Source organism: Notolepis coatsorum (genome assembly GCF_963971535.1).
Source record: "Notolepis coatsorum genome assembly, chromosome: 1".
Taxonomy (NCBI): Eukaryota; Metazoa; Chordata; class Actinopteri; order Aulopiformes; family Paralepididae; genus Notolepis; species Notolepis coatsorum.
In genome coordinates this window covers 55,536,487-55,680,665 of record NC_140165.1, presented here as the reverse complement: position 1 = coordinate 55,680,665, position 144,179 = coordinate 55,536,487, and the positions used below count along the sequence as shown (strand labels likewise).

Below are 144,179 nucleotides of genomic sequence, written 5' to 3'. Positions count from 1 at the left end.
CACAGGTGCGTCGTCCCACATCATCAACGACAGGAATAGTTTCAAGAACTTTGATAAATCCTTCGAGCCGGAGGGACACAGCATGGAGCTGGCGGACGGGAAACGCACCTACGGGTTGGCGCAGAGGAGAGGAGACGCACAGGTATGCCTTATAGACATTAAGGGGCGCCGGTGTACAGTGACGTTAAAGGACGCTCTATATATACCCTCGTTCCCACAAGAACTATTCTCAGTAAAATCCGCTACTGCTAACGGTGCTGAAGTGTTCTTCAGTGAAGGTAAAGATGTTCTTTAAGAAAAAGATGGTACACGGTTTAACATTGACGTATATGGAAGAATGTATTACCTACAAACGGAGTGTAATAATAATGATAAATGTAATGTGACTGTTAGTCATGACATCCAGACGTGGCATGAAATTATGGGTCATTGTAATCACGAGGATTTACTGAAGCTGCAAGCAGAGACAGACGGTATGCACATTAAGGGTGAAAAACATAGACCTGACAAAGAATGTGAAGTTCGCATAAGGGGGAAGTTTACTCAGACAAGGAACAGGGACCCCACAGAGAAGGTAAAGAGACCACTGGAGCTAGTTAACACCGACCTAGCCGGTTCAGTAAGGAACGAGTCCATAGGTGGCTTTAACTATGTACAGTCCTTTACAGATGTGGTAACAGGCGTAGTGTTCGTCTATTTCCTTAAAGCAAAGAGTGATGCACTAGAAGCCACGGAGAAGTTCCTTGCCGATGTCGCCCCCTATGGGGACGTAAAATGTTTGAGGTCAGACAACGGGACCGAGTTTACAAACAGAGAGTTCCAATCACTGTTGAGAAAAAACAGGATCAGACACGAGACATACTCCCCACATCAGAACAGGGGTAGCCGAGAGGGAATGGCGCACTCTTTTTGAAATGGCCAGGTGTAAGCTAGACGATAGTAACATACCGAAGAGCCTGTGGCATTATGCGGTACAAGAAGCCGCCTACACCAGAAACAGGTGTTTTAATAAACATACGGGCACCACCCCATATACAGCAATGACAGGGAAAAGATGTAATCTAGCCAGAATGCACAAATTCGGATCAGTGTGCTATGCTTACCAGCAGGACAGAGGCAAGCTTGAGTCCAGATGTGAAAAAGGACTCTTTGTAGGACACGACAGAGGGAGCCCTGCACTCCTAGTCTACTATCCCGGTAAAGGGAACGTGCAAAAGCACAGACTAGTTAAATTTGTCACCAAGACAACATGCGAAATCGAGACACAGACAGAGGAGCCATGGCTGGACTCCGGGGTAAGGTATGGAGGGACAGAGACACCACAGCCTAGTGTACTGAGCACAGGCGTGCAGGCAGACCTCCAGACACCCCCAGAGGGTGATGACGAGGAGCACCCGAGGGTGACGTCAAGTGCCCCATGCAGTGGGAGATATCCCTCAAGGGAACACAAAACCTATCTGGAAGATTATGCCCGGAGAGGTAGTGACGAGGATGACAGTACACTCACCAGTATTGATTACTGCTACCGAGCGGTGTGTGGCGTGCCTCAGTCCTTTAAGGAAGCCATAGTGTCCCCAGAGTCGAGTAAGTGGGAGAGAGCGATGGACGAGGAGATGAGGTCCTTAGAGGACAACCACACCTTTACCCTCACCAAATTGCCAGAGGGCAGACAGACAGTGGGAGTGTACTCAATCAAGGAAGGGATCGAAGGCCACGAAAAGTACAAAGCAAGATTTGTAGCTAAGGGTTTCAGTCAGAGGGAGGGGATAGACTATGGTGAAACATTCTCCCCCACAGCCAACCTGACCAGTGTAAGGGTAGTTGTTGTGAAGGGCCAGATTAAACCGAATATATATATTTATTTATATATATATATTTAATTGTATTTGTATATTCTCTAATATTCCCTGATATCCCTTGTATATTCCTTGTACAATATGCATTGAATATCCATTCTAGCCTACTGAACATCCCATAATAGTCTCCATTCTACTATTGGTCGAGACCTTGGTGCCAGGCTGCCATACCCCTCAGACCCAGTTCAAACGTACCGCTCGACATGTACGAACAAGTCCTAGTTCCGCGTAGGAATTTGGCTACCGCACCACTAATGGGACTATTTGTTCATAGTGCGTATATATACTGCGCTACTAAAGTAGGATTTTCTTTTCAGTCCAGTTTCTTACCCTCCAATAGAGTCACAGACGTAAAGCCTCCCCGCGATGCCACGTGTGGGAGTAAGGCCAAGTTCGCCTACCATCGGTATTGAGACATCGTGTATATTAATATTTGAATAGTCATATTTGGCACTATATCGTCGAGTTGGACGTAGTCTATTAAGCTAATAATAGTCTGTACCGTAGTCAGTACCCCATCGTTTCGGGCAGAGAACTGGCTGCTTACCCAGGGTGGTTGACCCTATGTGAAGCTGCACCCGAGGAGCCCCAGAGCCGACGAGCGAGTGGACCTGTATACCGGATTATTCTACCGACGACAGCCCGCCTTCCCAGGCACGGATTATGCTTTGGATACTTTGATTATTCTATGGATAAAGACCCCCGACACTACCGTGTGTTGGAACCCCCCCCCCTGGAGAGGACGCAAGGTGAGGAGACGCTCTGCAAGACGAGGTCTCTCCACATCTCTCCCCCGTGGACCGGAGAGAGCCGGCCCACAAAGAGTCCACCTGCTTTCATCTGTGGTCCAAGGATCGCCGGCGCGTTGAACGGCACTGCAGTGGGTTCTCCTGGGATACCCTTGGCCGGACGAGGCAGCTGGATTCTACCCCCCCCCCCCTCCTACTCCTGTCGGCTTACAAGCGACCGGATTAACCCCCTCTAGTGTATCCAGCCTATAATCATTAAAGTATCATTGCTGTTATTCCTTAACTATTCCAGGTCGTATATTTACCACCTGCGCCTTCAGAGATTGGACATTATCTATTGATATACCAACGAATACTCCTTGCCATAAAAGTGCATACTATTTCAATTCATAAATGTAATTAAGTGACTAAGTGCTTATTCTACACACCATCGCTGTGTAGGAAATAAAGACCTGTTTCTAATTCGTACATTTGTGTTGGATCCGTTTCATCTACGTGAGAGTGTTCATGATAATATATTTATGCCGTGTACTGGGTGGCCGAATATTAAGTACAAAGGTAGTGGTAGTAAGTATCATATCTAGTAATACAGTCAGGGAATTGTACCCCTCAGTTACAATTGGTCCTTCGAGCCGGATGGTAATTAGTGTAATATTAATATAGTGTTATTAATATTGAAATGGCCTATGATGAACACTCCACGAAACGATCCTCCTAACCAACGCCCGCAGCGCGAACGACGGCTCCCTCAGTACTTAGAGGCTTACGCTGTCAGTCAACAACCTAGTCTTCTACTAACAGTAAACGCGGTAAAACTAGAAAGTAAAAGTATGTCTAACCCCAACGCCCAGACTACCCCGACCATAGAGGCCCCTACGGGCTCTAATGTAACTGACCAAGTTCACGGTGGGGACCAGTGGGAACCAGACATGACTTCACACCCCGCCAGTACTGAAGAAGTAGTCCCCGATGAGTCTCGGGAGGAATACAACGCTACCGAGAGAGAACTCGGCACGGAAGAAGACGGGGAGAGCACCGTGGAGATAGAACTCCAAGGCTCCGCAAGGAGTACCCCGAGGGAAGGCTCCCCTATACAACCGCCTTCTCCCAGCGAGGCAGAGAGGACCCTACAGCAGGCCTTCCTCATCAGCCTGAACGCCGCTGCTGAACGCGACCGACTGCAGATCCAGCAGCGAAGCGAACACGAGCAGATACGTCTAGAAATAAGACGCATTCAGATGGAAGAGAATGTGGCCCGAGAACGAGCCGGTGCTCAACGGGACGCAGCGCGCGACAGACAGCAGTCGCAACTAATAGAACAGCTGATCAGACGGACAACACCCTCTCCCTCCGCCAGAGGCTCCAGGAACTCGTCTAGACACACCTCCAGGGCGGCATCCCCTAGCCGAGTAAACAACCCTGAACTTGACCAACAGACGAGGTCTATACCCCCCACAGACCACCTCCCCCCACCGGTCCAAGCGAGACCTAGCAACCGGGAAGGAGCAGCATATCCTGTGGAGAGGCTAAACCAGAGACTACAAGCACTGGATGACCTAACTGAAGACGAAGATGAAGAGGAGGAGAACCGCGCCCGAAGACAGCACAGTACTCTACCGGACCAGGAGGTCCGGTACAGCCCAGGCTATACTCCCGCGGAGCTGCGCTACAGACCCCCGACTCTATACACGGGTGAGCACGACGCACGACCCGCACCGAGGAACAGCACCTGGACAAGCGGGCCATGGTACACTGCCGGTACCAGCCCATACCAAGGAGCGGGAGGAGACTCGCCTAGGAGGCCTCTCCCCCAACGCTCGCCGATGTATCCACAGTCAGCGTCATACATTGGCACGCCTATGGTACCCGACTTCACCCAAGAGAACCGGGCCCAGTATACAGAACTCCGCATGTGTCTGGAGACCATGTTGGTGGATGTATTGGATGAACGCCACAAATACGCCATCCTACTGCAGCACTTAAAGGTGCCCCGCGCACATAATATAGCGCTCGCCTACGCGACTTCCACCACCCCATACACAGCAGCGCTGGTAGCATTGGACCAGAGGTATGGGCGCATATGGGATTACGTGATCCAGGAGATCCGACACATCGACCGCTTACCCCCAGCAATAGACAATCGAGCACTGGACGACCTGTCCATCAGAGTGCAGTCCCTGGTAGGGATGTTGGGAGCGCAAAGAGAGAAGGGGAAGTATGAACTTTACGCCAACTCAAATGTGGAAAGGATCCTGGAGAAGCTGCCGCCCGCTCGTCAGGAGCGCTTTAGGCGGCAGAGGGACCACAGAGACCCGAATGGCCCCGAACCGAACCTCCTCGATCTAGCAGACTTCCTGGCGAGAGAAGTCAGCAGCCTACGGCTAGATACATTCGGACGGAGCACCCCTGGCTCCAGAGAAGGAACCAGACGACTAAATGATGGAAGAAGATCGGTGACTGTGATGCACCAATCGGAGTCAGTACCTAGCAGCAGGAGCCACAGTACCCCCTCCAGAACGGAGAAGTGGAAGATAGTGTGCCCCTACTGTGAGAAAGAACACTGGCTAGCGCAATGTGACTCCTTCCCCAAGCTGAACGCGGAGGAAGCAGGTCAATGGATAAAGTCCAACAAGCGCTGTTTTCGCTGTGCGCGCTCACACATGGCAGCCGAATGCCGCTTAAAGAAAAGGTGCACCAAGTGCGATGGAGCCCATCTGGACATACTTCACGACAGTAACAGACGGCGCCCTTCACCTGCACCATCCAGCCGCAAAGCGAGCGTCATGTACATCGATCCCACCAGCAGCAGTGGAGCCCGAGTACTCCTAAAAGTAGTGCGTGTGACACTAAGCTACCAGAATAAAGTCCTGGACACTTACGCCGTCCTCGATGACGGGTCAGAGAAGACCCTGCTGCTCGCCTCCGCTGCGGCCCAGCTAGGGCTGCGGGGAAGCGAAACCCAAATGACAATTCGGACAATAAGACGAGATTTGAAGACGATAAAGGGCGAGAATGTCTCATTCTCTATCGCAGCAAGCGGCCAGCCTGAGCGACGGTACCAGATTGCAGATGCTTTCACCAGCCAAGAAATAGGACTGTCGCGGTACACATACCCCGTCGCCAAGCTGATGGAGAAATATGCACATCTGCGCAAGTTACCGATCCCGCTCATAGACAATGCTATGCCGACCCTGTTGATAGGCTCCGACCATGCAGACCTCATTGTCCCGATAGACCGGGTTCATACCGGACCCCGAGGCTGTCCTGCAGCAGTCGAGACCCGTTTGGGATGGACTCTCCAAGGCCCGCTCGCCAAATCTCTCAACCGAAGTACAGCCACTAGATGTCTCCACTCCCGAGTCACAGAGGGAGAAACCGCACTCCTGCAACACGTAGAGCGGCTATGGAGCTTGGAACAAATGCCCTTTAAGAATGGAAAGAAAGACATTCGCTCTAAAGATGACATTTACGCCATTCACCTCCTCGAGACAGGGACCAAGAGAGTCCCGGTCAACGGCGTGTTGAGATACGCCACGCCACTCCTGCGGCGAGAAGGAATGCCTACTTTCCACGCCAAGACAGACGCCATAGAACGGTACCTGCTGAACACGGAGCGGCGCTTAGCCAAGAACCCCGCCCAAGAGAGTGTATACCGCGCTGAGATTGAGAAGCTCATCACAGCGGGACACGTCACAAAGATGGACATTAAAGAGGCTGACCAGACCACTGAATCGTGGTACGTGCCCCACCACAAGGTCCATCACAACGGTAAAGACCGCATAGTATTTAACTGCAGCTACCAGATCGGATCCCAAAATCTGAATAAAGAGTTACTGCCCGGTCCCACACTCGGCCCCTCCCTACTCGGCGTTCTACTCCGCTTCCGCCAGGAAAAGGTGGCCATCAGCGGGGACATTAAAGGAATGTTCCTGCAGGTGAGATTAGTAGAGGCGGACAAGCCCCTGTTACGGTTCCTATGGAGAGAGAAGCCAGGAGATGAGCACCCAGCCATCTACCAATGGGAAGTCCTCCCCTTCGGAACGACGTGCAGCCCCTGCTGTGCGACATTTGCACTACAGAAACATGTAGCAGAGGACCCAGCAGCGGACGAAGAGATCTACACAGCATTTGTCCTCGCCCGCTCGAGAATAGCCCCACGCAAGCAACAATCTATCCCACGTCTAGAGCTCTGCGCAGCCCTAGCCGGAGCGCACCTAGCCACGCTCATCCAACGTGAGCTCACCATACCGGTGTCTAGAACAATCCTGTGGTCAGATTCCACGACGGTACTCGCCTGGATCAAATCGGACTCATGCAAGTACAAAGTCTTCGTGGGAGTCAGAGTCACCGAGATTCAAGACTTAACCGAAGAGTTAACCGGAGAAACAGAGTGGCGCTACGTTGATACAAAACAGAACCCAGCTGACGTCATCACCCGGGGGATGCCCCTGGATGACCTCACCCGTCGCAATGTCTACAGTGACGGCCCCGCATTCCTAAGACTCCCGGAAGGACAGTGGCCCATGCCTATCCCGAGGGAAGCAAGTCCAGAGGAGGTGGAAATTAAGAAGTCTGTGTTCTGTGGATTGAGCACCGTAGCCTCCACCGACCCTAACATAAACGATTGCACGTCCATGGAGAGTGCACAACAAAGAACATTCCTGCGGTACCACCCGGAGTGCAAGTCCCCCGCTGATATGTCAGCAGCTAACTACGAGGAAGCAGAATTGCTTCTACTGCAGCGAGCCCAGAGAGACTCGTTCCCCGATGAATTGGCCTGTCTACAGGGAGGAAAGCCCGTCCCATCCGACAGCAGATTAATTCACCTGGCCCCCGAGAGCGACGCTCACACCCTCATCAGAGTGGGTGGTCGCCTACGCAGAGCCCCCAATATACCGGATGACATTAAATACCCGATCATATTGAACAGCCGACACAAGGTCACAGAGCTGATTATAAAGAAATACGATGAGGATGTACATCACGCAGGAGCAGAAAGAGTCTTCGCGGAAATCAGACGTCGTTACTGGATCCTACAAGGAAGAGAGGCGGTACGACGCTTCCAACGAACATGTCTAGACTGCCGCAAGTGGCGCGCGCAGCCCAGCATACCAAGGATGGCTGACCTTCCTCCATGTCGCCTCCGAATCGGTGACAAGCCATTCCACTCAACGGGTATGGACTGCTTTGGCCCGCTGCACATAAAGAAAGGAAGAGGAACCGAGAAGCGGTGGGGTATTGTATTCAAATGCATGACCACCAGAGCGATACACATCGAGCTTCTCCCGACCATGAGTACAGACTCATTCCTTATGGCCTTCCGTAGATTCATATCACGGAAAAGAAGACCGTCTACCCTATTGTCCGATCATGGGACAAACTTTAAAGGCGGCGAAAGAGAGCTGAGAGAGAGCTTCCAAGCTATGGGCCCAGAACTTAAGACCCACCTCGCTCCAGCACAGGTTGATTTCCAATTCAACCCCCCAAACGCACCCCACTTCGGTGGCACTTGGGAACGAGAAGTGCGCTCCATAAAGACAGCCCTGTACGCAGTACTTGGGGCCCAGACTGTGGCGGAAGAAGTCCTAATGACAGTCCTCACGGAGATTGAGGGAGTACTTAACTCGAAGCCCCTCGGATATGTCTCCAGTGATGTGGCGGATATCGACCCAGTTACCCCCAACACACTCCTGATGGGGCGGCTAGATCCCACATTACCCCAGACAATGTACCGGCCTGAAGAAGCGAACGGCCGACGAATGTGGAGGTACAGCCAAGTATTAGCCGACAAGTTTTGGAACAGTTTCCTACTGCACTACCTACCGTCTCTACAGACCCGCCAGAAGTGGGTAAAGGAGAGAGACAATTTGACAGAAGGAACAGTCGTCATGATTATTGATCAATCACTGCCCAGAGCTATGTGGCCGGCCGGCCGCGTAAGCAAAGTGATCACCGGTGCCGACGGCAAGGTCCGAGCAGCTGAAGTGCTCGTCCAGGGTCGCACTTACACCCGTCCCGTGGCAAGGCTCATAGAACTGCCTCGACTCCCAGACACAATCGATGATGACCATGACCCTACAACCCTATGACTTTGTGAAGTTGACTGACCCCTACAGCAAACCCTTATGTGTAAATAGACAACGCGATTAATCTGTCTCCGTTTAACTGATTAGGTCTGGGACCTATTCAGGGGGTGGCTGTTGTGAAGGGCCAGATTAAACCGAATATATATATTTATTTATATATATATATTTAATTGTATTTGTATATTCTCTAATATTCCCTGATATCCCTTGTATATTCCTTGTACAATATGCATTGAATATCCATTCTAGCCTACTGAACATCCCATAATAGTCTCCATTCTACTATTGGTCGAGACCTTGGTGCCAGGCTGCCATACCCCTCAGACCCAGTTCAAACGTACCGCTCGACATGTACGAACAAGTCCTAGTTCCGCGTAGGAATTTGGCTACCGCACCACTAATGGGACTATTTGTTCATAGTGCGTATATATACTGCGCTACTAAAGTAGGATTTTCTTTTCAGTCCAGTTTCTTACCCTCCAATAGAGTCACAGACGTAAAGCCTCCCCGCGATGCCACGTGTGGGAGTAAGGCCAAGTTCGCCTACCATCGGTATTGAGACATCGTGTATATTAATATTTGAATAGTCATATTTGGCACTATATCGTCGAGTTGGACGTAGTCTATTAAGCTAATAATAGTCTGTTAATATATAGTGCTTCGTGCGGTGAGAATACTACCGTAGTCAGTACCCCATCGTTTCGGGCAGAGAACTGGCTGCTTACCCAGGGTGGTTGACCCTATGTGAAGCTGCACCCGAGGAGCCCCAGAGCCGACGAGCGAGTGGACCTGTATACCGGATTATTCTACCGACGACAGCCCGCCTTCCCAGGCACGGATTATGCTTTGGATACTTTGATTATTCTATGGATAAAGACCCCCGACACTACCGTGTGTTGGAACCCCCCCCCCTGGAGAGGACGCAAGGTGAGGAGACGCTCTGCAAGACGAGGTCTCTCCACATCTCTCCCCCGTGGACCGGAGAGAGCCGGCCCACAAAGAGTCCACCTGCTTTCATCTGTGGTCCAAGGATCGCCGGCGCGTTGAACGGCACTGCAGTGGGTTCTCCTGGGATACCCTTGGCCGGACGAGGCAGCTGGATTCTACCCCCCCCCCCCTCCTACTCCTGTCGGCTTACAAGCGACCGGATTAACCCCCTCTAGTGTATCCAGCCTATAATCATTAAAGTATCATTGCTGTTATTCCTTAACTATTCCAGGTCGTATATTTACCACCTGCGCCTTCAGAGATTGGACATTATCTATTGATATACCGACGAATACTCCTTGCCATAAAAGTGCATACTATTTCAATTCATAAATGTAATTAAGTGACTAAGTGCTTATTCTACACACCATCGCTGTGTAGGAAATAAAGACCTGTTTCTAATTCGTACATTTGTGTTGGATCCGTTTCATCTACGTGAGAGTGTTCATGATAATATATTTATGCCGTGTACTGGGTGGCCGAATATTAAGTACAAAGGTAGTGGTAGTAAGTATCATATCTAGTAATACAGTCAGGGAATTGTACCCCTCAGTTACAGTAGTGGTTCAGAAAGCAGCTGAGGACAATCTGATTTTACATCAGATGGATGTGAAGACAGCCTATCTGCACGCACCCATAGATAGGGAGATATATATGGAACAACCTGAAGGTTAAAAAAGAAAAGAAAGGGGGGAAGCTAGTGTGCAAGCTAGAAAAATCCATTTACGGCCTGAAACAGTCTGGGCGAAATTGGAACGAGATGCTTCACACATGCCTCATCGAGGATCACTTCCTACAGAATCCAGTAGACCCCTGTGTTTACTCAAGGCAGTCAAAAGAGTCAGGAAAAGTGATAATCGTCATTTGGGTGGATGATTTGATCATCGCAGCGGACAACTCTAGGAACCTAGATCAGGTGAAAGGTATGCTCTCCACCAGATTCAAAATGAAAGACCTTGGCAGGTTAAAGCATTTCCTAGGCATGGACTTTGAGCAGTCGGAAAATTGTGTAACAGTATCCCAGAAGAGATATGTGGAAAAGATTGATTGATTGATTGAATAGTTTATTGGTTTAGAATGGAAAATCACACATATACATTGGATCACAATATGAAAACAGGTATACATTTTCTCCATTTAAAAAGATCCTGAAACGTTTTGACATGCAGGAATGTAGAACAAGGGAAACACCATGTGATCAGAAACTTGATTATCAGGAGGATGCTCAGAAACTGACAGATGTAAAAATGTACAGGGAAGCCGTGGGTAGCCTCATCTACTTAACAACATGTACCCGCCCTGACCTATGTTTTGTAGTGAGTAAGTTGTCACAGCACTTTGCTGATCCCACAGAGGAACACTGGATCACGGTAAAACATGTTTTTCGTTATCTCAAAGGTACAGTAGATAAACTACTTTGTTTCAGAAAGAGCAGCGGAGGCTTAGGGCTTAAAGCCTACAGTGATGCAGACTGGGCTGCTGACATCACAGATAGAAGGAGTACTACTGGGTACTGTGTTAGTTTAAACACAAACAGCTCACTGGTTTCATGGAAAACAAAGAAGCAGCCCACAGTGGCACTGTCAACTTGTGAAGCCGAATACATGGCCCTGGCCATGACGATACAGGAGTGTATTTATCTAGAACAACTGCTCGGAGGGATGGATAACGTAAGGTTATGTATATAACCAAGTTCTATGAATACTGGTGACGCTCAGCGTCATTCTGCACTAACCTCACTTCATGCACAGCACTGAATAAAAATCCACAATGTACCTTTACATACCAACATCCGTCTGGCCACACCCCTATCCGCTTACCTTCATAAGCAGGTGTGTGGTCACCTACTCGCCTCCTTCCCAAACTTTCACCACAAGGCGAGGTCAAGGGCCGCAGCGGCATCCTGACGCTGAGCGTCACCAGTATTTATAGAACTTGGTTATATACATAACCTTACGTTCTATATCATACTGGCTTCCGCTCAGCGTCATTCTGCACAACAGGAGCTGAGCGGGAGCCAGAAGCTCGACAAAATGTACCCCGCTGAGGCCCCCCACAACCATCAGACCGGAGAGGACCGAGCCCCCCGACCCTCCCTAATGGAGGATACCCTCCCTATTGGAGGACGGGAGGGAGACGGATCCGACCGTGCGAAGAGAAACTCAAGCAACTCAACACACAGGGTGAGCAAACCGTGGCTTGACCCCACGACTACGCACACACGCACAACCCGCATGCCACCAGGGAACGAACGGAAGGAACAAACCTCGTTACTGCCCCCAAAATCACGGGGTCAAGAGCAAACTCAACCCCGTGGCAAGGCCGTAGGAGCGGAGCGCGAAGGAAGACCCAGACCCACTGAAGGGACTGGATCCCCCGGAAAAAGGGGGCCCGAAGAGGTCAATGGCGCCAAAGCATCAAGACCTCACCAGGCGGTCACTTAGTGACACCGCCCCCCACATCGCCAGCGTATTCGGACAGGGCCCCTCCAAGAGCGGGCCCTTCCCCCCACTAGTACTGCGCCTGGCACACTGACCCTGCAACACAGGCAGTCAGCATGGCCGTAACTTGAAGCACTCAAAAAGCTAACTATAGCGGAAGAGGGGTCGATCCCTTAAACCAGGCAGCAGGCTTTAGACCCGAGCCTGGAGCACTGCGGACGAGACAGGCGCCAAAGGGGTCAACTGAAACAGCACCCCGGCGGAAGGGGCGTATGCTGGCATTGTTGCGCACCATGACAAAGCCTCCACCAAAAAAAACCCACCCAGAGGGGTCGAGGCAGAGAAGGCTGACACGATTGGCAGACGTCATGAACGTGCAGGGGCACACTCAACCGGGTAACCCGGGAGTTGACTCTGCTCCAACACACCAGGGAATCAACCACCCTCTTGGTACCACATGCGGTGGTTGTTCCTATAACCCCTCAAGAAAAAACTCCAAAACACACCTGCGGGTATACACTGGCTATACCGCAGTACAAGTGTTTCAGTTTTCAAAAAGGGGTTATTCCAGGCCTACGGGTCGATGAAACACAACTTCGGACCGGGCCCGGCGGCCCGGGAAGCACACAGGGATGTCAGAGGAGGTCCATAAGACCACCCCAACAGCCCCCTCTTCGCCATGCGTAAGAGAGGAGCGAAAAGAATGGAGAACCAGCCCCTTCATGATAATGCCAGGTACAACATGTACCCAACAAAGGGTTTCCATAACGCCCAACCCTGTGACACCCGGGCCGACCTGGCATTTTTTCCCCTGAAAAAAGCACAAGTCCCTCAGGGTACCAGAACAGCAGATCTGCGTCCCCGGTGAACAACGGGTTAACTGACCTGGACCAGCGTGACCAGAACCAGTCCCGTGCCCTAACCACGCCGACATCCCCACTCCAAGAGAGGGGGTAGGTACGCATGTTGATCTAAAACATGAAAAGAGGGCGCCACCCAGACGGTCCCATTCATACCGCGCTCAGTGGCCCACCCCAAGGGCGTGAGACCCCTCTACCTATGTTTTGATCTATTCCGTTAACATCCCCCAGATATGAACAAGAATCCGTCGAGACCTAGTAACAGGCGCTCGGAAGAGAAAACCTCCATCCCAGTTGCCCTATAAAAACGCTGTTTTAATAACGAGCAACCAAGGCGTACCAGCCTCATGCGTGATTCTTATCAGAAACACCCCAAGCCAGCACTATGTACGCGTCGAGACCCAAACACATCAATGGATAGTCTAACAAGACACCAGACATTGTTCCTCCAAGTCGCCTGGGAGAACGACAAGGAGCCGTCGTGCTTCATGTTCTTCCCTCTTTTTTATTTAAAAAAGAAACACAGACTGACATGAATCCCACGTGACGCAGCTGAGGGTAAAAATGTTTCATTTTTACATCCCGCCACCCTCGCCACAGGGAGGAGACGGGAATCCCCAGAGAGACTTCCCACGCGAGCTGTATAGATTGAAAAGAAACATTGCAACATTGAGCTATGTAACACTTGGGTTAGGGCTCTCCGAGGAGGAGGCACTGAACCAATACACACTCAATAATCTAATTGAATCGAATACACATACAATAGAGCAGAACTCCTTTTTTGAAGTTCTACTCACCTTGACAATCTGAGGAGGAGGCTGAAACTCTGAGGAGGCTCCCTCACTGGGAAGGAGAGTCCGAACTCACAGAAGGCACTTCTCCCTGAGGAGGAGCTTCGTGAGGAGGAGCTCTGACAACTCCCTGAAACAGATCCATAACATGGAACCTGACCAACTCATGGAAGTCTTACCAATAGAGACGCGCTCAGTGACGTACTCTATGGCGGGGGAATTTCCGCAGTGCACACTCCCAATTTTTCAGGGCGTGAGACCAGGAAACCCCCCCCCTACCCTGTAACGTGCCGAACAGCAACGTGACAGGAACCCTGAAGGACAGGGGGTTTTAACCCCTGACCAATCAGAAAAGGGGAGGAAAGGATTACCAGTTCACCCCTTTACGACCCCTCACCCCTGATACGATATAATGACAAAGTAGAGCATGACACAGTCGTAGCATGCTACATGAAGCATCTAACAGCTTCACATAGCTCATGTGCTAACCTGCTATCTGAGTTTGACTAAGGAAAAACACAGAACAGAGAGGGCCCCTTCAAGAGCCCCGGTCCAGACTTACACATGTGCTTCTGTGGGCCAAACCTAACCCAGTTGTAGATCACAACGACACACACAACCCTTCATCACAACAAAAAATGGCAAAAGTACACTCTTACTACAGAGGAACGCCGTTTTCCATAACGAGAGAAGACACAAGTCCTCGATTATGTAATGGCCACAGACCTTGCTAAGCACACATGCTAAGTGACCAAACAACCTTTTCTTTAGGAAAAAATTGTTTCTCAAGCGGAAGCACAACCCCAGCAACTTAAGCTGAGGGTTACATCGTATCCCCACAAACACAGTGACACAATATATTGTAAACAAACATGTCTGAGAGGAGGGGGGGGAAGCCCCAGGGAACCGGGGGGTCACCCCTCCTATCTTACCCTTGATACGACCAAGTTGAACAGGTACCCCTGTTAATATGTGAACATGCTGTTCATTGTCATCACAGGCTGAGAAAAGATTCATTCCTCAATCACATGTCACTAAGCATAGCTTCACAGGTTAACTAACCCTCTTAGTTGTGAGTTCACCCACGTTACAAGTTAAACGTTACATGAACACTCATGTTCTCATCACAACTAACCAGTTCATTTTTACACATGTAAAAAACAACGCCGATTTACTATGGAGAGAGAAGCTATACCAGTGACAAGACAATTCACACACAACACGCGTCGTATCCTCAATGTACTGTATTGCAGCAACACATGTTTTGGAAACATCGTTATTACAAAACATTTAGAAGGGAAGAAAAGAAGAAGTGTTTAAAGTCCGGTCAGGACTCCTACCTTCACCCTGAGCGCAGGCCGAGAGGACTACAACACTGGTTAACGGGACACCAAGTCGAACCCAGCATCTCCTGCGTTGGTGACGAGGGTATGTCCGCTACGCCACCCAGCCGCCGTTCTCCATGTTGCCGAAGTCCTCGCTGGCACTGGCACCCGGGTGTAGGGTCGACTAACATCCTCTGTCAAAGATGACGTCGTAGTCAGAGTGTTTAAGGCATGTTATAGTCACAGTAACGTTTCAACAGTGTAGCATTAAGCTAACAGCCATCCGACTGATAGCAACAAGCTAACGTTTACTAGCCTAGTAAACACAACGAGCTAGCGCCGCAGCTAACAGTTGACTGGCTAACACAGTAGGCCACAAACTAGCACGCCAGCTAAGCAGCTATCACCTGAACTGTACACAACGACATAACAAGCCACACTTCAGACAGGCCGCTGTCCAAGTCCCTCCCCATCCTAAGAGGGAAGAGAAAAAGAAATGTCAAACACAGTTTTCAACTGTGATTTACCAGACATACAGCGGAGCCGGCACAATTCCCATCCGGGCTGCAGCCGACTTGAGCATGGAACTCCCGATAATGAAGATCCATGCCCACTTTTCCTCGTGCTTTAGGGTGTACTTCCACATTCATGTGAAAGATGGGGCCTGCACGGGACAGAGAAGCATCCGCTCGTCCAGAGAATCTCGGGTTTTAACCAGGTCTCGGTCGCGGCCCACTAGGTTGACCATCATGGGCCTCAGACCAAGATCCTCCATCCGCCGCTTAAGAAGCCGAGCAGAGGACCCCAGTCCGGGGTCGGCTTTCGTAAAATTGTCAGCTAACCCCCATAGCGTTAACAGCTCGCAAGTAAAACAGTACTCACCCAACACGGAAGCAACCCAGTTTCTCACAACAGCCGGTGCCTCCCACAGTCCAGCTGTATGACCGGAGGGTCAATACCCATCCAGCCGCAGCAAGGAGGACTGCAGTTGGGGAGTATATCAGCGGCGCGAGCCCTTAATACGAAAAAGCCGGTGGGGGTCAGAATGATCATCATCTTCCAGACACTCCAGTGACGAAGACAATATCACCGTATTTTCTCGAAATAGTGAGAGAGAAAATAAAGATATAATGTCAACGTATCTTCCCGTCTTCTGTTTTCCTCTTAACTTTCTTCTCGTCAAGTGGGGTATATACCAGGCACTTCCTTGTGGTGAAAGTGAAGAAGGAGGCGAGTAGGTGACCACACACCTGCTTATGAAGGTAAGCGGATAGGGGTGTGGCCAGACGGATGTTGGTATGTAAAGGTACATTGTGGATTTTTATTCAGTGCTGTGCACGAAGTGAGGTTAGTGCAGAATGACGCTGAGCGGAAGCCAGTATGATATAGAACTATGTATAAAAGAAAACTGTTGTTTATGAGGACAACCAGGGTACTATTGCCATTGCGAGTTACCCTGTGTGTCGACAGAGGTGTAAGCATATGGATATAAAGTACCATTTCATCAGATCTGTCATCAGAGAAGAAAGGATGACACTGGTTTATTGTCCAACAGATGACATGGTAGCAGACGCTATGACGAAGCCTGCTTCAAAATTGAAACTGAGGAGATTTGCAGAGGTCATGTTTGGTGTGTAAATATTGACTGCCATACTCTTTTTGATGTTCTAAGACTGTGTTATTTTCTTTGTAAATTGTTTTGAAGAGTTCATACAGTGTACTAAGCAACCATAAGTGGGAGTGTTGAATCTAGAGGGTGTATGTATGGTTGTAACTAACTGTAACTGTCCTCTACTACTCCCATGACTGCATATATATCTGTGTCCACTGGAGGGCGCTATAGTCAAGTCAAGTCAAGTCAGTTTTATTTGTATAGCACATTTCCAGGCAGCGGCAGCTGACACCAAAGTGCTTCACAAGCAAGTTGATAAAAACAAATTAGTGTGAGGCAAGGTATAAGATTAAAAGAAAGAAAAAAAAACATAGCAAAGCAATGAAAGCAACAAAAACAAACAGTATGGTGCAAGATATAGGATTAAAAACATAATAAAGCAATGAAAGTAATAAAAACTGGTAGGACACAGTAAAACAAAGAGGATAGAAGGGCCAGGGGTCTAGTGGTGGTTAAGTAGGGGGGAAGGCCAAGGAGAACAGGTAGGTTTTCAAGAGTGATTTAAAAGCCTGTACGGTCTGGGCAGTCCGTACGCTGAGGGGGAGGCTGTTCCACAGTCTAGGCGCTGCGGTGGAGAAAGCTCTGTCTCCCCTAGTTTTGAGCCTGGTTCTGGGTACCACCAATAGCATCTGGTCAGCTGATCTGAGGGATCGGTGGGGGGTGTGGCGGTGCAGGAGCTCGGACAGATAGGAGGGAGCTGTGCCATTTAATGATTTAAAAACATTTAGTGCGATCCTGAAGCTAATAGGCAGCCAGTGGAGCGAGGCCAAAACTGGGCTGATGTGTTCGTATTTTCTTGTTTTGGTGAGGAGGCGCGCGGCTGCGTTCTGCACCAGTTGTAGGCGGCGGAGGAGGGACTTGTCAATGCCCGTGTACAGAGCATTGCAGTAGTCGAGGCGGGTGGTGACAAAGGCATGTATCACCGTCTCTAGGTTACTTTGGGAGAGGTATGCCTATAGGCGGAGCTTCTACTGTCTACGCCAGGTTGGGAGTATATAAGTCTTGGTTCCCTCCTACTTTTTCTTCTTCCCACACATGCCTCTCCCGGAGAGGAGAACACATGAGCTGTTGTGGTATGAGTCAATATGAATGAATAAACCGCTGCCAGCAGAGCAAGGCCAAAGATTAAAACCATGCCTCTTGTACATATTATTGTCGCCCCATAGCCATTTCTGTTAACAAGGAACAATTTAAATAAATAACGTTAGTTGGAGAACGGATGTCTCCCCTGATGTCCCGGTAACATTACATCCCCGCCGGTTTGGCTTTAGTATTTTTTTTATTTCTGGATAGTCTGGATAGTCTTCACCTTGTTTTTCCTCTTCATGATGATCTCCAATCGTTTGCTACACACCGATCAATATTGCCACCTGTCTCACAAACAGTTTGCACAAATATCCTCGTTATTGGCAGTCAATGAGTTATTAATGCTGCTGTCATAGTGTGACCGATCGTATGGTACTCCTCTTGCGTTGTGTAATTTGTCGATGCTCCGAGGGAGAGTCGAACACGGGTCTCCCACGCCGTGGGCGACAACATAGACCGCTGCACTAAGAGGTGAATTCACTCCTGGGTACCGTATCTATGTGTCTTTTAACCCTGTTATGGGCAAGTGAGTTTAACTCGCAGCCCGCTTACTGCTACAGTCACTTCACAACACACACGTTTATCGTGACTGTGGATATTACTCACGTACCTCCGTTACAATAGCATAGCAGTGGTCATAGTAGGCTATCGTAGATCTCTGAGGACATCTTTAGGCCAATCGGTGGTAGTGAACGTATAGCTTACTATATTACCTGGTGACGTCGCTCGCCCTTTGGACTTAGGATCAGGTTTACTGCCACATTCCATTCAAAGTCGGAGGTCAGAAGCTCCCAGTTGGAAAATGGAATTATGACATCAGTGTGTTCCAGTGCCCAGCTCGGAAAGAAACCACATATTTAAAATATCTTAGTTTAATCTAAGGGAGAAGCACGTAACTCCGGAAGAAGCTGTTTTATTTTTATATTTAATTAAATGTAATTGTATCAATATGTTCAGAAAAATACAATACATAAAAATACAGATTATAAATCTTGCTCTAGCATAAACATAAAAAAGGAAATAAAACAATTGAATGAGAAACGCATGGGGAATCTATCATATATTCAGAGGAAATGTCTATCATTCCCCAACGTTCCTGGACAAATTCCCAATCAGGTCTCTGACACCAAGGCAAGGCCATCTAATCATCCCTTCCCCTTAATTGGCTGACATCAATCCCTGTCTCTGAGCCATTCAGCCATTGTGTAGTGTGATGTGTGCCTGGTGCCAGTGTATGGCAGCCATTGAGCCTGCATAGCCCAAGGTTGGGTGCTACCAGTGGTGGTGAAGGTGGTGAATTTCCACCCTACATTGTGGGGAGTGCTTTGCTATATAAATGTAATGATCATTCATTCAATGCTTTTTTATTTTTGTTTACTCGTAGTAGTAGTAGTAATAGTAGTAATTTATTTTGGTCTTTTATAATAGCACTGGAATCTGTTTCTTCATAAAGCCATAATTAGAGACTATCCAAATTCTATTACTTCATTATTAGAATGGACCACTGGACCCTGTCATACATGATCCAGTGATTGTCTTATTATACCTGCTCTTCTCACATAACATAGTCTAATAGGCAACACTTTCTTTACTAGATTTTGCTCATACAAAAACATATCATACACAATAATGATCATACCTCAGTTTATACCTTTTTACCACCTTGTGTTTACTTTTTTGTTTAACTAATTAACCCCATTGACAGATATGCATCTACCGTATTATTAATGTGGCAAAGCACAACAGCAACACAATCATCAAGTTTGCTGACAACACAGCTGTGGTGGGCCTGATCTCTGCAAACGACGAGAGGGCCTACCTGGGAGAAGAGCCTCTCCCTGAACGTCAGCAAAACGAAAGAGGTGATTGTGGATTTTAGGAGGTCGGGGGCTAGGGACTACAGCCCCCTCAGAATCGACTGGGCACCGGTCGAGAGAGTGAACAGTTTCAAGTCTACATATCCGAGGACATGACATGGACCACACACATTGACAGTGTTATCAAGAAGGTGCACCAGCGCCTCTACTTCCTTAGGCACCTAAGGAAGTTCAAAGTGAGTCAGAAGATCCTTAACCCTTTCACTGCCACACTACAGAAGGTTAACCCTTTACTATCACACTACCAACGGGTTAACCTTCTGTAGTGTGAATGAATGAATGCATGAATGAATGAATGAATGAATGAATGAATGAATGAAAACTTTATTTACAGATTGCAGAATGGGTACAATACAGTACGGCTCAATACACACAATTGTAAGGGGATGCAGACCAGAGAAAGACTTTTGTCTTGTTTACATCAGGGTCCCCCATTTTCAATTCATAGTGACATTTATGACATACACAACATACATGACATCATGAGGGGGGCTGGGTTAGGATATTTACAGGGGCCAGTTTCGAATTGCAGTCTCCCGTAGGTGCTCTTTGAGAGTGGTTTTGAAAGTGGGTAGTGATTCACATTCCTTTACAGCTGTGGGTAGGGCGTTCCACATTGATGTGGCATAATTGCTAAACGTGTTTAGTCCCTTGTTTGTGCCGAATCTGGGCGTGGCAGTGAAAGGGTTAACCTGCTGTTGTGTGGCAGTGAAAGGGTTAACATTCTGTGTATTGTCGCAGTGAAAGGGTTAACCGTTTGGTAGTGTGGCAGTGAAAGGGTTAAGAACTTCTACTCATACACAATAGAGAGCATCCTGCCTGGTAACATCACCTCCTGGTTTGGGAATAGCACCGCACACGACCGCAGCAGACTACAGAGAATGGCCCGATCAGCCGAACGCACAATTGGAGGTGGGCTTCCCACTCTCCAGGACATTTACACCAAGCGTTGCAGGGCCAAGGCTAAGAGAATAAACAAAGACTCTAGTCACCCAAACAACTGCCTCTTTGCACTGCTGCGGTCAGGCAAGCGCTACCGGAGTCTCATGGCCAGTACGCGTGTAGTCTTTTACCAACAAACTTGCAGTTCCGCGTTCAGGTTCTGCGATCTGATTGGCCACTGACGTACGCTCTCTCTACGCCCAAACAGCGTGTTACGCTAGTTCTGCCTCTAACCTCTAACAGCCTGCAGCCTGCTAGCATTATCCAATTCATATCAATCGAAATAACGTATTGTTTTCATCTCTCTATATTAACGTGATTCCATCAACACAACATAAATGTTCAAAACACGACAAGACAGTTTGCATCACTTCCCACGGTTCTCGGCACTTATTCTATCGGTAGTGCGGTAGTTGTTGCCATGGGTCTTTGGGTGAATACTTCATTGGCGGGGAAGAAGAACACTGATAGCGGTGTGTGGACCGTCCTGCGAGCCCCAGACCACCGCCCCGCGAGCCCCAGGCCACCGTCCGCGAGCCCCAGGCCACCGCCCCGCGAGCCCCAGGCCACCGTCCCGTGGCCCCAGGCCACCATCCCGCGAGACTTGTTTCCTGTGCGCCTAAAATTCTACCTGGTCTCGTCCCGTGGGGCTCGCGGGACGGTGGTCTGGAGCTCGCGGGACGGTGGTCTGGGGCTCACGGGACGGTGGCCTGGGGCTCCCAGGACGGTCCACACACCGCTATCAGTGTTCTTCTTCCCCGCCAATGAAGTATTCACCCAAAGACCCAATACCGTGGCAACATTTATGTTGTGTTGATGGAATCACGTTAATATAGAGAGATGAAAACAATACGTTATTTCAATTGATATGAATTGGATAATGCTAGCAGGCTGCAGGCATGGCCGTAGCCAGCTATGAGGTCACCGAGGTCCGGACCTCGGTAACTATTTGTAACTATTAAAAAAAAATAAAAAATAAAAATATAATTTTTTTTTTTTTTTTTTTTTTTTTTTGTCAACGACCGGCCCACTACTAGGCTGAGACATCGGCCCATTGGTACTGACTGACACTGGGCTGGCCCAATCACATCTCTTACTAAGCACCCCCCCCCGCCAGTCGTGCAGGTATATGACTGAGAGGGGGGCTGGTACATGTCTGAGATGGGGCTGTGGGTGTTCCAAGGTAAGATGCCATGGATGGCTGGGACACCGATGCGCGTAGGGGGAGAGGCCTCCTGGGCGAGTCTCCCCGTACGTGGGGTCGTGGGTTAGTGCTGGGTGGGTACCAGAGGCCGGGCCCCCAGGTGCTGCTCCTCGGTGCTGACTGTGTATTAAACTCACCCATGGGTTGGGTCGGGGGTTTGTAACGCAGTGGCTCGGGGCTGAGGTCGGGGCTGTACTGGGCCTCCTGGTCCAAGATAGGTTTGTGCCGGTGGGCTTGATGTCCTCCCCCGTCCTCCGCTAGGTCCTGGAGTCTCTTAGTTAGTTTCTCTGCGACGTAGGCGGGATCTTCCCGTTGGCTGGGTCCCGTATAGACCGGTCGGGGAGGGGGCTCGGCGACGTAGACAGGTTCTTCCAGTTGGCTGGGTCCCGTATAGACTGGTCGGGGAGGGGGCTCTGCGACGTAGGCAGGTTCTTCCGGCTGGCTGGGTCCCGTGTAGATTTGTCGGGGAGGGGAAGGTGCCCTCGACCCGTGTCGTGATGATCTCCGGGAGCTCCGGGTGGAGGAGTGAGGGGTCACCCTCTGGAGTAGTTGCTCCACCATCTGCGCCTGCAGCCGGTCTCTTTCCATCTCGCGCTGTGCATTGGCGGCGTCGCGCTGTGCATCGCGTTGCGCGTTTGCGGCGTCGCGCTGTGCATCGCGTTGCGCGTTGGTGCGGTCTCGCTGAATGTTTTCTTCAGCCTGGAGGCGCCTCTCTTCCAGTCTGATGGTCTCGCGCTCGTTCTGTTGTTGTGCTTGGAGACGTTCTCTTTCTAGTGCAGAATGTTCGCGCTCACTCTGTTGTTGCGCTTGGCGACATTCTCTTTCCACTGCAGACTGTTCGCGCGCACTCTGTTGTTGCGCTTGGAGACGGTCGCGCTCCACTGCAGACTGTTCGCGCGCACTCTGTTGTTGCGCTTGGAGACGGTCGCGCTCCACTGCAGGCTGTTCGCGCGCACTCTGCTCTTGCGCTTGGAGGCGCTCTCGTTCCGCTGCGGAATGTTCGCGCTCACTCTGTTGTTGCGCTTGGAGCCTTTCTCTTTCGGTTGAAGCTGTCAGCGTGGCGATCAGGACTTGCGCTAGTCTCTGGTCAGCCTCGCTGGGGGATGACACTGATGGAGGTGATCGGGCGCTGACAGGACTTGGTGGGGACCTGTTCTCTTGGCGCACTCCGAGGTCCATCTCTTGAGCGCTGCTTCTTGATTTCTCCCGCGCCCCGAGGTCCATCTCTTGAGCGCGGTACTCTTCTCTTGGTTGCGTGCCGAGGTCTGTCTTGGGTGCACGCTCTTGGGTCTCTTGCGTTCCGGGGTCTATCCCGGTGGCGCTTTCTTTATCCTGGGGCGCTCCAGGGTCTATCCCGGTGGCGCTGTCTTGGGGAATATAGTCACGTCATGTCCCGCTTGTTCCCCCCCGTGAGCTAAGTCAGTTTCGTTTGAACCCACTGGGGTCTCTACTGGTGGGGCCGACAAGTCGATAGGATTGGGCATGCTTAAACTATCAGTTTTATCCGTGCTTAACGTCTTTTTAGATAAGCTAGGAGGTAAAATGAAAGCGTAGTCCTCCAGGTGTGGAGGTGGCTGACGTTTGCGCCTAGGGCGTTCTAGTTTGGGAGAGCCGTCTGGAGAGTGTCCGCCGCTGGCCATATCAATATTAAAATGATAATAAAGATTACTGATACCCTCCGGCTCGAAGGACCAATTGTAACTGAGGGGTTACAAAACCCTGACTGTATTAAAGATTGTGATAGATTAAACCACTGCTAGGTATGTACTTTAATTACTGGCCAGACAGTACATCTAATATATGGCAGACACTCATAATAACACGGCACTGACAAAGAAATATCATTTGAGGGTATTTATTATTATGCAGTAAATGTTACAGATATGAGAATTAGGGTCGCGCTTGTATGGCGAAGAATAGGCATAAAGTCAGTCAGTAGCATAAGTCAATAGGAATAGAATAGTTCCTACGATGGGGTACTAGGCTAACGCCGCCTGGCGTAGAATGGCAATTATAGAGGGCAACGCTGGTACCGCTGGAGACAATGGGGTTCCTCCCAGAGTTGTAAGCTCTGGAGGAGAGAGGAATGTTCGGATACTCAGTCTGATCAATTGAAGAAGAAGGGGATTCACGTACAGAAGCCAGTCCTTGTAATCCAAAGCTCAGCATCAAAAGCAATAACTGTAATCCAATTGCACGATAGCAACGATGATAGCCAGCTAGCCTCGGTCCATGAGGCCAGCCCGAATGTAGATCCTCACGGTGTTTAAATCCAAACGACAGTGGAGATTAACGATGCTCTTCTCCAGGTAGTACGTTCCACAATCAATATAATCCAACCAATACTGGTTCTGCAATCGCCGCCGTCGGTTCTCCTGTGCACATGTCCAGTAGGTTCTCCGACTAGGCCTCCTCGTGTGCTGGTACCAATGTATTTAGTCCACGCGCACTGGCTAAGGTCCACTAGCTAAACGAACGAACTGCTGGGTAATGCTACACACGAACGAACTGGTTTTGGCACGATACACAATAAATTAACGACTCTTTACTTCACATTAAGCTAGGTCGAACTTGACGTTACTGCATTAAATCTGACACTTTTACTATTCACTTCGCACATGGTTCTCAACGCTCTGTTAGATGCACTGCTTCTCACTACATTAGAATCACACTGAACTGTCACACAACTCTGAACCGCTACTGTTCGCACCTGCCGCCATATATATACTTAAGTGGCTTTCTAGTTCCAAACCTAACCACTTGCCCGGAGTCAATGCGCTGCCAAGGGCATGTCCTGAGTAGCCCAGACTCGCCCTTGAACCTGTCTGAGTGCGAGACTGCCTGGCGCTGCCGTCAGGGGGCATTATCCATAAGGAAAGCGAATATTACTAGGATTTACACGCAGGCTTAAAGGGATATAACGTGTATATATAATTAATATAAAAGGTATATAAAACAATAAGTGTAGATTCTCAGCTTTAATCTGGCCCTTCACAACAGAAGGTGTTAATGGTATTAACGTTACCCACACCAAAACAGTTGTTTATAGGCTCAGGAAGGGACACGCACACAGAACTCCCACTAATTCTTTATATTAATTGTGCTGTTAAGTTACAAAGATTTAATGGCAATGGTTTAAATAGGATGGAATCTTACCATTACCCAAGTTGTAACTCAATACCTTCTAGACACTTATATTATACACCAATGTGCTCGACTCATCACCCACGTCTGGGTTAGTACCAGGGATAATACCTCTCTCAGGCTTTAATTATATGGTAAGGATAGTACCTCTCTAAGGCTGTACTTATAGTATCACTGGTCAGTAACCTTCCCGCAGGGGAAGGGTTAATTAGATGGGAAATTATTATTAAAGAACAAACACGTTATCACACTCAAAGGAAATGAAAAGGGTGGGCCCACTTTACCAAAACAAAAGTCCTATACTAATGCCGGCATGTAATGTTTATGGGGTACCCCTATGAACTGTAGCTAGCAACGTTAGCTTCACCCGTAGGCCGCATCACACTGTGTACTGTGCAATAAGATCCTGAGCACCGAAGCTCTAATGTACTCAACCAAGATGGCGGCCTCAATAATCTGGCCCTACCTTAACTGAAGCTACTCTGTGGGTCCCAGACAGCCCTCCTGCTAGCCGCAACATACAATGATGCAGGGTGCCTCTAAACACCGGTCCTCTTCAAGCCATGCTGGCTGGGCACCTCACTGGAGGGGATATCTTTAACATAAGCCAACACTTGGCTATACCGCTTGTCTTCTAGAACAGTGGTTCTCAAACTGTGGTACGCGTACCACTAGTGGTACTTGGTGGTACTGCTGGTGGTACTTGAAAACATTTACAAAAAAGCAAAAAAAGAAAAAAAAAATTTGTCAGGCCACTGAACTTAGAAGCAGGCCAAGCCAGTGTTTCTGGTTGCGGCGGCGCGATAGTTAGATAACCTAATTGGGGAACAACCAGGAGATCACTGTGACAGAGAGTAATGCAGTCTAAACAGTCATAAATCTTTAATTAAACTTCAGCCCTGATCATAACCATTTATTTTTTGATTTTTTGTAATGTCAGATAAAAAATGAAGTACTCCCACTTTTCTGAAAAGAATTGGTGTTAAATCTGACATTACAAAAAATCCATCAAAATCTGTGTTGCTGCTAATCATTGACACATGCCTAGCCTATAATAATCCCCCCCAGAAAAATGTACTTTGAAAATATTTGACTTTTTTGTGTTTTTTTTAACAATAATTTGTGATGCCATCACACAAACTGGCATTTAAAGGGTAAACATTAAAAATGTATTGAATATGTGTTTTCTTTTCTTTTTTACAATAATTTGTGATGCCCATCACAAACACTGGCATTTAAAGGGTAAAAATTCAAAAATTCCTGCACCAGAATGCAGGAAATTAAGTTTTTGTAACAAAATAATTGTGTGTGTGTGTGTGTGTGTGTGTGTGTGTGTGTGTGTGTGTGTGTGTGTGTGTGTGTGTGTGTGTGTGTGTGTGTGTGTGTGTGTGTGTGTGTGTGTGTGTGTGTGTGTGTGTGTGTGTGTGTGTGTGTGTGTGTGTGTGTGAGAGAGAATGACGGACAATTGCTTGCTGTGTGAGAGAGAGAGAGAGAGAGATAGAGATAGAGAGAGAATTAAGTACATTTGCTGAAATACAGTTGTTCTTAATTTTCTCACTTGCTATGTGAGAATGTTAGTTATTATGTTCTCAATGCCCCTTGCATTGTATGAGTTGTGTGGAAGCGTTTGCTAGTTCAAGTGCTATCCCTTTGTACATTGTGGCTGTGTCTGACAAAAGTTAACAATAAATAATGGTATTAGGAATACATTTGCCTCCTGCGTGAACTGTGCATAGCTGAATAGACTGTATTTTAACGCCGGTCATATGGTGGTACTTGGAGAGCCAGCTACGTTCTCAGGTGGTACTTGGTGTAAAAAGTTTGAGAACCACTGTTCTAGAATAACTCGTAGTATCACTAGGGTTGTTCAGTGGGGACATGCAACACGCTACTACGCTTATATTTCTGATATAACCCGTAATATACTCAAATTCAATACGATCACCCGTGTGGTCCACAACGGGGGCTCAACGACACGTCCTTCTCGGTTCACGTTCAACGCCGAAGAGGCTGGCTCGTCTCACTTCCGTGCCAGTTGACTTGCTTCTTCTTCTATGCCTCTCTCGTGCGCTCCGCCTGCCACCGCCGCCCCCTGCTGGTACCGCCAACTAGCCCCACAGGAAGCACGGGGTGGATAGAATATGATTCAGTACACTGTTTATAATCCATATTCCAGCCGCTGAGAGAAGGAGAAACTCGCGTCATTGTTCGAGGGAATATCAATGGAAACTAGTTAATATGTCTTTGTGCACAAAGGAGAGATAAAAGGCAAGTCAGCACTTCTGAATAATAGCCACATATTCAGGGTGCTACACAAGGAAAGATGAAATTACCTACCTGGGTTCCATCCTAGAGGCAAATCTTTCCTGTGACAAAATGGCATCCAATGTAATAAAACAAGTCTACCAACGAACTCGATTCTTGTACCGGATCTCCTCTCTGGTAAACAAGAATACCCTGAAGACTCTGGCAGGAGCACTCATTCAAGGGTACTACGACTATGCTTGCACCTCATGGTACCAAAGCACCTCAAAGGCGCTAAAAACAAAATTACAAACATCTCAAAACAAACTGGTCAGACTACTGCTTGACCTTACTCCTAGAACCCACCTCACCCCTGCCCACTTTGACAACCTAGGATGGCTTAGAGTAGACGACAGAGTACAGCAACTTGCAATGGGCCTGGTCTACAAGATACACTACACGACCAAGGTACCCATGTACATGTCAAAATACTTCCCAAAGGTCAGTGAATACCACGATCACAACACCAGAGGGAGCTCCACAAATCATGTTAAACCCAGATTCGGCTCAAACAAGGGACTAAACACGTTTCGCAATTATGCCACATCAATGTGGAACGCCCTACCCAAAGCTGTAAAGTAATGTGAATCACTACCCACTTTCAAAACCACTCTCAAAGAACACCTACGGGAGGCTGCAATTCTAAACTGGCCCCTGTAAATGTCCTAACCCAACCCCCTCCAATGTACAGTAAATGACCAAGTATGGTTTTGTCAATATTCCAATGTACAGTTTTGCTTGTACAGTTGTACAGTGTGTCCCGCACTACAATTACAGAAAATTATCACTAAAGTGCTATCTGTTGCAGCTGCACACTTTTCCATAAAAATTGCATATTTGGATAAGTGTGACCATTTCTCAAAAACTGAAAATCATTTTTTTTTTAAATACAGAAAAGGATCACCAAGTTACCATTTCTCAAAAAATATAAATAAATACAGAAAATAAGCACTCGTTCACTCAGTGGACATTTCTAGCTCAATGTGAGGTCTGCTGCTGTTGGCAAATAATACGGTCAATACGTGGGGAGATATTTGACAAGGCAACACGCATGTCATCCTCAAGGCTCAACTTGGCCCTATATTTTGTTTTCACAGCTGTCATGGATGAAAAGCCAGCTTCACACAGATATGTGGTGCTGAATGGTATCAACACCTTAACTGCTGCATCATGAGATACTTGGTACTCAGCACCACACTCTGAAACTAGCTCTCCAGGTATCGGATGAGATTTCAATGAGTTCTTCCAAGAGTTTGGATGGAGATGTGTCAGGAAGCTTTGTCTCAATGTTGTCTGTAAAGTTTTTTTTTATCCAGAGTAACTTGGTATTCCTTTTCTGTGTTTTATTAAATAATGATTTTCAGATTTTGAGAAATGGTCAAACTTATCCAAATATGGTATTTTCATGGAAAACAGTGCAGCTGCAACAGATGGCACTTTAGTGATAATTTTCTGTAATCCAAAAAGAATTAAAAAAGATAAAATAAAAACTAGGGTGCCGCGGCACCCCTGTTGAGAACCGCTGGTGTATGTCATATGTTATGATGAATTGAAAATGGGGGACCCTGATGTAAACAAGACGAACGTCTTTCTCTGGTCTGCATCCCCTTAACAATTGTATGTATTGAGCTGTACTGTACCCATTCTGCAATCTGTTAATAAAGTTTTCAATCAATCAATCAAACCAGGCTGCTGGATGTCTGACGAATGTTATGATGAAGCCTAAGATGAGAACAGGTTTGTTAAATCAAAAGGTATCATGCATATGGCTTGCCGACAACAAACTATCATTACACATGGGCAAAACAGAGTCCATTCTCTTCGGTTCAAATAACAAACTCAGCAAGACCGACGGCTTCTCGGTTACAGTGGGTGACAATATTGTCACAAGGAAAGATGAAATTACCTACCTGGGTTCCATCCTAGAGGCTAATCTTTCCTGTGACAAAATGGCATCCAATGTAATAAAAAAAGTCAACCAACGAACTCGATTCTTGTACCAGATCTCCTCTCTGGTAAACAAGAATACCCTGAAGACTCTGGCAGGAGCACTCATTCAAGGGTACTACGACTATGCGTGCACCTCATGGTACTAAAGCACCTCAAAGGCGCTAAAAACAAAATTACTTAGTTATTGGCATGTTTGAAGGCTCACAGTGTTCCATTAAATATACCAATTGTACACCACAGATACCACAAATTCTTCTATGAAAGAGAGACATCAAGAGGTTTTGTTTCAGATTTTTATCATCAATTACTAACATCCTCATATGAAACCCTCCACCTAGACTCCGTCTGGAGGAGGGATATACCAGACCTGGAAAGTGATTTTGATCAAAATACTTCCCAAAGTTCAGTGAATACCACGATCACAACACCAGAGGGAGCTCCACAAATCATGTTAAACCCAGATTCGGCTCAAACAAGGGACTAAACACGTTTCGCAATTATGCCACATCAATGTGGAACGCCCTACCCAAAGCTGTAAAGGAATGTGAATCACTACCCAAGTGCCCCCCCCCCCCACCCAACCCCCCCCCCCCCCCCCCCCCCCCACCTCCAATGTACAGCTCCCACCCACCCACCCCACCCACCCAACCTCCCCCAATGTACAGTTTCTACATCAAATGTATACACACTCTTTTTCTGGACACTTTTTGTATCACAAACAGTACTGTATTTGCAAATCTGATATGTCATAAATGTATAGATGTAGCAGTACTGTCTATCTGTATGTCATGTATGTCATATATGTTATGATGAATTGAAAATGGGGGACCCTGATGTAAACAAGACGAAAGTCTTTCTCTGGTCTGCATCCCCTTAACAATTGTATGTATTGAGCTGTAGGCCTACTGTACTGTACCCATTCTGCAATCTGTTAATAGACTTTTCAATATCAATCAATCAATGGATATTATTCTTACACCGTGGTCCGTGGGTCTTATTTCGAAAGACAGACCGACCATTTTATGTTACATAGCTTTTAAATTCAAACGAGTTCTAACAGCAGTGAGACTGAGATAATCTTAGTATTCCTGCTAGTTATCTATATAGACACGATTACATGTCTCAACTTTTCTTTAAATGTAGAATCTCTAATGCCGTCAAACAGCCGCCTCTCTTGGCGAAAGAGCCCTGCTTGTGTGTACTACTGTGTACTACTGTTGTTACTGCTGTAGTTTATTTTTTTGCAATTGTTTATATTATTATTATTTTAAGCATTCCGGAGTACTTAATTTTTTTGCCAGCTGTAACAAGCAAAACATTACAGTATTCAAAGTGAGAACATACGTATTTAATTTCACATGTATTGTGAGAAGAAGCCTTAGTTTATTAGGGAAGAGAAGAGCGGAACCATTGAGTCCAGGTGGCGTTGCTTCAGGTTCCCCACGGTGAGTGTTTCCGGCCCCTCCTCCTCAGAGGAATCCTGGAAAGATAAATGAACGGTGTGTCTTCATTCCGTGATACATTTCCTACGTTTTTCAGGTCAGTACACTGTGGAAAACACAAAAACACTACATCCTAAAGCTAAACGCTGTCTAGCGCATTGCTAACTGATTTGAGTATTTTATATCCAGTTTAAAAAGTACGAGTGCGCATAGCGACATACCGCAGCATTTTTTTGAAAATGGCGACTGTCAGGTTATAAGCTACAGACTGCGTTCACACGCCAGCGGGTAATTGGAGACGCTATTGTTATAGTTGTGTATATTGAAAAATGTTTGTTCAATGCTGGGGCCCTGAACACTTGACAATCATTTTGAATAAGGTTATTTGTTGAAGTACATTTCACAAATGCACTTAGTCAAGTTTCAAGTTTGTTTATGCTTGGTTCTGATTGATTGATTGATTGATTGAAAACTTTATTAACAGATTGCAGAATGGGTACAATACAGTACAGCTCAATACACACAATTGTTAAGGGGATGCAGACCAGAGAAAGACTTTCGTCTTGTTTACATCAGGGTCCCCCATTTTCAATTCATCATACTTCTGCTTGGTTCTGCTTTACGGTCAAAGTTTAAAGTAGGAATAGTGAAGTTTTGAGTTCATTAACATTCCCTATGTAGTTTAGGACATGCAACTGCAAGTAGTTAAAAGTAAAACTAAAAAACGTTTATCTATGTTTCTCAGTGAATTAATGGTATGTGTGAAGTGTAACTTCTAGTTCATTTGATAGTAGCCATGGAATCTATATGTTGCAAATATGCACTTGGACAAATAGTAATGTTCATTCTGGTTAAAGAGTGAGGTTGTACAAGGGAAAAACACCATACTAATGTGTTTTCTTTGTTTTGGTGTGTGGGTTGAGCAGTAGTGTTGTGAAATATTTAGATTTTTCGATGTTGAGATCAACTAACTACCCAACCTGTCTGCTGAGATGCTGAGATAAACTAACTACCCAACCTGTCTATGCAGAGATGTTGAGATCAACTAACTACCCAACCTGTCTGCTGAGATCAACTAACTACCCAACCTGTCTGCAGAGATGTTGAGATCAACTAACTACCCAACCTGTCTGCTGAGATCAACTAACTACCCAACCTGTCTGCAGAGATGCTGAGATCAGGTTGACTGCAGCTGCTGAAGAGATATTTCATTCCACTCCTGTCCAAATTAACTATGGAGGAGTATGAAGGAGAGATGGATCGCCAGCGTGATCTGCTGGATGTTCTGACTCCTGAAATGAAGATGCACACAACAGGTTTGTAAAATCTAAGTCCATTGGACATTATTCTCACATCACTGATCAACAGTGTTGGGACAAAGTAACACATTACAGTAACGCTGTTACTTTTGGCAGTAACTAGTACTCTTAACGCATTACTTTTTAAATTCAGTAACTCCATTACCGTTACTAAATGGTTCGTCACTGAGTTATTTTTATGTAGATTAATTGGTAGTGAGCGGTAGCGAGCTTGAGCGCAGTCCTGACTCCTGTCATGCGGAGACACGTTGTGGGTGTGTTTGTTTACTCTACTACTACCTCAACCACAAGTCTCTGTAAATAAGCTAGCTAATGGCTATGCATCCTTACACTACTGGCAAGTATTTCATACTACGCTATGTCCAAAAATCCAAACCATCACTGTCTTTTGAAGGCCATAGCTCAGTTTTTAAGATAGCATGAAGCTAGTGGTACCATTATGAAACGTTAAGTGACGCTACACATCATTCTAACTTAGCGGAAAAGGGGATACATATCAATACCTCTGGTATCTAGACCGTGAATATAAGACGACCTGACTTTGTCAGGTGTCATTCACTGGAAACGGTCAAGTTGATCAACAGACTTGTGCTGTTTTTGGACTTCAGTTCTGCCTTCAATACCATCATCCCACAGACACTGGTGAACAAACTGTCAGCACTCTGCAACTGGACTTTGGACTTCCTGACAAACAGACTCAAATCTGTAAGGATCAATAACACAGTATCCTCCACCATCATCCTCAACACAGGATCCCCCCAGGGCTGTGTCCTTAGCCCACTACTTTACACCCTGCTCACACATGACTGCAGAGCCCACTATGACAACAATCTCATAGTGAAGTTTGCGGATGACACCGCAGTGGTGGGGCTCATCACAAAAGGGGATGAGTCTGCATACAGGGAGGAGGTAGATGGACTGGGAATGTGGTGCAAGGAGAACAATCTCATCCTAAACGTAAAAAAAACTAAAGAGATGATGATTATAGACTTACGCAAGACCAGCATGCCCCCCCCCCCTCTCTACATCGATGGCACAGCTGTAGAGGTGACTCCCAGTATCAAATATCTTGGGGTGCACATTTCCAACACCCTAACGTGGCGCGACAACACCCTGAGCCTCGCCAAAAAAGCTCATCAGCGCCTGTACTTCCTGAGGAAACTGAAAGGGGCGGGCTTGACACAACATCCTTAGATCCTTCTATAGATGTGTGGTGGAGAGTGTACTGACCTCTTGCATCACAGCATGGTACAGCAGCTGCAGAGCAGCAGAGAAGCAGGCGCTACAGAGGGTTGTAAGGTCTGCGCTAGGGATGGGTACCTTTCACATTTGTACCGGTACCCAACAGTACCTTTTTTCGGTACTTTAGTCTCTAAAAATGTAATCTACCTACCTCAGTTGTAAAAAAAAAATTCAAACTTAATATTTAATAAATTAATAATGTATTATTATTTACATCTTACTGATGTAAAGCATGTTGAACTGCAATCCCCTGTATCAAAGGTGCTATACAAATAGTTATTATTTATTTAGAACAACATATATACACACAGTCACACATATCTTTAAATAAATGTTATGTTTATTTAAAAAAAATATGTTTTACAAATTAACTAAAAATTTATACATCTATATATTTAAATACAAAATAAATAAAGGTATTGTATTTTACAAAATAACAAGTATAAAACAAGGGTAAACAAACCACTCTAGCTGCTGATAAAAAAAATAGTCAAATACACATCTATATATTTAAATAACAAATAAATTAAAGTATTTTACAACTGATTAAACAAACAAACAATCTAGCAGCAATGAACTACTCTGCTGTACTTCGCTCCACACTCACTGTGTCCCCCGCTTTGGAGAAGACCCGCTCGCCTGTACGTTAATGCCAAGCAAGCAGTGCAAAAATGCTTCCGCATTCGTCACCGCACGCTAGTGCGGTAAAGCGCCCTTCTTTTCAGACAAATGCTACCGTGCGTGCACCGGCGGCGGCGTGCTCGCTCAGGTGCGTGCGTGCGCCGGCGTGCTCGCGCGAGGTGCCCGCGCATGCGCATGAGATCCCGCCTTGGTTGGAGCTCAATATATATAAGTCACCGCCTCTTATTCACTATCTGGCACTAGCTCAATTGGCAAGGACACATGGCTGTGGATCCTATGGCTTGTTTGCTGGCGAGTTCGAATCCCATCGAAAATATTTTTTAACGTGATTTTTTTTAACGTGTATTCTTTCGCCGGTTAAGGTTAGGCATTGTTTCGGAGTTGGTTAAGGTTAGAACGGTTAAGTTTAGGCGCTGTTAAGGAGCTGGTTAAGGTTAGAGTTTGTCAAAGAGAATGGCAATATAATTTCTATGGTTAAGGTTAGGCATTGTTTCGGAGTTGGTTAAGGTTAGAACGGTTAAGTTTAGGCGTTGTTAAGGAGCTGGTTAAGGTTAGAGTTTGTCAAAGAGAATGGCAATAGACAGCCTATTTCCGCGCGACCTGGGCGCTGGGCGGCGGAAAATGAAAGGCGCATTACTGCATGCCACTACGGTAAGTTTTTGCACTGCTTGCTTGGCATAAAGCTACACGCGACCCGCTCTGCGGTGTGTTTTGGTCTTACATAACAGCCTTATTTGTGGCTTGTTTACCGACGTCACATCCGCTACTCTTCTGTCCTGACTGCACTTGCACTGTAGCCTAGGGAGCTAATGTTATGTCCGACGATTAGCTAACGTTAGCTTAATAACGTTAAATTGGTTACAAATGTGTGAAACTATGGAAGGAGCACATAACAAAATAAAGTTTTGAGAGGAGTGGAAGTTTGGAGATAGTAGTGTTTCAAGAGCAGAGGTGGAAACTGAGCTACACTTTCTAACAACCTGCCCACTGTACCAAGATATCGGAGACATATACTCCCCATGAATTGCAAACACCCAAAGAGAGTTTGAAAACATGTATTGTGCCGTTGACCCTTTGGAGGCCAAACCAGAGATAAGTCGGGTTAACTCGCCATGCGCTGGGCGCCAAGACCCGAGATATCTCTGGTTTTAATCGATATTTCTTTTATTCGCTATATCTATTAATTTTTCATACATCCAGTCAGACGTTATCATTGGGAATGGGTCTGAGCTCGCAAAGGGCAAATACCGCCGCCTAACGTCTCCCGGATGGTATTTCACATAATTGGAATCCCTCTGGCTGGGGCTGTGCATCGATCTAAGAAGTCAGGTCCAGGTTTTACTTCTCGGGCATGCAGTATCGTTATAACAGATGGACTGGGGACACTCGGAGCAGCGTGGATTATGGGTTTTGGACATATAACGTTGGATCAATAAACGTGATCAATATTTGGAATGGCGATCAGGAATTGGATTAATCTTTTTGCACTACATCAGATGTGAGGTAAGGACTTTATGTTACGAATCCTGGGTTAATCTGATGCGTCTTTCACCGCCATCGGAGCGTGTGTGTGTGAATCGATACACGGTAGTACCGACATGTTTCGGTAGGTACATTTTTAAAAGGTACCCATCCCTAGTCTGCGCAGAGGACCATCGGATGCAGTTTACCAGACATCTCTGATACCTACAACAACCGACGCATGGACAGAGCAATCCGCATAGGGCTGGGCGATATGGCCTAAATATGATATCACAATATTTTCTGACCTTTCGACGATACACATCACAATGTTTTTCCTTTTTCCCCCCAAACAATTCATTATGAGGCTTACCAAGACAGTATTTGAGTTTGCAAGCTAACATTAAAGACAAAAGACCCACGCATTTAGCATTTTTATATTATATATTAGATTTAGATTATTGGATTATTAGATTATATATTGCATATATTTAGCATTTTAGCATTTTTATGAAACTACTGTATATTTGTATGTCTCTAAATGTTTTGATGAATTGAAAATGGAGGACCACGGTATGTAAAAAAGCCGAAAGTCTTTTTCTGGTCTTCATCCTCCAGTCCACTGTTGTTGTATTGAGCTGTACTGTATTGTACCCATTCTGCAATCTGTTAATAAAGTTTTCAATCAATCAATCAATCAATCAAAGCTGGGGGTGGGTCAAAATATATCAGATATGAATTTCAAAAGGTACCCAGCGTACAATATGGGTTTCACACAGCGAGGCGCTGGGGTCTGAAAGCTCGGAGTTGCTAATAAACAGTTTAAATCATTGTTACAAAACGAGTGGTACTTACAGAGCAAGCCGTGTATTTCCGCCGTTGGTGTCACGGCGCATGCACACCAGGCAGCCAAATAGCCTGGTGCGCATGCGCTTTCAGACCCCAGCGCCTCGCTGTGTGAAACCCATATTGTACGCTGGGTACCTTTTGAAATTCATATCTGATATATTTTGACCCACCCCCAGCTCAGAAGCAGCGCTTGGTGGTCCAAACTAGCCTGGTAGGTACATAGCTGAGAGTGACTGCGGATACCAAAAGCCCCTGGCTTGCAGATCGCAGTCACGTAAGGGGCTAGCCCCTTTCATGACTGTGATGCAACCCTTGGTTGAATACGCAGTCACTTATTGCTCCGTAGTAGCCAGGTTAATTTGCACCACCAAGCACTGCTTAAAAGCTAGCGGCTTGAGCCCTTGGGTCATTTCTGTCAAACTTCTTTAATTTAGCAAACGCCTCGTCAATAGGTACAAGCGCCGCGGGTTCCTTTTGTAGTTGGCTTTGGATTCACAGCAGCTTTAGCTGCTCGCGCGTCGTCGTAGGCTTTGATGTTGCAGGTGACTTGTTAGGTTGGATGTATTATAAGTTATTGACGGATTGTGAATTTTTTTATTCAAATTATATTTATTTGGAAAAATAAATATGGTCACTTTATCAGTCAAAACTGTTGTCTTGGCTTCGTTTTGTTCATAGTAGTAACCAGGGGCGTAGCTGTAGATTCTGGGCCATTTATTTATTGATAAACGCATAATATGGTTTTTACCTAATACATTCGGATCAGCAGTTCAGCACCTGCACTGTTGGTGGGTGAGCCTAGTAAAGGATGTCGCATTGCGTTCATCTTCAATGAATGGACCAATGCAATAGTCTACCAAAGAACCTTGAGTCGCACTAGGCTGGGAACAACCCTGGGTCAAGTGATAGTAAACTGGACTGGACGAACAACATCGAGGCCCTCTACAGGAAGGGACAGAGCAGACTGTTCTTCCTGAGAGGGCTCAGGTCTTTTAATGTCTGCAGCAAACTGCTGCAGATGTTCTACCAGTCTGTGGTTGCTGGTGCCCTCTTCTTCACTGTGGTATGCTGGAGGGGCAACACCAACACAGACAAAATAAACAAACTGGTCAAAAAAGCAAGCTCTGTGGTTGGAGCGGACCTGGACAGTCTGAATCTCATTTTTTATTTATAATTTTTTTCTACCTTTAAACAGATCTTTTTCAAGTTCCAAGTTTTAATACTCTTATCAACATGCGAGTCAACAAATGCTTGCTTTATGCAGCCATTTAACACAAAAGGATGACCCTCATGCATTGCAAATTTGCATCAAATTCAAAACCGTGATGCATAAAATAACTTAAAAGAAAATAATAATTTAAAACAATGAATAAAGTGTGCATGAAATAATAGGGGAAAGAAAACATTAGGAACTTGTTACATTCACACACACAAGGGCTGAGTAATCACCCCCCCCTCTCTCTCACACACACACTCCCAGCTCGCTTTCTCTCTTGCCCCTTCCTCATCTCTCTCACCCCCCCTCTCTCTATATATCTCTCACACACACACACACACACACACACACTTCAGAAACAAACATAGTATCAATAATACACCTGAGTGATGTCTAGTAAAACAAATCCTAAGCCCCCCCCAGCTACACCCCTGGTAGTAACGCTCATGTCATGATAAATCTGGTTAGGTCAAAACTACAGGAATATACATTTAAAAAAAAAAATTATAATACAATAAATATCGGTTATCGGCCTTGAGGAGCATAAAGTTATCTGTATCTGGGTCAAAAAATCAATATCGTGCACCCCTACTTCTGTAGTGTGGTAGTGAAAGGTTAACCTTCTGTAGTGTTGTAGTGAAAGGGTTAACATGTAGTGTGGTAGTGAAAAGTTAACCTTCTGTAGTGTGGTAGTGAAAGGTTAACCTTCTGTAGTGTGGTAGTGAAAGTGTTAACCGTATGTAGTGTGGTAGTGAAAGGTTAACCTAGAGCCATATGAAATCCGTTTGATTATTTTCCAAATTCCATTTTATTTTCCCAAATTTCGTTTTTTCCGTTTTAAAGGGGACCTGCATTGCTATTCCCAGCACTATTTGGGCAACTTTACACAATTCCTGTGAGTCTATTGAAGACATCTGTACGTTTTTATTTTTTAAATGCATTGTTTTATATTTCTAATCAAGTACTCAAAAACCATAATTTTTCAGCCTCAGGCTGTAGAGAGAGAGAGATATATTCTGCTCTCCGCGGGGCGGTGTTTCTGTGCGGGTCCCCTTCTCTCTCCTGTTCGGGGGGGTGGGGGGGACCTGCGCGCGGAGTGTTTGCGGTGGTCTCTCTCGATTCGGGAGCCGCTCCGTGCGGCACAGTGTGTATGTGTGCTCTGTCGCGAGGGTCTATCTGATTCTCTCGCTCGCTCTGTCAAACCGCTACAACCACAGAGCCAATCGGATCACTGTCTGCTTACCCAGCGCCCGCTGACGTCAACATATGCCTCAAATCAGGATGACCTAATTAAATCTAGCAGGAAATGGTCTGAGCTGAATGAGAGCAATCCGCCAATATGGTATTTAGACACAAAAACACATTGATACTAACTCCTATTACTATAATACAATGCTAGAGACTCAAAAAAGACATTTATAATGCATGTCACCTTTAATATTTCAGAATTCTGTATTTAGCTTTTATGCTAATTTTACCATCAGAAATAGTGTCCAATAAGTGGGAATGAATAAATGCAAACAATTGAATAAGATATAACAGTCCATTTAATGTTTTTAAGTGCTGCAACTCAGAAATACAGTTCAATTTTACACAATATTTTTCAAATAATATTGTGACAAAATAAAAATACACATTTCAAGTGTAAACAATAGATACAGCTAGCTACTACTGACATTATCACAATGACAATGTCAGTAGCCTAGCTATATCATCTATTATATTGTGATGAAATATAGTAATGCATAATTTAGGCACCTTTAGTTTATTTCGTTTATAAAGAAGAAGAAGTTGCCTTTTGAGAACCAATGGTTCTCGAGCCGTAACGGCACATGGGGCAGGAGCCTATCTCCTGTTTCCGTAGCGTGAGGCAGCTTGATGTACAAGTACACCCCTTGGACATGACGCTAGTATGTCGCAATGACTTCCCCCCCCGAACCAACCCTTATCGTTTATAAAGGACAGTGTATAATGACAATCGTTTGCATTAAACAAATGGATGGGTGCACAGGATTTAGCTAGAAGCTATCATTTCCATCTATAGTCCTATGTACTGTAACGTTTCATAGCTATTTAAGTTTATTTCGTTTATAAAGGGCAGTGTATAATGACAATCGTTTGCATTAAACAAATAGATGGGTGCACCAGATTTAGCTAGAAGCTATCATTTCCATCTGTCCTATGTCCTAACGTTACATGGCTATTTAATCACAATAGTGTCGCACGTGTTTTTGCGGGTCCAGTCCACGGAACGTTGAACGGAATTAGCAAAACACCTTATCGCCGGAGGCATAAAAGTCATTAGGATACTGTTCTGCTCTGAATTGAGGGCTTATTGCGGAATTTCTTAGCTTCTTGACGATGTTAACATCAAAGCAGCCAGACGCTTGAGCACTGCTGCGTGTTGTGTGTAACCCGCTCTAGTGTCCCCGCCTCCCCGGTCATGTTTGCTTTGCACCAAGCGTTCCACCCAAAAACGGAATTTCAGTCCAGATTAGGCCAAATTCTGCAATATTCCACGTTTTGCAGTTGATTCCATTTTTATTGGTCGATTCCGTGAACGCGGATTTCATATGGCTCTAGTTAACCGTATGTAGTGTGGTAGTGAAAGGTTAACCTTATGTAGTGTGGTAGTGAAAGTGTTAACTGTATGTAGTGTGGTAGTGAAAGGTTAACCGTATGTAGTGTGGTAGTGAAAGGTTAACCTTCTGTGTGGTAGTGAAAGGTTAACCCTCTGTAGTGTGGTAGTGAAAGGTTAACCTGTAGTGTGGTTGTGGAAAAGTTAACCTTCTGTAGTGGTTAACCTTAAAGGATAACTCCAACATTTTGGGAAATTAGCTTATTTAACATCTTCCCTGGAGTTAGACAAGAAGATACATACCTTTTTTGTCTCTGTGCGTGCATTTAGCTTTGGGAACAGACGCTCCGTTAGCATAGCTTAGCTTCATCACTGGAAGTGAGGCAGGACGGTACCCTGACGTTCCCTACAGGTTTGTTGATATTCTCATTCCTTCAAAGGATCTGAACCGATTGAAGTTTATGGATACCATGACTTAAAATCCTCTTACCTTGACGATTAAAAGCCTCCCCAATTTAGAAAACAGTAATCCAATGGCTGGTATTGATAATATACTACTAACTACTGGACGCTCGGAGCTAACCGGAGCTAACGCAGAACAGGATGTGTAAAGCAAATATAATGACTTCCTTTCTGGGGTTTTCAAAATAAAAGTGCAACGTTTATAGCAGCGGAAAACCTTTATTTTGTACATTATCTAACGTTAACACGAACCTAAACTAACGTTACAACTAACCTAAAGTTAGTTTAGGTTCGTGTTAACGTTAGATAATGTACAAAATAAACGTTTTCCGCTGCTATAGACGTCGCTCTTTTATTTTGAAACCCCCCAGAAAGGAAGTCATTGCTCTCGCTATCTGCTTGAGTGTCCGGTTAGCTCCGTTAGCGTGCAGTAGTTAGTAGTATATCAATACCAGCCATTGGATTACTGTTTTCTAAATTGGGGAGGCTTTTAATCGTCAAGGTAAGAGGATTTTAAGTCATGGTATCCATAAACTTCAATCGGTTCAGATCCTTTGAAGGAATGAGAATATCAACAAACCTGTAGGGAACGTCAGGGTACTGTCCTGCCTCACTTCCAGTGATGAAGCTAAGCTATGCTAACGGAGCGTCTGTTCCCAAAGCTAAATGCACGCACAGAGACAAAAAAGGTATGTATCTTCTTGTCTAACTCCAGGGAAGATGTTAAATAAGCTAATTTCCCAAAATGTTGGAGTTATCCTTTAAGTAGAAGGTTAAGAAGGTTAACCTTCTTCTTTCCTACTTACCAAAGTCAATGGGGTCAAGCTCCTTACTTTCACAGTGCACACAAAGTAGATTTCAGTGTGCCCCAGTTAGCTTGTACAGACGGGTGCTTGACCCCGTTGACTTTGCATTAGTTTGTGGTTAACTATCCAGAGCTAGTATGAGGAACAGCATGGGTTGTGGCAAGAAATTATATTATATTATATTTCCCTGCTATGTAAGTGCAACTCTATGCCATTACACTGTCTTCTATGACATGCCCCAGTGATGAGCAATCTCCAAGTATTAGGCCTATATATTATGGACCTAGTATTTATATAATGTATTATATACACTTGTCCTAATATACTAACCTACACTGTAGCACTCAACACTTTGATGAACATTGTTACTCAGCTGATAGAGGTGTGCCCTTCCTAATGACTTGTCGTACAGACCTTGTAAGTCTAAAAGTGGATAATATCATCCCCAATATCATTATGAGTCACAGCTGTCTGGCACTGAGGGGTTTGTCACAAGCAACAAGCTCTCATTGGGCTGGTGCAGATTTCTGATAACGTGATTGGTTCAGAAGCATCACATGCTCTGACATTCCTGACATTGCTGTTCTCAGCAGCGGGTGCAATTGGAAAGCAGGAGTGTTTAGACAGCGGGGCGGGTGACAAACACCAAACCTCGTCACACAGCAGTGGCTGATGGTTCACGTAGCCCGCTTGAATGAACTGCGAGAGATAATTCATAACAGTGTTATTGTTGTTATCGCTAGCTTCTAAAAGACGGGAGGGAAAAACCGCGGCTCACATGAGCTGCTCGTACACACACGCACTCTGCCATTCAGCATGCATCTCTGAACCATGCATCTGAACCATGAGAGCGACAATGTGAGAAACACGGAGCACAGCTCGCTGCTCGCACACACACTATCCCTCCCCCTCTCTCGCTCTGAAAGAAACGGAATGCATTGGTATCACTCCGGAATCACGTTTCACAATCACGGTGATCAAGTAAATAAAACGTCCAACTCGCGCAACCACTCGGCAAAAATATCATATCAGCAGAGCACTGTCAAAACGCTGTTTATATCCATCAATAGCCATCAACTTAATGACGTCACCGCCGTGGCTGCCTGTCCTGACCAATAGCGCATCTTGAAAGACGCGTTAATAAATTTGTTTATCTGGCTTACTGCCGCAGATTCAAGCCACGCAATAACAAAGCGCAACATTAAAATAAGGACAGCTGTTTACAAGTGGATGTTTAATGACGATAAAGCATAACAATGGCTGAAATTAAACCCAACGTGAAATGCCTGTATGGAAAATGCTGACGAAATATAATACCTAAGTTGTTTGTTATTTTCTTTTAGTTTCCCTATTGAATTAATTTTCTTTCTTATGGCATTAGGTTGCCATAAATCCACTCGAACGAAATTCTTTCGCTCATAAAATTTGTGACATTCTAAATGTGTTTTAATGTTGTTTAATGACAATACACCCAACTCGCGTTTTATGATGAAGGTCTTTTTAATATAGACACTGCGTTTGTCACAAGTTAAGTTGCTATAACTTATAACGTTAAGATAAGTGTATTAACATTTTCGTTCGCTCTGCTAAGAAAGGAGAGCTTGTGTCCTTGTGTGTGTTTCAATTAATGCATGAAGCACGCGCAGACAGACCACGCAGCGTAAGCCCTCATCTGTAGTCTTTCCACAGTATTGAGACACAATACTGTCGGACAATCTAACATAATTAACTCATTTACAAGTTGTATTAAAGTTTGCAAATAAGGGAACAGAGCAATGACATTTCAAAGCAGTCAAAACAGCAAGATTTCGATTTCTTCGATTTTCTGAAGTGCAAGACATTTTCCCATTTTCTGATGCTTGTATCTCGCCGCACCAAGTCGGGTTTGGTGACGCCGAGTCACATTTGTCTGATTGAAAACTTTATTAACAGATTGCAGAATGGGTACAATTCAGTACAGGCTCTCTGAGCAAAGGAAGGAACTGAGATATGTATGACCAACAATGCTAGCTATGGTCGGGTAAATATGCTGATGTTATTGAACGTGTAACTATATAACGTTAATGCCACAAAACGAATGCCTTTGTTAATCATAAGTAACTTTGATGCAGTAGCGTGTGTGTGTGGGGGCGGGGTTGTGCAGGTCGCTTGACTGAAACTTTTTTCAAAGTGGACCAGATTGATGCGACACAATCCTCTAACGCGAGGGCAAAACATCACGATATCCACGATACGTTTAAAATCGTTAATGAACTGTACCCGATATTTATATAATATCGTCATATCGCCCAGCCCTAAATCAGCATCATGCGTGACCGTGCCCACAGACTGGTTACACCTCCCTTCAGGCAGGAGGCTGCGCAGCATCCCGGCAAGAACCACCAGGCTGAAGAATAGCTTCTTCCCGGATGCTGTGAGACTACTGAACAGTTCATCGCAGTTCATCATTGCCATGCCTCTGCACACTGCACTGTAGCACTTTATTACATGGCGTTTTCACATTCGCCGAAATGCTTGCTTGTGATTGGTCAATAGCGCTCGTCAGAGGTCCGATATTACTCTATAACGGACCTCTGTGGAACAATAATGACCGCTGTGCGCAGCTGTTCGCAATGAAGGCCACTGACACACTGCATCAGTGCAGCCAATCAGACACACCTGCTGGCTGCACTGACAGCGGAGTGTCTGTGACGATGACAGCGGAGCCAGAACAGAACTGCGTCGGCATTTTATCTCGTCTTGTCGATGTAAAATGAATTAGGTATATTGTTAGTAAGTTAGCCATGTAATAAGCGGGATAATGTATAGCTATACTCGATCATTGTCGCAAAATTATTTACCTTCACTGACGTTTAAAACACCTCTGCGCTGCGCCTCGGTATTTTAAACTCTGTGTTGGTCAATTATTTTGCGACAATGACCTCGTACATACATTATCCCTTACTTATGGCACTTATCTCTTAATTTTTCAATCAGTGAATCATATTAGTCTTATTTAATTAAATCAGTTTTTACTGAATTAGACTAGGTTTTAATTGAAATGGATTAGTTTTCTATTGAAGAAAACTGCAGAGAATCGCAAGGTACTGAAAAAGGCCAAACGGCTTTTGTTCGATACCTACGACAAGATAAGGGGGGAGGAGTTGATGGAGAAGGTGCAGAGAGTGGAGGCAGCGCATGGTGAACAGCAGTACGGGGAGGCATGGAGGGTCATCAATGAGATGAGTGGGAGGAAAAGGTCGAAGCAGGGACAGGTAGAAGGCAACAGCCCAGAGGAGAGGGTGACCACCTGGTTCACTCACTTCCGAAATCTACTGGGAACACACTTGACAGTGGATGAAGATGAGGAGACGATACCTGCCGTCCTCACGAATCTCACTATTGACGATGGTCCCTTCACAGCCAGGGAGTTTACCAAGTGAAATCCACACTGAAGCAGGGAAAGTTCTGGGCTGGACGGCATTCCCCCAGAGGTCTATAAGAACTGTGACCTTGACAACATCATCCTGGAGTTCTGCAACCATGCCCTGATGAAAAACAACCAGCCTGATATGTGGTCTCTCAATAACATCATCCCAGTGCCTAAGTCCGGAGATCTCTCGAAGCCAGACAACTACCGTGGCATAAGTCTGACATGTGTCATTGCAAAGATGTACAATCGCATGATACTAAACCGGATAAGGAATGCCATCGACTCCCACCTCAGGGAGAACCAAAATGGTTTCCGAGAGAAGAGGACCACTGTGGCCCAGATCTTGGCCTTGAGAAGAATCATCGAGGAGGTGAAGAAGAACAACCTGACAGCGGTACTGTGCTTTATCGACTTCAAAAAGGCTTTTGACTCGATACACAGAGCCGTGATGATGAGGATACTCGAGGCCTACGGAGTCCCTCCCAATCTACTCCGGGCCATAGGGACCATGCACACGGGTACAAGGGCCAAGGTGGTAACCCCAGACGGCAAGAGTGAAGAATTTGACATCCTGGCTGGAGTGATGCAAGGGGACACCCTTGCCCCCTTTTTCGTCATAGTCCTCGACTATGCGCTCAGGAAGGCCATCAATGGACGGGAGCAGGAACTTGGTCTCACAATGACCCCAAGGAGATCGAGACGACACCCCGCCATAGTCCTAACAGACCTTGACTACGCGGACGACATCAGCCTGCTCTCTGACCACGTGGAGCAGGCACAGGAACTCCTGTGCAGAGTGGAGACAGAGTGCGCCAAGGTTGGCCTTAGGCTAAATGCCAAGAAAACCGAGGTCATAATGTATAACATCCTCCCGGATCATCCACCTCTAAGGACAACAGGAGGCTCTGCTCTAAAGGAAGTCGGTGATTTCAAATACCTGGGCTCGTGGGTCAACTCGTCCGAGCAAGACCTTAAAGTGACTCAGTCTGGAGGAGGGATATACCAGACCTGGAAATAAATTTTGATTGGCAAGATGCCTGGGCAAACGTTCGACTTGCGTCACGTAACCCGGACCATCAACAAATAAATCTTAACTATATTCATAGGACATACCTGACCTATAAGATTGAACAGAATGGGACTTAAACAAGACTCCAGATGCACCTTGTGTACAAATGGGGATGAGGGTACATTTATGCACATGTACTGGGATTGCCCACCAGTTAAGATATTCTGGAAAGAAGTGTCCCAGCAATTATCAATTTTTTTATTCTGGATATACCTGTACAACCCTCTGTATTGCTGTTGAATGATGTTTTTGAGTTTGCAGTCCCTATACAGCTAAAGAGATTAGTTTTATCAGGTATCACAGCGGCTAAAAAGCTGATAGCATCACAATGGTTTCAACCGGTTTGGATTCTTACATATCTCGATGTGATTTATCTAGAAATATCTACAGCAAGGATTTTAGATGTCAGTGAATCCAAAATTGCAATGTGGTTAGAAGTGGTGGAGAGAATAAAAGCTAGCATATGAATTGTAGTGCCTGGAAAGGAGCGAATGATAATGGATGGATTATCCAAGTGGGGGTCCGGGGGGGGGGAGCGAGCAAGAGCATATGTATGTAGGGTAGGGGTGGACGGTATAAACGGTATACGGTATAAACGGTATGAATTTGCTCTACGGTATGGATTTTGACTATACCGTGTAACCGGTAGAGCAGCTCTAAAATAGCAATGACGTCATGTAACCACAGCGCGACTATTTCAATCGCATTTGCCCCTAAAAATAGATAGAATTAGTCATAGATAATAGATATGTGCAAACTGGAAAAAGTTATTTAGGAGGCTTCGCGCAGTGGGCGTGTCAACATGCAATTGTCATTTCATAATAAACACATATCACCGCGGCGCACAGCAAGTTTCAATTTCAGTTCCTGGCATTTTTAACCAGTGGAGAAAGGTACGAGATTTCCCTATCGTTTTTCTTATATGAATTATTCTACGTTAATAAAACATACCTGGTGATCAACTACAGTTTGCTGTAAACATTATGATGTGTGTAGTGTTATGATAACGACGGCTGCAGCGGGAGGACGGCTGCAGCAGTGGATTTGCGAATAGCATGCAGCTGCAGAGCCGCAGAGCCAGGGGCGCTTTCAGGTCTGGTCACAGGCCTGCTCAACAATGCCCCCCCCCCCCCCCCCCCCCACCCAATGGCTGAATTGCCAATGGCTGAATTGGAGTATTGCACAGTGCAATACTCCAATTCAGCCATTGGCAATTCAGCCGTTGGGTGGGGGGGCACTGTTGAGCGGGCCTGTGACCAGACCTGAAAGCGCCCCTGGCTCTGCGGCTCTGCAGCTACATATGCTTCTAGCAAAATCCAGCATCCAGCCCCGCTGTTTGCAATGGGAGCAGCACGGAGTCTCGACTCTGGACTTATTTTATTTGGAATATAATGACTTTATACGCAAAAGTAGCCTAGTTTTAAGTTAAAATATTATAAATCTACATGCCTTGAGGATGTCATTCTTTATATAGCCTGCCTATCAGGCAAAAAAAATTATTCTAACGGAAACACTGATACCGTGATATATACCGTTACCGTCTATGCTTCAAATTATACCGTGATATAAATTTTAGACCATACCGTCCACCCTATTAGATAGCAAGTATTAGGTATATTTCTCGTATAATACATTTATCCAAATGGTGATTTAAATTGGAGGTGTACTGTTAATTAATGCTTGTATATATAATTTTATGTTATGTTTATGTGTATGTTTAAAAAAAAATATATATATATAAAAAGAAAAGAAAAAAAAGTGAGGAAGGCGCTTGCATGGAGGGCTCTGAACGGCATGACCAGTGTGTGGAAATCCAACCTCTCCCGTCAAATCAAGCTCAACTTCTTTCATGCAACAGTTGAGTCTGTCCTTTTGTATGGCAGTGAATGCTGGACCTTGAAGCCCACCCTGCAGAAGTCCTTGGATGGGTGCTACACCAGAATGATGCGTGTGGTGCTCAACATCAACAGGGATGAGCATGTCACTAATGCAAACTTGTATGGGGGGGTGCTAAGGGTGAGCGAGAAAGTGGCAGTCAGGAGAATGAGGCTGGCAGGTCACTGCCAGAGACATCATGAGATGCCAACCAGCAAACTTGTGCTGTGGGAACCAACACACGGGCATCGATCACGAGGACGTCCCACATTAACCTACGTGGACGTACTCAGGAGAGATGCGGGAACAGAATTCACCGGCGAGCTAGCCAGATGCATGGAGGATCGGGATGACTGGAAGCACCGATGGAGGGCCCGTCCAAGGACGACCTAGAGATAGAATCAATTCACTGTTTTTATTGAATGATTTGTTTTTACTGGATTGTTATTGAATCAGTTTGTATGTCTGTCATGAGGATCAGTATTTATTTATTCTAGTTTATGTAGTATCAAATGGCTATAACCGAGACCTGAGTGCTGTATCTCGTGCTTCCATGTCAATGGAAAAATTACAATAAACATAACTTTGACTTTGAGATTTTGACTGTACGAATCTGTAAGGGCATTAATGGGAGCAATTGAAATAATGTTTTAGTTTGGTAAGTAACTAAATAGTTACTTTTCACAGTAACGCATTACTTTTGGGTGTAAGTAACTAGTAAAGTAACTGAGTTACTATTTTTCAGTAACTAGCACAACACTGCTGATCAAAAGGGAAACGCTCCCGATTGGCGACTGTAGAGGTCTGCCTCCAAGTCTAATGTAGGTTTGGGCCAATAATTCAATGTTATCATATAGCATCGGGACCGGATTTTGATGTTGTGATATCTTTGCATACAATTTTAAATGAATGATGACAACCACATATTTACTTAAATTTCACTCAAGACAAATCTTCAATATTTGAGGGGTGGTTACTTGTTTAGTCACATATCACTTACTTTTGGATTATGACGACAGTTGCATAGAAAAATTCCGGATTGAGTCGCAGCTTTTTCTCAGACGTTCACAGAAAGGTAAAGGTAAAGAAACAATATACAGTACATTGTATTTTATGGCAATAACGTTGAGGTTATTGTATATTCGTCTTTACCTTTACCTTTTTTTTTTTTTTTTTTTTTTTTTTTGCTTACTTTTTTTACTGTATGAAGCACACTCTCAGGGGCTCATACAGAACCAAGCATTTCACCGTAAAGTAAGTGTATTTTATTGTGATATTTAATAAACAAACTTGTACTTGAAACTTGAGGTTTGTTAGACCTGTGAGACACAAACATGACATTCCTTTCTGATTTTGGTCAATGTTATCATGGTGTTATTCATCGTCAAAGATTGAAAAAAAACCTGAATAATAATAATTTATATTCTCCTGTGGTTCATTACAATTTACTTAAGCATAGTAACAGACACAATATTTCAGACACTGGGAATACATTCCCTGAGGTCCATAGATGTCCAACCAAGAACATGCAAATTAACCTTGTAGAAGTGGAGCAATCTTCCATTTACTTATATACTTTTAGACAAAGTTTCTGAAAATATGGCTAGGGGTTAACAGGTTAATATGGACTGTATTGATCTATTTGTGCAACGCTAAATAAATCTCAGCCTGGTATACTGGGTTAAGCATTAGCTAAATGGGTCAGTGGTCTTGTTTTGTTAGTTCTGATAGCTTCCTGTTAAGTTGCCCAGCTTCCTGTTAAGTTGCCCAGTTTTTCAGCAACTCGATATTTTTAACGCATTCATTTCCACAATGGAATTTGATAATTTCCTTTACAGCTTGGCTGAGCTTTTTAAATCAGTCAACATATGAGGCTACAGCATTAACATCCACTTTTATTAGGCTTGGGCGGTATAATTCTTTTCATACCGTCATACCTTGCACGGTATGACTTTCATTTTCATCAGCGGGGGGGGGGGGAGCAGAGCTAAGTTAACAATATACTCGTTATCACCATACATAACGCTTATATTGAAATATGTTGACATTAGGGCCGTTCTTTCAACCTAAAAGTGCACTTTCTTCAACCTCGAACCTAAATTCTTTAGCAACCCGTGTTGCCAAAAAATAAATAAAAACCGTGCGCACGTTCGAGACACAGATATGAAACAAGTCATACGGAACAAATAACGTATAACGGAGGCTGAAATTAGAGCAATGTGAGTCACAAACTCACGACAGTAGTACACATACAGACGCATAAAATTGATTCTGCATTGATTAAGTGATAATCAAAACCCAAGCCGTTAAACCCATGTAGTGAATCACCGAAGCCAATACGCACACACACACAGTCGAACTGGAGCGGTTTACCAAACATACACTACCAGCATTCATATCTTATATCCCATCATATCTTATATCCCCGCAACATAACATAACTTACTTACCCAAAACAACGTGTCCCAGAGTCCACTCATGCACGAATCCATTTCAAAACAGGAACACGCACGTGGCTCTGCTGAGCTCTGACTGAGAGAGGGAAAGACGGACTGCCCTCTGCTGGCGCGTGCTGTGCACTACAACCATTGGCGCACAGTCTGTGACGTCACGGTATTGATAATCATACCGACGGGATTTCGAAATACCCTGGTATACCGTCATACCGCCCAAGCCTAATTTTTATATGTTTTTGTTTGGGTTGTCTATGGGTTTTATACATCAATGACTAACCACTATATTTAGTATGTTAAGTAGTGCTGTCAATCGATTAAAATATTTAATCGCGATTAATCGCATGATTGTCCCTAGTTAACTCGCGATTAATCGCAAATTAATCGCATTTATTTTTTATTTTTATCTACCTTAAACAGATCTTTTTCAAGTTCCAAGTTTTAATACTCTTATCAACATGAGAGTCAACAAATGCTTGCTTTAGGGCTTGTGTCCATAGCCAACGTTTTATGAGTTGTCAGCTCCTTTCTGTCATTCATTTCTATGCTGGAGAAGCGTCAGGCGCGCTCCTCTTCCCAGAGCCGCGCCTCGCATTTTATGAGCTCTCGACGGCAGCGTCACCTTCTCCCCTTTCCGCCTGATGTGTGTGGCATATATGGAGGCCACAAAAGGAAGATCACAGCCAATGATTTTTGACGCTGTCCTCCATCATGGGCGGTGGAGTTTCCGTACCATACCGTCACTGAGAAGGTGAGGGCACTCTCCACAGTGGCTCTAGAAGTTGAGCATCGCCTCCCTGGACACACCAAACCTTTTATGTTGGCGCAGGGAGAGGGGCGACTAGGTGGCGCAGTGGGCAAGGCGCTCGCCACCAACGCAGGAGATGCTGGGTTCGAGCCCAGCTCTCGGCGTTGCTACCAGCTTGGCTGGTCGTTCATACTAATACAATTGGCAGTATTAGGGGGTAGGAAGCTGGTGGGTGGGGATCGGACGTTGTGGACAGCGACTCCTACGGGTCGGTTGGTGCGCCTGCGCAGTAGAATCAGGAAGCGACGGGGCGGCGTGTCCCTCCCACGCAGACCCTCGCCGCTGAGAGATTGCGCTGTGCAGGTGAAAAGATGCAACGGCTGCCTCCTTGAGTACCGGAGGGGACACGTGATGCAAGGCTTGGTCCACATTGCAGCCAGCTTGTGGGAGGAACAACGTTCGAGACAGGGGAGGGTAGAATTGGACAATACGAAATTGGGGAAGGGAGAAAAATAGAAAATGGGGAGAAAAAGTTGATAAAAAAAATTTAAAGTTGGCGCAGGGAGTAGAGCCTCTGGTGGGCCTTGCTGATTATGTGGCTGATGTTAACTTCCCATTTTAAATTATCACATATGGTGGTGCCAAGGAATTTAAAACTGTCTACCCTCTCCACCTGCTGGCCATTTATGAACAGAGGAGGGTAAATACATTAGTAGCTAGGGATGCCCCGATCACGTTTTTTGTCACCGATCATCTATGAACCATATCGGCCGATACACTGCCGATACCGATCGTTTTTGGTTTTATTATAGCAGCTGGCAGTATTATACTGTACGTCTACTTTAAGTCCAAAGCACACGGCGGGCGAGCAATGTCGCATGGCGATGCGATGATCGGCTGTCGCTCAACGACAATCACTAACACACCACACCAGACACGACCGTTCAGGTAATATAATAAGATATACTGTAATGTTCTGGGGTTTTGTGTGTTACTCCGGTGTTGTTTCCCCCCGGGACATATGGGAGGACGGACCGGATGTTGGGTTGACATCGTGAAGCGAGCGTATTAACCGGTAGCTGTGTTGTGCATTACAAGGGAAGTATTAACCTGTAAAACCCATATTGAACTGGAATTAAACCATATGACCTCTCCTCATTCTTCCTGACATTACTGCATGACGGATCACTACAATACGTTCACTACCACCGATTGGACAAGTAATGTTATGCACCTGAGCGTTTTTCGTACCGGAGCAATAGGGAAGACGCAAACTGTTCTCAACCATAATTTTTTTTGGACAATAAACCTTACAAACTACATCAGCTGCAGCCTGGACATTCAACTCTGTCAACATCCACAACTTATTTTGTTACCTGAGTAGAAAAACATCTAAGTACCGTACTTTTCGCACTATAAGCCGCACCTGACTATAAACCGCAGCAGCTAAATTGAATGATGTGTACATATATAAGCCGCACTGGACTATAAGCCGCATGTGTTTTAATGTTTAATTACCATATGTAAGGAGTGGAGCCTGCGGCTTAATTTGACTCAACACAGGAAACCTCACCCGGCCCGGATACGGAAAGGATTGACAGATTGATGGCTCTTTCTCGATTCTGTGAATGGTGGTGCATGGCCGTTCTTATATTGAGCTTTAAGTTCCCACCTCTACAGAGAATGACTCCCACCCCTACAGAGAATGACTCCCACCTCTACAGAGAATGACTCCCATTGGGACACAATACTGTCGGACAAATAACAAGAATTACCTCATTTACAAGTTGTATTAAGTAAATAAGGGAACAGATAAATAACATTTCAATGCAGTAAAAAAAGCAATATTTCGATTTTCGGGTTTTGTCCACATATAAGCCGCACCGTTATATAAGCCGCAGGGTCGAAAAATGGGGGGAAAAGCCGCGGCTTATAGTCCGAAAAGTACGGTAGGTGCATCGTGGCGCATTGTCAATGTATTAGGGAATGACAAGCGGCCACTACACCTTCTCCAACTAACGTTATTTATTTAAATTGTTCCTGTTAATTCATGCTCACACACACGCTCTTTCTCTCACGCTCGCGCACACATGCTCTCTCTCACACACTCATGCTCTCATTCCAATTCCGCTGATAATTGGATCATGTTTTTCGCACACGTCATCGATCGGTTTTCACAATCGGCGACTAGAAAGCATTATCGGAATTCCCCAATCTCATATTTATACTGAATATCGGCCGATACCGATCGCTGGTCGATCGATTGGGGCATCCCTAGTATTAGCCAAATTATGGGCACTGGCCAGTTACATGTTAGAGCTAATCTAGAGCAGGGCTTGAGCCCAGTTTATTTGAAAGATTGTGTTACCCCCACTAGGCTAATTACAGGCTGCTGGTCCAGCACTGTTGGAATAATTTTTTATTTTATTTTATTTTTATTTTTTTTTATAAATCTTGTTACAGTTGTTTGCACTTTACCTCACAGTTGTATAGGTACAATGTTGTATACATTTTGTGAAAAAGCTTAAATGTGCCCTATGTAGTGAGCGTTTGTCAGGATTATCTCAGGGAGAGTGTGACCCAAGCTGCTGTTTGAGACAAAATATAATGTTTACATTTAGAAAGCCTTGTTGAATGCATCCAGTGAAATTAACACATTGGGTGCCACGCCCCTTTGCCCAGATAACCCCTTGAGTGCCAGCGCTTTAGTCAATGGGAGGTCGGGGATATTTGCAAACGCTTAAACTATATCTTAAATTATGGCTATGGGTCTAAAACACCCCTCGCTTATCAATGACTTGCGTGCAGTCAAGATGTACGAAACGGATTGTTTTTTCATTGGTACATTTCCGTTTTATACCGTTTTGAATACAAGTATAGTTTCGGAGCGTTCTAGTAATTTCAGAGAAATTCCGTGATAATAGCCCTTTAGTGGAATACACAAAACACGTTGTCATTTTTCGGCTGATGAATCGTTTTCAAATAAACGCTAGATTATCGATAGTATGTGTACTTATGCACGCTAGAGAAGCGGGCTGAAAAATCTATTATCCATGACCTGGTCAGCGCTAACGTCATACACGCACAAACGCACACACAGACAGGTTGTTATTAGGGATGCACATAATTATCGGGCCGATATCAGCAATTATGACATCCCAATAAACCCGATAAAAGTATTGATGGCTCCGATAATTTTTTTAAAATTTTAGTTTTACACTTTAAAAAATATATTTTACACTTTTTTCTTCATGTCAATGTTCACACGCACAATATATGCTTACTTAGGATTTGACTTGATTCAACAACAAAGCAGTCGGGGCAATGGCAAGCCGAAAACGGATTTTTTTTTCACAACTGATGTAGGTAGATTACATTTTTAGAGACTAAAGTACAGAAAAAAGGTACCGTTGGGTACCGGTATCGATTCACAGGTACCGGTACCGTATTGGTTCAAATGTGAACGGTACCCATCCCTACTGACAAAGCACAATACCTGTTGGTTTTTAGTTCACTCATTGTTCAGGGAAACACATTGTTAATGACATTGATGGATTGTGAATTTTGTGATTGACTCAAATTATATTTATTTGGAAAAATAAATATAGTCACTTTATTTGAAGAGTCAACTGTTCTCTTGGCTTTGTTTTGTTTATAGTAGTAACGCTCATGTTATGATAAATCTGGTTAGGTCAAAACTACAGGAATATACATAATAAAAAAGAAAATACAATAAATATATATCTGTATCGACCTTGTGACGTACCTGGGAACGTGGGTTGGTCATTACCATTATTACTGTATTTATGACACCTTCTGAACATCAGGTTAGTATATTTAATGTGTTATGTTTTGTATGTGATGTGTGTGTGTGTGTGTGTGAACATGAGAGCTAATGCTGTCTCTTTTCTCTCCCTGTCAGGTGCTGCCCATTCCTACTGAAGAGTGCTGATTGCCTAATGAATGACAGCTGATGGCAATCACCTCGAGAGGGATGGGTAGCCAAATACCTGACAGCACACACACGTCTGCGCGCCTCATTCTGTCAATTGCAGTGACCAGAGAAGAGTGAGGTTGCCATTGCTTGCCACGGTGGTGGAATTGATACTGTGCTTAGCTACTGTTTCGGGTGGACTAAAGTACTGGTATCTGTATATATATATTGTTGGCCTTTGTGCCACTTCTTTACCTGAGTGACTATCCTTTTGTTGGCCTTGCGCCTATTTTCCACTGAGTGTGGAGTGATACTGTTGGTACATTTTTGCTGGGTGGTTCCCAGTACCAACCTCTGGCTGGTTGGTTAGTTTAACTATTATTCTCACCTTGTTTGTTCTCCCCTTACCCTTCTCCCCGTTTGTTAATTGTTTGTGGGTTGTTTTTTCCCTTTGTTGCCTATTTTCACATCAGTGGAGGTTTCAAACCCTACCCGGCATAATACATATAATTTACTATTTTTGGAACAACGTCTTGTGTTTATTATTACCTACCTGCCCGGGACTATTTTGAAAGCATTTACTGAGAGAGGCTGTTTCTGTTCATGTACAGCCTGCTCCAGATACTATTCAGGGCGGTCGTTAGACCTTCGTACATGACATGGGGGCTCGTTAGTTTGCACAATTGTATAGTTCCTTGTTATTATGTGACATGTGGACTTGTCGATTCGAGCGTGTCAGGTAGGTTGCGTTATTTTTTCATTTGGTAAGTTATATTATTATATATCCATTTTTCCGTGCTGCACACTTGACTGTTGTAAACCATTGTTGTAAGTTATGCTCTTAACCATTCTATTTTTTTCCACATAGGTAAAGGGTGGATCACCTGCTTGGCTAGGGGGAGGGGGGCACGCGTCGTCTATTCCGGTGGAGTGCGCAATGAAATCGGTAAGCGACTGAAGATATGTGTAGTCCTCATTCCGCTAGGGAAGTAGTTTAGACGGGGTAGTTAGTGTTACCCAGTGTGATCCTAATTAGGTGGTTAGAACCGACATTTATTGTTTTCATGAATGTTAGATGTGGATATTAAATCGAATTGGTCAGGTTGTCATACTGCATAATGTGGCTGTTGAGTGTTGCACAGGGACATTATTGAGTACTATAGGTGAGTGGCTATTTTGTGGGGCTTATTTAAGTCTGATTCGTTGTAGTATTGTGGGTAGTATTGTGTGTTGCTACGGCAGTATACTTTCTTTCATAAACTGTATACTGTATACAGAGTACAGAGTGCAGAGTAGAGTTATGGAGGTTTGTGATCAGGATGTTGGTGTGTCGGATCCTGAGAGTTTTGACTGCATTAGGTTCAGACCATGGTTCTATTACTTCTGCTGGTGAGTTGAGCACACTGAGCGCTGAGCTGCGTTTACCCTGTCTAGAGGAGAGAGACAGGCAGGACAGAGAGAGAAACAGAGAGAGAGACAGAGGAGAGAGAATGGGAGGAGAGGAAGGCAGAATGGGAAGAGAGGAAGGAGGTGAGAGAATGGGAAGAGAGGAAGGAGGTAAGAGACATGCTGGAGAGAAAGGAGGTGGCTGATAGGGAATTTCAATTGGCGATGAGGAAACTGGAGTTGGAGTATGGTGACGCTAAACGTAGCACCATTTCCTCTCCAGTACTTTCCGGGCCCCAGGCACCCTTTGATATTAGCCAGCACATGTCCTTGGTTCCCCCCTTTCAGGATAGCACCATTTCCTCTCCAGTACTTTCCGACCCCCAGGCACCCTTGATATTAGCCAGCATATGTCCTTGGTTCCCCCCTTTCAGGATAGCACCATTTCCTCTCCAGTATTTTCCGACCCCCAGGCACCCTTTGATATTGGGCAGCATATTCCTTTAATTCCCGTCTTTCTGGAGTCTGAGGTGGATTCATTTTTCTCTGCTTTTGAGCAGATGGCGTGGGCTTTGCGTTGGCCAAAGGACAAGTGGGCGATTTTATTAGCATACACTAGACTCCCTGGTAGGGCTCACGAGGCGTGCATGTCATTATCGAAGGAAGACATCGTGGTATATGAGAAAGTGAAAAGCGCTGTCTTGCGCGTGTACGAAGAGGTACCAGAAGCATACAGGCAGAATTTTCGCAAACGCCGTAAGTCTCCTTCCCAAACCCATGTTGAGTTCTCCCGGGAGGAGAGACTTAATTTTGATCGGTGGTGTTCTGCGTATGAGGTAAAAGACTTTGCATCATTGAGTGAATTGGTACTTGTGGAGCAGTTCATGTCCACCCTGCCAGGCGAAGCTGTGCTCTATTTACATGGGCCAACCCTCAAACCTCCGTCAACCCTCCGACAGGCTGCGATTTCGGCAGATGAGTTTGAATGGTCACAAAAACGTGTTTCTGTACGTCCTAATGTATGTGGTGGAGGTGGCTCATTCGTGGGTGAGTCAGCATTTCAGCCACGCTCACCGCCGTCTAAGAGAGCGGTGGTGTGCAATTATTGTAAGAAAACTGGCCATATGGTAAAAGGATGTCATACGCTGAGGAAGCGACAGGAGAGAAGGGGGTCAGCTCAGAAACCAAGAGGTGTGGGGTTGATTGGTACAGTGTCATGTTCTGACCAGAATAGCTCTCTGAAAAAAGAAGGTGATGGCTGTTTTAAACCCTTTCTGTTTGATGGGTGTGTGTCACTGTCGGGTGACGTCTGTGACCAACGGAAGGTGAGAATACTCCGTGATACAGGTTGTTCTCAGTCATTCATCCTGGCTGATGTCTTACCGCTAAATGAAGACTCTTACTGTCAGTCTAGTGCGATGGTAAGAGGTATAGAAATGGGGTGTATGCGCGTGCCGTTGCATAAGGTGCATGTACAGTCAGATCTTATCACCGGTTGTTTTCCGGTCGCCGTTCGCCCATGTTTCCCTGTGGAGGGCGTTGAGTTTATCATGGGGAACGATATTGCTGGGGAGAGTGTGATCCCTGTGTTGGAGGTTGAAAACGCTCCGTTAACTGACTTGTGTTGTGATGAATTGATTAATAATCACCCCAATGTTTTTTCTGCTTGTGTTGTCACCAAGGCACGGGACAGGAAGCGAACTCAAGCTTTGGCGTTGAGTGACTCTGTCAGTAGCGAGGCTATCGCTGAGGACAGGGGGCCATCTATTGGAAGGATGGAAGAGGTTGCTGTAAGTAGCGTTCAGGGGAAGCTGGTAATTCCCAAGTCTGCTGGCGTTTCACTACCACAGACTCGTCAAGCATTGATCACTGCTCAGCACAGTGATTCCTGCCTATCAAGTTGTTTTGCGGCAGTGGCCAGTGCTACTGCTAGTAGGAAACAGACTTTTGTGATAGAGGGGGTGTTGCACACCTAGACCGGGTGTTTATCGACTAAAGGATTTGAAAGGAGACTTTGGAGAGAAATGGGTAATTTGATACTGTGTGTCAGCGGCAGCTTGTGTTTTCACCCCACCCCTTTGTCAAGACCCGTTCAGCTTTCTTTCTTTCTTGATCTATTCAAAAAAATAACGCAAACTTGCAATAATTAGTTAGGACATGTTTTGACCTAACCCTCAGAATCTGAGGCGGTTCATTATAGAGCTTTGTATATAATGCAATGCTTGTCAATAGAGCCTAGTAAAATAGAGAGTACTACATGTGAATTTTTTTTCTGCTGTAATGATCAAAGATGCTAAAATGGATCGATGGAGCAGGGAGATGTAGCGTCAGTGTTCTTTCAGAATAGCTGCTGTAGATCTTATAGGCAAGGTTTTGTTTTATTGGTTCCTTCTGGAGTTGATTGCTAAATTAAAGGTGCACTATGCAGTTTCGGAGGAAAGTGGTGTTTGCAGAGCCTGCAAGAGACTAATACTTATTCTATCTTATTTTATCATAAATTGAAACAAAATCATTTTTTAGGCACTGTGAACCGAAAATAAGCCTAGAGTATGTTTGTTGACAAAATTAACTTTTCAGGAAGCTTTCTAGAGGACTATATTTATTCAATTGTGACAATGTACCATTGGACATTATTCACTTCTCACAAAAACTGTAGTGCACCTTTTAAACAATGTTTGCCCAACAACCCTGGTAACTCGAGTAGTTAGTATTTTTGAAAGATTTTGGCAGAAGAAAATTATATTTTTGTATTTTCTGTGATATTTTCTTCACTTCAACTTTTTCTCTTTATACAAAGGTATCAATATGTGAAGCTGTTTTTGTTGACTTGCTGCTGCTGTAGACTCCAGTTAACAATCAGAATTACTTCTACTAAAACCATTGAGGTGTGGAGAAGACTGGAATACAAAGCGTCAAATTGTGTTGCCGATGATATGTGGACATTACATGTAAATGGTGGCACGTGACCACGTGTAGTCTGCTAATTTAGGTATTGCTAAAACTTAGTTAATAGTGGGGACGCCAAATCAGGGGGTGCATCCGGCTCCCCTGCGCTCCATTCCGGACATGGGGGATCCTTTTGAACATGTGTCTGTCATCTGCCTAAAACAAGGGCGGAAAATCATTACATGTTGACAATTATATGTGGTTCCACCCGTTTCCCGGAGGCGATACCTCTGAGGAAAGTTATTGTTCCAGCCGTTACCAAGGTTCTAATTTGAGTGGCATCATTTTGGATCCTGCCCATGTTATTTTTGTGACGCCATTTTTTGAAAGGGGATTGGCGCTGTGATGGTGCCAGGGCAATGTGCTGATTTTTGTTTCCCTGTGTGCTGTCCTGTTAAGCGCGATGAGATGATTTTTTGTGTTTTATTTGTTTTCCCAGGAAGTTTCCAGTTTGTTGTCTCCTGTTGACAGGACGGTATCGGCGGAGCGGCCTGTCAAAGTAGAGGTTGTTTCTGTTTTCCCTGGGGTGTGGTACTAATCGGATGTTGGGTAATAAGTAATAATGTTTTGCTAACCCTACAGGTTCGCTCTTATGGGGGGAGGTGTGACGTACGTGGGTTGGTCATTACCATTATTACTGTATTTATGACACCTTCTGAACATCAGGTTAGTATATTTAATGTGTTATGTTTTGTATGTGATGTGTGTGTGTGTGTGAACATGAGAGCTAATGCTGTCTCTTTTCTCTCCCTGTCAGGTGCTGCCCATTCCTACTGAAGAGTGCTGATTGCCTAATGAATGACAGCTGATGGCAATCACCTCGAGAGGGATGGGTAGCCAAATACCTGACAGCACACACACGTCTGCGCGCCTCATTCTGTCAATTGCAGTGACCAGAGAAGAGTGAGGTTGCCATTGCTTGCCACGGTGGTGGAATTGATACTGTGCTTAGCTACTGTTTCGGTTGGACTAAAGTACTGGTATCTGTATATATATATTGTTGGCCTTTGTGCCACTTCTTTACCTGAGTGAGTATCCTTTTGTTGGCCTTGCGCCTATTTTCCACTGAGTGTGGAGTGATACTGTTGGTACATTTTTGCTGGGTGGTTCCCAGTACCAACCTCTGGCTGGTTGGTTAGTTTAACTATTATTCTCACCTTGTTTGTTCTCCCCTTACCCTTCTCCCCGTTTGTTAATTGTTTGTGGGTTGTTTTTTCCCTTTGTTGCCTATTTTCACATCAGTGGAGGTTTCAAACCCTACCCGGCATAATACATATAATTTACTATTTTTGGAACAACGTCTTGTGTTTATTATTACCTACCTGCCCGGGACTATTTTGAAAGCATTTACTGAGAGAGGCTGTTTCTGTTCATGTACAGCCTGCTCCAGATACTATTCAGGGCGGTCGTTAGACCTTCGTACATGACAACCTTGAGGAGCAGAAAGTTATCTATCGGGGTCAAAAAAAATCAATATCGTGCACCCCTAGTTGTGATTGCTATGAAGAAAACATCTGAATAACCCAATACTGGTAAAATAGAGTCCTTACCTCACGTCAGATGTTCTGCAAAAAGATTAATCCAATTCCTGATCGCCATTCCAAATATTGATCGCGTTTATTGATCCAACGTTATAGTCCGAAACACATAATCGAAAGCTGCTCCGAGCCTCCCCAATGAATGTGGTAACAGACACTGCTTGCCAGAGATGGGGAAACCTGGACCGGAGTTTTTTTCTGATGCACATGGCCACTCAATCCAATCCAATGATGTGCATTACCATCCGGGAGACGATAGGCGGCGGTATTTGCCCTTTTCAAGCTCTGAGCCATTCCCAATGATAACGTCAGGCTGGATGGATGAAAAATGAATGGATATCGCTAATAAAAGAAATAACGATTAAATAACGAGAAATCTCATCATTGGCACTCAACGCATGGCGAGTTAGGACGAGAAATCTTGTCGTTGGCACTCAATGCACTCAATGCATACTTTTATTGTAAAAGTTATGCATAATGTTGTGTTAATTCCACGACAAAATATATGTGATGTTAGTTACCTGAAATTATTTAGTTTTTTTGGGGGGGGGGGGGGGTACTGTAAGTACTATCCACACATAATATTCAAGTGAATGTGCAAAATAGTGGACTATTTACTTATTTGCTGTCTCCTTATGTACCAGATCTACCCTCCAATTTCCTAACAATCATGAAAGAAGAGGCTCAGCACTCAATTATATCCTGTATTACATTTTGTCTAAAGATCTAATAAAATCCAGTCTGACAAATATGTAATTACACAGGAAACTAGAAAGGCATTCAACCTGCGAGAGTGAGCAATGCTATTATTAGGATAATACTATATTTCATCCCTGCCATGGAGCAAGGCACCTCACTAGAATTGATCTCAAATGCCTCAAATCAACTGCTGTCTGACAGATGTGCGCACTGCTCACTCACCACTCACTGAACCACTGGAACGTTGTGAATGGTCTCTTAAATCAGCACAAGGGTTTGGTTTGGATTCTCTCCTTCTCCAGAGATTGTGTTTCCTGGCCCTACGTTTGACCAGCCATGTCGTTTGGCCAAACAAGTCTGAGCTTTTCTAGAGCTTCAATATCTCTGACTTCACGTATTTTACATCCTTTTGGCATTGGTGGCATTCACAGTCTCAGTTTTAAAAGGTTGTGTGATGCGTATGCTATGCATATGCTTTTAGGTGTTTGCATTGCTGTGGTTTGGTTAAAATATACAACTGAGGGATAAACTATAACAGCAAACAGTCTGGGCTAAGACTACATTTGGTGCTGTAGATTTCAGACTGCCCCCCCCCCCCCTCCCAAAATACCATACTCTAATTTAAAATACAAAAGAATGTAACCCAATCTCGTTTGGCCAAATAGTGAACATTCTAAATACTTTAAACACAACGTTGCCTAGGCCCAGGGCTGTACGCTAAGCTTTTTCACTAGGGGCACAGAATATTTTTTAGGGGCACATTTTTAAATAACAATTTTAGCATTATAGTGCAAAAAAATATGTTCCTCCTGCCTCATTACTGTGGTCCTTTTATTTAACATTTAAGTGCTTTTTTTCAGGTTTGTATCTTTTATAATGAACCAACTGAGAAAGTGTGTAAATCACTAATGGAACAAAAACAACAAACTGTGTGTGTGTCGGCGCGCTTGTAGTGCTCCTTGAATGAGATCACAACACACACACCATTGCATTAATCAGGAGGACAAGAAACTTTGCATACCTTTGTTTCACAATGAAAAGTGCTTTATAAATTAAATTAATTATTATTATTGTAAATAACCCCATGAAAGGTTTATTTTTATGGGTAATTACCCGCTTCATATTTGTGATGTTACTGGTTTCAGGGTGTGCCTAAAGTGATCAATGTATTGGAGATCTATGCCAATTAATGTTTTATGTATATCCGGGACTTTTTTTTATAAGAATTGAGAGGCCTACTACGGTATTTGTATATGTGACCTTTATTTTGAAAACCGTGTTGCGACGCAACCTTGTTTACGTTTGCGCTTTTGACTGTGAAATGTTCAGTTCAACTTAGCTCGAAGGAAAGACTCTAATCAAAAAGGTTTAATTGACCCGTATGAGGCTCTTACGGTAGGACTTTGATTGTTTATAGAAGAGGAATGTAATACTATGCAAAACGAGAAATAAACAGTGATTTTACCAGCAGTAAGTTGCAAGCCACTTTCATACGGGGAACCGTGACAATTATTAGTATTATCTTATTTGCATATTGTCTCATTATTAGATAGATAGGTTGATACTTTATTGATCCCTGGAGGGAAATTTAAGTAGACAGTATTTAAGTATTGAAATACGTCCTAATAGTGGGCTACTCACCTAATGCATGGCTGACATTTGTTAGAAGTGTCCGTGTCCCCGTCAATCATCACTTCCAGATCCGACTTAATTTAATCGGCTATGGTCTCTTATCTCTCCACATCGGACGTGGTTGTCATAAGATGGACTGATATCCGCTCTGTTCTTCTTGCAGAGCAAAATTAGTGGCTTAAACTTATTGAAAGGAAGTTCTTCTTTGGCGATGCAATAGCCCACATTCAGTTTCGATTCGATTGTTCGCTAGGAATTATGGGATTTGGTGTTGGATGTATGGACTCTACGCAGACAGGGACATGGTATTTAATCGCATGATAGACTACAACTACCAGTACCAAGTAGAATAGTGTGGCCCAGATTCACTTCACAGTACATGCACGGGGGCTACGCAGTAAATTGCAGACAGATTTTTTTCATAGCACCGCGACATTATGTCTCACTGTACAGCCCTGGTTCTAGGCTAATGTTTTACTATTTTTTTATCCAATTTGTATGGATTAATTTAGAAGTGAAATGCGAATGAAGGGTTGACATCACTACTCGCAAGTTTGCCCCCAAATATTATTTACCACTCGCACGGGCCAAATTAAGGGGCAATTTGCGTCAACCTCGTCGCACTGTACAGCCCTGCTAGCTAACACAATCTTTCTTCAATTAAGAGATTTTCTGGAAAGGATAATAGATTTTGTGCATAGATCACTAGATTTATCAACTTTTTTTTGCCATTTTTCTATTTTTCACCCATCCCAATTTTGTATTATCCAATTCTTCCCTCCCTGTCTCGAACGTTGCTAGACCATGCCTCCCACTGGTCGGCTGCAATGTGGACGAAGCCTTGCATCACGTGTCCCCTCCGGTACACGAGGAGGCATCCGTCGCATCTTTTCACCTGTACAGCACAATCTCTCAGTGGCGAGGAGTAGCACGTGGGAGGCTCACGCTGCCCCCGATACTTTCCTGATTCTGCTGTACAGGCGCACCAACCGACCTGTAGGAGTTGCTGTCCACAACGTCCCATCCCCACCCACCGGCTTTCCCACCCCCTAATACTGCCAATTGTATTAGTATGAACGACCAGCCAAGCCGGAAGCAACGCAGAGAGCTGGGCTCGAACCCAGCATCTCCTGCGTTAGTGGCGAGCGCCTTGCCCACTGCGCCACTTAGCCGCCTAGATTTATCAACTTATAATACACATTTCATGTGAGCATTATAACAAGGGTTATAACAAGTTAACAGAGGACAATTGGCCAATAGCGAACATTAAATAATTAATTACCTACAAACATGAATCTGTTCTGGTGGCAAAATATTGATGTATCCAAGAGATTTGCTGGGAAACTTTCTAATGCATCGGCATTTCACCTACAATACAAGGCTATCTTTGGCATTGGCATGTTGTAAAGTGTTCCTGCATTTATGTTTACCCTCGTTATTGATTTCAATGGGCAATGATGAAAATGTATTCAAATAAAATATATATATAGTGCTGTCAGGCGATTAACATTTTTTATCTAATTAATTACAGGATTTGTAATTAATGAATCTAATTAATTGCATTTTTATCGCATAACCATTTTAGGCCTGATATTCTATATTCTATAATCATATTTCAAATAGCATGTGTCCGGATGGCAGAATTCAGTACTGTATCTTCAAAACCTTCTGTTTAATCATCTTCCCTTTATTCATTTGCTTAGATTTTTCAGGTATGGTCAATTTTAGCATAGTCAAAGATACAAAAAAATTGTATTGATATTCTCATTTGGTTCATTACAATTTACTCAAGCCTAGTAACAGACACAGTATTTCTGACACTGGGAATACATTCTCCTGAGATCCATAGATGTCCCTAGAATCTGATAGCAAATGGACCATTTAAAAAAAAAAGTCTGTAAATGTTTATTCTACGTTCTTATGGAGTGAATGAGATAAAAAAAAAAAAAATCTTTATTTTTATTAATTTTGCGTTAATTTGAATAACGTGGTAATTTGCTGTGTAATTAATTAATCTTAACGCGATAAACTGACAGCCCTAATATATATATATATATATATATAGGAACCAGGTCCTGCGCCTACAGTCAGCCATGTAAGATTTTGGTCGCTTTCAGCCTTAATCGCCTACAGAGGTCTAAAATGGAATGAAAAACTACGAAAGATAGTCTTTAAAGGTCAAAAAGGTCTAAGAAAAGAAATTAATAAGGCTCCGTTCTATCTCTCTCTCTACCTCTCTGTACGGCCTCCCCCCTCCCCCGCTGTTCTCTCTGCTCCTGTGTTGAGAAAACATCTGGCCCTCTGTGTGTCTCCCACAGCTTCTGTCCTGTGTTATCTTAAAAGAATGTTACTATCTTGTCTTTGCTAAGCGCCCTCTCCTTTCACCCAGATCGAACCTACCGCTTTATCAAAAGTTGTGACGTTGCCTGGCAACTCCAACATATCTCTGGCCACAGGGCGCCGTCGACCGCCAAGCTATAACCTTGTGTAAAGATAAAACCCTCAAAATCCTGACACACACACCTCGCCTGAGCTGTTAAACTAAACACCACTTTGCAGGCCTGAATTAAAGGTGTTTAACATACGTAATTATCCTGTTATAATCACAACGAAAGCCAGCCATATCCTTCAGCCATATGTGCTAAGTTTCATCCAAATTAGATCAGAATTGTAGGAGTTATAGCTGATATGGATACACAGACAGACAGGAGTGATTGCAATACCCCCTGGCCAGCGCTTCACTCAAGGTTGTACTCAGAAAGTGGGCAAATCATGCCACTATAAACATGTAGTTGTGTCTCCCTCTGCACCAGATCCACCCAGCGACCTACTGATGATTAAAAAAGAAGAGGCTCAGGACACGCTGGACCCACCCATGGATTCTTCCACTGGGCTGAAGGAGGAGCCCACAGACCATCAGGATACCAGTATGTTACTTTTCTTTTTCTTGTCTTTCTTTTCTCTTGTTGTCCTTCCTCTGTTGCAGCATAGTTGTATGTCTCTGTGTCCACAGCTTTCCCTCCTCTTTCTTTCCATAAAGCCCCAATCTGTGATTTTCTTTACAAAGTGAGGTATTTTCACCTACATTCTTGAAGAGTGATAGATGGAAAATAAGAAAGGGCCATGTGTTTAATTACTCTTTATAAAAAGAATAGCTCTGACATAGTCTTGCACTAGCCGGTAGACCCTCCTGCATATGGCTGGAATGCAGTCAATGACAATGTACATCTTTTTAGGTCTCTAGATGTGTGAGGTTATGAATTTACTTGCACAAATGCTGCAGCTCATGTGTGTCTGCATCTGTATGATCAGTATGGAGCTAGTTGGCTAAACCTGCAAACACTGTGATTTCCCCGCGTTCTTCTGTGTCTCGTTTAGCCATTTCTCATGTTAATCCGGACAAGTGGCTCAGATATTTTACTTGTCCGAAAGCTAAACTTACTTGTCCGAAATGTACTTGTGAAAATAAAGGCCTATTAAAAAATAAATAAAACCGACAAAAGATTTGGACAATTATTATGATTTAATAACTTAAACACAAGTGTGTGTGCATTTGTGTGTGTGGGGTATATACTGTATGATCAGTCCTCCAGCTCATCTTCACTCCATCAGCACCAGCTCATCTTTCTCCTCTCCCCTCTCTCTTGACGACCAGGGGTTAAACGGAAACCCTGGTCTACGCCTATAGTTGTTATAATTACGGTATAGTTGTTATTGCCATAAATAACACCATTCAAATAAATAATTATAATTATATTGTTATAATAATAACAATAGGCACATTAGATCAACAGGTAACAACAAAACAACCGACTTTTATTAAACATTCTGATATTTTCGCGGGTCTCGTGCTACTGTCAATGTCAACTAAGCGAGCACTCAGAAGACGCTCGCCGTTTGTCCAGGACAAGTAATATTGACGTACAGAGATTGAGACACTGACACTAGCACGACACTGTGAGACAGGCACTTTCTGATCAGATGGAATAACGTTACTATTCGTTTGGGGAATATATATATATAATTTAAATTTTTTTACTTGTCCAGTCGGACAAGTTCAATTGTATTATGCTTGTCCGACCATTTTTTTTACTTGTCCCGGACAATAGGACAAGCCTTAATGTCAAGCCCTGATGGCACCGATCCGGTATTGGTCCGATACTGGCCAAATTCACGGGATCGGTTATCGGAAAAACATCGGTCCAATCTACAAGAGGACGTTGACTAAATTGATTATGACGGCAGGCTACCTGTAGGCTAAATGTGACTGTTCTCATTTTGCACCAGGGTGGGGATTTACCTGTTTATTTAAAAGCAATTCATAGACAACTTGTCAACATAAACATTCTAAAGAGTCAAGTTTATTTCCTGTTGCAATGTTTGCTAATGCAATAACTGACAGGAAATAAACTTGGGTAGGGCTCTACGCTAACCTTTTTCCCAAGGAGCATATGTGCTCCTGAATAAAAAAAATGTAGGAGCACACAAAGAAATTTAGGAGCACAGTGAAACATTTTCAAGTAAGAGTTTATTAACAAACTATTTATTACATGCATATTATACTGTGCGTGCGTGTTCATACTAAGGGACAAACATCTGCAATAGCACATACCACCAAAATCACACATTGGCCCATCCCTACTAGACGCAAAGGATATCTGTTATGTTGCTTTTGTATGTTGTAGTGTTGTCACGATACCAAAATTTTGACTTCGATACAGATAGGAAAGGTAATGGAATATATTATTAGATGACGGAACATGGACAATTCTTTATACAATTCTTTAATTCATTATAATTTAAACGCTATTGAAACATAAATAATAAAATGATTATTTTACAGCTACTGAGCTATATACTATAGCTACTGTCCATTAATATCTTCCTTTTGAATTAAATGGGTTCGGGAGAGAGAGAAAGACTGACTCTCAGCCCCCCCTTCCCTCACTATGCCTCTGAGCGTTCCCAGGGATAGCTTACAGTAGTTAGCGTTAGCAGGTTATCTTAGTTAGAGTTAGCAGCTAACATTAGTTAAGGTTTTAGTGCAACGTGGGTATTTAGGAATGGCGAGGATGCATAGCATGTTAGACCATTGGACCCGTTGCTCGCAGAGTTTGTGTTGCACATAGAAACAGCGTGATGTTTGTGTGAAATAACAAGACAGGAGACTAGAGCGTGTGTCAACTGTGCGTCTGTATTGCAAACAATAACATGGGCATCATATAGCTTACATCCTGGTCCCTACTGGGACGTACCAACTGAACACACCACTGTGGGGCGTTATACAACATTCCCCATTCCCTTGTAGGCGAGTCAATCTATGAAAAAAAAGCACTTAACCCAAAAAAAATGCATACAAAAGGTTTTTCGATGGATTCCGATAGTATTGGGCGTGCTAAATAACATACTAAAAGTCGACCAAAATCGACCCCCCCCCCCCAAAGGCGCCATTTCCAAGATGGCGTCCCAGATGGCGGTGGAGATATTAAAATGGCTATATCTCAAATTGAGAATTGAGAGAATTGAGGATTTCTCAACTGATTCTGGTACCTCTGGGCATGTTCACTAACATACTAAAAATCTAGGAAAATACACCTTCCAGAAAGGCTTAATTTTCAAGATGGCGTCCAAAATGGTGGCAGACCAAGCTTAAAATGGCTATATATCTCAATAGAAAAAAATATATAACTATGATTTTTCACTTGATTCTGGTACCTCTAGACATGCTTGTGAACATACTAAAAATCTAGGAAAATACACCTTCCGGAAAGGCATCATTTTCAAGATGGCGTCCAAACTGGCGCCCAGGAGCTTAAAATGACTATACAAATACAAATAGCTTACTAAAAAAGGTGTTTGCACTCTCCAGCTCTCAAGCTAGCATAGTTGAAGCCTTCTTTTTGACCATTATAGTTGTTATAGTTAGAGGTGTTTGCACTCTCCAGCTCCCAAACTACCATCGTTGAAGCCTTCTTTTTCTGAATCAGTTTCTTTCTTTCTTTTCTGACCTAGTCCTGTGTTTGGGCATGCCTGGGCGTGTCTGACCTGTCAGTGTTATTTAAGCCCCAGTTTCATTCTAGTCTTTGACAGAGGTGTTTGCACTCTCAGCTCCCAAGCTAGCATAGTTGAAGCCTTCTTTTTGACCATTATAGTTGTTATAGTTAGAGGTGTTTGCACTCTCCAGCTCCCAAACTACCATAGTTGAAGCCTTCTTTTTCTGAATCAGTTTCTTTCTTTCTTTTCTGACCTAGTCCTGTGTTTGGGCATGCCTGGGCGTGTCTGGCCTGGCAGTGTTATTTAAGCCCCAGTTTCATCCTAGTCTTTGCCAGAGGTGTTTGCACTCTCCAGCTCTCAAGCTAGCATAGTTGAATCCTTCTTTTTGACCATTATCTGATTTCTAAAGTGATGAGTGAATTCAGTGCCCAGATCTGTCCCATTTGTAAATTGGAAGATGGAAGTGATTTTGTTGAGATTCGTCAGAAAGGTGCTGATGGGATCAATAAAGCTAGTGTTAAAAGAGGTGACACTGTTCATGTGACTGCTGGCATGAAAGTACATTCAGAATGCCGCAAAATGTACATACATAGCCGAGATATTGATTTACATTTACAGAGGAAACGGAGCGGTGAATCAAGTACCACTAATAAAAGGACTAGTACTAGGCAGTCTGAAGCTCTATTCAATAGCCAAACTGATTGCCTTTTCTGCGGCACAAATGTTCATGAAGGACGTGCCGACTACAGTTACGTGAAAACAGACAACTTTGCAAAGTCTATATTGCAAAGCTGTGAGAAACGAAATGATGAGTGGTCATTCAAAGTCAAAGGTAGAATTGAATACTATAATAGTGATCTACATGCTGCAGACTGTGTGTATCATAATGCTTGTAGCACACATTTCCGGTGTGACCGTGATGTTCCCATGGAATTTCAGCCTGATTGTAATCCAAAGCGGAGAAAGTCTGGAAGGCCAAAGAATGAGGACCAAGAACAAGCCTTCTCAAAAATGTGTGCTTACTTTGAAACGAATGATGATGGACAGCTGACCATTTCAAGTTTCAAGTTTCTTTAATAGTTGTCATACAGAAGTACAGAATACTTTCATACAAAATGCTTCTTACTGTTACGCTCCAGAGACTGTGCTAGACAAGATAGTATCAAATAACATAGTATAGCATGTAATTTAGAAGAAGAAAATGAGGTCACAGTGTTCGGTATAGACATATGTACAATGTTCTGAGTTACCATATAATATACAATACTATGCAGTGTACTAATGTACAGTACTATATAGTGCAAAGCAGAAATGGGATGAGGTACAATTTAGGTACAATTTACAGTAAGGTGTACGAGTTGTAGTGCAATCCTTCATCAATAAATATAAAGTGTAGGGAGTGGGTGCTACAGTGTGTTTGTTTAAAGTGGGTGTGTGCTATAAAGTGTGTGGAGTGGGTGCTACAGTGTGTTTGTTTAAAGTGAGTGTGTGCGTGTGGATGTGTGTGCTATGTGCGTTTGGTGGTTGTTGTGTAGTGTTCATTGTTCGTTTAGCAGCCTGATGGCCTGGGGATAGAAGCTTCTTCTGAGTCTTTCTGTGCTCGCCTTGAGACTCCGGTATCGCTTGCCTGACCGCAGCAGTTCAAAGAGGCAGTTGTTCGGGTGACTGGAGTCTTTAATGATTCTCTTAGCCTTGCCCTTGCAACGCTTGTTGTAAATGTTCTGGAGGGTGGGGAGCCCCCCTCCAATTGTGCGTTCGGCTGAACGTGTCACTCTTTGTAGTCTGCTTCGGTCTTGTGCAGTGCTATTCCCAAACCAGGAGGTGATGTTGCCACCAGTCAAGATGCTCTCTATTGTACATGAGTAGAAGTTCTTAAGGATCTTCTGACTGACTTGGAACTTCCTTAGGCGCCTGAGGAAGTAGAGGCGTTGTCGTGCCTTCTTCACAACACTGTCAATGTGTGTGGTCCATGTCAAGTCCTCGGATATGTAGGCTCCGAGGTACTTAAAGCTGTTGACTCTCTCAACCGGTGCCCCTGCACTTAGGTGTAAAATGCAAGAGTATTTGTCTAAGGCCGATTCCATCCTATATAGTAATCAACACCTAAAAACATTGCTGATGCAACGATATGCAAATAGCATATTTATTGCAGAAGGAGATGGCTTGGATTGTATTGTTACAATAAGAGAGAAAACATCAGACATACTCAGATCCTACTATAACAACACAAAACAAAACAGTGATGAAGAGTCTGAGAAGAGACACTTACTTGAAACAGCTGCAAAACTCATAAAAAGTGACATAATGACTAATGTTCCACCTGTTAATGAGTACCCGACTACAGAGACACTAAAACTACAGAATGCCATTGATTATATTCCTCAATCACTCCACATTGTGTTAAAAGCTTTGTTTGTCGGTAAAGAGACAGAGCAGAAAATTGCTAGTATTGGCCACGCAATCATACAGGCAGTCCGACCACGAGCTGTCCTTGCCCCTTTGCAAATTGGCCTAGCAGTGCAAATGCACCACTTAAACCGGTCTCGGTTCATTGTAGATATGCTGAATAAGATGGGATTCTGCTCTTCCTATTCTGAACTGCAGAGGTTTGAAATGAATGCTGCAAATTGTACTGCACCAAACATGCTTGGTAAGGATATTGATGTGTTGAACACGACCGTCTTATTTGCTGCAGACAATGTAGATCATAATATTCTAACAATTGATGGGAAAGGGACATTTCATGGGATGGGCATGATAGCTGCCTTGACACCAGGACAGAAGACAGACCAAAGGATTCCGAGGTTCAGAATTAATGAACTGAATCTTGTGCAGAGGTCAAAAGTTGTGATAATAGATTATCACTTTGCCAAACACTTTTGCAGAGACACCACATTTAAAGAACTTCCAAGACTCGCAGAATGTAACAAGATGGTTGATCTGCTTTGGGAGTTATCGTTCAATTTCAAACAGCCTGCACCTGGTTGGCAGGGGATGATGCACATTATTCATAAGGGAGATGAACATCCAGGGCAGTCTTCAGTGAGATACTTACCAATGATAGACATGTACTCCGGAGACAAAACATGCATTCTGTCAACACTGGAGTTCATTTGTGGTCTGGCATCCAAACACCACCTTGCCCCAGTAGTTACATTTGACCAACCCCTATATTGGAAAGCAGCAGAGATAATCCTAGATTCACCACAGTGCAGTCACCTCAAGTCCTTTGTCCTGCTCCTAGGAGGATTTCACACATTTATGAATTTGCTAGGAGCAATTGGTACACTGATGGACGGTACAGGACTTAAGGACATTCTAGGGGTAGTCTATGGGGAGAACTCAGTAGCCCATATGATGACAGGCAAATCAGTTCAGAGAGCATTCCGTGGCCATCTTCTGGTTGACAAATGTCTTAACCGCATGATAATATCAGAAATGGTAGATGATAGTCATGAATTTGCAGCAATGGTTGAACAGTCTGAAGCAATGTATACCTCAATAGTTAAGGGTGAAATGCCATTGGAAACAGTGTTCACATCAGAGACCCTCATTACAATAAATGAAGAGCTGGGAAAAAGGAAGATGGAACTGTGTGCTAGATCCAAAACTAGTCAGTTGTGGCTAAATTACCAACACATGTTAGAAGTTGCTAGGTCACTGATAACAGCAGATCGCACAGGTTCCTGGCTTTTGCACCTACGCGCTGTTTCTGAATGCATACCGATATTCGCTGCGGCTGGGCATTACAATTACTTGAAATCGGTACACTTTTATGTCCAAGAGATGAGTCAGCTTCACATCAACCACCCAGATGTCTTCAGACAATTTGAGAAGGGTTTTCATGTTATCCGTCGCAGCAGCCAATCATGGGCAGGCCTCAGCTCAGATCTTGTAATCGAAACAACATTGATGAGGTCAGGAAGACTACAGGAGGGATGACACATGGAAGTGGAATGACCGACAATCAGAGATCCCTTTGGACAATGTCAAAGGGCATAACATCAGAGTATAACACCGCAATGCAGGAGTTCTCAAACCAGACATACACAACATCAGAACAGCACAAGGATTCAACAGAGGCAAGGATGAAAAGGGATGCTGCTGACCTGGAGAAGATCACTTCAAAACTTGCTATATGTTCACCTTTCTCTCCAGACTCTTCTTTAAGGAATGTTGTTACAGGTGTTGTCGCTGAGGATGGAGTGAACGTGCATGATTATGACTCTGTTGGACGCAACGTTGCACAAAATGATCGGACAGCCGGCATTCACATTTTCATTTAGTAGAAAGGATAAAGCTATAACCCTTGGACAAAAATCGTCTATCAAGGTTGCTCCTGATCGAATCATTGATTCTGCACTTCTTTTTCAACGTTTCCTTATTGTCTCCCAAACTGGAGAGCTGTCATTGGAGGAGGTTATGCGTTACGAACTCAGTCCTTTCCCTCCTGCCCTCTTTGAAGCCGGAAACGTCTTCCGCAAAGCTGATAAACCACAACTAGCGCACGCGATCTGTGATCATGCAAGTGATGCAATCCTAGATTCTGTACCAGAAACGGAGCATTATGTTCTTGATGGTGGTTCACTCCTTCACCGAATACAATGGAAGCACGGAAAAATGGTAAAATTGCACAGTCATATGCAGACTTCACCATCCAACATTATGGCTCAGCTACAACCATTGTGTTTGATGGCTATGAGGATGGGCCATCCATTAAAGACAACACACATCAAAGAAGAGGAAACAATATTCATCCCATTGTCAACTTCACTGCTGAGACAGAGTTCTCAGGTAAGAAGGAGGAGTTCCTGTCAAGAGATCTGAATAAACAGAAACTGATCCACATGATAAGTGATGAACTGAAAGAACGGGATTGCACTGTGGTCAATTCACTTGGAGATGCTGATGTAGACATAGTAAGGGCCGCAGTGGGATCATCTCTTCTTCACACCACGACGCTGATTGGAGAAGATACTGATCTCCTCGTCTTACTTCTTTACTATGCACAGAGATAGCAAGGGCCTTTATTTCAGATCAGACAAGTCGAAAGCTGATGGCAGTTTTAAAGTGTACGCCATAAACCATTTGAAAGAAGTACTCGGACAGGATGTGTGTTCTCAGTTGCTGTTCATCCATGCTGTGACTGGCTGACACAACTTCCCGGATCTTCGGAGTTGGCAAAAAGACAGCATTCCAAAAACTTGTAAAAGGGGATCCTGTCCTTCAGGCTTGTGCCAATGCATTCACTGTACCAAACCAGACAACAGACGGATGTGATCGATGACCTTGGGTGCCAAGCAATGGCTGTCTTTTTTGGTGGAAAGTGCACAGATTCGCTTGCAAAAATGAGATATAACATTTTCAGCAAGAAGGTTGTCTCAGCTTCATCAACGGTAACGCCTGAACGTCTACCACCAACTGAATCTGCTACCAAATTCCACTGTCGTAGAGCATACTACCAGGTCATGGTCTGGATGGGAACAGATGATGGTATAGATGCTCTAGACTGGGGCTGGAACCTGCAGGACAATAGATTTGTCCCACTCATGTCAACAATGAATGCTGCTCCAGACAGTCTCTTGAAGGTCATTCATTGTAACTGTACCACTGCCTGCAAGACACTTCGCTGCTCATGCAGAAAATATGGACTACCTTGTACTACTGTCTGTGGACCATGTCAACTTCATGAATGTGACAATCCACATAACAAGTTTCTCCCAGAGGATCCTGAAGATGATGATGAGTAGGCCTAAAGACCACAATAAGTGGGTAATTTATTTTGTGTTCAACACCAAAGCCAGCTTTCTAGGTTGAATATAATAACCAATTTAAATTTTAGCCAAAATAAGTTACAGGCAGCCATTTTGATGATGCAAATGATGCATTCCTAGCAGATATATTTAGCTAGATATTTTGCTCGTTATTAATGTATAGAGGTGCCAGAATCCGTTTATAAATCCTTTAGAAATGTTTTCCCATTTGAGATACAGGCATTCTAAGCTCCCAGTCGTCATTTTGGACACCATTTTGAAAATTAAGCCTCTTCGGAAGGTGTATTTCCCTAAAACTTTAGTATGTTCCTAAGTATGTCTAGGGGTACTTGGTGTACCAGAATCAAATGACAAAATCATTTATATAATTTTTATATTGACATATATATATAGCCATTTTAAGCTTGGCCAGCCGCAATTTTGGACGCCATCTTGAAAATGAAGCCTTTCTGGAAGGTGTGTTTTCCTAGATTTTTAGTATGTTAGTGAGCATGCCCAGAGGTACCAGAATCAGTTGAGAAATCCTTTGCACCATTTTCTTAATTTGAGATAAAGCCATTTTAATCGCCCCGGCGCCATCTGGGACGCCATCTTGGAAATGACGGCTTTCGGAGGGGTCGATTTTGGTCGACTTTTAGTATGTTATTTAGCACGCCCAATACTACCAGAATCCATTGAAAAACCTTTTGTATCAATTTTTTTGGGGTTAAACCATATATTGACTCGCCTATTGTAACATGCAAGATGAGTTGTTACAGAGCTGGTCCGCGCTGCTCTGTGTATTATGAAATGACAATTGCGCGTTGACACGCCCACTACGCAGGCATTAAAGTGTTCCGTCTTGAGACTGATTTCCGTCAATTTGATTATATTTATATAATATTTAGATTTATATTTATAAAAAAAATGATTTTTATATATATAAATATGAAGTTTGCCAATAGGGATGTATCAGTAGTATTGGCAGTGGTAGTAGTCGTAATAGTAATCCAGTCTTTTTATTTTCTAAAATAAACTAGTTCAACACAGGTAACCACTTTTGCTTACCAATTTCTTTGATGGCTCAAATGTATGCTCTAGTGCAGGGGTCAGCAACCCTGTTTCTACATGTTTGAAAGTGCCTGTTTGAAATATAGTTGTAACTAGTGTGCCTCAACAATATTCCATGCATCCTAAAAAACATTTCTCATAATCAGGTATTTTTAATGATAATTTTTACATTATTACATCATCATTGTTATTGTTAACCCTTTATCTGCCACAGATTTTTCTGATCTTAATCCACTCTCTGCCACCACTATAAGTCTATGGAGATGTTCCCCTTCTTTGCAGGGCTATAACTTTTTAAATTGTATTGCTAAATTGACATTACTATGGCCCATTCAACGTCAAGTATCTATCGTTTAGGATGTAGCAACGTTCTACTTTTTCATTCACATATTCATACTAAAATACGGTCTAAAGTATAAATATATTTTTATCGTTTTCTGCAGCATTCTGCAGAACGTGATTTATAGCCCTAAATACATATATTATTAGATCATCAAATGTAGTTTGATACCGATTGACGTCAGATAAAACATTTCAATTGTACAAGGTCCTACACATCATGCCTCATCATCTGCTGGTGACCGGAGGGGGGGGGGGTTTATAAGTCCGTGGCCGACGTTAAATCATTTATTTAGTATGGGCGATATATATATCAGAGCAGATTATACGTTTAATAATAATCAAACATGCTGAAACTTACCTCAGCTTCCTCGTAGCATTGGGCGATCAGCGTCGAGCAGAAAGTTCGCTATTATGGGATGTTGATATATACAATCCATGTCCAGGTTGTATAATGCTATATACGTCCAAATCATGTCGTTTATCGAGTTATTGGCAACGGATCGCTATCCAGTGTGTCGAGCTGGAGTCCCGCTAGCGATGGCGAGTGGCCGGACGAAATATGGGTGAGCACCACTTCCGGCGCGTCACTTCCGGTTTTGGCGATTCGCAGATCGGCCACCAGATGGCGGTCTTGAACCGTTGGAGAGTTGAGAGGAGATCAACAGCAAGTCTCAAGTCTCCGTGGGTGAAATATGATTGCCATCACAGATTTTTGAAATATTGATCTCAAAGACGCCTTACGGCGTCATTGGCAGATTACGCATGGCGAGCAATGACGTGGTAACACGTTCTTGGCGAGAAAAGGGTTAACAATATTATTATGATGGTTGTATCAACCCTAAATCTGAGTTGGGGCGGGGGTGCAATGCAGACAAACAGTTTTGCTTTACTGAGCTCCGTTATCTGGGGGCTGTAGTTGGTCACTTTAAGCTGCACACCGGAGCATCTTTTAATCCAGCTGTTTGCTGTTCTCTGATATTTTCTGACATTTCGTTGATGCGTCGCTCGACACTTCAAGCTGACATGGGGATAGTCATTAGAGTTTGTTTATTTGAACAAACTAGTTGAGATGTTTTCTCCACAATACAACCTTTATAATTCCCACAGTTGACCACAGGCTTACCATAGGTCAAAAACCTGTGAAACAAAAACAAAATGCAGTGCATACACATTAATCATAATATTAATATACAATATATATTAATATCAATACCAATCAATTAATATTAATATCAATATACATATTAATATATCAATACCACTATCAAATATACATACACTATTCATTTTATATATTATATTATATATATAATTTATATTTATATATATACATTCCACTATACACTATCAAACCAGTATGTCATGTCCCCTTTAATTGTGGGTGAGAGGAGGGAGAACTAGAATGACTTCATTTCCCAGAATGCATGGCAATGTTTACTTCCTCCTCCGTGAGATACGAGCCACTAAGCTCCCCACACACAACGGACAAGATAGCAGTTCTCATCAAAGCACACACACGCTCACACCAAAGTTCCCCACATGAATCTCACCGTGACAAACCGGGAAAGCCACCAGGACACTAGTTCAGCTTTGCACCTACGGCGAGGTGCGTTAGCCTAGCCATAAGCTAGCGGCAAACATTCAGACACAACGTTCATTCATTCAGCCAGCATCACTAACACCGTGCACTATGCAAATATTATCCGCAGGCTGCATTAGCAGCCAGCAGCCAACGTGATACATTACATTGTACATATGTGACACAGCCAAGTTAACATTGCAATCCCTTAATAAAGTCCACTTACCAATGGGCGATGTGATCCTGTCAGTGCTATAGTGAGAAGTGACAGCCCGCCACCATTTGAAAGGCAGCTGCGCGAACTGCGCATGCTCAGTCCCAATCACAAACACCTGTTAACTTATTTAGACCCCTTTACACATCTGATCCTTATATTAAATAAACCAAAAGTCTTGACAATTATAAGTTATTGACGGATTGTGAATTTTCTGATTCAAATTATATTTATTTGGAAAAATAAATATGGTCACTTTATCAGTCAAAACTGTTGTCTTGGCTTTGTTTTGTTCATAGTAGTAACGCTCATGTCATGATAAATCTGGTTAGGTCAAAACTACAGGAATATACATAAAAAAAAATTATAATACAATAAATATCGGTATCGGCCTTGAGGAGCAGAAAGTTATCGGGATCGGGGTAAAAAAATCGATATCGTGCACCCCTAACCACAACAGTAGGGTCTATAGTCACAGTCAGGACAGTAGGCTCTACAAGTAGGCTCCTGTTCCACTCGACGGGGTCGGTACCGACCCCTTTTGACATTATGATCATATAGGCATATTTTTATGAATGATGAAAATAATTTGTGATTTTAAAATCAACCGTTTTCAAGTATTAACATCACTACTATGTCACAAATGCATGTAGAATGTAAAACGTTAGGTTGGCAATAGTTTAGCAATAGGTTAAAAGTGTCCTTATATCGTTTTAAGTTTTCGATATGCAATCGTCTATCTGACCCGGAAATGGAAATGTTGAACCATGGGAATTGTAGTTTTTTTTGTAGAGGAGATTCATAGCTATCGGCCAGCGTTGAAATTTCTCCGATCTACACTTCCTGTCACATACTATGGTGGTTCAAAGTTCAGCGTTCTGAATGAATCATATCAATAATTGTTATGATTCGCGATAATAAGCCACAAAAGGTAACGTTTTTGACAAATATTGAAACACAGTCAGTTTCTCCTCACTATTGTTACCATGTAGGAACAGTTGGATCTGAAATTAGTTTCAAAATGGTTACACTGTGGGGGAAATAAAAAAGTACAGTCGATTACAGTAAATATCAGTATCTGTTATTATGCACGCCTGGTGATACTATATCCAAATTGAACTCGGCCATTTGAAAGATACTATATGTATATATATATATATAAATGTGCGAATTGGCTATAATAAGGTAATGTATAAGCTAGGCCTGCCACGATAACACATTTTGCTGGGCGATTAATTGCCCCCGAAAATATCGCGATAAGCGATATTATTGCGACCGGTTAGAGATTTTTTTTTGATACATTTATTTCCCAAAACTTTTATTTTGAAGCCCACCGCTCCGTCTTTTCCGGTGTTTTAGACTTTTATTTTGAAGCCCACCGACCGGACCGGAAGTATTGTTGTGATTATCCTAAGCAGTACCTATGAGCCGACAACTTGTCTCGTCCGGTTCTGTTTTTGAGCTAATGATAAAACAAATTGTTGGTGAACAACTAACTTTAGGTTAGTTTTAACGTTAGCTACTAACGTTAGATGCAGCTACTACAGGCAATCAACGATGAGGAGGAAGCGTCAAAGCAGTATATAATAGAATAGCTGTGGTGCGTAAGCACTGCAGCACGACTCGAAACTACCGGAGTGTTATAATAAATTAATTCATGTTTAACTTGTCCCCGTGTCCAGTCCTTTGACTAGCCCCACCCGTTCATTGTAAACAATGATGCATGTAATTGTATTAACGTTATTCTGTGTTGTACTTGTAGCTATGCTATACGTTGTATTTCGTTTGTTAGCTATTTAGCTAATGTTGTTAGCATGGAATGAGAATCAAAGCTCTATCTTTCATCTTTATTTAGCAGTCCAGTTTCTCCGGGCAGTAGCGAGTAACTACTTGGGTCTAAAAATAGCTAACGTTACACTACAAATAATGCTACTTGGTTAAAAGGAGCAACACTATTGAGAAATTTAGTTAAGCTATGTGGCGTTGCCCCACGGAGCTCCCGTGCTGTACTCTAGTAACGTCAGCGGCCCGCCTCCCAACACGGACAGTGACTGACAAGGGGCACTGGTTCCGCCTCATTAAAACAAACGCGCAAATAGCAATTAATCGCGCCCGTCAAAATCATTGCATTCATTTTAATTATCGCAGCAATTAATCGATTTATTGCTTATCGCGGCAGGCCTAGTATAAGCATATATTCTATATTCTATAATAATATTTCAAATTGCATTGGTCCGGATAGGAGAATTCAGTACTGTATATACAGAACCTTCAGTTTTATCATCTTCCCTTTATTAATTTCCTTAGATCTTTTGTACACATGATCTCAAGAGGGTACTGAATGAGGTCAGTGGTAGTTTTTTAAGTCTGGTCATTATTATCATGGTGTTATTCACTGTCAAAGATGAAAAGAAAAATCATAATTCATATTTTCCTTTGTTTCATCACAATTTAAGCAAGCCTAGTAATTAGGGATGTCCGATATTATCGGCCGACCGATATTATCGGCCGATATCGGCAGTAAAATTATCGGTATCGGTAAATAAAAAAAAAAACAATAACAATATATATATTTTTTTACATTTATTTAACCTTTATTTACCCAGGCAAGCAAGTAAGAACCAATTCTTATTTTATTTATTGTCAAAAGTATGCATGTTGGTTTAATTCAACAACAAGAGATATGTAATGTTAATTTTGACTTTTTTAATGATCATATTTTGCACAGATAATGCTTACATTTAGAAAGCCTTTTGAATGCATCCAGTGAAATTATTAGTTACCTGAAATTATTCTGTTTTTTTGGGGGGAAACCCTGCATATATCGGTATCGGTTGATATCGGTATCGTAAATTAAGAGTTGGACAATATCGGAATATCGGTATCGGTAAAAAAGCCAATATCGAGCATCCCTACTAGTAATAGACACAATCAGTAGCGGCTCCTACTATCGCAGCCTGGTGGGTCGCAGCCGGGGGTTCACGTTAGGTCGAGTTTAAAATGTAATGCTCTGAGATGCTCTGGAGCAACCTCTCTCTCTGTCTCTCGGATCAATCCAATAAAACAATTAACACATGTATATCATTTTAAACAACTCACCATTCATTCATTATGCATCAGCATAGGGCTGGGCGATAAAACGATAACGATAACTATCGCGATAAATTATTTCCTCGAAATAAACATGAAACGTGGTCGCAAAGTTTCGATATATCGATTTTCCAAGCTTGGATATGAACACACGCACTAACAACCAATCAGTGAAGGAGATGGCCGATAGCGGAAGGAGACCCGGAAGGAGGCGCGGAGGTAGGACGCAGTAAACAAGGCTGGCTATGGCTAATTAGCTTGCACGCCGCTATTTCACAGGTTACCTGCCGAGTTGGTGTGTGTTTTGAATTCTGAGGGTAACTGTTATAGTAGTGTGGGGTATACGGTGGACGCCGTTGCAATGAATTGGGCGGAACAGAGTATTTTAGGGTCATTTTTTAGTACATTGTCATGAAATACTCCGCTCGGAAACGAGGCTGGCTATGGCTAATTAGCTTGCACTGCGCTATTTCACAGGTTACCTGCCGAGTTGTTGTGTGTTTTGAATTCTGAGGGTAACTGTTATAGTAGTGTGGGGTATACGGTGGACGTCGTTGCAATGAATTGGGCGGAACAGAGTATTTTAGGGTCATTTTTTAGTACATTGTCATGAAATACTCCGCTTGCTTTGGCTAACTCCTAACGTGCGCGGACTGATGACGACATCAACTCGACTCTCGAGACATTCACAGCAGCAAAACAAGTCAGCCCGCGTATCGGCGCCGGGCATAATAAGTTAATTAAACTTGACAGACATTATATCGACGATAATTATCGATATCGAGTTATATGAGAATAATTTTATAATTTTATCGCGATAACGTTTTTGGTCATATCGCCCAGCCCTACATCAGCAGCAGCTAAATTAATGTTATAGTTCACAACACAGCAGCGCGTTTTGCATCGCTAGCCTATTATCGTCTCAGCAAGCACAGTCAATCATTTCCGTAGCCGCATTTCTCGGAGACAGCTGTGTAGCGAGAGCGAGAGAGACTTACTGTTTAGTTGAAACGTCCAGGGCAGGAGGGCTTGATAAAGTGTATAATCCACTGTTGATGTATATCCAGACCACTGTCCACTGTCCAGACTGCATCCGCCATATAGCTTGTTAGCCAAGTGTTAGTGTTAGCACCACACCACACAAGCACAAGTACTTGATTTCTTTGTCCATTTCCGCGTCTAACAGCCTGCAAACTACCTGGCATTCTATCGCCCTGCTCTAAGACAAACTCTAACCTTAACCAACTTTGAAAGAGTGCCTAAGCTTAACCGTCGAAAGAACTTGCAGTCACGCTCTAAGACAAATAGCTGCATCTGATCTCACAACAACACAACTATCTTTACCAAGCTAGAAAACCTAAAATTGGAACATAGAAAAGTGGCGTCGGCCAATCAGAGAGCGTCTCCGCGAAATGCTGCTACGGAAAAAAATACTGGCGTCGGCCAATCAGAGAGCGTCTCCGCGAAATGCCGCTAAGGAAATTCTTGACGCTGCTGCCTAGACCGCTTCAAATCGCGCCCGGGTTCCAACATAGTCATATTTCAACGCGTTACGCACTGATTGGCTGCGACGGATACAGCGATCAAACAGTGACGCGCACTCAGAGCGCTATTGGGTCTAGCCCGGGCCGAGAAATACAAAAAAATAAAAAAAGTGAAAACGAGTATTTTTTATTTTATATATTAACGTTATATTGTGCATTGGAAACACAAACATACTTAAAATGAGTAAATATTATTCATTTTAAACATGTTTATATTATTTATAGGGCTATAAAACAAAAAACAAAAAAATAATTTTTCTTGTTCTTCTCTCATATAACCAGGGGCCTGAGGGGGGGCGGCGCCCGAGCGCCCCTAGTGGCGAGCCGCCACTGGACACAATATTTCTGACACTGAGAATACATTCACTGAGGTCCATAGATATACCTAGATACAAAGAATATGCAAATAGCCCTTGTAGAAGTGGAGCAATATTCCATTTACCTAGGTATACATTTTATGCAGATTTTCACCTGGGGTGGAACAGGTTAAAACGCTAACGCTATTAAAAAATATATAATGTAGAGGTTAAAATAAGAATATGACTTGGCCTGAAAAAAAGTTCAGTCAGGAGATTATTTTTTGCTTTAATCCCTGCCACTACGCAAAACTATTACTCACACACTGTGCTTCTAAATGATTTTTACGGTTTGCACAAATACATTTTTAGGGGCAAATGATGATGAATAGTTTATTTTCGTGGCGGCTAGGTGGTGTAGTGGTCTAAGGCACTCGCCACCAGTGTGGAGACGCTAGGATTCGCGTGTTCGAATCCAGCTCTCCACATTGTTTTTCAGTTTGGCTGGTCGTCCGCAGTAATACACATTGGCCGTATTACGGGGAGGGAAAAACTGAAGGGTGGGGATCGAACGTTGTGAACAAGCGACTCCTACAAGTCGGTTGGTGCGCCTGCGCAGTAGAATCAGGAAGTGTCGGGGGCAGCGTGAGCCTCCCACGCGTTACTCCTCGACACTGAGAGGTCGAGCTGCGCAGGTGAAAAGATGCGACTGCTGTTACCTCAAGTACCGGAGGGGACTTGTGCTATGTATGACTTAGTCCTCACTGCAGCCGGCTTGTGGGAGGCAAGAAACAGCGTTCGTGACAGGGGAGGGTTGAATTGGATGATACGAAATTGGGATGGGAGAAAATATAGAAAATGGGAGAAAAAGTGGATCAAAAAAAAAGAATAGTTTATTTTCGATCTTTGTTTACAGATCAATCAAAAACACACTTGTGTGGACTTTCAAAAAAAGAAAATAATAATAATAAATAATCACTAGGGCTGACCTTCGATTTTTTTTTGGAATTCGAAGCTTCGGGGCCGAGATTCGATTTTAATTCGAAGCTTCGAGATAAAAAAAATTTAAATAAAATATATATATATATATTTTTTTTTATATATTTCTTTTTAATATATATTTTTTTATGTTGTGGGACTTGTACAGCACTTTGTTCAACTTTGTCAGTGCTGTAAAGTTTAAACCTTTTAAAATCTTAGACAAACAAAACACTTTGCTTTCATGAAATATTGTAAGCCGTCATTTGAGCCTTTATAAAAGCAGCACAATGAACACAAATCTGTCGGTGCCGAGTCCGACCTCATCTTAAATAACAAACAGCATTGCTTGTTGTAGTTAACAAAGAGAGGCAGAGTTGATTTCGAAAAAAAAAAAAAAAATCATAAATGTGCACATATTTAATGGAGAAGTGCCTCATTTGCATATATAAACATAAAATTCTGAAAACTTGCAATATATTTTTTCTTAGTTTATATGTACATAACAAACTGGGAAAGTTTCATAGTGATATCGATTCAAATATTTTTTGCCTATTAGGGGGTACTACACTGTACTACACTGTTTGTAGCCTGTGTGTAGTTCTGTTCAGTTCAATAACATCATTATTATTATTATTATTATTATTATTCAGTTATCAGGCATGTGTTTAGGTTGTCTATTACTAATGGTTTGATTAGGTATTGTGTTTGTAAATATCTGTTTCAAAAAAAAGTATGGCATTTTACAATACAGAACTTTGAAGGCGTTTTCCCAAAAATGAGTTTTAAGAGTTTTTCCTCATACTCTGAGCCAGAAATCTCCACTTCAGTAACACTCACATACACCAAACCTTCCAGTTCTATTCATATCTATGTTCTGAAGGTATTTACAGAAGGGTTTGTTGATATCGCATTCATACCCTGATTTATATCACATTATTTCCTAAAAACATGGCGAAATATGGAATTTTACCATAAAAATGGACTGAATGGAGTATTTTCTGATTTATGGAGTGATAAAAAGAGATATAAAAAATCCCCTCTGTAATAACCTTTGGCTCTAATATGTCAACAAAATGAAACTATAATTTTGAAAATGGCTTTATCCAATGTTCAGATTTCTGTCCTGGAATTATATGCAAATTATTGCATATTTAAGTAGATCATGCCTCATTTGCATATTTAAACATACAATTTCAGAAAACTTGTAATACAAAAAAGTCTTGTCTTAATATAAGTAATCAACTGGGGAAGTTTCATTGTGATATCTATTAGTTACATTTTTTACCCTATTCACCTGTAGTGTCTCGCCTTAATATAAGAAAGAAAAACTTAAAATATGCTGCAAGATATAAATTTCTTTAAACTTTTTTTTTTAAAGAAAAACTAACAAATGTTTTACTCAAAACTACTCCTGAATTATTTTATCCTTTAGGGCCTTTTTAAATCTCCCCTGAGAAGTACACAACTTCAACCTGTCACTAAGGCTATTCCACAATTTAACTCCCAAAATTTAAACACATCTAGCTTTTACATTAGTTCTTACCTTTTTACATGTTTTAATCCTGCGCTCCTGGGACAAAAAACTTCCCAACTGTAGATACTGTACATACTGTACTTGGGATAACCTTGTCTTGATTTAATGCATATCCCCTGAAATTAAGTCGGGCAGTTTTTCTGGGGCAAAAAATGAAGTCTGCTTTTTTTTTTAAGTCTATAGTTTGCCCTGCAACAATACGAGACCTCCCTTTACCCCTTTGGTCAAAAAACTTCCCTATTGACTCCCATGTTAAACACGTTTTTTGAAAACGACGCCATTGCAGATTGAATTTAGATTTTTATACTTTTTTTCATCTAGGCCCCTTTATGGGCATTTACATACATGATTATAAATTTTTTTCACGATGGCCGCATTGCGTCATCTATTTCCGGCGGCCACAGCTTGTGTGTTTACTGCTTGTATCCTGCTAAATCAAAATTTTTATATTTTTATCTAAAATGATGATGCGTTTTGGCTGCAAATTACCACATGCACACACATTCATTTCTCAACACAAACATGCACCACACAAGACATCCATAAAACATTCTCAAATTATTTTAGATAAAAATATGTGCAGGATACAAGCAGTAAACACAGGCTGTGGCCGCCTGAAATAGATGATGCAATGCCGCCATCTTGTGGAAAATAAATAATCATGCACATCCTACATCCCATAAAGAGGCCTAGATAAAAGAAAATATAAAAATCTAAATTCAATCTGCAATGGCGTCGTTTTCAAAAAAACTTGTTTAACATGGGAGTCAATGGGGTCATTTTTTGATGAAGGGATATAGAGTTTTTATCATATCATATAAAAAAAAAAAAGTCTGCCAATCTTTGACACTCCAGGCTCTGATAATCCCACCCCAAAAAAATGACATTAGCATTTATGGGATGGTAAATAATGAACCCTTGGTGTTTTTTGTCTTGAAAATAAGCCATGCCTCAAATCCAGTGTTGGGCAAGTTACTTTAAAAAAGTAACTAGTTACAGTTACTAGTTACTTCTTCCAAAAAGTAACTAAATTACTTACTCAGTTACAAATTATAAAAGTAACTAGTTACTTCAGAAAGTAACTATTAAAGGGGAACTCCAACATTTTGGGAAATTAGACAGTGCCTTACAGTGTATTGCAAGGTCTGACATTGACCAAATTTGATATGCATGACCTTGGTGGGCTCTAGGTCAACTCCTGAAAAGGGGGTCAATGTCAGACCTTGCAATCAAAAGTTAGGGGGCGCACTGAAATTATGGCAAGGGTTATTAGCCCCCTAACTTTTGATTGCAAAGTCTGACATTGACCCCCTTTTCAGGAGTTGACCTAGAGCCCACCAAGGTCATGCATATCAAGTTTTGTCAATGTCAGACCTTGCAATACACTGTAAGGCACTGTAAGGCTACTGTCCTGCCTCACTTCCAGTGATGAAGCTAAGCTATGCTAACGGAGCGTCTATTCCCAAAGCTAAAATGCACGCACATAGACAAAAAAGGTATGTATCTTCTTGTCTAACTCCAGGGAAGATGTTAAATAAGCTAATTTCCCAAAATGTTGGAGTTCCCCTTTAAGTTACTTTCAAGTAAATGTTTCAATGCTCAAATGTGACCCGACCTCCACCCCTCTTTAACGGAACATAAAATACATGTGCAAGTTCAATTATTTATGATAAATCTGAATATTATAATGAAATGATGAAATGATAACCATTATCTGAAATGATAAAAAAAAAAAAAAAAAAAAAAAAATCTAACCCCGACTAACCTTAATGTCATGCACTTGTCCTAATAAACTAACCTACACTGTAACACGCAACACTTTGATGAACATCGTTACTCAGCTGATAGAGTTATACCCTTCTTGCTGTCTTGTCGCACAGAACTTGTAAGTCGCTTTGGATAAAAGCGTCAGCTAAATGACTAAATGTAAATGTAAATGGGCACTTAATACAATACATTATTAACATAAACAATGTACACAAATCTAAACTATTTTAATGTTGCTGTGGGACAAAGTGAGACTAGCCTCCAATCAAATGCCATGTATGTATCTATCTAGGTCGTCCTAGGACGGGCCCTCCATCGGTGCTTCCAGTCATCCCGATCCTCCATGCATCTGGCTAGCTCGCTGGTGCTTTCTGTTCCCGCATCTCTCCTGAGTACGTCCACATAGGTTAACGTGGGACGTCCTCGTGATCGATGCCCGTGTGTTGGTTCCCACAGCACAAGTTTGCTGGTTGGCATCTCATGGTGTCTCTGGCAGTGACCTGCCAGCCTCATTCTCCTGACTGCCACTTTATCGCTCACCTTTAGCACCCCCCCATACAAGTTTGCATTAGTGACATGCTCATCCCTGTTGATGTTGAGCACCACACACATCATTCTGGTGTAGCACCCATCCAAGGACTTCTGCAGGGTGGGCTTCAAGGTCCAGCATTCACTGCCATACAAAAGGACAGACTCAACTGTTGCATGAAAGAAGTTGAGCTTGATTTGACGGGGGAGGTTGGATTTCCACACACTGGTCATGCCGTTCAGAGCCCTCCACGCAAGTGCCTTCCTCACTTTAAGGTCTTGCTCGGACGAGTTGACCCACGAGCCCAGGTACTTGAAATCACTGACTAATATAATGTATATTATTATAATTACTATGTTTATATAGTGAATCGATACAAATGAAATACCACAATAGATGTTTTGGAATTTTGATATTTATTCAACAGGCCACAACTGGGCAAAATTGAATTATGCTTTTTAAGCACTATACCACAAATAAATAACAAATGAACTTTGTAGTGCAAATAAAACTTCAGACAATTGGTAGATACAGTATACTGTACTTCCAAGTATTTTCTTCCTCGAAAAAGTAGAAAAGTGTAACAATATGAGGTGCTTTCAATGTAACTGAAAATTGCAATGTATAGCAAAACGAAGGAATCCAAATGTAAACGGGTAATACATTAAAAAAAAATACATCTCCATAAAAATAAATCTCTTTCTCTGGTCACTGACAATGTGCTTATAAAATGAATATCTTGAAACCAGAAACCCTTGCCAGTCCATTCAGAGTTCATCACAGGAGATATAAAGAGCAGAGGTTACTGACCTCAGCAGCCCTAAAGCTTAATATCTTATTCTCAGGAAACCTAAAGCTTCATATCTTATCCTCATAAGCCCTAAAGCTTCATATCTCATTCTCAGGAAACCTAAAGCTTCATTATCTTATTCTCATAAGCCCTAAAGCTTCATATCTCATTCTCATGAAACCTAAAGCTTCTTATCCTTTTCTCAGGAAACCTAAAGCTTCTTATCCTTTTATCAGTAAACCAAATATAAACAGGTAATACATCTCTATAAAAATAAATCTCTTTCTCTGGCCATTGTTGACAATCTCAATTCAAGAGGCTGCAGCCAGCCAATACATCTAAATTATTATGCTTTTTAAGCACTATACCACAAATAACAAATTAACTTTGTAGTGCAAATAAAACTTCTGACAATTGGTAGATACAGTATACTGTACTTCCAAGTATTTTCTTCCTCGAAAAAGTAGAACAGTGTAACAATATGAGGTGTTTTCAATGTAACTGAAAAGTACAATGTATAGCAAAACGAAGGAATCCAAATGTAAACGGGTAATACATAAAGAAATACATCTCCATAAAAATAAATCTCTTTCTCTGGCCATTGTTGAAAATGTAAATGTAAGATACCCTATTTAGCTATCCATTCACCCATTCTTGTCATTGAACCAGTGGTTGTATCTCAAAACCAAAAGCTTCTCAAACTTCTGGTCAGATAGCCTGTTCCTCAGTGGAGTCAAGACTAGCTTCCCCAAGCTAAAAAGTCTCTCTACTGGGGCACTGGATGGAGTGGCTGCATTATGCCGGAGTGAAATCTTCTTTATCAGTCCAAATCCATCTACTCTATCCCTTGTTCTCCTGATTTGAAATAATCTGCAACTTGACTTTCAGCAGTATCAGAGGTGTCGTCCTCATCCTCAAAGGAAAATAACTCATCCTCTATGGCAGAGTCTGTGCTGAGGTGGCGTGTTGGTGGGATGGTACCTGCTTGCTGGTCTTCTTCTTGGACAATTTTCTGACACTCTGCCAGCAGACTTGCCTTGGCCTTGTCCTTCCTATCCTGTGTCCGCAGCCAACGTAGTTTGAACTTGGGCCAAGTCACAGCAGCCAAGACAGCATCCTCGCTTTTCAGCACCTCTGCAAATCTTGTTTTGACTGCCTGAAATGATACATAAGGATGCAAAGTCTATATTATATTATCTGTATCTATCCCTATCCAGATAGAGAGATATGCATTATAGACTATTATGAACATATTATAGATATTTAATTTTACATTAACTTATATTAATTTCCCTATATGGATACATTCTATTTCTTTACAACAAGGCTTTGAAGGTCCATCATCTCATCTGTAGTCATAATGATTCATAACTGTAAAGGCTAGAATAGAATAGTCATCTTTTCCCATTCATATAATAAAATAAATGTATTGGGTAATTTGTTGAAGATCTAAAATAAATTAAAGTTCTTACTGTGACAATTGCCTCTGGAAGGTCAATTAAGATGTGCAGGCCACTCTTCAGTTGCAGGGTCTTGGATATCAATGTCTCCAGCGTGGGTAGGAGTGTGCCATGGAAACAATGATCTTCTCCCTGAAGAATGTCTAAGGCAACTGTAAGTGGCTTCATGACCGTACAGTACTCCTTAACACTTTGTATGCCGGCTTTTCTCTGGTTTACGCCCCGACCGTTGAATGCCACGTCACGAGTATTCTCGTTTTTTTTTTTTTTTTTTTTTTAGCGATCTGAAATCATATTGCATCACGCGAGCCTACCGTTGGAGATCCAGGGACCGCCGGCGCTCAGATGTGAAAAAAGCGCCCCCTATCGTCTCCCAGATGGTAAATCACCCTTTTGGAATGGACTCAATGAAAGTGAATGGGAGAACGGATTTCTGACTCCACATTTTACTTCTCACTGATGCAGCCGGGGTCTACCAGAGTTCATTCTGGAGCCTCTGAGCCACGGCGAATATGGGTTATACTGTACACACGATGGATCAATACAATTATCGATTTTTTCGAATGGCGATCGGAAATTGGAATAAACCATTTGGATACCATCTGACCTCAGGTAAGGAATCTATGTTATCAGTGTTAGGATAATCAGACTCGTTTTCACGGATATATAAGCGTTTATGTGATATGGCTGTTTTGACTGTAAAAGCCATGAGGAAATAAGAGCAGCAATTATCAGCGCACGGCACGAACGTGCGTGCGCACACATATACTATCGATCATCTAGCGTTTATTTGAAAACTATTCATAAATAGGCCGACAAATTACAACGTTCTGGAATATTCCAGTAAAAGGCGATTATCATAGGCATGGGTTGTTTTTTCCCCGAAAACGGGTGATTTTCAAAATGCTATCAAACGGAAATGAAGTGATAAAAAAACAATCTGCCTTGACAATGTTGACTGGAAAATCATTCTTTGATAAGCGACGGGCAGATTAGACACATAGCCATAATTTAAAACATAGATTAGGCGATATTAACGTTAACATTGCCCGTGGATGGTGGCATTCCAGCTGGTAAAAAGGAAAACACGGCTGGCGCTCAGTGTTAATGAACTGGTGTTCTCGTTCTGTGATGGCTGTCAATCCAAACTTGGACGAGATGGTGTTCAGCTCAACTATAGGAATCCCAGATATACGAGCCAGGGCATCATATAATGAGTTCCATCTTGTGGTGCATGGGACTAACAGCTTCTTGGAAATGACATCATGCACAGTATCTGCAGCCACTGTTGACCGACTTGCCTTATTCCACAACCCTGTGCATTTTGTGGTAGCACTTCTGTAAACATGTTTTGTTCCGGGTGTTGACAGTAACCACTTGTCAATATCAGTGCATGACACCAGGTTCAGGGTGTGTGACGCACATCTCTGATGTGGCGGCAACGTGATCACAGTATCGTCTTCATCACCACTGTTGTGAAGGGCCAGATTAAACCGAATATATATATTTATTTATATATATATATTTAATTGTATTTGTATATTCTCTAATATTCCCTGATATCCCTTGTATATTCCTTGTACAATATGCATTGAATATCCATTCTAGCCTACTGAACATCCCATAATAGTCTCCATTCTACTATTGGTCGAGACCTTGGTGCCAGGCTGCCATACCCCTCAGACCCAGTTCAAACGTACCGCTCGACATGTACGAACAAGTCCTAGTTCCGCGTAGGAATTTGGCTACCGCACCACTAATGGTTCATAGTGCGTATATATACTGCGCTACTAAAGTAGGACTTTCTTTTCAGTCCAGTTTCTTACCCTCCAATAGAGTCACAGACGTAAAGCCTCCCCGCGACGCCACGTGTGGGAGTAAGGCCAAGTTCGCCTACCATCGGTATTGAGACATCGTGTATATTAATATTTGAATAGTCATATTTGGCACTATATCGTCGAGTTGGACGTAGTCTATTAAGCTAATAATAGTCTGTTAATATATAGTGCTTCGTGCGGTGAGAATACTACCGTAGTCAGTACCCCATCGTTTCGGGCAGAGAACTGGCTGCTTACCCAGGGTGGTTGACCCTATGTGAAGCTGCACCCGAGGAGCCCCAGAGCCGACGAGCGAGTGGACCTGTATACCGGATTATTCTACCGACGACAGCCCGCCTTCCCAGGCACGGATTATGCTTTGGATACTTTGATTATTCCATGGATAAAGACCCCCGACACTGCCGTGTGTTGGAACCCCCCCCCCTGGAGAGGACGCAAGGTGAGGAGACGCTCTGCAAGACGAGGTCGCTTCACGTCTCTCCCCCGTGGACCGGAGAGAGCCGGCCCACAAAGAGTCCACCTGCTTTCATCTGTGGTCCAAGGATCGCCGGCGCATTGAACGGCACTACAGTGGGTTCACCTGGGATACCCTTGGCCGGACGAGGCAGCCGGATTCTACCCCCCCCCCCCTCCTACTCCTGTCGGCTTACAAGCGACCGGATTAACCCCCTCTAGTGTATCTAGTATAATCATTAAAGTATCATTGCTGTTATTCCTTAACTATTCCAGGTCGTATATTTACCACCTGCGCCTTCAGAGATTGGACATTCTCTATTGATATACCGACGAATACTCCTTGCCATAAAAGTGCATACTATTTCAATTCATAAATGTAATTAAGTGATTAAGTGCTTATTCTACACACCATCGCTGTGTAGGAAATAAAGACCTGTTTCTAATTCGTACATTTGTGTTGGATCCGTTTCATCTACGTGAGAGTGTTCATGATAATATATTTATGCCGTGTACTGGGTGGCCGAATATTAAGTACAAAGGTAGTGGTAGTAAGTATCATATCTAGTAATACAGTCAGGGAATTGTACCCCTCAGTTACAACCACCATCATCAAAAACAACACAGTCTGCAAGGCTTCACTGATGTCAGTAAACGTCACCTCATTTACATTTACATTTACATTTAGTCATTTAGCTGACGCTTTTATCCAAAGCGACTTACAAGTTCTGTACGACAAGCCATCAGGAAGGGCACAACTCTATCAGCTGAGCAACAATGTTCATCAAAGTGTTGAGTGCTACAGTGTAGGTTAGTTTATTAGGACAAGTGCATGACAGTACGGTTAGTTAGGGTTAGATTTTTTTTTTATTGTTTTTTTTTTTTAATTCAGATAATCCTCATCCTCGTCATCATCAGAGTCATCCTGCTCCACTGGCTGATGCATTTTGAAGGCCTTTACAAAATTGTAGCCATTATCTGTGACTGTTGTGGTGATTTTGAATGATATCCCATATGAGGAGTAGATATGGTCAAGTTCCTTTGCAATTTTGTCATGTGTATGGCGTCCCTTGAACCTCCTGCATGCCAGGGCTGCCTTACCTCTCTTCATGCTTTGCGGATTTATCCAATGCGCTGTTACGCCTAGATAGCTCTTGTTACATGCAGTCCATATGTCTGCTGTTGTAGACACATATTCTAACTTCTCAAACGTTTGTTTGAGCTCCACATTCATTTGAGTATATTGGGCTTCAATATAGTTCGAAAACGTCTTTCTACACGGTAGGACTACTCCTCCTCTGACCGGTATTTTGGCAACTAGTGCCCTGAATGAGTCAGTCCGACTCAACCGTAGATAATGGCAGCATATCCTCCATGACATACCTGGCTACCAGTTTGTTCAGTTCGGTCCGAGACAAAACGTGTGGTGGATCCTTAAAATCAAGCTTCGGTTGCTTAGGTTTTGTGGCACTGTCTCCTTCTCCTTCGGAGGTCTTAGCCACTAATTTCGTGGAAGCATGCAACGTTGAAAGATGTTTAAGTAACGGTAACGGCGTTAGTAACGCCATTACTTATAGTGCCGTTATTCTCATCACTGCTCAAATCACACAAACTGGTATTTAAGGGGTTAAAATCTTGAAAATGAATGAATATTTTATATGTATGTTGAGGACTGAAGTTAATAATGGTATTCATATATATATATATATATATATATATATATATATATTAGTGCTGTCAAACGATTAAAATATTTAACTCGATTAATCGCATGATTGTCCATAGTTAACTCGCGATTAATCGCAAATTAATCACATTTTTATTTTTAATTTTTTTTTTACCTTAAACAGATCTTTTTCAAGTTCCAAGTTTTAATATGCTTATCAACATGCGAGTCAACAAATGCTTGCTTTGTGCAGCCATTTAACACAAAAGGATGACCCTCATGCATTGCAAATTTGCATCAAATTCAAAACAGAGTGATGCACAAAATAACTTAAAAGAAAATAATTTAAAACAATGAATAAAGTGTGCATGAAATAATAGGGGAAAGAAAACGTTAGGAACTTGTTACATTCACACACACAAGGGCTGATTAATCACACACCCCCCTCTCTCCCTCACACACACACTCTCCCAACTCTTTTTCTCTTTTGCCCCTTCCTCATCTCTCTCACCCCCCTCTCTCTCTATATCTCACACACACACACACACACACACACACACACTTCAGAAACAAACATAGTATCAATGAGAGCATCAATAATACACCTGAGTGAAGTCTAGTATAAAAAATTTTAGTTAATCTTGAGTTAAATAAATTAGTGGCATTAATAGAATCGGGAGTTAACGCGATATTAACGCGATATATTTGACAGCCTTAATATATATATTACATGTAAAGTACACAGGACAGTATGTCCCAAAGGGACTTACGTGTGATTATATTTTACCATGTGTCACTGCACAAAACATTTTTATGTATCAAACTTTTTGTTTGTGCCAATCTTCAACACTCCAGGCTCTCATAATCCCACCCCCAAAAAAATGACATTAGCATTTATGGGATGGAAAATAATTAACCCTTAGTGTTTTTTGTCTTGAAAATAAGCCATGCCTCAAATCACACAAACTGGTATTTAAGGGGTTAAAATCCTGAAAATGAATGAATATTTTATATGTATGTTGAGGACTGAAGTTAATAATGGTATTCATAAAAAAAGAAAAAAAATTATTCATAAGTAAATATATATTACATGTAAAGTACACAGGACAGAAAACGTCCCAAGAGAGTAAAGGGATGCAGTGTTTTATACACTGTCACTGCACAAAACATTTTTATGTATAAAACTTATTGCCAATCTTCAACACGCCAGGCTCTCATAATCCCACCCCAAAAAAAATCACATTAGCATTTATGGGATGGAAAATAATTAACTCTTTAGTGTTTTTTGTCTTGAAAATAAGCCATGCCTCAAATCACACACTGGTATTTAAAGGGTTAAAATCCTGAAAATTTTGTTTGTTTTTTCCCCCTTTTCGAGTACTACACGATCAATCGAGTATAGCATGCGATCAATCGATCTGGATTTTTCTTTAAAATGCCCATCCCTATTTGATATGTATGTTGAGGACTGAAGTTAATAAAGAGATAAAAAAGAAAATATATATATATATATATATATATATATATATATATATATATATATAGGTGGTGCAGTGGGCAAGGCGCTCACCACCAATGCAGGAGACGCTGGGTTCGAGCCCAGCTCTCCGCATTGCTATCAGCTTGGCTGGTCGTTCATACTAATACAATTGGCAGTATTAGGGGGTCGGAAGCTGATGGGTGGGGATCGGACGTTGTGGACAGCGACTCCTACAGGTCGGTTGGTGCGCCTGCGCAGCAGAATCAGGAAGCGACAGGGACGGCGTGCCCTCCAAACGCAGACCCCCGACGCTGAGAGATTGCTCTGTGCAGGTGAAAAGATGCGACTGCTGCTTCCTCGAGTACCGGAGGGGACATGTGATGCAAGGCTTAGTCCACATTGCAGCCGGCTTGTGGGAGGCATGGCCTAACACCGTTCGAGACAGGGGAGGGTAGAATTGGACGATACGAAATTGGGATGGGAGAAAAATAGAAAATGGGAGAAAAAGTAGATAAAAAAAAAATATATATATATATATATATATATATATATATATTCATAAAAAAATATATTAATATTACACGTAAAGTACACGGGACAGTAAACGTCCCAGGGGGTAAAGGGATGCAGTGTTTTATACACTGTCACTGCACACAAATTTTTTATGTATAAAAAAAAAATTTGTGCCAATCTTCGACACTCCAGGGTATGGAAGCAAATGAGTGCCATAAGTATTTGAATTTAATCAGACACCGCATTTATAGCATTGAAAATAATTACTTTGAAAACATGTATAATAACTTTGAAAACATGTATCTGAATTTTTTCAGACACCGCATTTATAGTTCCAGACACCGCATTTATAGTTTCAGACACCGAATTTATAGCATTGCAAATAAATACTATGAAAATCATGTATCTGAATTTTTTTGCTCAGAGTTTACCAAAAATGCAGTGTTAATAAAAAAAAGTCGAATGCATAATAAAATTCAATGTAAAAATGCAGTGTTCATTAAAAAATTCGAATGCATAATAAAATTCAATGTAAAAATGCAGTGTTCATTAAAAAATTCGATGCATAATTGCGGTGTATATAATTCGATGTCAAAAATTGCGGGGTGTGGATTTCGACGTAAAAAACCCAACATCCGGGTTACCCAGACAGGATAAAGCAATCGAGCTGGATGTGATCGAACTGACTTCTGGCCTATCACTGCACGGCTTTGTCAGTCATGTGATCACAACAACCCAGGAAGCCTTTCCTCCCGACGACAAAGAGAAGAGAAGGTGGCTGAAGCCTGAAGTTGATACAGTAAGTTTGATCTCAATGATAAACAATAATTAACAGGTAGGCTAACGGCAGGCACCACTACGAATTGAAAATGGGGGACCCTGATGTAAACAAGACGAAAGTCTTTCTCTGGTCTGCATCCCCTTAACAATTGTGTGTATTGAGCCGTACTGTATTGTACCCATTCTGCAATCTGTTAAATAAAGTTTTCAATCATTCATTCAGGCTAGGCTAACATTAGGTACTACTACTAGTTAGGTAACGTTAGCTAGAATCCAAATCGAAAATCAAGAATCCAAATCAAAAGTCTTATATAAGGTTATGAGATGAACATGTATGTTATGTAGGTTATGAAATGAATATGTATGTAATATGTAATAAAAACGCAGCTCAACGCATACATTTGATCTAGAACCCCGTTTGTTGTCCCCTAACTGTTATACGAAGATGGCCGGCGGTCTCGTGACAACCAGAATACAAAACATTACCTGTTGTTATTGTTAAGTCGCTATCTTGTGATAGTAACATGGTCGTGGTGTGAATTACCTGGCTCTAAATTAAAGTATTTTTGGATGACACAACACAGTAATAAGAAGGATGGCAAGTGTATGATGGCATGCATGTACAATAATGCTGTGTATACCCTAATTATATTTATTCTTAATGTACTGTATATATCCACATGTGTTTGTACATATAACTGCATATAAACCTTTTACATATCTGTAGATACTACTATATCTATATCTGTACATATCCCTTACCTACTCTTACTAGTTACGCTGCTGGCCAGTATGACTACCATAGTGTCTTTATACCTGCTGCATCAATGTACATAATAATACTACAACTCTGTACATATATATGATCTGATTAGCATTATTACTCAGTAGTACTGATTTATATATTTTAAACAATATAATGAATTAAGGTTTTGTTTTATTTGTCACATAAGGTACATGTACATTACAGTGAAACACTTGGTTCTGTATGAGCCTCCTGAGATTGTGCTTCATAGAAGTTTTTCTAGAAGTTAGACATCTCTTTGATCCAATGACCTTGTAGTAGACAGAAATCTATTTGTTTGTTTCTTCATATCACAGTTTACAATTTATTTTCTTTTTGCAGGCATGACTTCACCCCAACATCCCCTGAGTGGAACATGGAAAGAGTGTTGACCTTGATGTTTATCGTTGTCTTTCAACCATATTGTTTGTTACTGTTTAATAAATTGTTTGTTACTGTTGATGTTTAATAAATGTTTATCGTCGTCTTTCAACACCCTGCCTCAGACTCCTATCCATGGTAACTCCCAGCTATTACTAAAGTTGATTTCAAGACGTGACTCGGGGGCGTTCCAAGGGTGCGTTCCAGCAGAGGTGTTCATTGACTCCAGTGTTTATTATGTATTTTCACAGCAGAAAAACACTCAAGTTATTCCTTTCTTCCGTTCAGAATCAGCCAGCCTGTTGTATATTGAACAGCCCAGTATATGTATTAGGGATGCACAGTATGGACGTTTTTTCAGCCGATAACGGATCACTACCTGCTGCTCATGGCGAATACTGATAACTTCATAACCTGTAGTTTATACACAACTGAGGGTCTACAGATCTAAAGGACAACAACCAATCAGAGCACTTGTCTGCCATAAAAACATAATACATCTGTAAAATAACAAGGGAACAAAGGTGAATTGTGCCACATTTATTTTAAACGTGTTTTACGTTTACTCTGGTGTTTAAATTTCTGTGAATATAGTTTGTATTATGTACTGTTTACATTTTGTACAATCGTCGTTTCTGTAAATGAGGGAAACCTCAGAGGCGTACGATTTTAAATAAAGGTTGAAATGAAAAAATTTGGTTACAGAAAAAGACCTAACCTCTCTTTCTCAGTCATCAGATAGAACATGCTCACAACATTGAACAGCAGCAATGTAGATGTCACAGACTGGGATGCAGCTCGTAGGTCAACAGCTTCTCTTAAAGCAGCCATTAGTCCATCAGTCAGTGGGCTCTCTGTGTTTGGGACAATGACACTAGAGTGGCCATCAGGAGCAAATCCACTGTTCTCCCACTCAATCTGAGGAATATCCACACCCTAAAAACAACAGAAATAGAAAGCCTTATTTGTGGTATTAATTATCTTGATAGACAGCAGCAGTAAGGTGGGCACTTATGGCTTTTGAAATCTGTATGCTCCTACTCATTTATCTTTCTGTTTTCACATACTGTAACTCATTTTCTAGGACTATAAGCCCTAAACCACTGCCCATGTTGTTTAGCAAATGTTCATGGCTCTTATTCTGACCTACACTTTTGTAATTCACTCCGCATATGAATTGTTCCCACATGTAAGAGAAATTAAATTTTCTCATCAGGAAACCTTTCTTATGCATTTGACACATCCCAACTTTTGCCATACAGTATAACTATGCTATAGTTCAAATATTTTCACCTATTTACCTTGCTGTCAGATAGCCCTTTCTGGTGGGGAACAGGCTTTATAGCCACCTACAGTATGCTCTCTTAAAAGGGTGCTCTGGGATGAAAATACAGGGGAAGTTCAATGGAGTCTGGTAGGTGTTTGCAAGAGCATGGATAGCGGTTTCAGTTTTTGAGTGGCTGAGGGATCAATACTATTGAAAGCATTGAAGTTGTAAAAATTGGACAAAGTTACCTCCATGTTATCAGAAACTGGAATTGGGTGATGGATTCGTCCCAGCTCCCACAGCTGATTTAGGGTCATATGGCCTTCTGTTCTTATAGGATGATTTGCCCAGCCACTGCGCAATGTGTCCAGGTCATCGTGAAGCCGTGGCAGGAACACATAATGGCAACAGAAGAGGTGTGTAGCATTGCCAATGTTGAGGAACCCCTCTTCTTCAAGGTAGTGTAGAGCATCATAGTAGATGACTGTAACAGCTGTCCACATGTCTCGCCATAGCCTCTCTATCCTGGAAAATTGCGAGTTTACCAGAACATTTTAAAGTTAAAGGACAGGGAATGGCAATATTTGCATTTGTGGCAGATTTGACATGGAATTATTATGTATGTATAATAAACAACTGATCATGTAAGATCTCAGCAGTTTCTTTTGTTGAGAAAAGGTTTCCAGCAACAACAAATGCACAGATGGATTTTATTTTAAATGCAATCCAATGATCTGATGTTCATTGTGTGTATTTCTTTATCTACCCTTTCATGAGTCATTATTGTCAGTCCAAAACAAGAGATTATGTTTTTGTAACATGTTTCTAAAACATTATCTCGTGTTATTTACATACTAAGACAATAGGTGTGACATACAAATGTAATTCGACACACACTGCCCAGCAAAAACTGTACATTTTTTTTTTTGCAGCAAGGAAGAGATTGTTTAATTTGCATGATGAAGAGGTCACAGTTAAGTACCCTTTGACTGACATCAACTCCCACCGTAGAGAGGAATTTGACCTCACACTATTGCAAATAACAGTACTGCTTCTAGTAGGTATATGTGTAGCAAACAGTACAGTTCTGGCATGGCAGCAGTGAGATGGTGTCTTTCAACTAGCTTATATACAATATAATATATACAATAATACAATAAATTCACCAAACACTACACAATACCAATGCTGTAGACTGATGAAAATATAATTTATTTATCTGGCCTTCTTCCAAGAATCTGTCAAGAAGTTTGGTTTCCCTCTTAGGTAAATATTTCCTGAGGCAGTGGGGGGCCGTTGAAACCAACACTTAATGTGGTCTTTGTTGTAATTGTTGGTATATTTTAGGGTACGAGCTGATCAGGGGGTGGAAAAATGTGGACGTTCCACGTCTCATGTTTACAGTCCGTGGCACTGGAAGGGGCAGCTTTATATCTGGCAAGAGTGTTCACAACCAACGGTAAGCCCAAAAGATCAGAGATTGCTAGTTGAAAGACACCATCTCACTGCTGCCATGCCAGAACTGTACTGTTTGCTACACATATACCTACTAGAAGCAGTACTGTTATTTGCAATAGTGTGAGGTCAAATTCCTCTCTACGGTGGGAGTTGATGTCAGTCAAAGGGTACTTAACTGTGACCTCTTCATCATGCAAATTAAACAATCTCTTCCTTGCTGCAAAAAAAAATGTACAGTTTTTGCTGGGCAGTGTGTGTCGAATTACATTTGTATGTCACACCTATTGTCTTAGTATGTAAATAACACGAGATAATGTTTTAGAAACATGTTACAAAAACATAATCTCTTGTTTTGGACTGACAATAATGACTCATGAAAGGGTAGATAAAGAAATACACACAATGAACATCAGATCATTGGATTGCATTTAAAATAAAATCCATCTGTGCATTTGTTGTTGCTGGAAACCTTTTCTCAACAAAAGAAACTGCTGAGATCTTACATGATCAGTTGTTTATTATACATACATAATAATTCCATGTCAAATCTGCCACAAATGCAAATATTGCCATTCCCTGTCCTTTAACTTTAAAATGTTCTGGTAAACTCGCAATTTTCCAGGATAGAGAGGCTATGGCGAGACATGTGGACAGCTGTTACAGTCATCTACTATGATGCTCTACACTACCTTGAAGAAGAGGGGTTCCTCAACATTGGCAATGCTACACACCTCTTCTGTTGCCATTATGTGTTCCTGCCACGGCTTCACGATGACCTGGACACATTGCGCAGTGGCTGGGCAAATCATCCTATAAGAACAGAAGGCCATATGACCCTAAATCAGCTGTGGGAGCTGGGACGAATCCATCACCCAATTCCAGTTTCTGATAACATGGAGGTAACTTTGTCCAATTTTTACAACTTCAATGCTTTCAATAGTATTGATCCCTCAGCCACTCAAAAACTGAAACCGCTATCCATGCTCTTGCAAACATCTACCAGACTCCATTGAACTTCCCCTGTATTTTCATCCCAGAGCACCCTTTTAAGAGAGCATACTGTAGGTGGCTATAAAGCCTGTTCCCCACCAGAAAGGGCTATCTGACAGCAAGGTAAATAGGTGAAAATATTTGAACTATAGCATAGTTATACTGTATGGCAAAAGTTGGGATGTGTCAAATGCATAAGAAAGGTTTCCTGATGAGAAAATTTAATTTCTCTTACATGTGGGAACAATTCATATGCGGAGTGAATTACAAAAGTGTAGGTCAGAATAAGAGCCATGAACATTTGCTAAACAACATGGGCAGTGGTTTAGGGCTTATAGTCCTAGAAAATGAGTTACAGTATGTGAAAACAGAAAGATAAATGAGTAGGAGCATACAGATTTCAAAAGCCATAAGTGCCCACCTTACTGCTGCTGTCTATCAAGATAATTAATACCACAAATAAGGCTTTCTATTTCTGTTGTTTTTAGGGTGTGGATATTCCTCAGATTGAGTGGGAGAACAGTGGATTTGCTCCTGATGGCCACTCTAGTGTCATTGTCCCAAACACAGAGAGCCCACTGACTGATGGACTAATGGCTGCTTTAAGAGAAGCTGTTGACCTACGAGCTGCATCCCAGTCTGTGACATCTACATTGCTGCTGTTCAATGTTGTGAGCATGTTCTATCTGATGACTGAGAAAGAGAGGTTAGGTCTTTTTCTGTAACCAAATTTTTTCATTTCAACCTTTATTTAAAATCGTACGCCTCTGAGGTTTCCCTCATTTACAGAAACGACGATTGTACAAAATGTAAACAGTACATAATACAAACTATATTCACAGAAATTTAAACACCAGAGTAAACGTAAAACACGTTTAAAATAAATTTGGCACAATTCACCTTTGTTCCCTTGTTATTTTACAGATGTATTATGTTTTTATGGCAGACAAGTGCTCTGATTGGTTGTTGTCCTTTAGATCTGTAGACCCTCAGTTGTGTATAAACTACAGGTTATGAAGTTATCAGTATTCGCCATGAGCAGCAGGTAGTGATCCGTTATCGGCTGAAAAAACGTCCATACTGTGCATCCCTAATACATATACTGGGCTGTTCAATATACAACAGGCTGGCTGATTCTGAACGGAAGAAAGGAATAACTTGAGTGTTTTTCTGCTGTGAAAATACATAATAAACACTGGAGTCAATGAACACCTCTGCTGGAACGCACCCTTGGAACGCCCCCGAGTCACGTCTTGAAATCAACTTTAGTAATAGCTGGGAGTTACCATGGATAGGAGTCTGAGGCAGGGTGTTGAAAGACGACGATAAACATTTATTAAACATCAACAGTAACAAACAATTTATTAAACAGTAACAAACAATATGGTTGAAAGACAACGATAAACATCAAGGTCAACACTCTTTCCATGTTCCACTCAGGGGATGTTGGGGTGAAGTCATGCCTGCAAAAAGAAAATAAATTGTAAACTGTGATATGAAGAAACAAACAAATAGATTTCTGTCTACTACAAGGTCATTGGATCAAAGAGATGTCTAACTTCTAGAAAAACTTCTATGAAGCACAATCTCAGGAGGCTCATACAGAACCAAGTGTTTCACTGTAATGTACATGTACCTTATGTGACAAATAAAACAAAACCTTAATTCATTATATTGTTTAAAATATATAAATCAGTACTACTGAGTAATAATGCTAATCAGATCATATATATGTACAGAGTTGTAGTATTATTATGTACATTGATGCAGCAGGTATAAAGACACTATGGTAGTCATACTGGCCAGCAGCGTAACTAGTAAGAGTAGGTAAGGGATATGTACAGATATAGATATAGTAGTATCTACAGATATGTAAAAGGTTTATATGCAGTTATATGTACAAACACATGTGGATATATACAGTACATTAAGAATAAATATAATTAGGGTATACACAGCATTATTGTACATGCATGCCATCATACACTTGCCATTGATTGATTGATTGAAAAGTTTATTAACAGATTGCAGAATGGGTACAGTACAGTACATCTCAATACATACAATTGTTAAGGGGATGCAGACCAGAGAAAGACTTTCGTCTTGTTTCCACCAGGGTCCCCCATTTTCAATTCATCATAACATATATGACATACATGACATACAGATAGACAGTACTGCTACATCTATACATTTATGACATATCAGATTTGCAAATACAGTACTGTTTGTGATACAAAAGTGTCCAGAAAAGGAGTGTATATACATTTGGCGTAGAAACTGTACATTGGAGGAGGTTGGTGGGGTGGGGTTGGGTGGGTTGGGTGAGGGCTGTACATTGGAGGTGGGGGGGGGGGGGGGTTGGGTAGGGGACACACACACATTTTACACTGTACATTGGAATATTGACAAAGCCTTACTTGGTCATTTACTGTACAACTAGGTTAGGACATTTGTAGGGGCCAGTTTCGAATTGCAGTCTCACGTAGGTGTTTTTTGAGAGTGTTTTTGAAGGTGGGTAGTGATTCACATTCCTTTACAGCTTTAGGCAGGGCGTTCCACATTGATGTGGCATAATTGCGAAACGTGTTTAGTCCCTTGTTTGAGCCGAATCTGGGTTTTACATGATTTGTGGAGCTCCCTCTGGTGTTGTGATCGTGGTATTCACTGACCTTTGGGAAGTATTTTGACATGTACATGGGTACCTTGGTCGCGTAGTGTATCTTGTAGACCAGGCCCATTGCAAGTTGCTGTACTCTGTCGTCTACTCTAAGCCATCCTAGGTTGTCAAAGTGGGCAGGGGTGAGGTGGGTTCTAGGAGTCAGGTCAAGTAGTAGTCTGACTAGCTTGTTTTGAGATGTTTGTAATTTGTTTTTTAGTGCCTTTGAGGTGCTTTGGTACCATGAGGTGCAAGCATAGTCGTAGTACCCTTGAATGAGTGCTCCTGCTAGAGTCTTCAGGGTATTCTTGTTTACCAGAGATATTACTGTGTTGTGTCATCCAAAAATACTTTAATTTAGAGCCAGGTAATTCACACCACGACCATGTTACTATCACAAGATAGCGACTTAACAATAACAACAGGTAATGTTTTGTATTCTGGTTGTCACGAGACCGCCGGCCATCTTCGTATAACAGTTAGGGGACAACAAACGGGGTTCTAGATCAAATGTATGCGTTGAGCTGCGTTTTTATTACATATTACATACATATTCATTTCATAACCTACATAACATACATGTTCATCTCATAACCTTATATAAGACTTTTGATTTGGATTCTTGATTTTCGATTTGGATTCTAGCTAACGTTACCTAACTAGTAGTAGTACCTAATGTTAGCCTAGCCTGAATGAATGATTGAAAACTTTATTTAACAGATTGCAGAATGGGTACAATACAGTACGGCTCAATACACACAATTGTTAAGGGGATGCAGACCAGAGAAAGACTTTCGTCTTGTTTACATCAGGGTCCCCCATTTTCAATTCGTAGTGGTGCCTGCCGTTAGCCTACCTGTTAATTATTGTTTATCATTGAGATCAAACTTACTGTATCAACTTCAGGCTTCAGCCACCTTCTCTTCTCTTTGTCGTCGGGAGGAAAGGCTTCCTGGGTTGTTGTGATCACATGACTGACAAAGCCGTGCAGTGATAGGCCAGAAGTCAGTTCGATCACATCCAGCTCGATTGCTTTATCCTGTCTGGGTAACCCGGATGTTGGGTTTTTTACGTCGAAATCCACACCCCGCAATTTTTGACATCGAATTATATACACCGCAATTATGCATCGAATTTTTTAATGAACACTGCATTTTTACATTGAATTTTATTATGCATTCGAATTTTTTAATGAACACTGCATTTTTACATTGAATTTTATTATGCATTCGACTTTTTTTTTATTAACACTGCATTTTTGGTAAACTCTGAGCAAAAAAATTCAGATACATGATTTTCATAGTATTTATTTGCAATGCTATAAATTCGGTGTCTGAAAAAATTCAGATACATGTTTTCAAAGTTATTATACATGTTTTCAAAGTAATTATTTTCAATGCTATAAATGCGGTGTCTGATTAAATTCAAATACTTATGGCACTCATTTGCTTCCATACCAGGGCTCTCATAATCCCACCCCAAAAAAAATGACATTAGCATTTATGGGATGGAAAATAATTAACCCTTAGTGTTTTTTGTCTTGAAAATAAGCCATGCTTCAATCACACAAACTGGTATTTAAGGGAAGTTAATAAAGAGATTAAAAGAAATTTTATAAAAAATATTCATAAAAAAATATATAAAAATCACATGTAAGTCCCGAAAGGGATGCAGTGTATTGGTGGAGCGCAGGAAGGTTAAGAATACACAACCCTCTTAAATTATACTTTCCTTCTCTTGGTTGAAAGAGACATTGAATACAAACTGGTAGGTTCTTACTCTTAGCACGAAAAATGACCTCCAAGGTTTTTATGTACGCCATATCTACACATTTTTATGTGGTGGACTTTATGAATAATGGATTTGTCGATTCAAGGTAACTAGCTTTGTTTATTATTCTAATAGCTCTTTTCTGTAGTTTAATAATAGGATCGATAGGTTATGACTATAACCAAGTTATGTTAATTAGTGGTGACGCTCGGCATCACTCATGCACTGTCCTCGCACACGTGCACGCGCACTGAATAAAGACCACAATGTACCTTTAATCCCAATATTTGTCTGACCACACCCCTATCAGCTCACCTACATAAGCAGGTGTGTGGTCACCTGCTCTCCTCCTTTCCAAGCTTTCACCACAAGGTTGCCTCAAAGGTTGCTTGCCTCAACGACTACCGCCCTGTAGCTCTCACCTCCATAGCCATGAAGTGCTTTGAGAAGCTAGTAAAGGGCTACATCTGCTCCTCCCTCCCCATCAACATGGACCCCCTGCAATTTGCATACCGCCCCAACAGGTCCACGGAGGACGCCATATCCCATGTGCTGCACACAGCAGCATCACACCTGGACAAGAGGCAGGGGAACTATGTGAGAATGCTATTCATCGACTACAGCTCGGCATTCAATACCATAGTCCCCTCCATACTCATAGCCAAGCTCAGGGACCTGGGCTTGGGCTATGACCTCTGCCAGTGGGTCTTGGACTTCCTGACTGGCAGACCCCAGGTGGTGAGGGCAGGCAACTGCACCTCCTCATCCATCACCCTCAACATAGGGGCCCCCCAGGGCTGTGTTCTGAGTCCCCTCCTCTACTCCCTGTACACACACGACTGTGTGGCTCAGCGGAGTAGCAATACAATCGTCAAATTTGCTGACGACACAGTGGTGGTGGGCCTGATCTCTGCCAACGACGAGAGGGCCTACCTGGAAGAGGTCAAGGTCCTGGCGGGATGGTGCCAGGAAAACAGCCTCTCCCTGAACGTCAGCAAAACAAAGGAGATGATTGTGGACTTCAGGAGGTCGGGGGTCAAGGACTACAGCCCCCTCAGCATCGACGGGGCACCGGTTGAGAGAGTCAACAGCTTCAAGTACCTCGGAGCCTACATATCCGAGGACTTGACATGGACCACACACATTAACAGTGTGGTGAAGAAGGCACGACAACGCCTCTACTTCCTCAGGCGCCTAAGGAAGTTCCAAGTCAGCCAGAAGATCCTTAAGAACTTCTACTCATGTACAATAGAGAGCATCTTGACCGGCAACATCACCTCCTGGTTTGGGAATAGCACTGCAAAAGACCGAAGCAGACTACAAAGAGTGACACGTTCAGCCGAACGCACAATTGGAGGGGGGCTCCCCACCCTCCAGAACATTTACTACAAGCGTTGCAAGGGCAAGGCTAAGAGAATCATTAAAGACTCCAGTCACCCGAACAACTGCCTCTTTGAACTGTTGCGGTCAGGCAAGCGATACCGGAGTCTCAAGGCGAGCACAGAAAGACTCAGAAGTAGCTTCTATCCCCAGGCCATCAGGCTGCTAAACGAACAATGAATGAACACTACACAACAACAACCACCAAACGCACATAGCACACACATCCACACGCACACACTCACTTTAAACAAACACACTGTAGCACCCACTCCACACACTTTATAGCACACACCCACTTTAAACAAACACACTGTAGCACCCACTCCCCACACTTTATATTTATGGATGAAGGATTGCACTACAACTCGTACACCTTACTGTAAATTGTACCTAAAATTGTACCTCATCCCATTTCTGCTTTGCACTAGATAGTACTGTACATTAGTACACTGCATAGTATTGTGTATTGTATATTATATGGTAACTCAGAACATTGTACATATGTCTATACCGAACACTGTGACCTCATTTTCTTCTTCTAAATTCATGCTATATTATGTTATTATGTTATTTGATACTATCTTGTCTAGCACAGTCTCTGGAGCGTAACAGTAAGAAGCATTTTGTATGAAAGTATTCTGTACTTCTGTATGACAACTATTAAAGAACTTGAACTTGAGATCAAGGGCTGCAGCGACGTCGGATGCCGAGCGTCACCACTAATTAACAGAACTTGGTTATAGTCATAACCTATCGTTCTGTATCATTAGTGGATCCGCTCGGCATCACTCATGCACATAGGGAGGCCGAGCGGAGCCACCGGCCGACAAATACACCCCGCTGAAGGCCCCCCACAGCCATCAGAACAGGGAGGGCCGAGCCCCCCCGACCCCCCCTAATAGAGGGCACCCCCCCTATTGGAGGTTTCCCGGGAGGGCGACGGACCCGACCGTGCGAAGAGGCACTCAAGCAACTCAACGCACAGGGTGAGCAGACCGTGGCCTGACCCCACGACTACACACACGCACAACCCGCATGCCACCCGGGAACGAACGGAGGGAACAACCTCGTTACTGCCCCCAGAATCACGGGGTCATGGGCAAACCCAACCCCGTGGCAAGGCCGTAGCAGCGGAGCGCGAAGGAAGGCCCAGACCCATCAAAGGGACTGGACCCCCTGGAATGGGGGCCCGGAGAAGTCCATTATGCCAGCATCAAGACCCCACCAGGTGGGCACTTAGTGACCCCGCCCCCCACATCGCCAGCGTATTCGGACAAAGGCCCCTCAGCCGAGCGGGCCCTGTCCCCCCAATAGTACACCGCCTGGCACACTGACCCTGCAGAACAGGCAGTCAGCATGGCCGTAAGCACACAAAAAAGGTTAACCAACGGAAGCAGGCAGCGCACCGGGGAAAAAAACCAGGCAACAGGCTGTTAACCCGAGCCTGGAGACTGCGGACGAGACAGGCGCCACAGGAGTCAGCTGAAAAACAGCCGCTCCGGCGGAAGGGGCGTATGCTGGCGTTGTTGCATGACCAAGCCTCCATTTAAAAAAAAAAAAAAAAAAAAAAAAAAAAAAAAAAAAAAAAAAAAACCCACCCAGAGGTGTTGAGGCAGAGAAGGCTGACACGATTGGCAGACGTCATGAACGTGCAGGGGCACCCTCAACCGGGTAACCCGGGAGTTGACACTGCTCCAACACACCAGGGAATCAACCACCTTGTCGTTACCCAATGCGGTGGTTGTTCCTATAACCCCTCAAGAAAAAACTCAAACACACCTGCGGATACACACTGGCTATACCGCAGTACAAGTGTTTCAGTTTTCAAAAAAGGGTTATCCCAGGCCTACGGGTCGACGAAACATTACTTCGGACCGGGCCCGGCGATACGGGAAGCACAGGGTCACCAGAGGAGGTCAAGGACCACCCCAACAGGCCCCTCTTCGCCATGCGTGAGAGAGGAGCGAAAAGAATGGAGAACCAGCCCCAAGCACAACGTACTTGGTATTCCCAGGCGGTCTCCCAACCAAGTACTAACCAGGACCAACCTGCGTAGCGGCCGAGACTCGACGATCGAGCGTGTACAGGTTGGCAAGGCCGTAAGCCATTACGACAGTGCTGAGTAAAAAATTTACCCAACCAGGGTCTCCATAACGCTTAACCCTGTGACACCCGGACCGACCTGGCATTTTTCCCCTGAAAAAAGCCCAAGTCCCTCAGGGTACCAGAATAGCAGATCTGCATCCCCGGCGGACAACGGGTTCAACTGATCCGGACCAGTGTGACCAGAACCAGTCCCGTGCCCTAACCACGGCGACATGCCTACTCCAGGAGAAGGGGCAGATATGCGTGTTGATCTTAAACATGAAAAGAAGGCGCCACCCAGACGTTCGGGGCGAACCGCGCCCGGTGGCCCACCCCCAGGGCGTGAGACCCCTCTACATATGTTCAGATCCATTCCGTCATCATCCCCCAGATATGAACAAGAATCCGTCGACAACCAAAACAGGTCGTCGGAAGAGGAAAAACCTCCATCCCAGTTGCTTTATAAAAACGCCGTTTTAACCCCAAGCAACCAAGGTGTGCCAGTCAGTCGCCTGATTACAGAACACCCCGAGCTAGCACTATGCGTGCGTCGGGACACAACCACATCAATGAACAGGCTATTTAGACCTGTCATTGAATCCCCAAGGCGCCCAGGGGAACGACAATTGGGGTGTGATACTTCCTAACTCCAACTCTTTTTAAAAGAAAAGAAGGAAGCACCAACAGTATGTATCCCAGTCTACACAGCCGGGGGTAATTTTTTTTTACATTTTTACATTCCACCACCCTCCCATAGAGAGGAGACGGAAATCCCCAGAAAGACTTCCCACGCGAGCTGTACAGATTGAAAAGAATATATTGCACCTTGAGCCACGTAAAGGTTTGGTTTTAGGGCTCTCCGGGGAGGAGGCACTGAACCCATACACACTCAATAATCGAATTGAATCGAATACACACACAATAGAGTAGGACTCCTTCTTGAGGTTCCACTCACCTTATCAATCTGAGGAGGAGGCTCTGTACTCTGAGGAGGCTCCCTCACATGGAAGGAGAGTCCCAACTCACAGAAGGCCCGAATAGGAGCTTTGTGAGGAGGAGCCCTGACCACCCCCCGAAACAGATCCATCATATGGACCTGAACAGCACACGGAAGTCCTACCAACAGAGACGCGCACAGTGACGTACTCTATGGCGGGGGAATTTCTGCGGTGCACACGCCCAATATTCCAGGGCGTGGGACCAGGAAACTCCCCCCCCTCACCCTGTAACGTGCCGAACCGCAACGTGACAGGAACCTTGAAGGACAGATGGGTTTACCCCTGACCAACATAAACAAGGGGGAGGAAAGGTTACCAGTTCACCCCTTTACGACCCCACACCCATGATACGATGTAATGACAAAAAGAGAGTATGACACAGTCATAGTCAGCTCCATGAAGCGTCTAACAGCTTCACACAGCGCATGTGCTAACCTGCTATCTGATTTTTACTAAGGAAAAAACACCGACTAGAGAGGGCTCTCCATGAGCCCCGGTACCAAACTTACACATGTGCTTCTGTGGCCAGCCCAACCCAGTTGTAGGTCACATGACACACACAACCCATCATCACCTACAAAAAATGGCAAAAACACACTACAGAGGAACGCCGTTTTTCATAATGAGAGAATACATAATTCTCGATTAGTATCGGCCACAGGCCTTGCTAAGCACACACGAAAAGCGACCAAACAATTTTTTCTTTTAGGAAAATAAAGTTTCTCAAGCAGTTTTTAGCACAACCTCAGCAATCAAGCTAAGGGTTACATCGTATCCCTACCACACAGTGACACAATGTAGTGTAACAACATGTCTGAGAGGAGGATGAAAAGTCCCCAGGGAACCGGGGGGAAAACACAACCCTCCTACTTTACCCTTAATACGGCCAGTTAAAACAGGAAAACCTGTTAATATGTGAACACACTGTTCATTGTCATTACAGGCTGAGAAAAGAATCATTCTTTACTCATATGTCACTAAGCATAGCTTTATAGGTTAGTTAACCCCCTTAGTTGTGAGTACACGGTACATAAACACACATGATGTTTCTCAACACAACAAACCAGATCATTTTCACATCTGTAATAAACAACCCTATTTGCATGGAGAAGCTAATGCCAGTGACAAGACAATTCACACATAACTCATCGTATCCTAAATGTAGTGCAGCAACACTCGTTTTGGAAAACATCGTTATTTACAAAACATTTAGAAGGGAAAGCAAGAAGAAGTGCTCAAGGCCTGGTCAGAACCTTGCCTACCTTGAGCGCAGATCAAGCGAAACTGCAGTCTCTAACAAGGCACCGTAGTAAACACAGCCGTTCTGTGTTGTCGACCTGGGCAGCGTCGCCGCTCCATCCCGCCGCTACGGTCCCCCTTGTTGACGCAGTCCTTGCCCTCCTGGCTCAGGGCAGGTTCGACGAACATCCTCTGTCAAAGATGACGTCGTAGTCAAGAGTGTTTAAAACATGTTATAATCAAACCACGTTCAACAGTGTAGCATTAAGCTAACGGCCGCCCTCGGCCGATAGCAGCAAGCTAACGTTTCCTAGCCTAGCCTAGGTAGGCCACAACTAGCACGCAAGCTAACGTTTCCTAGCCTAGTGATCACAACAGGCTAGCGCTGCAGCTAACAGCTGACTGGCTAACAGTAGGCCACCACTAGCACGTAAGCTAAGCAGCTATCACCTGAACTTGTACACAATGATATAACAATCACTCAGACAGGCCGCCGTTCTGAAACCCTCCTCACTTTTTAAGAGAAAAGAGAAACAAGATGTTAACAGTTTTACAACGGTGATTTTACCAACACCCGACGGAGCCAGCACAATACCCAACTGGCCTGTAGCTGACTTGAACACAGATCTTCCGCTAACGAACATCCATGCCCATATTTCCTCGTGAGGGAATACTCTCATTTGTATATGAAAGAAGGGGCCTCACGGTGACAGAGAAACATCCACTCGTCCAGAAAACACAGGGATCACCAGTGTTATTGGTCGTGGCCCACTAGTTAACTATAATGGGCTTCAGACCAAGGTCTTCCGTCGCTTAAGAGGCTGAACAAAGGACCCTAGTCTGGGGCCGGTTTTCATAAACATTGTCAACTAGCCCCCATAGCACTAACAGACAAGTGGAGCTCGCCAGCAAAAACATTACTCACCAAACCTGGAACCCACCGCTTCTCACAACAGCGGCGCGTCCTACAGTCCAGATGTGCCTTTACCGCAACCAGCACACAGCAAGGACTGCAGTTGGAAGGCATGTAGCGGCGCGAACTCCCAATACGAAAACCGGTGGAGGATTTTTAGAATGATCATCATCTTCCAGACACTCCAGTACGAAGACAATATCGCCGTATTTTCTCGAATATAGTGAGAGAAAATAAAGATATGTCAACGTAACTCTTGTTTTCCAACTCTTCTCCTACTATCACATTCACGTCAAGTGGGGATCTACCGAGGCACTTCCTTGTGGTGAAAGCGAGAAAGGAGAGCAGGTGACCACACACCTGATTATGTAGGTGAGCTGATAGGGGTGTGGTCAGACAAATATTGGGATTAAAGGTACATTGTGGTTTTTATTCAGTGCGCGTGCACGTGTGCGAGGACAGTGCATGAGTGATGCCGAGCGGATCCACTAATGATACAGAACTATATTTGTTTTATAAACATTCCCCCAGACCTCAACACAATATGACATGTATTGCACAACAAGTGAAAAATACAATATATCAGGGCTGTACGTTAACTTTTTTTGCACATAGCACTGGTGCTACAGAGGTTGATACGTAGTTTTGTAGCACAGGCCAAAATCTTGTAGCACAAGTATAAAAGTGTTATATTTGTAACAGTCACAAATGTGCCTATTGTATTTGTGTTATTTAGTTGCAGTGCCATGTTTGGCTGTCATTTAGTATATCGCCATGTGTTATAATTACTATAATACTCTCATATGCTATTTACAATTAATATCATAAACAACATAAGGAATATTAGCATAATTTTGAGTGGACTGAAGGAATGAGTCAGCGTTAATAGTTTTAAATGCAAATAATTTATTGAAACATAGAAGTGGGGTCGGTTGGGACACACACACACAATGGGGGACCCTGATGTAAACAAGACAAACGTCTTTCTCTGGTCTGCATCCCCTTAACAATTGTGTGTATTGAGCCGTACTGTACCCATTCTGCAATCTGTTAAATAAAGTTTTCATTCATTCATTCACACACACTGTTTCAACTCACCACCCCTGCATCATATTGTAGTCTAGTCTGTCTTCAAACTTCCACACTTTTTTATATTTGAATATCAACATTATCTGTCCATCCTCAGTAATCCTCAGTTTACTATAATATACTCCTGTCCTGAGTCCTGACTAGTGACTTCATCGTCTTTCCAAACGCACGCACGCACACACACAGGGAAGGGGAGAGAGTGCCCCCCCATTTCCCTTTCCCCAGTCCACACTGTGTCTGCTGGCTCTGCGCCTCTGCCTCTGATCAGGATTAGCTTGTAAGCTTGCTAACGTTGTAGTGATAGGAGACCTACTCCTATCCAAGCTCCGGGAGGGTCATCAAAGAGAAGTCGCCTATTCTCAGTCCTTGCCCCACAATGGTGGAATGAACTACCCACCCCAGTTAGGACAGCCGAAACACGTCCAATCTTTCGCCGTCGACTAAAGACTCACTTCTTCAACCATTATCTGAATTAAAAAAAAAAAAAAAAAAAAAAACTAACCCTAACTAACCATACTGTCATGCACTTGTCCTAATAAACTAACCTACACTGTAGCACTCAACACTTTGATGAACATTGTTACTCAGCTGATAGAGTTGTGCTCTTCCTGATGGCTTGTCGTACAGAACTTGTAAGTCGCTTTGGATAAAAGCGTCAGCTAAATGACTAAATGTAAATGTAAATGTAGTGATTGTAATGGTACATAAACGTTAATTTCGGGCGATGTGCGCATAAAGGAATGGCGACGGTGCAAAGCATGTAGATGCATTTGACCCCGTTGCGAGAAAAAAAAACACCACAGACTTATTTCGGGACGTGTAGGCGCACTGCTGTGTTAACGCAGCAGTGCGCACCGACCGACCAACGCGCTGCTCTGCTTGCAGAAGCACGGATAGGGCGGATATGACTCGTCGAGTTGTCACAGAGTTTTTTCAAAATAAGAGTATCATATGCACCTGAACGTTGCTAGCTATCGGAGCCTAGTAATTATAGCTGGAGCTGCGCGTGGGCAGAAATGAGACCCGCTACAGGATTTTCAAAATAAGAGTATCTATATGAACCGAATCCCTATCGCACCAGTGCTACTGAAGTAAATCCATTCATCGCACAGACCGCTGTTGCTGTAGCACGTGCGATATATATGTCGCACTGTACAGCCCTGAATATATGCAATTTTTTTTTATTTAACAGCTCTTGTTTTGTACAGAATGCCAACAGATTTGTCTAATTTACCTTTGATATATTGTATATGTGGCTTCCAACAGAGTTTGTGATCTATAATCACACCTAGGAATTTAGTTTCATATACTCTTTCAATTTAGGTTCCATTTCAATTCAGTTTAATTTCAGTCGGTAAGAACACCACCAAATACTAGGGCTGTCTTAAATACTTCGAAGCTTCGTTTGATGGACATGGGATTCGAATATAAAAATAAAATCGAATATATTAAAAAAAATAAAGAAATACACTTTTTTTTTCTCTTTTTTTTGCAAAGTCAACTCTGCCTCTCTTTGTTAACTACAACAAGCAATGCTATTTGTTATTTAAGATGAGGTCAGACTCGGCACTGACAGATGTGTTCATTGTGCTGCTTTTATAAAGCCTCAAATGACGGCTTACAATATTTCATGAAAGCAAAGTGTTTAGTTTGTCTAAGATTTTAAAAGGTTTAAATTTTACAGCACTGACAAAGTTGAACAAAGTGCTGTACAAGTCCAACAACATAACACATTTTTTTTTTAAATAAATATATATTAAAAAAAAGATTATCTCAAATAATTTTTCCAGTATCTTTGAAAATTGAGGTAGCAATGATATTGGTCTATAATTTGATATATTATGTATGTCACCACTTAAAAAATTTGAACCACCTTGGCCATTTTCATTTCATCAGGAAAAATACCAGTTAAAAAGGATTTGTTACATATATAAGTGAATGGCTTGAGGACACAGTCAAAGACTTCTTTTATAGTTGACATGTCAATAGTATTACTATCAGTGGATTTCTTTTTCTTCAACTTTCTAACCACTTCTAGCACATCACTCTCACAAACACCACCAAGGAACATTGGTGCAAGTGAAATGCTCGCACTGTAGAGCCCTATTGGGTTAATTTTGAACTGATAATATGCATATTTACTCATTGTAAATACTTACATTTACATTTACATTTACATTTAGTCATTTAGCTGACGCTTTTATCCAAAGCGACTTACAAGTTCTGTACGACAAGCCATCAGGAAGGGCACAACTCTATCAGCTGAGCAACAATGTTCATCAAAGTGTTGAGTGCTACAGTGTAGGTTAGTTTATTAGGACAAGTGCATGACAGTACGGTTAGTTAGGGTTAGATTTTTTTTTTTTTTTTTTTTTTTTTTTTTAATTCAGATAATGGTTGAAGAAGTGCGTCTTTAGTCGACGGCGAAAGATTGGACGTGATTCGGCTGTCCTAACTGGGGTGGGTAGTTCATTCCACCATTGTGGGGCAAGGACTGAGAATAGGCGACTTCTCTTTGATGACCCTCCCGGAGCTTGGATAGGAGTAGGTCTGAGGCGGCCAGAAGATGCAGAGCGTAGGGGTCTTGAGGGTGTGTAGTTAGAGACCATTGACCGGAGGTAGGCGGGAGCGGTTCCCTTTGCCGCACGGTATGCTAGGTCGAGGGCCTTGAAGCGGATTCGTGCAGCAATGGGGAGCCAGTGCAGGTCCCTAAGAAGTGGGGTGACATGGGCCGACTTCGGTAGGTTTGAGATCAGGCGGGCCGCTGCGTTCTGAATGAGTTGAAGAGGCTTAGTGGCAGTGGCCGGGAGGCCAGCGAGCAGTGCATTGCAGTAGTCGAGGCGGGAGATGACTGTTGATTGGACGAGGAGTTGGGTGGCTTCTTTTGTCAGGAAGGGGCGTATCCTTCTGACGTTGCTCAGGAGGAATCGGCAGGTTCTGGTCGTCGCTGCGATGTGAGCAGAGAAGTTCAACTGGTCGTCGAGGACAACACCAAGGTTCTTGGCGGTCGGGGACGCAGTCACAGCTGCATTCTCGACTGTGATTGAAAGGTCGGTTAGGGGGGAGGATTTGGCCGGCAGGTGGAGCAATTCTGTTTTGCTTTTACTTATGCCTATATCTATGTTTCTTATTGCAAAATTGGCTTTAAATTTCATTAAACTGTGGCATTAACCCCTTAACAGTAGGGATGTGAATTGATAAGATTTTATCGATACGATTCTGCTTATTGACCCGATTCCCTTATCGATTCCTGATACATTTATAATTTAAATAAATAAATTGGAAATGCAACAGAACTAAGCTGGTTAGAATAACATGCAACTTGACATTTCTGATTGTCATTTATAATTTATTGTTGAGAAAAATACAAAAACTGTAAAAAATGCAATGTAATGACTAGGATTAGGGATGTCCCGATCCGATCACGTGATCGGGATCGGGGCCGATCACGTGATTTTCCGAAGATCGGGATTGGCAAAAAAATATTCTGGATTTTATTTATATATATTTTTTTTTTACTTAATTTTTTTATTCAACAAACATGACCATGTTCACGTCTTAAACTCATACTGAGGCCTTAGTTTTGGTTTTAAATTGCATATCATCATTTATTTATTGTCACACAGAGCAGAAGAATTTTGCCAAAACAAACCAATAGTATCCAGCTGCAGAATGGCAGACCAGCCACACTCTCGGACCCAAATGCATTTCCTTTGATTTAATTATACATCAAATAATTTATGTCAAGGATTGCAATGCCTCGCTTGAATGAAGTAAACTTTTCACCTGGATAACGTCAACATTCAGGGTGAATGTAATGTGAGAAATTGGGATAAAAAAATATATATATATTTTAAATTATTTTTTCTTTTTTTTTGATCGGATCGGGAAAGATCGGTATCGGTAGATACTCAAAATCACATGATTGGGATCGGATCGGGAGCAAAAAAATGTGATCGGGACATCCCTAACTAGGATGCAAAGCACTTTCAGTTTTCACTGCACACACAAAACGGTCGCAATATCGAGCCCTTAGTTTAGGGTTTCCTAGTCAAGGAATCAAATAGTCTGCTATGGCTGCATGCGTGGCGCTAACGTTATTGTTTTTAAATGCGCAACTACTGCAATAGTCACGGAGGCATGCGATTCCTCCGACATTATTTTCTGGTTGTTTGTTAGCTTCCTGTGCACCACATACTCCTGGGGCAGTCAGAGAAGTGATTAGTACCATCTACTTGTCTTGTACCATACCATGTACTTGACGGGTGGATGGTCAAATATGATCTTTGGCTGGTAGCAGGTGTGGTTGAAGAGGGTTAGGTCTAGGGCTGCAACGATTAGTCGACATAATCGACGATGTCGATTATAAAAAATCGTTGACGAGAAATTGTTGCGTCGATTAGTCATAAAAAAAAAAAATTTAATTTTTTTTTTTTTTTTTTTTTTTGTGCACTACCTATCTTTGTGAGAGTGGCTTCTCAGGGTTCCAGACAACATCATAACATGATGATCCCATAGCAAATTTTGGACATTGAAAACATTGTTCCCCTGCAGGAGATGATGATCAGACTAGACACACAATACATTACTCCTCTCACTCACACACAGCGATCAGAGTAAGACACACACATACACACTCCTCTCACTCACACACAGCGATCAGAGTAAGACACACACACATACACACTCCTCTCACTCACACACAGCGATCAGAGTAAGACACACACACATTCACACTCCTCTCTCTCACACAGCGATCAGAGTAAGACACACACACATTCACACTCCTCTCACTCACACACAGCGATCAGAGTAAGACACACACACATACACAAATTACACAGTACACACCTCTCACTCACACAGCGATCAGAGTAAGACACACACAAATTACACAGTACACACACTCCTCTCACTCACACAGCGATCAGAGTAAGACACACACACATACACACACACACGGACTCCTCTCACACACAGCAAACAAAAGTTATTTAAAGTACACTTCCACTTTAATTTGTATTATTTAATTTATTTATCTTGTTATGAGTGATTGCTGTATTGTTCTTCAAATACATTTTCATTTAAAGTGGCTTAAAGATCCAAATTCAAATGTTTCATGAGTCATTATTTTAATTTGCTATGGGATCATCATGTTATGATGTTGTTGTTTGGTCCTGACAAGAGTCTCAAAGTCTGGGGTGATGGTAGACAAGCAACTCTGAGGTCATGCTCAATGTCCAATCTGTTCCTCTGCTCTGTCTTCAGCTGGACCAGAGCTGAGAAGCCACTTTCACAAAGATAGGTCATTTAAAAAAAAAGAAAATCCTTTTTTTTTTTTTTTTTTTTACATTGGTTTTCGATTAGTCGACTAATCGAAAAAATAATCGGCAGATTAGTCGACTACCAAATTAGTCATTAGTTGCAGCCCTAGTTAGGTCTACAGGGCATTAGCTTAAGGGTAGGTAGGATAGGGGGCCAGAAAACACAGGTAGTGTGGTAGGGCCTGATTTAGTGTTTCTTAGGCTAGACATGTGGTGGGCCGTGTTGACTGCAGTTTAGATGTAGAAGCGTAAGTAGTCACATCAGGTTATAGGGGCACCTGTTTGAATTTGTTTGTTGTATTTATTTTGTTTGTTTTGAGTGTTTGGTTAGCCTACCTGTTAGCACCTGACCTCCTGCGCGTATGACGCATCTATTTATTACAGGGTGAATCTGGAAAAACGACGGATCTTGAGTAAGGAAGTAGACTATATGGTGACACATGGCATTGCGGAGCCTAGTTCTAGTGCATGGAGCTCCCCCTGCCTGCTTGTTGATAAGCCAGACTGCACTCATCGGTTCTGTACTGACTTCCGTAAAGTTAATGCAGTAACCAAGCCGGACTCGTACCCTCTTCCTCGGATGGATGACTGTATCAATCGGGTGGGTTCAGCAGCCTTTGTAATTAAATTGGATTTGCTAAAGGGATACTGGCAGGTTCCGCTTACTCCGCGAGCACGTGAGATATCCGCTTTTGTCACACCAGAGAGTTTCTGCCAGTATACGGTGATGGCCTTTGGCATGCGAAATGCCCCAGCGACGTTTCAGCGGCTAGTGAACAAGGTCCTGGCAGGGGTAGCGTTCTGTGAAGCATACCTGGATGACCTGGTTATCCACAGTTCCTCTTGGTCACAACATGTGGAGCATCTGGCGGAAGTGTTCAAGCGAATGAAGCTAACTTGACAGTTAACCTTGCAAAATGTGAGTTTGGACAAGCCACGGTTACCTACCTGGGTAAGGTGGTTGGATGTGGGCATGTGTGCCCCATTGCAGCTAAGGTGGAGGCTATAGTGGGCTTCCCGGCTCCCATCACCAGGCGGGAGTTGAAGCGCTTCCTAGGTATGGCAGGGTACTATAGGAGTTTCTGTAGGAACTTTGCTTCTGTTGCTGCCCCTCTGACTAATCTGCTCAGTCCTAAGGTACCTTTTGTGTGGACTGAGACCTGTCAACGGTCTTTTGAGAGTATCAAGGGCATTCTGATTAGTGCTCCAGTTCCGTCAGCTCCTGATTTTCAACTGCCATTCAAGTTAGCAGTAGATGCTAGTGACCTCGCAGGGCTGTACGCTAAGCTTTTTCACTAGGGGCACACTTGCCCCTAAATGAGAAATTTAGGGGCAAAAAATATTTTTTAGGGGCAAATTTTTAAATAACAATTTTACCATTATTAAAAATGTTCCTCCTGCCTCATTACTGTGGTCCTTTTATTTAACATTTAAGTGCGTTTGTTTTCAGGTTTGTATCTTTTATAATGAACCAACTGAGAGTGTGTAAATCACTAATAGAACAAAAACAACAAACTGTGTGTGTGTGTGTGTGCGCGCGCTTGTGTAGTGCTCCTTTAATGAGATCACCACAACACACACACACCATTGCATTAATCAGGAGGACAAGAAACTCAGCATACATTTGTTTCACAATGAAAAGTGCTTTAGAAATCAAATGAATTATTATTGTAAATAACCCCATGAAAGGTTTATTATTTGTATGGGTAATTACCTGCTTCATATTTGTGATGTTACTGGTTTCAGTGTGTGCCTAAAGTGATCAATGTGTTGGGCCGTTTATAGAGATCTATGACAATTAATGTTTATGTATATCCGGGACTTTTTTTAATAAGAATTGAGAGGTATTTGTATATGTAACCTTTATTTTGAAAACCGTGTTGCGACGCAACCTTATTTACATTTGCGCTTTTGACAGTGAAATGTTCAGTCCAACTTAGCTCTAAGGAAAGACTAATCAAAAAGGTTTAATTGACCCGTATGAGGCTCTTACGGTAGGACTTTGAGTGTTTATAGAAGTGGAATGTAATACTATGCTAAACGAGAAATAAACAGTGATTTTACCAGCAGTAAAGTTGCAAGCCACTTTCATTTCATATAGGGAACCGTGACAATTATTAGTATTATCTTATTTGCATATTGTCTCATTATTAGATAGATAGATAGATAGGTTGATATTTTATAAATGTAAGTAGACAGTATTTCACGTCCTAATAGTGGGCTACTACTACTCACCTAATGCATGGCTAAACCTGAACGTTAGAAGTGTCCGTGTCCCAGTCAATCAATCATCACATCATCACGTCAATCATCATCATCTTATCATCTCTCCACATCGGACGTGGTTGTCATAAGATGGACTGATATCCACTCCGTTGTTCTTGCAGAGCAAAATTTGTGTCTTAAATGTATTGAAAGGAGGTGCTTCTTTGGCGATGCAATAGCCCATATTGAAAGGAAGAGAGGCCACATTCAGTTTCGTTTTGCTAGGAATTATGGGATTTGGTGTTGGATGTATAGACTACGCAGATAGGGACATGGTCTTTAATCGCACGATAGACTACAAGTACCAAGTATATAGTAGGGGTGGGACGATACATCGATCCAGATCGATATATCGATCTATTATCAATAATCAAATAGGATCGATGCCACGTAAAAAGATCGATTCATATTGCGATACTCTTATTTTGAAAATCCGGCGACGTCATCGCCCCGCGCCCAGTGTTGTGAAACTCAAACTCCGTTTAACATCAACACCAGTAGCGTCTAGAGCAGGGGTGGCCAACCTTTTTTGAACCAAGATCTACTTTTTTATTTACCACCTAGCCCGAGAGCTACCAGCCAAAATTGTACATGTCCCTGCTGTTTTATTCCACAACGGGTCCAATGCATCTAACCTGCTTTGCAATCCTCGTCACTCCATTATGCCCACGTCGCGTTAAAGATCGAAGATAACGTTACTTTAGCGTGAGCTAACAAGCTAACCCAGAGCCATAGGCAGAGAGAAGTGGGGACTGGGAGGGTGCATTCTAGGGGATAGCCCCACTAACAGGATCTGGCCGGTACTGCACCTTGGGACTCCCAATATGCTTTTCCAGCCAAAATACAGCTCTGTGACAGTGAATAGGATATTAATATCGAGAAAAAAAAGAAATGAACCAAAAACAGTGAACAGGAGGTCTATTTGTATTAAAAGCAATAGATTGTTTTTCATTTAAATGTCTGAAAGAGCTCAAAAATAAAAATGTCATGATATTTCCATTGCCTTTTTTTTGTTGATTTAAATGTTACTGAATGGGCACATAATATCGTCTCATATCGATCGCAGGCACCTGAATCGAATCGAATCGTATCGTATCGTGGCAGACTGTGTGATATCGGATAATATCGTATCGTTGTCCAAAGAATCGATATCGTATCGTGATTAAACTGGTGATTCCCACCCCTAGTATATAGCGTGACCCAGATTCACTCCACACGCAAATCTTTTTTTTCACTCAGGCTATCGGTGATCGCAGTAAGTTCATTCATTGCCGACAGATTCTTTCATAGCACCACGACATTGTGTCACACTGTACAGCCTTGGTTGTAGGCTAATGTTTTTTTTTAAATGTGTCCAATTTGTATGGATTAATTTAGGAGTGAAATGCGAATGAAGGGTTGAAATCACAACTCGCAACGTTGCTCCCAAATAATATTTCCAACTCGCAACGGCCAAATTAAGGGGCAATTTGCGACGAGATCGTCGCAGTATACAGCCTGCCTCGGTGCTGGAGCCGTCCTCCTGCAAGAGGATGCATTGGAGGTAGAGCATCCCGTGTGCTACTTTTCTAAAAAGTTTGACAAGCATCAACTGCACTACTCTACTATAGACAAGGAGGCGCTCGCTTTGGTTCTTGCCTTGAACCATTTTGATGTTTACGTTGGATCGTCCAGTTTGCCCCTTGTTGTGTATACAGACCATAACCCTTTGGTTTTTTTTCGCAGCATGGTGAACTCGAACCATCGTTTGATGCGATGGAGTTTGTTCCTCCAAGCATATAACTTGGATATTCGCCACATTCGTGGGAGGGACAACGTGCTGGCAGACGCCCTCTCACGGTCACAGTACCGGTGATTGTGGTGCCCGTTATCGCTGTTGTGGTAGTGGCCCTGACAACTAATTGGGTCACAGTTTTGGGGGGGGAGGTGTTATGTACCATGAGCCTGATTCCTCCTGTGTCACTGCGCATACAGGTGAGGGCTGCTAATTAGCTAATTGCTGCTGATTGGTTACCTGCTGTTAGGTTCAAACCAGCCCTTCAGTCACACATGCAGTCTGTCTGTGGCTAGAAGGAGAGTTGTCACGTTCTTCTATCCTTTGTTCTTTAGTTTGTATCGGTATTTCAGTAGTAGTAGTCTTTTTGGGTTAACACAGGTTTTGGTGTCGGTTTTGCACTTAGGTTGTGTGCCTTTGAGCCAGGGTCGTAACAGTGCGCTTGACAAATTGCAATGTGAATGCAGACCGAACCAAATGAAGAATGCAACAATGTTGCAACTTCACCCCCCGAATCGCACAGAGTCCGCCAAAACTATATGTGAAAGCGCCCTTAACCTATCTGAACTGTGGACTTTAACAATGTTCTTGGCTAACATTTCTGCCTCTTTCATGTCCTCAAGCAATTTCTTCTCCTTTTTTTTTTTTTTTTTTAAACAGGAAGATTTGTATCCTGTCTGCCTCTCCTCATTCTATTAATCATTCTCCATATGTTATCTAATGGTGTCGTTCTTCCAATACTTGGATAATATCCTCTCCAATATGACCTTTTTGTTATTTTGACAACTTATCACTGCTTGAGCCTTTTTATGCTCTTATTATAATAATAATAATAATAATAATAATAATAATACATATATTTATTATATATTTACTATCAACATCCTTCCTCTGCTCAGAAATCTCTTGTTTAATTGCACCAGTTTCCGTCAAGGGAGCATCACTGGATTGTTCTCCCAACTCTAGGATTAGTTTCCACCTTCAGTATCTTGTCATCTCTTTGCTTTTTTAGACCAACATTGCTGCTTATAAGAACAATAATATAACTTCCTGTTGTTGTTGTTGCTGCTAGCCCCTGCATGGCGTGGAACTTATTCAGCGTTTTTGTTTGCCCACAGGGCGTATTCCACCAGGGGTCGTCTGTAGTGGTAGATCCATGGTCGATTACCATGCTATTAAATTACTATCTTTAAATAATTTTTGTGGAGTAATTGTTTAGTTTTAACGGTCTAGTTTTCACACTATTACCTTCTGTGGCTGCTGAGAATGACATATTGATTGAATTAAATTATTTACATTTAGTAATTTAGCTGACGCTTTCATCCAAAGTGACTTACAAGTTCTGTACAACAAGTCAGCAGGAAGGGTACAACTCTTTCAGCTGAGTAACAATGTTCATCAAACAGTGTTGAAACTTGGGTTCTGCAGTGTTGAGTGCATAGTAGTAGAGAGACGTATAGTAGGTAGTAATATAGACAAGGAAGATTAATTAGTGGAAGAGTGCATGATGGTAGAAGACTAAGAAGGTTGGTTGTTTTTTTCTTTCATTTCAGATAATTTCAAACACAGAAGAAGTGTGTTTTTAGTCGATGGCGAAAGATTGGTCGTGTTTCGGCTGTCCTAACTAAATTATCGTATGCCCTTCTTTCTAGACTCTCTTGCCTTGCATCTGTTTATCTGTGAAGAGGAGGTTCCCCCTGAGCAGCAGGAGAGGAGCCCCAGTCTGGATCAGGAGGAGCCAGACCACCAACAGATTAAAGAGGAACAGGAGGAACTCTGGACCAGTCAGGAGGGAGAGCAGCTTCAAGGTCTGAAGGAGGCTGATATCATTAAGTTCACATTCAACCCTGTCGCTGTGAAGAGTGAACATGATGAAGAAAAACCACATTCCTCACGGTTTAACCAAACCCAGGACCCTGGTCGCTCCAAGATCACAGAACACCCAGTGAAATGTGAAGATGAAGAGAACGATCTGCCCTTCCAGCCTCTTCAAACCCAAAGGGAGGAAAACGGAGACGCTTACTCTTTACCCAGCACCTCAACTGAACAGGTGAAAACAGAACCTGATGGAGAGGACTGTGGAGGATCAGAAGCAGCCAGTAACATAAATCCAGCTGGTGAATTAGAACCAAGTAGATATGGCCAGCTCCTCTCTTCAGACTGTTCTGGAACTGATACTGATGACGGCAATGGAATGGAATGGAAGGAGAGTGGGGGACCAGGTTTGATGTCTCTGAAACCAAAGAAGAAAATACAAAGTTTGTCAAGCAGCAGTCCTGGGTGCAACAAGAAGGGAGGTCTGAAGATACACATGGGAATTCATACTGGAGAGAAACCATTTACTTGTTCAGTTTGTGGGAAAGGGTTCAGTAGGAAGGAATCTATGAAGATACACACCATAACGCATACAGGAGAGAAACCATTTAGTTGTTCAGTTTGTGGGAAAGGGTTCTATGAGAAAAGAAATCTGCCGAGACACATGAAAACACATACTGGAGATAAACCATTTAGTTGTTCAGTTTGTGAGAAAGGGTTCAGTAGGAAGGAATCTATGGAGATACACATGATAATACATACAGGAGAGAAACAATTTACTTGTTCAGTTTGTGGGAAAGGTTTCTATCGGAAAGAATGCCTGAGGACACACACAAGAACACATACAGGAGAGAAACCATTTTGTTGTTCAGTTTGTGGGAAATTGCTCAGTAGGAAGGATGATCTGAAGACACACATGAGAACTCATACTGGAGAGAAACCATTTAGTTGTTCAGTTTGTGGGAAAGCCTTCAGTAGGAAGGATGATCTGAAGACGCACATGAGAACTCATACTGGAGAGAAACCTTTTAGTTGTTCAGTTTGTTGGAAAGGGTTCAGTAGGAAGGACTATATGAAGATGCACATGATGACCCATACAGGAGAGAAACCATTTAGTTGTTCTTTTTGTGGGAAAGGGTTCAGTAGGAAGGAAGATCTGAAGACGCACACAAGAAGACATACAGGAGAGAAACCATTTAGTTGTTCAGTTTGTGGGAAAGGGTTCAGTATGAAGAACTATATGAAGCTACACATGACAACACATACAAGACAGAAACCATTTATTTGTTCAGTTTGTGGGAAAGGGTTCAGTAGGAAGGAAGAGCTTAAGACTCACATGAGAACTCATACTGGAGAGAAACCTTTTAGTTGTTCAGTTTGTGGGAAAGGATTCATTCAGAAAGGAAATCTGGTGACACACATGAAAACCCATACTGGAGAGAAACCAGCAAAACCATTTAGTTGTTCAGTTTGTGGGAAATTGATCAGTAGGAATGTAGATCTGAAGAAACACATGATAACTCATACTGGAGAGAAACCATTTAGTTGTTCAGTTTGTGGGAAAGGGTCCAGTAGGAAGGAAGATCTGAAGACACACATGAGAACTCATACTGGAGAGAAACCATTTAGTTGTTCAGTTTGTGGGAAAGGATTCATTCAGAAAGGAAATCTGGCGTCACATATGAAAACCCATACTGGAGAGAAACCTTTTAGTTGTTCATTTTGTGGAGAAGGGTTCAGTAGTAAGGAATATATGAAGACACACACAATAACACATACAGGAGAGAAACCATTTAGTTGTTCCGTTTGTGGGAAAGCGTTCAGTAGGAAGGGAGATCTGAAGACACACATGAGAACGCATACTGGAGAGAAACCATTTAGTTGTTCAGTTTGTGGGAAAGGGTATAGTAGGAAGATAGATCTGAAGACGCACATGAGAAAGCATGAAGGAGTCTAGGAGTCTACTTGAAAAGAAGAGAGAACACGTCCCAAAACACAGTTTGCAGTACATTCAATAGGAACCCCATGTACTTATACTAAGCAGTATACTCAATAGGAACCCCATGTACTTATACTAAGCAGTATACTCAATAGGAACCCCATGTACTTATACTAAGCAGTATACTCAATAGGAACCCCATGTACTTATACTAAGCAGTATACTCAATAGAAGCTGCCATGTACTTTGTAATGTAATTTATTTTATGTCATTCTATGCTGCTGCAGGTGCTGAATGATTATGAGTTAGCCTCACCAGAGACTCTTTACTAGTATCTGGGCCAATGGTTCTCAACCAGGGTTCGTTGTGGATTATCCTGATCATAGCTTTTAATTTCTACTGTTATTTCAGCTACATAATTCTGGTCTAAATCACATCCAACAACAACAATCTCCTCAAATCAAATTGGGGTCCAAAGCCTAATTTATATCAATTTGGGGTCCTTGACATGAAAAAGCTTGAGAACCACTGTATTAATTAAGCAATGAAAAAATTTAAATGGAGAACTAGCAGACATTGTATTTGTAATAATTTTTAAGTACGGTTTAAAAAATACATACACAGATATATCTGTCGGGTTCATCAGTGATGGTAAATTATCTCAGATAAGGGGGGCATGCATTATTCAGATATTCTCCCCTTAAGACTCAGTAATGACACTTTAAATCGAAGTTTGATAGGGATAAAATTGTTTTAAAAATCTCACTTTGGAGGTGCATGCATCTCCTGGCTGGCAGGCAGAAAATGGAAAAACCTTTTTGTCATCTTGCATGCATATAATTCTGGATCCTTGTTCATTAACTCATTCTGCGCCATCGCTTAAGTGTGCGAGAGGGTGCTAGAACGCCACCGCTTTAATCAATGGGGGGACTGCGAGATTTGCGAGTGCTTAAAATATATCTTAAATTATAGCTATGGGTCTAATACACCCATCGATTATCAGTGAGTTGCTTCCAGTCAACATGTACAAAACTGATTGTTTTTTCATCGGTACATTTTCGTTTTATACCGTTTTGGATACGAGTATAGTTTTGGTGATTTCTAGTAATCCCAGGAAAAGACGCGATAATAGCCCTTTAGTGGAATACACAAAACACGTCATTTTTCACCTGATTATCGAATCTTCCTGAAATCAACGCTAGATCATCATTATTATCGTTCCTCGTGCAAGAATGAAAAGAGCCCTGGACCGCGGGGCTCCCCTCCCCCTGCCACCAACGGCACAAAGCCACACATACACACACAGAGACAGCGTCGATCGGGGTAGAAATAAATATCAGATCAACGATCAAATTTATATAGTGTTCTTACCTTGTAGCTGATGTAATGCAAAAGAAATAATCCAATTATCTGATCGCCATTCCAAATACTGCTCGTGGAGGTCCGTACGACATTACCGACCGTTACACACTGATGGGCGGGCGGGGTTACTGTTCCATGCCATCGTTGTTGAGGCCTACCTCGCCTGAGTATTTAAACCCCGCCTGCACGGCTCGGATCGTCCCAGAGAAGAAACCACACCATTCCCAATGGGGTGCAATACCAGCTGGAAGGCGTAGGCGGCAGTATTTGCCCTTTTGCGAGCTCAGACCCATTCCCAACGATAACATCAGGCTGGATGAATGAAAATGAATGGATATCGCTAATAAAAGAAATAACGATTAAAACTTGACTATACTCGTGATTGCCGCTGAACGTTAACCCGACTATCATCGGGTCTGGCATTGAATGAGTTAAAGTCTACCTAATGACTAGGATGTCTCAACAATAGCATGTTGCCAACAGTTGATATTACTGAGTACTGACCTATTTCTGTTTTGTGACTGATTTCCCCTTATCTTCATTCAAATACCTAATACAAATGTTCATGTGTTTCCTTTTTGTATGTAATCTATAAACTAAACTATCTTTGATTATATGCTTGTCTTGACACTAGATTTAGAGAAGTCTTTCTGCATCATTGCAAGTGGAAAACCTGTGACGAGACAGAAATGTCTTTCATTATAGCCAGACGTAGAGAAAGTGGGATTATTACTGTCAGACATTTCAGGTCATTATCTTTAAAATCTCTGTATGATCCATCATAAAGGTGATGACACTTCACACAATTTCAGCAACTCTTGCTTCAAAGGTGGTCCTTCTAGCTAGCTGTGTAGCTATATTCACGAATATAGGAAATTCACACAACAGCAGTCAGTGGATCCCATTCAATTCACCACCATATTGGTCAACTTGGATGCAATGTCCGGTACGGATGTAGAAGTGAAAAAAGTAGTAGAACGCGCTCACCTCACTAGACTTGACACTGGGTGCTGTAACCTCTGATATCATACATAAAAATAGGGAAACAATGTCCAGGCACGCACTCCAGGTTTTTCCAAATTTATTGGCAGCCTGAAATCATATCATGATGTTTCGGTGTGAACACACCTTCTTCAGAATGGCTTGCATGAAGCATGAAGGGTAAGTGACCCAAGTTTATACAAGACAAACAGGAAGTGACAACATAGGGCTGGGCGATAAAACGATAACGATAACTATCACGATAAATTATTTCCTCGAAATAAACATGAAACGTGGTCGCAAAGTTTCGATATATCGATTTTCCAAGCTTGGCTCCGTTCAGCCTCGGCTCACCACACTCACTAACAACAACCAACGTTACGTGATGACGTGTTTACGCACAACAGCTAACAACCAATCAGTGAAGGAGATGGCCGAGAGCGAAGTATACCCGGAAGGAGGTAGGACTCACTCAACAACAAGGCTTGCTAGGCTAATTAGCTTGCACGGCGATGTTTTATATATTTACGTGCCGAGTATGTGTGTGACGTGAATTCTGAGGCCACGTTTATAGTAGTGGGGGTATACAGTGGACGTCGTTTCAATATATTGTGGCGGAAGAGAGTATTTTAGTGTAATATTTAGCACATTGTCATGGAATACACCGCTTAGATACTACAGGCTTGCTAGGCTAATTAGCTTGCACGGCGATGTTTTATATATTTACGTGCCGAGTATGTGTGTTTTGAATTCTGAGGCCACGTTTATAGTAGTGTGGGGTATACAGTTCGTTTCAATATATTGTGGCGGAAGAGAGTATTTTAGTGTCATATTTATTGTCATGAGATACTCCGCTTGTCGGCTAACTACTAACGTGCGCAGACTGATGACGACATCAACTCGACTTGAGACATTCGCAGCAGCATAAGAAGTCAATTAAACTTGACGGACATATCGACGATAATTATCGATATCGAATTATATGAAAATAATTTTATAATTTTATCGCGATAACGTTTTTGGCCATATCGCCCAGCCCTATGACAACATAGGAAGTGACAACACATTCCAACAAGAGATCTGCAAAAAAGTACAAAATACCACTTACAAGCACAACCTTTTCAGAATTATGTAAATCAAAAAGAAGCGTGTAAATCAAAAAGAAATGTAAATCACAGAGATATATCTATATATATTTTATACAGAGTAGGCCTACATCTTAAACTACTGAACTATAAACACTCATGTCCCATATAAACCATCTTTCAATAATAAATATAAATGAAAATAATTAATAAACAATCGAATCAAATGAAACGGGTCAAAACATTTTCCTCATTGAGGCCTCTAGGCTCTAAACAATCCAGAAAATGAATATAAAAGCTTTCCCTTTGTAGCAAGAGCCTGTCTCTGTCACCGCCTCTTGGTGGTCTCAAGACTTGCTCTATACCAGGGAGGGGCAACTGGCGGCCCGCGGGCCGCATGCGGCCCTCACCGACGTTCCATGCGGCCCCAGGCCAATATTTAAAAAAAAAAAAAAAAAAAAAAAAAAAAATTTTATTGTATTTGACTAAGAAGAGTTGGCAGTCGACTATGGCTCCTTTCCATCGATTAGTCGACTATTTGACTAATAGGGGTCAGCCCTAGTGTGGACATATGAAACGCTGTTGAAAGTGCCGTGCAGCAATATGGGGGTTTTGATAAACTGTCGGCTGTTGTTACCGATGGAGCACTGGCAATGAAAGGAAAACGCACAGGATTCACCGGGCTTCTAAGGCAGAGTGGCGTTGAGTGTCCAATGCTGCACTGCATTATACATCAGGTAAGTTCGCTAACATAATTTCCATCTATTGTGGGTCACTAATAATGACCAATGCGAGTCGAGTGTAGTCAAATTATATGCGAGAGTCGTTAAATCGTTTTTCTTTTTTTTTTATCTGATATAGGAGGCTCTCTGTGCCAAGAAGCTTGACTACTACAGCCATGTTATGGATTTGGTTACCAAGGTTACCAATCTAATTCGTGGAGGCAACAGGTCACTAAACCATAGAAAGTTTGTCTCCTTTTTGGAAGAGATGGACACTGATTATGGCGACTTGCAGCTACACAGAAATCCGATGGCTGAGCCGTCGGAAAGTACAGGAGCGACATTGAAACACTGCAAATGCAATTCAATGATCGGTTTGAAGATTTCAACGGCATGCAGTCATGGATAGCGCTGTTTGCCGGCCCCCTCACCGCTACGGTGTCAGAGCAGCCCCCACCGTTGCAGCTTGAACTGTGCGAGCTACAGTCAGATCCTTTTTTTCAAGCAAAGAGAAATGAGAGGGGAATTTCGTTTTGGAAACTGCTACCTGAGCCCCGCTTCCCACTCCTCAGGGACTTTGCCCTCTCTATGGCCAGTATGTTTGGGAGCACATACATATGCGAGAGCAATTTCTCAAACATGAAGCACATCAAGTCAAAGGAGAGAAACAGGCTGTCGGATGAAACATTATTTCATCTGATGCAGATTGCATGCACAAACATTGAAGTTGACATGCCTGCTATTGTGCGCCAACAAGAGAGACCACAAGTGTCTCATTAAAGACAGGGGGGGAGGAGATGATGAAGAGGTGTAGAGGGGGGGGGGGGGGAAGGAGATGATGAAGAGGTGTAGAGAGGGGGGAAGAGATGATCAAGAGGTGTAGAGAGGGGGGGGGGAGATGATGGAGAGGTGTAGAGAGGGGACCATTATTATTATTATTATTATTATTATTATTATTATTATTATTATAACCATTATTGACCCACTGTGGGGCGAGGGTGAATGTCATGCCAGTTTGATAAAGGGTCAATGGGAGGCATGTAGTATTGCACTTTACTTTACTTGCACTTTACTTGTTTACTTTTGTAGTGTTCAGATAACACTAATAACACAAACACAAAGCAGCATTCCTGCTGCATTTCACTACAACAGTAAATCAAAAGTGCAATAATAAATGATTTTGTTAAATGTATACACTTTTATCCTGCTACTAAACAAAACATTCCTGAGTGCTTCATATCCATAACATGCATTTCAGTGTTATAATGTTTTGTTTAGTAGCAGGATAAAAGTTTATACATTTAACAAAATCATTTATTATTGCACTTTTGATTTACTGTTGTAGTGAAATGCAGCAGGAATGCTGCTTTGTGTTTGTTGAGCAGTGGGCTTTAAGTTCATACATTTATTTTATTAGAAGCCTTAATTATAATTGATCATTTTTGTATATATTTGGGGTTACACAGCAATACTTTTAAATTCAGCTGTTTATAAATTCATAAAGTTGAAATTGCATTACTAAATGCATTTGAAATGGAATAAAAACAAAGTTACAACAAATTATAATTGTTTATATACCTTGTGACTATTAGGGCTATTTGAGTGATGGGGTACTACTGGCGGGACTGCCGATAAACAATGCGGCCCCCCAGATTGATTGTGGACATTTTGTGGCCCTCACCATATACAAAGTTGCCCACCCCTGCTCTATACCCTATATATATGTATTTTAAGCCAGAAATATGTCCTAACTTATTAAAGTGCCTTGCAACTGAAGACTTCTCGTCATTTCTTCTTATAGAACATTTGTGCTCAGAAATTCTATTTTTAAAACGGCTTCTTGTTTTTCCAACATAGTAAAGGTTGCAAGGACATTTAAGCAAGTAAACCACAAAATCAGAATTACAGGTGATCCGGCCTCCAACAGCGATACTCCTACCTGTACTTGGTTGTAAATAAAATGTCTCTTTAATCATGCCATGACATTGGGTACAAGACAAACATGGAAAATTGCCATTTGGAATATTAGCAATAAAATGGGTAAATTTTTTGGGGAAATCTGTTTTAACTAACTGGTCCCTTAAGTTAGGTTGCCGTTTGTATAAGTATTTGGGTGGTTCCTGGAACACACCTCCGATCTTAGGATCTGACTTTAAAATTACCAGTATTTGTTCACAATATCACGAATATCTCTAGAAATGTCACAGTACTGGAAGGACAGCATCATTCCTAGAGGTTTGCGTATCATTAAGGAACCCACATTGGGTCGAGAGAACCCTGCTTTTTGTGATACTTGGTGTACTATTCTGAATAATTGTTCCTTAGATCTGATGCTTTTAATTATCGAAAATGAAAGCACAAAGCTTGACAGTTTACGCAAGGAGATCACTGCACTGGAGGTTGACATGTGTGAGTCGATCCCCACAGAGGAACTGCAGGCCATTAACACATTAACTGCCACGCTTATATCCATCAATGTATGATCACTGCCACCAGTCTAAGCCTATGGAGATGTTTACCTTCTTTGCAGGGCTATAACTTTTTAAATTGTATTGCTAAATTGACATTACTATGGCCCATTCAACATCGATTATCTATCGTTCAGGATGTAGGAACGTTATACTTTTTCATTCATAGATTCATACGAAAATACCGTCTAGAATATAAATATGTTTTTATCGTTTTCTGCAGTAATTCCTAGAACGTGAGTTATAGGCATACACGCATATATAGATTATCAACTGCCGTTTGTTGGCGATACACGCTATATTAAACATTTCAACTGTACATGATCCTAAATGTTATGACTTATCATGCGCGGATGAACGGTGGGGGGGGGGTCGTTTATAATTCCGTGATCGTCAGTAAATGCTTTATGTAGTATGGGTGATATATTGATCAGAGCAGTTTGCATTAATAATAATAAACAAACTCGCTGTAAATGACGTCAGCGTCCTCTTACCGTTCGCCGATGAGCCTGGAGGAAAAAGATCCCACTTATTTGACGGCGATCTCCTAGATCCTTTTCCGGTTTGTATAATCATAATAAACGCCCAAATCATATTGATTATTGCGTTATGGCAGCGATCGCTACACACAGACGTGTGTCTAGAGTCCCGCAACAATATGTGAGTGGCGGACGCATTTGCCAGATGCACGGAGATCTCCAGAGATCCATTTTTCCGGTCATCCACCAGGCGGCAGTATTGAAGCGTTGCAGAGTTGTGCAGGCTCCCACAGTATCAGACCAGGCTCCGTGAGGGAATAATACCATGGCGAAAAAATTAAATATGATCTCAATAACGTTGTACGCCGTGGAATGGCAGAATTAGCATGACCTTGAAACACGTTGTACGACGTTTATGGCGCAGGATGTGTTAATGAGGCTTGTGCAGCAAACATTTAACAATATAAACGTGACATTGAGCAACATAAACAGGCTAAACGCCGGAGAGACACGCAGGACTATGACTCCAATAGGGTTTACCCTTGGCTTTCACAGACTTTCATACACACGTATGCGCAGGCAAGCACACCAGGCTGGGGCTCGGCCCTATCCTGGCTCTTCCTCCTCTGCTCTGAGCTCAGATGAGACACAACCAGGACCTGAAAGGTTGGCCCTTACACGAGGAGCCGGAAGGTTTTTCACCCAGGCTCCTCTCCTCCCCTACCAGGGAGAGGAGGCACAGGAAGACCCGACGAGGCAAGAGAGCTTCCCACCCGAAGACGCAGGGGGAGGTGGCAAACATAGTCAACATTTCAGAGGTAAACCTCAGTGACTCTCAATGTAAACTACTGTCAAAAGGACTTTCTTTTGTACCATCTCGTAAGGTGGACGGTTTCACTACAAAGGTTGAATTGTTTAAGTTTTTTAGGAACATTAAGCTTAAAGCTTTTTATTCTAGAGGTGTCGACAAAAATAGTTTATTCTACTCCTGGAAGCACAGTGCTGCCAGAAGTCAGTTCATTGGACACGGCTGATGGACCATTTAAAACACTGTTCAAGCCTCGTAGCACGTTCACTCCACAGATTAATCATGCATCAGTTGACACATTTTGTAGACTAGTTGAGGATGAAGATGCTTTTATGTGAGAAAAGTAATGAAACTAGATTATTCCCTTGAGTCAGAGAGACTAGCACTTAAGAAATTGATGCAGTTAGATAATCTGGTGTACAGGAAGGCCGATAAAGGCTCTGCCTTAGTGGTGCAGAATAAGAGTTCCTATGTTGCTGAAATAAATGGACAATTAGCAGACACAGATGTGTATATTCCTTTAAGCACAGATCCAACTGTTCGGTTTTCTTTTGAGATCAAAGAGGTTCTAAAGAGCCTTAAGGAGGGTGAGATTTCTGAGAAGGAATTTAAGTTCATGGTGAATGATAACCCAGTAAGACCTATTATTTACACTTTGCCCAAAATTCACAAGGATCTTCATAACCCACCAGGTCGACCTATTGTGGCTGGTATCGGGTCACTTACAGAACCTATCTCAAAATGTGTTGACTCGCACCTTAACACTTTCAGCGCCACTCCTGGTTTTCCGTTTTACCGCTTGAATGCCACCATCGGCGCCAATGTTAACGTTAATATCGCCTAATCTATGTTTTAAATTATGGCTATGTGTCTAATCTGCCCATCGCATTATCAAATACTATTTTCCAGTCAGTGCTGTGAAGGCAGATTGTTTTTTTATCACGTCGTTTCCGTTTCAGAGCAGTTAGAAAAGCCCCCGTTTTGATATAAAAAACAGCTCATTCTGGAGCATTCTATGAAAATCGTCTTTTAGTGGAATATTCCACAACGTTGATATTCATCTGCCTTTTTATGAATCGTTTTCAAATAAACGCTAGATGATCAATATTATACGTGCACGCAAGCACATTACGGCCGCGCACTGATAATCGCTCCGTTGATTTCCTCACGGAGTTTTACAGTGAAACCGAAAGAAGACATTTCACAAAACAGCTTATAACTTCATCAAACTTACTCTGATTATCCTACCACTGATAACATAGAGTCCTTACCTGACATCAGATGGTATCCAACTGGTATATTCCAATTCCTGATGAAAAAATCGATACGTGTATGGATCCAACGCGATACAGTAGAACTCCATGATCCGCGGGGCTCTGAGGCTCCAGAATGAACTCTGGTAACCCCGGCTGGATCAGTGAACTGGAAAATGTGGAGTACCGGATTTTTTTCCCCATTCATTTTCATTGAGTCCATTCCAAAATCACTTATGTCATCTGGGAGACGACAGGGGGCGCTTTTTTCCACAGTGATCGCCGGCGCTCCTCGGCTATACTCGGGTAGGCTCGGGTGATGCAATAATCTTTCAGATCGCCAAAAAAAAAAAATAAAAATCCGAGAAATCTCGTGAGTGGCACGCAACCACCTATAAAAAAAAACGAGAAATCTCGTGAGTGGCACTCAAAGTGTTAAAGGGGAACTCTTATAAATGGCCTTTTTCAGTGTTTAGCATTGTTTCCTAGCTATGTGGACTTATATTAATATGATCTATGTCTCTAATTCTCATATTGGCGCATTCTTCCAATTCTCCTTTCTCAATATTCACCCTCACTGAACTGAGGCTGCGGTTACACCTTAGTTTTTTTTTCAGATGAGTTTCGCTTTTCCAGTTCGCAACGTAGCGGTAGCCGAGTGAGACATATGTTTTGCAACCTGAGTACAGTGATGTAGTACACTGCCAAAGCAGTAGGTGGCGAACATGAAGGCAATTTTCAACCAATCAGAACTTGAATGTGCCAATACACTTCCTGCAAAGAAAATGTCAACAAGGCGCCGCCATCTTTAAATGCCTATTTACCCAATGCAGCACTTATTTTTCAGCAAAGTGTAATAAAAGTGCAATAAACAAAACGGATACATTCACTGTGTTCTGCCTCTCATTTGTTGATGAAACAAAACTAACATCAACACAAGTGACCACCAAGAGCGGATAGTTTAGTCTCAAAAAGGATCGGCGATATTGTTAGCTACATTGTTAGCTACATGCTAACGTGAATGGAACATTGTGGCTAGAAGCTAACGCTAGCTCACGTTAACCAGCCAGCACCATCATGAGCTATCAGTAGCTAGATAACATTGGAGACAACACCGTGTGTATTAAACAAAGGTGAATAGATGACTGGGCCATTTTGTTTAATGCTTGTTAAGATTGAAAGAGGAGCTTGAGCTAACAGGGTCTGATAGCTAACGCTAGCTCACGTTAGCCAGCGGCAGTGCTCATGCAATCGGTAATGCTAGCAGAATGAATGGATGTAAACTTTATTTAACATATTGCATAATGGGTACAATACAATACGGCTCAATACAAAATTGTTAAGGGAATGCAGACTGTTGTAGCTTGGACTGGGGTCCTTATAACAATAACTTGACAACACATGGTAGCTGCAGCTATTTGGGACAGCTCTGTTGTCACCGGAAGGGCACGCAGATGGTATCTACTGCGCATGGGCGTTGAGCAACAACGGCTCCGCGCAGATTACACGACATGTTGTCTGCGAGTTTTTGGCGCTATTCCAAAACGGAAACACAATTTAGCGTTTTCAGTAGGGCCACAACGTTTCCGGCAAAAACGGCATTTCTATGTAATAGGGACAGCAAACGTATTCAAAAACGAGCACAAAAACACTGTAACAAGGGCCTGAGTCATCTGAAAATGTGCTGATCTGTGATGTCAGAGAGACTCGGCTGCATAATAATGTGGCTGTGTAGCATCAGGCCCATGCACCCCATGCCACATCAGCTCAAAACGGCTTAAGATTTTGAGGTAGAAAAATGCTGTTTTTGAGTACTTGATTAGAAATACAAAACAATGAATTACATTTTTTTTTAATTACAGAGGTGTTCCATAAACTCACAGGAATTGTGTAAAAGTGCCCAAATAGTGAAAGAAATAGTAAAATAGTTCCCCTTTAAAGAATTGGCTGCAGCACAACCTGGTTATTTAAAGGACACTACCGACTTTCTAAGTAAGCTGTATGAGTGCAGTATAGAAGCTACTGATATTTTGTGTACTATGGATGTTTCTAGTTTATATCCTAGCATCCCACATATTGATGGGTTAAGTGCATGTAGATATTATTTGGATCAGAGAATAGAGCTACATCCCTCTACTGAGGCATTAATATCATTGACTCAGGAAGTCCTTAATAAGAATTATTTTCGTTTTCAGGATCAATATTATTTACAGAAAAGAGGCCTAGATATGGGCAGCCCGGTAGCGGTTAATATGGCCAACTGTTTTATGTCGAAGTTTGAGTCTGAATGTATTTTCAATAATAATCCATATGTTGGACACATTAAAGCCTATTGGAGGTATATTGATGATTTATTTTTTGTATGGTCAGGCACTAAAGAGGCTCTGGAAGAGTTCCACTTGTTTCTCAACTCTCAGAGAGAGACTATTAAGTTTACTATGAATTATGATTCACATTCCATAGCATTCCTCGATGTATTGGTGAAAAAGAGACAATATTGTCCATACCGAAGTTTTCAAAAAAGAGACTGATTGAAATTCGTTTCTCCATTATAGCAGTTATCACCCACCAGAGCTCAAGAGGAGCCTTCCATTTAGTCAGATTTTGAGATATAATCGTATCTGTAATACAGATGACATTTTTGATACACAAGCCAAGGAGCTTTGTTAGATCTAGAAGATATAGTGAGGCCCTTATTGAGAATTCTCTTAATAAAACTAAACGGATAAACAGACAATCCCTTTTTACACATAAAGACAAAGTAAAAAGCAACTCAGTAGCATTGGTGTCCACCTTCAGCCCTATTTCTAGAGATATGCGTGATATTGTGAACAAATACTGGTACATTTTTAAGTCAGATCCTAAGATCGGAGGTGTGTTCCAGGAACCACCCAAATACTTCTACAAACGGCAACCTAACTTAAGGGACCAGTTAGTTAAAACAGATTTTCCCAAAAAATTTACCAATTTTATGGCTAATATTCCAAATGGCAATTTTCCATGTTTGTCTTGTACCCAATGTCATGGCATGATTAAAGAGACATTTTATTTACAACCAAGTACAGGTAGGAGTATCGCTGTTAGAGGCCGGATTACCTGTAATTCTGATTTTGTGGTTTACTGAGAGCCAGTCCGTGTTTTCCATTTTACCCCCTTGAATGCCGAAATCCACTCCAATGTTTGATTTTGATTTTTTTTTTTTTTTTAATCTTTATTTCAAACATGGAATGAATACAAACAAACAATAACAAAAGCAAAACACAACTCAATCTACATGTTCGAAAATGTTCGAATGTTAACGTTAATATCGCCTAATCTATGTTTTAAATTATGGCTGTGTCTAATCTGCCCGTCGCTTATCAAAGACTCATTTTCCAATCAACATTGTCAAAGCAGATTGTTTTTTTATCGCTTCATTTCCGTTTGATATCATTTTGAAAATCACTTGTTTTCGCGGAAAAAACAACCCATTCTATGATAATCTCCTTTTACTGGAATATTCTAGAACGTTGTCATTTGTCGGCCTATTTATGAATCGTTTTCAAATAAACGCTAGATAATCGATAGTATATGTGTGCGCACGCACGCTCGTGCCGCACGCTGATAATCGCTGCTCTTATTTCCTGATGGCTTTTACAGTCAAAACAGCCATATCACATATAGGGGAAACGCTTATATATCCGTGAAAACGAGTCTGATTATCCTAAGACTGATAACATAGATTCCTTACCTGAGATCACATGGTATCCAAATGGATTATTCCAATTCCTGATCACCATTAGAAAAAATCGATCATTGTATTGATCAACCGTGTATACAGTAGAACACATAATCCCGCTGCTCTTCAGGCTCCGGAGTGATGCCGGTCGATGCCGGCTGCGTGAGTGAGATGTAAAATGTGGAGTCAGAAATCCTTTCTCCCATTCACTTTCATTGAGTCCAATCCAAAAGGGTGATTTACCATCTGGGAGACGATAGGGGGCGCTTTTTTCACATCTGAGCGCCTGGGGTGACTGGATCTCCAACGGTAGGCTCGCTTGATGCAATATGATTTCAGATCGCTAATACATTTTAAAAAAAAAACGAATAAAACGAATATTCTCGTGAGTGGGCATTCAACCCGGGGGGTAATAACCCGAGAACTCGTGGGTGGCATTCAAAGTGTTAAATGTCCTTGCAACCTTTACTATGTTGGAAAAACAAGACATTTTAAAAATCGAATTTCTGAGCACAAATGTTCTATAAGAAGAAATGATGAGAAGTCTTCAGTTGCAAGGCACTTTAATAAGTTAGGACATGATATTTCTGGCTTAAAATACATGGGTATAGAGCAGGTCTTGAGACCACCAAGAGGCGGCGACAGAGACAGGCTCTTGCTACAGGGAATGCTTTTATATTCATTTTCTGGATTGTTTAGAGCAGGGGTCAGGAACCTTTTTGACTGGGAGAGCCATAAAAGCCAAATATTTCTAAATATATTTCATTGAGAGCCATAGTATTTTTAACGTATAATAAATTAAATATGTCTTACTTTTAATGCGACTTCTGGTGCTGCATGGTTTTGCTGATGGCCTTGTAATCTGGTTCATACGTGGTGAGGTTGAGCTTCATGCAGGCGTTGAGGCTTCCATCAGTTAAACGTGAGCGTAGGTTGGTCTTAATGTTCCTCATATGCGAGAATGACTGCCCACATGCATATGTAGAGCCAAACATGGTCAATACGGCAATACTCACGCTGCATTGTGTGGTATGTCACAGGAAGCTCGTTCCAAGTTTTAAGAATCAGCTGGTCTTCAGGTTGAAGATTTTTAATTTCTGTCCACTTGTGTTCCCTCGCCAGCTCTGCTCGCTATATCTTCAGCTACAGATACTATTGGCTGTATCTTCAAAACTAATTTCTGTTTACTTTAAAATGACACAGTATTATTAAGAAATATCACAAGTATTCAATTTTTTTTATTTATTTATTTTTTTAATAAAACATTTCTGGGAGCCATATGCTGTCACCAGAAGAGCCATAGGTTCCCGACCCCTGGTTTAGAGCCTAGAGGCCTCAATGAGGAAAATGTTTTGACCTGTTTCATTTGATTATTTCATTTCATTCGATTGTTTATTATTTATTTTCATTTATCATTCTTTATATTTATAATTGAAAGATGGCTTATATGGGTCATGAGTGTTTATGTTTAGAGTTTAAGATGTAGGCCTACTCTGTAAAAAAAATATATAGATATATCTCTTTGTGATTTACATGTTTCTTTTTGATTTACACGCTTCTTTTTGATTTACATAATTCTGAAAAGGTTGTGCTTGTAAGTGGTATTTTGTACTTTTTTGCAGATCTCTTGTGGGAATGTGTTGTCACTTCCTATGTTGTCACTTCCTGTTTGTCTTGTATATAATAGGGTCACTTACCCTTCATGCTTCATGCAAGCCATTCTGAAGAAGGTGTGTTCACACCGAAACGTCATGATTACAGGCTGCCAATAAATTTGGAAAAACCTGGAGTGCGTGCCTGGACATTGTTTCCCTATTTTTTATTTACAATCGACACTATAAACCGTCCCTTCAATATGCCTTAAATAAATAATTTTTTCATCAATACGTTCCCATTTTATAGCGTCATGAATATGAACGTTATAGCAGAATGTTCTGGGGTATTTCCTGGAATGCGAGTTATAGGGCGCTAAGCTATAACGTTAAATCGAATGGCGTTTCGGCTATAGACAAGCTAGAGCTAAAACTCAAAATGCATATTGTCGGTATCATGGTTCACCATGAATGCATGAAAGGGGGGGGGGCGGGGGACATCGTTTCTGATTATTGATTACCAATAACGGCATTAGCCTCAGTAGCCTTATTCGCTGACCTGGTGGATGGCTATGAGAGCATGGCCCGATCGGGCTGTAATTGACGTCAAATCGCTCTTACCTGTGGCCGGTTGGATCCCAAAAAGGATTTCCCAGTTATCGATCGCCATCTGGTAGATCCATATGTCCATTGGCTGATGATATATTCCTTTACTGCATACTGAATTCAGCGTCCCAAAAACTATTCCAGGCCATCGGCTACACACATAGCTTTAGGCTAACAGAAAAGCCCATTAATTAAAAAAAAACACCGCTCTGTAACAGGGAACACTGCATTATCGAGACAGCGCCCCATGAGGATCTGGCCGGTAATGCACTTTTCCGAATTCCAAGAGTAGGGTAAATCTGCAGTGCCGCAGGGTGACATTGAGTAGGATATTACAATGGAATAAAAGCCAAAACAACCTTGCCACGTATATATACGTGGTTGGCCGTCAAGCGTTGGATCCGAAACACGTATACTTGGTTGGCCCCGAATGTGTTAACAATTGTGTGTATTGAGCTGTACTGTATTGTACCCATTCTGCAATCTGTTAATAAAATGTTTAATCAATCAATCAACACATTTATGAATCCAAAAATCAAGTTCATTATTGTTGTTTTTTTAATAAAGTTCTGCGAGATTCAATTTCCGTATTTAAAAATGTGTATTTAGTATATATATAATGATAACTATTGATATATGACATAACATTCACTTGACATAACTGTAGCATAGATATTCTGACAGCCCATGTTGTCCTGAAGAAAGGAAGATGTATATCACTTGATTATAACAGGGTTATACAAGCATTTCTACACTAGGAGACCACCAGGGACCATTTAATGGTTTCGACCATTAAACAATACAAATTTTAGACAATGTAGTTTTGCCTTCGTCCTCTAAATCAGAGGAGGAAGGAGAATGAAGAGTTTTGCTCTTTACATTCTGCAAACAGACCAGACGGCGGCTGTCTTTGGCACATATCCAGTCAATCCAGAAATCATGTATAGTTTATGTTTTCTGTTGTCATTTGATATATTCTGCTTTTAAAGCTGCAGAAAGAAAAAGCAAATATGCTGTATGGAAGCTAAATGGGTAACTATGTGTTTCATACTAACCCTATTGACCAGAGGGTTTCAAACGCTCTGTCATGAACAAAGGATCATTGAAAACTCTGTTGTCTTGGACAGATATAATTCGGGAACAGTTGATATTATTAGTCTTGATTTTTATTTTTTTTGTGACTGCTTTCCCTTCATCTTCATTCATATATATAATATACATATAATAATACTACGTTTCTGTGCCTCCTTTTTTGATGTAGTCTAAAAAATATCTTCGATTGTATGCTTGTCTTGACTCTTTTATCATGAGCTTCATAATCTTTTTAAAGCTTTATACGCTTTATATCCAGAATTTCCCCAATAGGATCAATATATATTATATAAAGATAATTATAATATATAATTATTAAGGCTGTGACTCGATTAATATATTTAATCTGATTAATCGCATGATTGTCCATAGTTAACTCGCGATTAATAGCAAATTAATCGCATATTTTGTATCTGTTCTAAATCTACCTTAAACTGATATTTTTCAAGTTTTAATACTCTTATCAACATGAGTCAACAAATGCTTGCTTTGTGCAGCCATTTAACACAAAAGGATGACCCTCATGCATTGCAGATTTGCATCAAATTCAAAACAGAGTGATGCACAAAATAACTTAAAAGAAAATAATAATTTAAAACAATGAATAAAGTGTGGAGAGGAGAGAGAACTGTACTGCGGACAATGATGATGAGAGGCAGAGACTGCAGTATTCGTGTAGATAATGACTTTTTACTTTAAGTTCACCTAGCACTACACGAAAATAGGACAATAACGACACAGCCTTGCTGGTACGATAAACAAAAGACTTTGAGAACAAACAAAAGAATGTAAACGACGCAGCCGTGCTGGCACTAGAACAATAAACTGGAGAAAACGTAAAACAAACTAAAATAAACGGTGTAGCCGTGCTGGCACTAAAACAATAAACTGGAGAAAACGTGAAACAAACGGGCAACATCAAAACACTACACTTACTATAATCAACCAAGGGAGAGCAACGACATGGACAGGAAACGGGGAACTGGAGGAAATGATGCCACAACGAGGAGAGGGAGACACACACATATATACCCGACTAATTAAGATTGGCAACACCTGGCCAGGCCAGTCTAAAACACGATATTAACCAACTAAACACATAAGCAAAGATTACAACAACACCAGACAGGGGAGAACATCACACCAGGGAAGGGAACGACAACAATGACAACACACATAGAATTACATTACTCACACTGTTAATTACATTAATTACATCTATC

The 144,179-nt window shown here is 42.5% G+C and overlaps 2 protein-coding genes across 2 annotated transcripts; both read left to right on the top strand.

Moving 5' to 3' along the window:
* Positions 1–30,759: 30,759 nt before the first annotated feature.
* LOC311233148 (uncharacterized protein) lies at positions 30,760–125,172 on the top strand (the record flags this gene model as incomplete). The annotated part of the gene is made up of 5 exons (XM_084320039.1): positions 30,760–30,813; positions 31,747–32,032; positions 65,797–65,910; positions 124,689–124,932; positions 125,163–125,172. Exons 2-5 carry the CDS (start codon positions 31,951–31,953, stop codon positions 125,170–125,172), a joined length of 450 nt encoding a protein of 149 aa, XP_084176165.1. The 5' UTR covers positions 30,760–30,813; positions 31,747–31,950.
* A 371-nt stretch (positions 125,173–125,543) lies between these two features.
* LOC311230806 (uncharacterized protein) lies at positions 125,544–127,516 on the top strand. Its single transcript, XM_084317186.1, has one exon. It carries the CDS (start codon positions 125,588–125,590, stop codon positions 126,806–126,808), a length of 1,221 nt encoding a protein of 406 aa, XP_084173312.1. The 5' UTR covers positions 125,544–125,587; the 3' UTR covers positions 126,809–127,516.
* Positions 127,517–144,179: the final 16,663 nt, after the last annotated feature.

Bases quoted from the DNA above. Each gene is read 5' to 3' on its own strand.
- LOC311230806 (XM_084317186.1), top strand. From the start codon at position 125,588: ATGGAGATACACATGATAATACATACAGGAGAGAAACAATTTACTTGT.